Genomic DNA, 144,179 nt, shown 5'->3' on the forward strand with positions numbered 1-144,179 from the left:
GCGTCTCAGCACTGGCACCTACAGGCTGTTGGTTGAGGCCAGGTCTTGGCTCTAATGAGCTAGAGGGAGGATCCCACAATAATGGCCTCCAACAGCAGTGTCCACATGGTAGAAAGCTCCCGTATGTGGCTGCCGCCAGTGTTTGTGTCCCCAGGGTGATTCACCTGCCCCCTGCTTCTCCAAGAGACTCTCCAAGATCAGCAGGTAGGTCTGGCTCAGGCACCTATCAAATTACTGCTTTTGCCCTGGGTCCCAGTACATGTGAGATTTTGTGTGTACTCTTTAAGGGTGAAGTCTCTATTTCCCAGAACTCCTGAAATTAAACCCCAATGGCCTTCAAAGCCAAATTTTCTGGGGGCTTATGTTCCCAGTGCAGGACCCCCGGGCTGGGAAGCCTGATGTGGGGCTCAGAACTCTCACTCCTGTGGGAGAACCTCTGCACTATGATTATTCTCCAGTTTGTGGGTCACCCACCCAGGGGTACGGGGCTTGATTATATCGCGAGTCTGCCCCCCTACCCATCTTGTTGTGGTTTCTTCTGTATGTCTTTAGTTGTAGAGCATCTTTTCTGGTAGGTTCCGATCTTTTTCATGGATGATTGTTCTAGAGGAGGTGAGCTCAGGGTCTTTCTACTCTGCCATCTTGGCTGACTCCTCATTGTGTTTTTGATTTTCATTTCCCTGATGGCTAATCTATGGGGTTCTTTCTTGTATGTTTGTGTGGCTTAAAACAACAACTAATTATTTTTTTTTAACGGAAGTATAGTTGATGTACAATATTATACAAGTTACAGATGTACAATATAGTGATTTACAATTTTTAAAGGTTATATTCCATTTATAGTTATTATTAAATATTGGCTATATTCCCTGTGTTGTACAATATATCCTTGTAGCTTATTTTATAGATAATAATTTGTGCTCTTAATTAAATATATTTGTACAGTTTTTAGTGGTTGTTCTAGGTATTACTATATATATATAATTCATCACAGTCAACTGATGTCATCATTTTACCAATTCAAGTATAGAAATCTTACCTCCCTTTAGGTCCTTTTTCCCTCACCTATTTATAATATAATTATTTTAAGTATTACCTCTATTTAGAACCACATTAGACAGGGTTGTAATTTTTGCTTCAACGATCAAACACATTTTGGAAGACAAAAGGGGAGCAAAAGCCTACTGTATTTTTCCATATTTTTGCCTACTCGTATTCTTCTTTCTTCCTAATGTTCCTAGATTCCTTCTTTTATTGTTAACTTTTTGTTTAGAGACATCCCTTTCTTTCAGGGTAGTTTTCTGGTGACAAATTCTCCTCCTCTCCTCTTCCTCCCCCTCTCCCTCCTCCTCCTTCTTCTTACTATGATTCGCCTCCTGGTAAATTGAAATTTTTATCATTATGTAACTTCTTTATCCCAAAAAAGTTATTTTGCCATAAAATCTATTTTGTCTGACATTATAGCTATGACATTTATACCATTGTCTTTTGTGACTTCTACTTTTCCTGACTTTTCTGTGTCTTCTTTCCTATCTTATTTAGATTAGTATTTTCAATTCCATTTTTTCCTTTACTATTTTGGAAGCTTGCTTTTATTTCACAGCTTATACTTACAGGTCTAACAAATTTATTTAAAAATCTAAAATTATTGGGACTTCCCTGGCGGTCCGGTGGTTAAGACTCTGTGCTTCCACTGTAGGGGGCATTTGTTCCATCTCTGGTCGCGGAACTAAGATCTCGCATGCTGCATGATGTGGCCAAAAAAAAAAAACAAAAACAAAAACAAAACAAAACATAAAATTATTCAATATCTTTACTCCTTCCCAAAGAATGTTAGATCAAATATGTCTTGTTTTCAGTATCTCATTGCTAATGGGAAATAAGGGAAGGCATGTGAATACCCTTTGATCATTTTAACTCCAGTGACTTCCCATTCATTTTTCATATTACGAATGTAGAAAGTTTTAGTTTTATCTTTTTAACTCTCCAAATTCAGTATTATTGTTTATTCAATAAGCTTTTACATTAACCATATGTTCACTAAATTATTTGTCATGATTTCTTCTTGTATCTAAGGCCTTCCTTCAAAGATCATTGTTATTATTTCTAAAACACATTCTTATAAATTGTTCAGTGTTAATTTGTTTGGGGATTTCTTTGTCGGTTGTTAGTTCGTTTTCCCCTGAAGATGTCTTTATTTTGCCTCATTTGGGGATGATAATTTAGCAAGGTATACAGTTACAAGTTAATAGTTTTTTGCTTGTTTTCTTTTCTAACCACTCTGCAGATGTTCTTTCACTTTCTTTCATCTTCCATCGTGGCTATTAAGAAGGGTACTGTCAGTCTGACTGTTGTCTTCTTGTATGTAACCTACTTTTTCTCTCTGGTTATGTTTACAGTATTCTCTGTGTCTTTGATATTTTGTACTGCCACTTTAATGCATAGTTTTAAAAATTTACCTTGCCTGCAGTTTATGTACTTCTTGAGTCTTAAGACTAATATCTTTGATAAGTTGGGGAAATTCTCAGCTATTATCCTTTCAAAATCTTTTCTCTCCAATAATTTTATTTCAATCTTTCTGAAACTTCAATTAAACATATAACAGATATCCACATTCTAACATCCATGTTTCATCTTCTTTCCTGTCTACTCACGTCTTAGTTTATTTCCAAAGCATTTTGGATAATTCAGATCTATCTTCCTACTCACTTATTCTTTCTTTAGTAATGTGTGATCTGTTGCTTAATTCATTCACTGAGGTTTATTCAGTGACTAAGGTTTTTATTTCTGTTATTTTTTTTTACATCTAGTAATTCTTTGGTTCTTTTTCATTTTTATGGTCTCCTGTTCCTTTTAAGTCCCTCTTTTATTTCTGTGAACATTTTAAGTGTAACATTTTTATTCTGCATTTGAGAATTCTAATATCTGATGTGCTTTGGACTATAATTATGATTCCTTTTAAATTTACTCTTGGCCTTAGATGTTTGTTTCCTTGTGCATTTGGTAATTCTTGTTTATCTTAATCTGTAGGAATACTACAGTGCCTGGATTTGGGGTATGTTCCTTCAAAATGAGCTTACTATGCTTCTGCCAGGTACCCGTGATGTTATCAACCAAGGAACAGTTTAAATTAATATCTAGGCTTGGGATTTCCAACAGTATGTGAGTAGTATAAATTTAAACCCACATGAAGGCAGATTTATAATTATGATTTCTTTTTACTGGCTTTTTTTCTTATTAAAAATTATTTATTTAGCTGCACCACATGGCATATGGGATCTTAGTTCCCTGAGCAGGGATCAAACCCTTGCCCCTGCAGTGGAAGCACTAAGTACTAACCACTGGACTGCCAGGGAATTCCCTAATTATGATTTCTTAAAGAAGTCTTCTACTTTTTTCATCAGAGCTGTGGCCTAAAACAAACATCTTCTTCTTGGTCCCCTTTGCTAGCAGATAAGACTTTTTTTTCTAGCCTGTTCTTTCACCAAGGATGAGGTCTTAATGGCTCCTGTCTTCAGGGGGTCTCAATTTTGCTTCACCATTTTACCCTGACAAAAGACTTGCCTCCTGTTCCTCTAACCAACCATTAAAACCAAGCAGACTATTTGATTCCATTTACGTGAAGTTCAAGAAAGGCAAAACGAATCTATAGAGATAGAAATCAGAATGATGGTTATCTTTTGGGGGTATTGACTAGAAACAGCCATGATGGAGCCTTCTAACGTTTTGGAAATGTTTTAAATATTGATCTGCATAGTGGTTTTATAGGTTTATACATATGTAGAAATGCATCAGGTCATACACTTACTTGTGCACTTTACTGTCTACAAGCTATATCATATTCTTTTTACAGTACACAAACAGGGTTCTTGGCTTCTGTTATTGGCAGATATTACTAATTTCTCTTACTTTTTTGAGAGATCAACCATGCACATAAAATAGTGCTGGCTGCATGTTATCAAGACTCTCTATGTGTTTGCAGTGAGTTTTTCAGAATATCCAGTCCACCGTAATGTTGACTGTGTGAGCTGGATGCTACTCTTCCATTTCTGATACTGTGATACTGATTTTTGGAGATTTTAATGAAGTATTCCTTAAAAATTCAGCTCGTTTTTTTTTTTTTTATGTTCAGGCTTTGTCTCTGCTGTGCTGTGGAGAAATAAGAAAAGGCATGTAACCTCCCATGAGAGGAGCTTTGGTGGTGGAAATGGTGCTCTAGATGGCAGTGTGGGATGGTTGCAGTGATTACTGTGATTTCCCGGGAAAGGTACATCCTCCAAGCTAGAGTCAGTCCTCAGATATCTACTTACCCCTCCCAAATGGAAACTGTCCCACTTTGGGGCCACTCATGGAGGACAGAAGTTGGTTGTTGTTGTTTTTTAAAGGATTCAGCTAACCAGTCTGCCTCCACCCTCTATCACCTTCTTCTTTAAAGTGGGGGACCCATGTGTATAAATGAGGATTGTTATAGGTTGAAATGTACCCCTTCAAAAGATATGTTGAAGTTCTAACCCCAGGTACCTCAGAACGTGATCTTATTTGGAAATAGGGTCATTGCAGATGTAATTGGTTAAGATGAGGTCATGCTGGCTTAGGATGAGCCCTCAATACCATATGACTGGTGTGCTTATAAGAAGAGACACCGAGGGGAGAACATTGCTATGGCTGAATTCTGTCCTCCCCAAATTCATTATATGTTGGAGCCCTAACCCCCAATGTGATGGTACTTGGAGATGGGTCCTTTGGGAGATGATTAGGTTTAGATGAGGTCATGAGGTGGGGACCTCATGACGGGATTAGTACTCATAAGAGGAAGCAATACTAGAGTTCTCTCTCTCTACCATGTGAGGACACAGCAAGAAGGCCAAGACAGGAAGAGAGCTGTCACCAGGCTGGCACTTATCTTGGACTTTCAGCCGCCAGAACTGCAAGAAAATTAATTTCTGTTGTTTAAGCCACCCAGTCTATGGTATTTTGTTTTGGCACCCCAAGCTGACTAATACAAACACCACATAACAATAGGGGCAGAGATTGGAGTGATGCAGTGGGAAGTCAAGGGAAGCCAGTGATTGACAGCCATCACCAGAACCTAGGAAAGGGCAAGGAGCAATTCTACCCAGCGTCTCAGAGGGAGCATTGCCCTGCTGACACCTTGATTTTGGATTTCTAGTCTCCAGAGCTGCGAGACAGTAAATTGTTTTAAACCACCTAATTTGTCATACTTTGTTATAGCAGCACTAGGAATCTAATACAAGAGTCATTGTAAGGTTGGTGGAAGAAGGTTGCAAGTGGGGAGGAGATGACCCAAGGTCTTTCTTTGCCTTATCTCAAGTCATAAACTGTGGTTAGGAGTCCCTCACACCTGAAGGTTGGTCAGAAATTAAGAAATCCACTCCAAAATTATTATATAAGGCAAGGGAGGGGATTCAATTTCCCAAAGGTCAGTTTATATCTAACATTTTCAGAGTCCATCTGTTGTATAAAACAAGGTGTATCTTGTTTTTATTAGGTCAAAATTCCTGCCAGGAATTGGGTTGTCACTTTCTTGCCCAAAGCATTTCATTTAACAGTCTACCTGGTGAATGGGGAACAGTTGTGAGCCAGGAAGCTCACTAAGGTAGGAAATCTTACTGAAATGAGCAAGGACAATCTGGGGAATGAAGGGAAAACAGTCCTTTCTACTTCTCATTTCAAATTTAGGGAAATACTTAAAGCATCAGGCATTGAGGCAACTTTCACGTCAAGGATATGCATCTATATGTCATATTTTTCAGGGATCTGGAGGAGAATGCATATAAAACCTTTTAAAATGTGTGTGCATAAATGTCTATGTGAACATATGGCAAGGGAGTGTGATCCTGTTAAATACTTGCTGTGTTTGGCAGGAGCAAAGAGCTAGAATGCCTGCTCACTTAGTTCTTCCCACCCCCTCAGATGTGAGTCTCAGCAGGTGGGAGGATCTGGTGCATGCTTCCTGAGGTCTATGTAGGAAGGACGAATTTCAGCCGCAGCCACAGCTCTGTCCAATGCCAAGGCAGTATCAGGACACGAATAGAAAGTATATGTTGCTCTAAGTGTGGAGCCTGGAAAATGCGTGGAAGATGCATAGTGCCCTTCCAGTCGCTGAGGAGCAAATGCATTGATGTGTTTTTAAGGCTCTGTCGGTAGCTTTGGGCTCTGTATTTCTGTGAAATGTCACATACCAAATCAAACTGTCCTCTGCACTCTGTTTGGCCTCTTTGTCCTCAATGACCAACTTTAGAACAAATGAAATGCCTGTGGCCCCAAACCTCCACCCCCTAGAACTGGGAAGGCTCTTAGGCACATGGGGTTTCTTTTGCACTGGAAACTCTTCATCCCTCTGCTAGCTCACCCTTCAGGCCTCAGCTTATACAGGCATACCTCAGAGTTATTGTGGGTTCGGTTCCAGACTGCCACAATAAAGCAAATAATGCAAGAAAGCTTGTCACACGAGTTTTTTGGTTTTCCAGTGCATATAAAAGTTATGTTTACACTATACTGTAGTTTATTAAGCGTGCAGTAGCATTATGTCTAAACAAATATGCATACAAAAATACTTCATTGCTAAAAAATGCTAACCATCATCTGAGGCTTCAGCAAGTTGTATTATTTTTGCAATAGTAACATCAAAGATCACTGATCACTGATCACCATAACAAATATACTAATAATGAAGTTTGAAATATTGCTAGAATAACCAAAATGTGACGCAGAAACATAAAGCGAGCAAATGTCATTGGAAAAATGGTGCCGACAGACTTGCTTGATGCAAGGTTGCCACAAACCTACAATTTGCAAAAAAAAAAATGCAGTATCTGTGAAGCACAATAAAGCAAAACATGCTCAGGGAAGAGTCACTGAACACCATGTTCTTCCTATAGTCAGAATTTTACACATTTGTGGTAATTCACTCAGTTTTATTTATCACCATTGTTTAGTATCTGTCCTTCTCATCAGATTGTATGAGGTTCCTTTTTGTTCATCGTGGTTGTCTTACAGCCTATAGAATGTCTGACACATAGTAAGCATTTAATAAATATTGTTGACTAATTGGAAGTCCAGTGACCTCCCACCTGAAAAATTTCTGCCTTATAGTTCATTATCAAAAAAAGAAGAGGGATATGGTGAAGGAGACTTAAAAACATTTCTACAGGTTTCTCATCTTCAGAGAGCTCCATCACACTAAAAAAAAAAAAATAAAAGGAAGGGAGGAAGGAAGAAAGGGAGACAATTCAATGGAAAATGGGCAAAGGATACGAAGAGGCAATTCACAGAAGAAATTCAAATAGCCAACAAATATACCAAAAGATGCTCATCTAGACTAGTAATCAGAGAAATAAAAATTTAAAACAATATTTTATACCCTCGAGTTGGCAAAAATGTAAAATATTGATTAAATTCATTGTTAGCAAGGATTTAGGGAATAGGGTGCTCTCACACACTGTTGGTAGTTCAAACTGTGCAAACTGTATGGACGATATTGGTAGTACCTTAAAAATTTAAGCTGTGTCTGTATTTATTGGTAAAGGGGAAAACTGGAAACCACTTAATGTCATACAATAAGGAAATGGTTAAATAAATGTTAGTACATTCCTGCTTTGGAATCCCTTAGCTCTAGATATTAATATCAATGAAAATCTATGTAAAAAATTTTTTAAAAGAAGATAGCAAAACAATATGTACAATATGCTCCCAAATAAGTAAAAATATATATTAAAAAATTCTCCAAAGGAAAGATCACATTCACACCAACTATTTAATATTATAAGTAGTTTGAGACCTTTTTCCTTGAGGAAGTGAGTTGGAGGTTTTACTTTTTACAGTGAACATATACTGCTATTTTTTTTTTTTTTTTTTTTTGCGGTACGTGGGCTTCTCACTGTTGTGGCCTCTCCCGTTGCGGAGCACAGGCTCCGGACGCGCAGGCTCAGTGGCCATGGCTTACGGGCCCAGCCGCTCTGCGGCATGTGGAATCTTCCCAGGCCGGGGCATGAACCCGTGTCCCCTGCATCGGCAGGCGGACTCTCAACCACTGTGCCACCAGGGAAGCCCCTATACTGCTATTTGTTTTTAAAAAGAACTTTATTGAAGTATGTTGACATAAAGTGTACATATTTAAAGTGTCCATTTTTATTGAAGTATAGTTGATTTAGAATGTGTTAGTTTCAGGTGTACAGCAAAGTGATTCAATTTTGTATATATATATATATATATAAAATCTTTTTCAGATTCTTTTCCATTACTGGTTATTACAATATATTGAATACAGTTCCCTGTGCTATACAGTAGGTCCTTGCTTATGTATTTTATATTTAGTAGTTTGTTTCTGTTAATCCCAAACTCCTAATTTATCCCTCCTCCTCCTTTCCCCTTTGGGAACCAAGAGTTTGTTTTCTATGTCTGTGCGTGTTTTTGTTTTGTAAACAATTTCATTTGATCATTTTTTAGAGTCAACATATAAATGATGTCATATGTAATTTGTCTTTGTCTGACTTACTTCACTTAGTATGATAATCTCTAGGTCCATCCATGTTGCTACAAATGGCATTATTTCATTCTTTTTTATGGCTGAGTAATATTCCATTGTGTGTATGTGTGTACACTACATCTTCTTTATCCACTCATCTGCTGATGGACATTTAGGTTGCTTCCATGTTAAAGTGTCCAATTTTTAACACTGTAGGTATCCGTGAAACCATCACCAGAAACAAGATAATATCCATCACCCCCCCAAATATTCCTTATGTCCCTTGGCAATCCCTCCTTCCTGCCTCTTTCAAAACCAAGCCCTGTGCCCTAGCAACCACTGATCTACTTTCTGTCACTATAGTTTGCATCTTCTAGAATGTTATAGAAATGAAATCATACAAAATGTACTCTTTTGTTTTTTTCTGGCTTCTTTCACTCAGCATAATTGAGATTCATCCATGTTGTTGCACGTATCAAGTCTGTTCTTTTTTATTATCTACCACAACTGGTTTATCCATTCACCTGTTGATAGACATTTGGATTATTGCCAGTTCTTGGCAATTACAAATAAGGAGGCCTGTACAAGTCTTTGTAAGAACATACTCTTCTCCTCCTCTTGGATAAATAGCTAGCAGTGGAATGGCATGAGATAGATGTACGTTTATCATTTAAAGAACTTGCCAAAGTATTTTCAGAGTGTAGTACCATTTTACATTCCCACCAGAGATGGGAGTATGGGGTTGAGGCACTAAATGGCTCTTCCCATCATGAGAGGAGGTAATGACAGCAGCCATCAGATCACCGTTGTAGGTTCAATCAGAGACTGCCCAGCTAAAATGCGACTAGTCCTTTTTAGTCAGAGTCCTCTGAGAATTTGATGAAGGTTATGGTGTATGTGGACTGCAGGAATACACACACAGACACACACACACACAGACACACACACACACAGACACACACACAGACACACACACACACACACACACACACACACACACACACACACACACACACACACACACACACACACACGGCAGATAGGAATTATTCACGCTGGAAATGGCGAAGGCCCGAACAGAAGCTGTGACACTTGGGATGAAAGAGGAGGGCTGGAGTTTAAAAAAAAAAGGAAAGTTACAATTGCTGGGACTTGGTAAGAGGGGCAGGAAAGATAATGTCCAGGTTTTAGGGACTAGGTCACGGTAGTGACAACAGAGGAGAGGAGTAGGTCTGCCGGGAGGAAGAGGTCATTTCTGGCTCGCTGCATGTGAGGTGCCTACGGGACAGAAGGATAAAGATGTTAGGAAAGTGGTTGTAAAAGTATTGTACCTCGTTTGGGTAGAGATACAGACTTCCGGTGCCACAACATACAGGTTTAGGTGAGCAGGCACAGCTGTAATCACCAGGTGTAGTCAATAAACTCGCATCCTTCAGAGGAACCGCCTCTACGCCTCAGAAGAATACACCTAGGCCCACAAGTCCCCTCCCAGAAAGTGCGCAATCGCCTCAATCTTTCTGACAAAACTCCGCCGACCCAAGTCTGCGCATGAGTTCGGCGCATGCGCACCAAGGCTCCCCGCGGCCGCTCCCTGCTCCTGGCGCTCTGACTCCTCGCCTCTCAGCGGCCCCGCCCAGGCGGCTGCCCGTGACCTGCCTGGGTGCAGGGAACGGAAAGCCGGGAGGGGTGAGGCGAGTTCAGTTCGCCATGGGGCTGTTTGGAAAAACCCCAGAGAAGCCGCCCAAAGAGCTGGTAAGGGCTACGGCGGCGGCACCGGAGTGGGTGGGTTTGCGTGGGGCGTGATAGAGTTCGTAAACGACTGGACAGTCTCCCCCCAGCGGCTGGCCAGGTGCCGCTCGGCCCCCATTTCCGGGGCCTCCCACTCGACTGAGGGGCCGGAGGAAGTCTCTTAGGAAACGGCTGTAGCGAAAGAGAACCCTGGTATTCCACTCCACAAGGGAGCCGAGGGTCGGGTTAAGACTTCCGCGGCCTCGGCTCCGGGCGCGGAGGCAGCAGCGCCGGCCTCGCCTCTGGAACCCCTTCCCCGGCGCGCGTTGGTACGTCCCGCCGGAACCTTTCCCTGGCGCAGGCCCCGCCCCCTCCCTCCCTCCCGAGGACAACTGGCGTACCACCCATGGTTCCGTGGTACCCCGAGGACACCGTCCCCGCCGCAGGACTGTCCGGGCGTTCCCCACCCACTGCGCCGTATTGAGAGGGAGGCTCTGGATCTCATTCCCCTGCCCTCCAACGTTCTGTTGGCACCAGACGCACAATTACAGCAGGGACCCCACTCGGAAGAGTGGTACAGGAGATAACAACTCTGCATCTGGCTTAGACTTCAGAATCTGCCTGTCAACTGCGATCACGTCGGGATACTGTGGAGCGGTTGAGTGCCCTGTGGAGTCCGTGTGCCTAAGTTTGTAATCTGGTTCCGCACACATCAGCTTTGTCATGTAGGCAAAGTTAATTTCTCTGAGCCTTAGTCTTGGGTGTCAAGTAGGAATGATAATAGTATCACTTAAGAGTTATTGAAGATGAAAGGACGTTAAGTTTTAGGTAGTAGTGCTAGTTAGGGTAAATTTGTGTTTTTGTTTTGGGCCGCTCCAGGCTGCTCATGGGATCTCAGTTCCCGACCAGGGATCAAACTCTGGCCTTGGCAGTGCAAGTCCGGAATCCTAACCGCTAGGCTATCAGGGAACTCCCAGGGTAAATTATATATTCTACAACCTTGCTCTCATTGGCAGGCAGATTCTTAACCACTGTGCCACCAGAGAAGTCCAACCTTGCTTTCAAAATGCAGACCAACAATATCAGCATCACCTGGCACCTTGTTAGAAATCTTGAGCCCTACCTGAGACCTATTGAATCATAATTTGAATTCTGACAAGATCTCCAGTGATAAGTATGCACATTAAAGTTTGAGAAGAATTACAGCACCCAGTACAGACTTACACATAATGGGAAACAAACCTAAAATCTTTTATTTAATAAATAGTCTTACATGTTCAGCTCTAGCAGGCCTGTTTTAAAAACCAATGTCATGCGTCATGAGGTTGTCGGCACGTAAAGTATGTGTTGATCGTATTTGTTAATGATGGGTATTAGAACAGTAGGCACTCAATAATTATTAGTTTCCTCAGGCAACTTACGCAGTTTTACTCCCTGGTAAAATAAAAATTGTGGAGCTTAAATGAGGTAAGAGTATGTGACATTACTTTTCAAACTGTATAACATTATATAGATGCACATTTTGTGGCATGTATATATTCTGAGGTGCTTGTTATTATAGAAGTGTATTTTTGACGTTAGGAAGGATTATTACCTTCAGTGTTTGGTCTTAGGTTTGCCATTCATAAAGGGAGAAGATTATGGGAAAACAGTCTCATTACTATTTAATCTGATCTCTAGTATATGTATTACTTGAATAGCACTGAGACTGCTTTTAAATGATAAATGTAATTGCTAAGAGCTCGAAGATTGTATAGTCTTCCAATAGGGTAGCCTACCTGTGAAAGTAAGTTAAAACCTGAAAATCACAGGGTTGATGCACGAGGTTGTTTTTTAAAATATGCCTGCCAGAGGGATATTATAAAGATGAAATAAACAGCCAAAGAATGTATCGTCTAGCAAGTAAGATAAGCATTTCAAGAACAAGTCTGGATTGGGTATCACATATATAGTTACAGGAGTTCAGAGGTTGGAGTGATCACTCCCAGACTTGTGTGATTAGAAATGATTTGGGGGACTTCCCTGGTGGCACAGTGGTTAAGAATCTGCTTGCCAATGCAGGGGACACAGGTTCGAGCCCTGGTCCTGGAAGATCCCACGTGCTGTGGAGCAACTAAGCCTGTGCACCACAACTACTGAGCCTGTGCTTTAGAACTGTGAGCCACAACTACTGAACCCACGTGCCACAACTACTGAAGCCCACGTGCCTAGAGCCTATGTTCTGCAACAAGAGAAGCCACTGCAATGAGAAGCCTGTGCACCACAACAAAGAGTAGCCCCCACTCGCCGCAACTAGAAACAGCCCACGCGCAGCAACGAAGACCCAGCACAGCCAAAAATAAATAAAATAAATAAATTAAAAAGAATAAAAAATAAAAAGGGGCTTCCCTGGTGGCGCAGTGGTTGAGAGTCCGCCTGCCGATGAAGGGGACACAGGTTCGTGCCCCGGTCCGGGAAGATCCCACATGCCACGGAGTGGCTGGGCCTGTGAGCCATGGCCGCTGAGCCTGTGCGTCCGGAGCCTGTGCTCCGCAACAGGAGAGGCCACAACAGTGAGAGGCCTGTGTACCGCAAAAAAAAAATAAAATAAAAAAATAAAAAGAATCCGCCTGCCAATGCAGGGGACACGGGTTCAATCCTGGTCCAGGAAGATCCCACATGCCACAGAGCAACTAAGCCCATGCGCCACAACTACTGAGCCTGCACTCTGGAGCCTGCGAGCTACAACTACTGAGCCCACGTGCCACACTACTGAATCCCGTGCGCCTAGAATCCATGTTCCGCAACAAAAGAAGCCACCACAATGAGAAGCCCGTGCACTGCAGTGAAGAGTAGCCCCTGCTTGATGCAACTAGAGAAAACCTGTGCACAGCAACGAAGACCCAACACAACCATAAATAAATAAATAAATAAATAAATAATTGAAAAAAATGTTAGAGTGAAGCTGTACATTTTTTTAAAAAAAGAAATGATTTAGCCCTCCACTATCATATTTTCCACACACCTCCTGCCTGTGAATTGTTTCTTGACTCTCCTTTTTTAAAAAAATATTTATTTGGTTGCGCCGGGTCCTGGCTGCAGCACGAGGGATCTTTGTTGTGGCATGCAGGATCTTTAGTAGCAGCATGTGGGATCTTTTTTAGTTGCAGCACATGGGATCTTAGTTGCAGCATGCATGTGGGAACTAGTTCCCTGACCAAGGATCAAACCCAGGCCCCCTGCATTGGGAGCATGGAGTCTTAGCCACTGGACCACCTGGGAAGTCCAGGTTCTTGACTCTTTAGTAGGAATTTTAGTGCTAGATTATTTACTTTAACTGGTACTGGAGGTACCCTGCCCAAGATTTTCTTCAATTTCCTCTTCACGGTACTCCAAGCTATCCTTTGAGTTCTAATTATACCTTGTTCTAATTTGTCAGAAGAGTGTATCTGTTTGCTTTACATTCAGCTTCTACCAAGCTCTTTATACCTTGTGATTTATGAGGAAATTGTTTTGTCACCTGCCACAATTATTTAGCATTGAATTTGTAATTCCAGAAAGTGCCAATAAAGCAGGAAGGAGAAGTACTTTTTTCTCCATAGAGCTGTGGAAGCACAGGTAAAGTATTGAGAACCAGTATATGAATAAGAAGACAAATAATGTCTGACATTTTAGTTTTAGTCTGGCATTTTTTTGAGAGGGAGAAGGAGAAAACTTAAAAATTCAACTTTATAAAAGAAGCTAAATAATGGAAACTTAAAAAACAAACCAAAATCCAAGATAATGTTGGCAGAGAGAGAAGAGTTAGAGGAAAAAGAGAACCAACTAAATGCTGTAGAGTCAGCTGGGCAACTCTTGAATTAGGATTGATTTATAGTATGCCTTACACTGGGGACTGGAAGATGAGGTCCCGGCACAGAATAAGCAGGGGCCAGGTGCAGCCATGCCACGCCACACCATCATCATTGTCATTTAGGCCATGGAGACAAGTCAGGTCAGGCAAGTCAGGTCACGTCACATATACATATTTATGTTATGGGTGATGACCCCAGAGCTTTGGTAAAGTATCCAGCACAGAGTAGGTGCTAAATAAATATTGAGTGATGAATGAGTATCAGAATAAGATTAAGTAAGGTTTCAAGTCAAGTAGTTTTAAGATGAGCAGTGTTTCAAGGGATATTCCAGGGAAACATTAGCTGTATAAGGGGCTTTACAGACTAAAGTCTTTGCCCCCAGCTATCTCAGATACTTTGATGGAGACATCTTAGTGGCGAAACTTGTTCTATCTTAAAGTGTCCAATTTAAGACTGGATTGGGCCTGCTGAGGATGAGCCTTGTAATCCATTTAGAAACTGAGACTGTCTTAGGATGGGAATCAAGAGGACTTGAGATTATGCTTGAAAGAGATTCTTTTCTTGGACCCGAGGTTCCGCTGGAAAATTGTGCTGTCCTCACTTAGGGACTTTGCTAATTTAGCCTTTGGGTAGAACATGTCACCTTTTATGGCATCAGAATTCTGAAATCATGTAACTAACTTATATCCATAGACTGAGTCATGACACATGGTTGTGGGTTGCTATCCGAAGGGGGAAGAAAATGAGAAAGGGAGGTGGAGGAAAAGAGAAGGCTTCATTCACTTAGTTAATACAACAAACGTTTATTGAGATATTTTAGTGTCTATTGGGTTGACATTAGGTTTGCAAAAATAAGACACTGGAGAACAACTTCAAAGGATACCAAGTTTTGGGGGAGGCTGACATGTGAACAAATGCTTATATTTTAGGGTAAATAAGAGCAATAATATAAGTATGTACAAGATCTATGATGTCACAGTGTGTGGGGGGAGTAACTTACTGTTCAGAGTAGGGAAGAGGACCTGGTCAGGGAGGTTATCTGGGTCTTGTCACAAGAGGCATTAGCCAGGTGGATGGATTGGTATAGAACTGGGAAAGAAGAGGCATTCCAAACAAAATAAACTGCAGATGCAAGGTATAGAAGTGTGGAATGTAGGTTGGAGGAACCCGAAAAAAGTTTAGAATGGTTGAAGGATGAAATAAGGTTATATCTGAGTGGGATGCAATGGTAAGATGTTAAATTGGAGAGGTAGGTAGAGGGCAGATTAATGAAGGCCTATGTATCATGCCTACTAAGGATGGGGAGCATTCAGAATAGTGGTTTGGAGCAAGAATTGGAGGGAAGAGACTTCGGTATGGAGCAATTAAGTGGCCCAGATGAGAGATGATGCTGGTCTTAACTGAGAGCAAAAACGGGGATAGAAAGGATAGGAGGAGTTTTAGAAATATTTAGGATATATAGTCAGAATTTGCTTATCTGCTGGATGTGGGATGAAAGTGCAAAGATGATTCTTAGGTTTCTGTTTAACCTCACTGCCATCAAATCCATCATCCCACTCAGTGTTGGTATCATGAACTGAAATTGAGAGAATTCTGGAAAAGAGCAGATTTTTGACAGGATGGTGATGGAGAGGAAGGAACCGCAGAGCGTGGTTTTAGACAGGATTCAGGGGATCCGGGAAGACATTAGTAAAGTGTTATCCAGGAAGAATACTTTCTTTTTTACTTCCTGTCCTCAGCAAAATTGTAAGCTTCTTAAGAGCAAGGATCGTGTTTTTCTTATCATCTACTTTTCAGCATAGTGTTGAACTCCCTTAATAAGAGTAAGGTGTCTATCAAATATTTGTTTCATGAAGTAGAGATGGTGAGAGAAAATGCTTACACATTTGAAGATACCCTAATTGACCATCTTCTCTATATCCATCTGACAGTGATCAGAGTAGGCAATTTTTGACCTAAGTTCACTTATATTTGTTGTTTTTGGCTAATTTCTAGTTTTATATATGTTTTAAATCTTGAAGGATACACAAAGTCCTTTATACAGACATCACCTTCAGGGAGAGGAGCTAGGTAGCTGAGGGTCAAAAGTGGAAGAGGAATTTACTTTTAACTAGATATCTGTTTTAGTCCATTTGGACTGTTATAACAAAATGCCACAGACTGGGTAGCTTATACACAGTAGAAATTTATTTCTCACAGTACTGGAGGCTGAGAAGTCCAAGATCAAGGAACCCTCAGATTCAGTGTCTGATGACGACCTGATTCCTAGTTTATAGGTGACCATTTTTTCACTGTGCCCTCACATGGGCAGAAAGGGGGATCAAGCTTTCTGGAGTCTCTATTATAAGGCACTAAACTCATTTCATGAGGGCTCTGCCATCATGACCTAATCATTTCCCAAAGGCCCCACCTCCAGATACCATCACATTGAGGACTGTTTCAACATTGCAACTGGGAGGATACAAACATTCTGTCTACAGCAGTGTGATTTGTATATCCCACCCTGATACGTGGAATCAACAATTTCTCCAAGGAGTACAAATTTCTTTTAGTGGGAATGGTATTTAGAAACCAAAATTTAGGTGCTTGTGGTGCTTATTACTACTGGAGTGTTCTTGCTTCTAGGCCTTTTAATTAGAAGAAAGAAGTATATTCTTTAAAAAGTTATGAAGGTGATTAGAGACTAGGTTTTTTGAGCCAACCCTCCTGCTGAAAATAACTAGAAGAGCTAGATTAAAAGTATAACCATTTGAAATTACTGAAAACTACCAAGGTAGTGAAGAATTGCAAAATCAAGATCTGAGAGAAGTGGGAAGCTCAATTACATGAGCCCAGTCATTTGGGACCAGTTTTTCCCCCTAAAGAGATCCTCTAATTCCTCATGCAGTATTGAGAAACTGAGAATTTGAGGAGAGATTTTGACATCCTGTGGTTAGGGGGTTCAAAAATTGGAGTTCAGGGCACACAAAGGATGAGGGACTCATTTAAGTCCCCAAGGATTTTGGTTAGAACTCTGAAAGGATACACCTTAGTGGTAACTGTGAACTGGAAATAAACCGGCCTTTACAAAGACTGATGTCCAGTGTCAAATCGTCCCTATCCCTGATTGGATTTATTAAGCTTAATTAATAACCAGTTGTCAGTGTTCTTAGGCTAGATGTTTGCCTGAAGCAAATTAGGTCTTCTCTGGGAGAAGATAACATCATGCAGAGACACGTTCATCCTGTGGGTTTTCACATACAAAGTTCAGAATTCAAAAAAAAAAGACATTGATTCATAGGAAATCTTTATGTATCCTGGATACAGGTCTTTATATATTCTGGATACCAAGGCTTTATAAATGCTTTTGTTCCCATTTATGTGGTTACAAATAGCTTCTCCAATTTTCTGAACTTTTTCCTTCCTTTAAATGGTATCTTATGATGAGTAAAAATTCTTAATTTCAGTATAGATAAGAATATCACTCTGTTCCTTTATGCTTATTGATTTTTGTGTCTTTTAAAAGAAATCCTTTCCTAAAAAAAAAAAAGAAGAAATCCTTTCCTAATCTGAAATCATAAAGGTATTCTCCTATACTGTCTTCTTAAAGTAACATAGTTTTGCATTCTGTATTTAAGTCTTCAATCCACTTAATTAATTTCAATGAAGGATGAGAACAGGAATTCAATCATCTTGTTTTCCATTTGGCTTACCATTTGTTTCCACACTGTTTATAGAAAACACACTTTTATTTGTTTTAGTTTCCTGTGCCTAGTTGGCTTGACATGTAGTAGACTCTATGAATGAATTTGAATAAAGTATATATCTTGATAGTGTGAAATTCTCTGTAGAGTTCTTATGGTTTTCACAGCATACTGTCTGATTTACAATTTGATTTTTCTTTATACTGTACTCCTTGCTTATGTTCTGCTTAACTTATCAATTATAAATGCTTTTTGTTTATTACTAAAACTCTATTGGTACTAAATAAAGGTTTGTTAATTTTCCATTTTATCAGTTTTCATTTTCTTGTTTATTGTAGTGATCTTTCCAGTTGTGAGACTTGTTTGAGACAGTTTCTTGAGCTCTTTGTACTGGACTGTATTTTACCCTAACAGAACATTAGATTCACCTGAAGAAATTTTAAGTACTACCTATCATTTGGGCTCTATTATAGCCCAGTTAAATTGGTATTGTTTAAATGTCCCAGGTAACTTCTGTGTGGAGTGAGGTTGAGAACTACTGATCTGGGTCATGGCTGGATAATTTTGGTTATTCCCATTTCTTTTAGGAATTTTTTCTTTCACAAAATCCCTTTCGATTTTGTAAGTTAAAGAAAAAATTTTGACCAGTTTTATGAACCTTTTTCTCTTTGACATTTAAAAACATAGATTTTTGGTGTTTCTGATGACTGAAATTTTATGCCTCTTCTTCACAACACATATTTTATGCAGTTAAATTCAACAGATAATTATTGAGCATTTGCTTTGTGCCAGGGGCAGAAGGGGTTAGTGAATAAGAAAAGGTCTTTGACCTGCTGGAGCCATACAGTCTATAATGTGTAAACACATTAATATCAGTATATTAGTTATATATAATTATGTTAGTTTAGTATAATTAATGTAATGTTTACAAAAGAGAGGAGGTATAGGGTTCTGCCTAATTATACTGCAAGTGGGTTTAACTTATCCCAGGGGTCACAGAAGGCCTCCCAAAGTAACATTTAAGCTGAGACATGAAGACCAAGTTCAGAAAATATGTTCTTTATTCTTCTGACTATTAATAACATTTGGGGAAAGCAAGATTTTCTGGTGGTCATGTGAAACTGTTCTATCGGCTAGTTGCCACCTTTTATGTAGTTATTAAATTGCTCCAATTCATGCCTCCGGGTTCTAATCATAGATATAGTTCACCAAGTATAAACAAAGTAGAATTTAGCATTTTGGACGTTAATAGAATGGAGATTGAGCTTAATCAGCATTATTGGGAAGATTTGAATTTAGGGCATTTAAAAACTAGTTTCGTTCAATTGTGAGAAAAAATATCTATTTGTTATATCATCCGTTGGGCATATTTGTGTGGGTCTAATTATTCTGGTCTGTTGATCTATGTGTCTATTCTTTGGCCAACTACTCTGTCTTGAATACTGTAGCTTTATATTAAGTCTTCAAGTTGGGTAATGGGGAATCCTCCAGCATTGTTTTTCTTCACGGTTGTCTTGGTTACTCCAGGGCATTTTTGCCTTTCCATATAAACTTTAAAATCAGTTTGTTGATATCTACAGAATAGATTCTGGTGATTTTGATTGGGATTGCATTGAATCTACAGATGAAGTTGGGAAGAACTGATATATTAGTGTTTAGTCTTCCAATCCATGAACATGGAATATCTCTCCATTTATTTATATGTCTGTGATTTCTTTCATTAACGTTTTGTAGTTTTCTACATGTACATCCTTTACGTATTGTTAGATTTTTACCCAAGTGTTTTATTGTTTTGTTTGGTGCTATGGTAAATGTTTTTAAAATTTCGGATTCCAATTGTTTATTACTGATATACTGGAAAGCAGTTAACTTTTGTGTATTAATCTTCTGTCCTATGACCTTGCTATATTTGCTTGTTAATTCTTGGAGTTCTTGGAGATTTTTTATATCCATTCCAAAGAATCAACAACAAATATATATAAATATAAATATAAGTAAATAAATAAATAAATAAATATATATATACACACACACACATCAGTTTAATTGTTTTGTCCCAAATTTGTGTACCTTTTCTTTTCTTATTGTATTAGCTAGGACTTCATTACACTGTTGAATAGGAGTAGAGAGAGATGATATCCTTGCCTTTTTCCTTATCTTAGGGGGAAAGCTTCTAATTTCTTGCCATTAATTATGATGTTAGCTATAATTTGGGGTGAGGGTGGGGTTGCAGTTTTTTTTTTAATTAAATTGAGGAATTTTCCTTTTATTCAGGTTTGTGGAAAGTTTTTATTGTGAGTATAGGAGAATGGTTTTCCTGTGTCAATTCCTACGATTTTTCTTATTTAACCTATTGATGTGTGGTGGATTACAGTGACTGATTTTTGAATGTTGAACCAGCTTTGCATACCTGGAATAAATCACACTTGGTTGTGGTTTATAATTCTTTTTATGTAATTTTACACTCAATTTGCTAACGTTTTGTTGAGGATTTTTGCATTCATGAGAGATACTGGTCTGTAGTTTTCCTTTCTTGTAATGTCTTTATCTGGTTTTGACATTAGGACAAGGCTGGCCTCATAGAATGAGTTAAGAAATATTCACTCTTATATTTCCTTGAAGATTTTGTAGAGAATTGTTATCATTACTTCCTTAAATCTTTGGTAGAATTCACCAGTGAAACCATCTGGGCCTGATACTTTCTCTGTTGGGAAGTTATTAACTACCGATTCAATTGCTTTAATAATAATAGGCCTATTCAGATAATCTACTTCTCCTTGTGTGAGTTTTAGTAGGCTTTCGAGTAATCGGTCCCTTTCATCTAGTTTACCAAGTTTGTGAGCATAGAATTGTTCATAATATTCCTTTATTGTCTTTTTATTCTCCATGGAATCAGTAGTGATGACCCCGTTTGCATTTCTGATATTGGTAAACTTGTCTTCTCTCTTTTTTTCTCTGTTCGCCTGGCTAAAGGCTTATCTATTTTATTGATCTGTTTAAAGAGCCAGATTTTGGTTTCATTGATTTTCTCTTATTGTACTTTCCTCTTTTCAATTTCATTGATTGTGTAATTTTTATTGTTTTTTTTCTTCTGCTTGCTTGATGCTTAAATTGCTCTTCTTTCTTTAGTTTCCTAAGGTGGAATCTTAGATTATTGATGTCTAGCTCTCTCTTGATATATGCATTTAATGCTATAAATTAACTTCCCAATGCTTTTGCTGCACCCTACACATTTTCGTAAGTTGTATTTATTCCCACTTTAATTTAATTCAAAATAATTTTAAATTTATCTTGAGACTTTTTCTTTGACCCATGTGTTACTTAGATGTGTGTTGTTTAATCTCCAAAATTTAGGGATTTTCCAGCTATTTTTCTGTTACTGATTTCTAGCTTCATTCCATTGTGGTCTCAGAACACACTTTGTATGATTTCTATTTTTTTAAAAATTTGTTAGAGTGTGTGTGTTATGGCCCAGAAAGTAGTCTGTCTTGAGGAGTATTTCCATGTGAGCTTGAGAAGTCTATGTGTTCTGTTGTTGGACAGAGTATTCTATAAATATTAATTAGATCAAGTTGACTGATAGTTCCGTTCAGGTCAGCTATATCCTTACTGATTTCCTCTCTGTTCCATTTGTTGATTATCTCAAGGGAGGTTTTGAATTCTTCAGCTATAACATGGATTTGTCCATTTCCCCTTTCAGATCTATCAACTTTTGCCTCATATATTTTGATGCCCTGTTTTTAGGTGCATGCACACTAAGGATTGTTTTGTTTTCTTATTGAATCCTTACTTAATGCCTCTGTTGCCCTGATAAGTTTTTTTGTTCTGAAGTCTGCTTTGTCTTAATACAGCTACCCTCCTTTTTTTCCTTCCTTTCTTTCTCCCACACTCCCTCTCTTTCTTTTTTCTTTCTTTACTTCTTTATTTTCATTGATGTGAAATTTACATAACATAAAATGAACCATTTTACCCTGAACAATTCAGTGGCATTTGGTACATTCATAACATGCAACCACCACCTCTATCTAGTTCCAAAACATTTTTATCACTCTAAAGTAAAACCCTGTACTCTCTAAGCAGTTGCCGCCCATTCTAATCTCCCTCCAGCATCTGGTGACTACCAATCTGTTTTCTATTCTAATTTCTTATAAGTGGACTCATAAAATATATGGACCTTTTATGTCTGGCTTCTTTCATTTACTACAGTGTTTTCAAGGTTCATCCATGATGTAGCTAGTACTTACTTCCTTTTTATGGCTGAATGATATTTCATTGCATGCATATCTCACAACTCATGCATTCATCCAGTGATAGACATTTGAGTTGTTTCAACCTTTTGACTGTTGTGAATAGTGCTGTTTTGAACATTCTCATATGAATATTTTTTGAGTACCTATTTTCAATTCTTTTGGGTATATACCTAGGAGTAGAATTTATTTACCTTTTTGAGGAACTCTATAACTGTTTTTCACAGTGGTTTCACCATTTTACCTTCCCACCAGCAATGTACAAGTGTTCCTATTTCTCTCCTTGCTAACACTTATATTTTTGATTATAGCCAATTCTGTTATTATAGTCAATATGCTTTATGTGAAGTGGTATCTTGTGGGTTTTATTTACATTCCCTTAATGACAAATGAGGTTGAATATCTTTTCATGTGCCTTTTGGCCATTTGTATATCTCCTTCAGAGAAATGTCTGTTTATGCCCTTTGCCTGTTTTTTAATTGGGTTGTCTTTTTGTTATTGAGTTGTACGTATTCTTTATATATTTTTTAGAAGACTCTTATCAGGTATATAATTTGCAAATATTTTCTCTCATTATATAGGTGATCTTATTATTTTTCTGATAATATTCTTTGATGTACAGTTTTTAATTTTGATGAAGTTCAATATATGTATTTTCTTTCTTTTTTTTTTTTTGCTCATGCTTTTGGGATGTTTCTAATACAAATCCAAAGTTATGATGATTTATCCCATATAAAACTCAGTATTTTCTTCTGAGTTTTATAGTTTTAGCTCCTATATCTAGGTCTTTGACTAACGTAGAGTTAATTTCTATATGCTGTGTGAGATAGGAGAGAGCTTGGTTTTGATTAGTGTTTGCATGGTATATTTCTCCTTCCTTTTACTTTTAATGTTAGTCTTTATATTTACTTTTAACCTTAGTCTTGTAGGCGATGTATAGTTGACTCTTTCTTACTTTCTCTCTCTCTCTCTCGCTTTCTTGCTTTACCCTGTCTGGTTTTCACTGAACCTTTCATATGATTCATTTAATCTCATCTATTAGTGTATCAATTATGTGTTTGTAAAAAGTTTTTAGTGATTGGCCCAGATTTTGAAATATACATTTGTAATTAAGTTAACTTCAAATGCCATTATACTGTTTCACATGTAATGCAGATACCTTTAAACAATGTATTCTGTCCATTATGATATTGCTCTCATTCATTTCAGTTATCCATATTCTATCTTCACCCAATATACTGTCACTATTATTACTTTAAGAATAGGAAATTCCCTCGTGGTCCAGTGGTTAGGACTCAGCGCTTTCACTTCTGGGGCATGGGTTCAATCCCTGGTTGGGGAACTAATAGTCCACAAGCCATGCCACACAGCCAAAAAAAAAAAAAGTTAAGAATAAGAAAAAAGATTTTATCTTCATTTATTCTTTCCCTAATATTCTTACTTTATATATGTCCCAGTTTCTGACCTGTATAATTTTGCTTCTCCCTGAAGAGCTTTTAAAAAACATTTCTGGTAATCTAGATCTGCTGTGATGAATTCCTTCAATTTTTGTTTGTCTGATAAAGTCTTTACTTCTCTTTTGAAAGATAATTTTGCTGGATGTAGAATTCTAGGTTGGTGATTTTTTCTCCAGCACTTTATCTCACTCCACTCTCTTCTTGCTTCCATAGTTTCTAACAAGGAGTCTTTTGTAATTCTTATCTTTGTTCCCCTGTAGGTGAGGTATGTTTTTTCTCTGTCTTTCAAAATTTTCTCTTTGCTCTCGTGTTCCCCATTTTGAAATGAGATAACTAGTTGTCATTTTTTGGATTCTTATCCTACTTTGTCTTCTCTTTGCTTCCTTTATCCATGGTTTGGGGTCTGTCATTAATTTTGGAAAGTTCTCAGCCATTATTATTTCCTATTTTTTCTGTACTGTTTTCTCTTTTTTTTCTCCTTCTGGTATTCAATTATGTGTATGTTACATCTTTTGAAATTGTCCACTGTTCTTAGATGTCCTCTTCTGTTTGTTTTCATTCTTTTTCCGATTGCATTTCAGTTTTGCAAGTTTCTATTCACTGGTTCAGATTCACTGATCTATTCCTTGGCTATGTCTTATGTACTGATGAACTCGTCAAATGCAGTCTTCATTTCTGTTATAATATTAACATGTTTTATATTTCTAGCATTTCTTTTTGATCCTTAATGGTTCCATCTTTGTGCTTACATTACCTGTCTCTTCTTGGGTAATGTTTACTTTTCCCGCAAGAGCCAGAAAATGTCAATATCTATGTCATATGTAAGTCTGGTTCTGATGCTTACTTTGTCTCTTCAGACTGTGCTTTTTCTTGTCTTTTAGAATGCTTTGTAATTTTTTGTTGAAAACTGGACATGATGTGTGGGGTAATAGGAAATGAGGTAAATAGGTCTTCAATATGAGGTTTTAAGGTCATCAGGCCAGGGGTTTGGCTATGTTAATGTTTGCTGTGGCTGTAGGTGCCAGAGGCTTAAAGTTCCTCTACTGTCCTTGTTTTTATTTCTCTTGTTATCTTGGGCATCCACAAAAACTCCTCTTTAGATAGGGCATGCATCTTGCATCTCTTTTATCTCTAATGCATTGTTATACTGGAACCCTATTGGTGTGGTAGTAAGGTGTGGGGGACTGGAAGCGTTCTATCATCTTATTAAAACTCAGTGTTTTAGTGACCTGTGTCCCTGGACATGGTGTTCACAAGTGTTTCTTACCTTCCTGCCCACTCCCAGTGACATAGGAAGACTAGGAGAAAGCAGATAATGTCAGATAAACGCCCGTCTCCAGGGTGAGATAAGGCTCTAGTAAGGTTTGTTTTACTGGAGAATAGGCCTTTTTTAGGAAGAACAACACTGTGTGAATATTTCAGAATGGTTACTTTTCTTTTCTTCCTGCCAGAGAAACAGGGGTATCTTTCTTGCTTTTTCACCATGAGAAACTTCTGTGGTTCTTGGAGGTAAAGCCCATGAAAGTTTTGGGGGCCCTAGGAGTTACATTCTCATGGTAGTCCACACTCATCTACCAGCAATTAGTCGAAATTACCATTTAAATGTTCCTTCCAGTGGTCCAGGTAAGCATTATCTCAACTGTCACTCTCTGTATTCACCTCTCTCTCCACATGGCAGGATGGCAGTTTGCCCTATAACCTTGGTTTTCTGTTGAATCAAAGAAAAGTTGTTGTTTTTTTCCCGTGTTTTATAGATGGGAGTGATGACTTACAATCTCTATATATCAGAGCTGAATCTGGAAGTTGTCTTCACTTTGAATGATATTTTCACCAATATAGAATTTTGGATTGAGAGGATTTTTAAAATTCTCTCAGCACTTTAAAGATGTCTCTCCGTTATCTCCTGATCATAGTTTCTTTTGAGAAGTCTGATGTACTTCTTATCTTCGTTCCTTTGTCATTAATGCATACTTTTTTCCTCTCTAGCTGGGTTTAAGATGTTATCTCTGATTTTCAGCATCTTGAATATAATGTGTTTAGGTGTGTTGTGTGGTGTTACATTGTATTTTTTGTTTGTTTTGTTTTGTTTTTTGATATTTACCTTATTTGGGATTCTCAGCTTCCTGCATCTGTGGTTTGATATTTTTCATTACTTTTGGAAAATTTTCAGCCATTGTTTCTTCAAATACTTACGCTCTCTTCTCTCATTTCCTGCTGGGATACCAATTACACATGTGTTAGACCATTTGTTATTATCTCATAGCTCTTGGATACTTTGCTTTATTTTATTCTTTTTTTTAGTTTGGGTAACTTCTATTGACTTTTCTTCAAGTTTGTTGATTCTTTCTTCAGCTGTGTCAAGTTTTGTGAGCCGATGAAGGCGTTCTTTGTATACGTGTCAGCATTTTTATGCCATTTCCATTTGAAGAACCTGAAAGTTGATGTGAACTCCCATTGTACTTGTGGCTCCTGAGGTTCTTTGCTGTCCACTAACCCACAATTGGACTTTATGAATTTATTTAGAAAATTAACTGAATTTTCTTCACTTGCTTTTAAGGTGCCTGCCATCCAGGCTATGCCACAGATGATTCAGTGCTGGTGTTCCCTCTTTTCTTAGAAGTGCCTTTCTTTAGATTTCATGCTGCACTGTTGCCTTGTGACCTGAGCTTTTCAACAGGTTCAGGAAAAGTTATTTTGTAGTTCATTCAGCTTTGTCTTACCGTCTTGAGGGTCTTCTCAGCTTTCTATATCTAGGCAGAGATGGAACTCTCCAAATCTTTTTGAAATTATCCCCCCTTAGATTAAACCTTTCTTTAATGTCTTTGTTTGAATCTTTATTTTCTCACTAAATGCATATTATATTCTTCTCTGTGTTGTATCGTTTGCACATTTCTCTTTCTTGCTCTCATTTTCCTGAGCTGCTACCCCATATATGATATACAGTGATCCTTCACAATGAAGTGTATTACCTGTAACATTGAAGTCTTTTTACAGAGATGAAAATACATTTTGCACTAAATCAGAAAACTTGTTATTCTGGTTTAGAAATAAAAGTAGGTAAATTAATTACTATTTTCCCCTATAATGAAGACAGGTTGACTTTAGTCTTCAATTATCCTCATTTGTCATACATTTTACTTTTTAAAACTTTTTAATTTTAGAAACTGCTGGTTGTCACTTACGAAAGTGAAGCAAAATTAGGGTTCACATTGAACTATTTTAAAGTTTTGGGTAGTTGTCTAACAGAGAAGACTGTGTGGCATCTAAAGCAATTTTTTAAAAATAGCCTTAATGAATATTCTAATATTACAAGGTAGAATTTTAAAGTATTTATTCCAAACAGGGATGATTTAAAGCAGCTTCTGAACCTGGACTTTTTTCATAATTCTTTTTTATGTTATTTTTTTTAAGAAGTATTTCTTGAAATAGGTTATATTTGCACATATTATAAAATTCAAAAGGCAGCAAAGTGTATCCTAAATTACAGGAAAAAGTAAATCTCCCTTTCACTCCTGTTCACAAATTAATTCAGTTTCTATCTTTCAAGACAGCCTAATTTCCTGTGGATTTTTCTGTCGATATTCCATAATATATGAATGTATAGACATATTTATATATCTCTCTCCCTTTTTTTCACCTCCCTCTCTTCCTCCCCTTTCCTGCTCCTTCCTTCTCTCCTTTAGCCTCTCCCTCTCTTTCCTCTTTCTCTCCCTTTAACATATGTAATGTTATACTGTACACATTCTTTACTTTGCTATTTTCATTTATATTTTGAGAATTAATTCCATGGGTAGTCCTCAGTGAATTGCCTTTCTCTCTTTAATTAGAATATACTGTTCACTTATGGAAATTCTGTTTGTGTTTAACTAGTCTCCTGTTGATATACATTTAGGTAACTTCTAGACTTTCACTACTGCAAACAATGCAGCAGTGTGTTTTTACAAAAGTCATTTCACTGTTGCCATTTATTGTCTTAAATTGAATGTTCACCCCTCAATGAACATGAGCAGTTATATAATGTAACGATAAATTTTGAAACAACCATTTTTAAATGACTTTGCTTTCAGTCTTCTAGATTCGTTTAAACAATGGACAGCCTTAAATTAAAAGGCAAATTGTTAAGTAACTGTAATGGTAAACAGATGTAATAAAATAGTTTCTTAATCTCTTTGAATTAGAATTTTTCAACACTAGACATGTAAAACAATACGGAAGACACTGGATGCTGAAGTTGGTATAACATCGTAACAACTAATTTAGAGTTTTATCTTTCAGCGGGACAGAGTATTCTCATTTATTTGCTTTATATTAGTAAAAGTTTTGAACCTGAACCTACGTGATAAATGTACATTATCATAATCTTTTTTGTATCTGTGGAGTTCCATGTTACATTTATTTGAAGGATTCTGCTACTAAAAACAAGCTTAAAAACCACTGCAGTTGTTCATTCTGCCGAATTTTCCGGTTTAAATTTGCATTGTGAAATTTATACTAGGCATTGTTCCTGGAATTCCAGTAACTGCTGGAAAAAAAAATTAAACAGATTTAGTGTATCATATACAGGATTAGAAGTAGTTCACTGCCTTATATGATTATTTATGTGTAATAGATGATAAATATTTTTTCTATAAACCTGAAATGAAATAGTTTTATTAAAGGTGCTAGTTCAAACAAAAATTATTTAATCAGGGACTTCCCTGGTAGCTCAGGGGTTAAGAATCCACCTGCCAATGCAGGGGACATGGGTTTGAGCCTTGGTCCTGGAAGATTCCACATGCCGCGGAGCAACTAAGCCCGTGTACCACAACTACTGAGCCTGTGCTCTAGAGCCCACATGCCACAACTACTGAAGCCCGCACACCTAGAGCCCATGCTCCGCAACAAGAGAAGCTACCACAATGCGAAACCTGCGCACTGCAACGAAGAGTAGCCTCTGCTCACCTCAACTAGAGAAAGCCTGTGCGCAGCAGCGAAGACTGAGTGCAGCCAAAGATAAATAAATAAATTAATTAAAAAATTATTTAATCAAACCTGGTCTTGTACCCCCATTCCTTAGTCTGTATTGAAGGACACTCTTTTGCCTAGGTCTCTTAGTGGCTTTTGTTCTTACACAGAGTAAAATGCCATAGCCCCTCCCCCTATCTGGATAGTGGATAGTCACATGGTTCCCTTGCAGGTGTCTTCAGGTCTCTGCTCAAAAGTCACCTCAGCCATTGAACTTTCTTTCATCTTCACGTATAAAGTAATCCTTTCCCAACTCCCCTTGTCCTACTTCCTTGCTTTATTTTTCTCCCTAGCACTAATTTTCTGACCTAGTATACATTTACATGTTTATTTGCTTATTGTCTGTCCTCATTAGAATGTAGGTTCATAAGTCTTTATATCGTCTCCTGCTGTATCGCTAGCACATTGAGTGGTGCCTAGCACATTGAACAGGTTGTAGTGGGTGCTCAGTAAACATTTGACTGTTTGAACGTTGAATTTTCTTTCCTGCTCTTTCTGAAAGTTCTGGTTAGATTATAACAGTGTCTTCATATTTCTGGATGTATCACCTACAGTAATTTTGAGTACCTGTGTTCCCCTTGGACATTTGTAAATCAGTATTTTATATTTTTATCATGAGTTTTAACAGTTGCAAATGGTATGATTTTTTGTATATAGTAAATGTTGTTGTGTTTGAATAGAATTGTTAGAACACTTCTGAAAGTATCACAGTGATTCGATACCTATCAATGTTCATTTAAAACATACATGCACAAGTTCTTATTTATAGTCAGACAGTTTTCATTAATTTTTTCTCTTTGAACGAGAATCTCTATTTTTTCTATTCCACTTTCTCCTATAGAGTTCTCCTAATGTAATACTTTTATGCTTGAAATAATTATACTTGGAACAAAAATATGTAAATACTTTTTATGATAAAAACACTCAGCGAACTAGGAATAGAAGGGAGCTTCCCTAACATGATAAAGGGCATTTATGAAAATCGACACCCAACCTTATACTTCATTATACATTATAAATTGTGAAAGACTGAAAGCTTTTTCTCTAAGATCAGGAACAAGACAAAGACACCAGATGTTTTGCTACTAATCAACATTGCATTAGAAGTCCTAGTCAGAGCAGTTGAGCAAGAGAAAGGAATAAAAAGCACCCACACTGATAAGAAGTAAACCTATTAATTTGCAGATAACATGATTCCACAGATAGAATATGCTAAAGATTCCTCGTGTACCAGAAAATTAGTTATAAGTGAATTCAACAGAGTTGCAGGTTTCAAGGTAAATATTTTAAAAATCAGTTGTGTTTTTTATACTAGCAATGAAAAATCTAAAAGGGAAATTTTAAAATTTCATTTACAGTAGCATCCAAAATGATAAAATACTGAGGGATAAATTTAACCAAAGAAACAGTACATTTGTACACTGAAAACTACAAAAAATTACAGGAAGAAATTCCAAGTTTATGGATTGCAAGACTTAATGTTGTTAAGATGGCTGTACCACCAAAGTGATCTGCAGATTCAGTGCAGTGCCTGTCAAAACTCCAAATGCCTTTCTTGCAGAAATGGAAAAGTTGAGCCACAGATTCACATGGAATACAACAGGTTCCAAATAGCCAAAACCATACTGAGAAAGAAAAACAAATTTGGAGGACCCACAGTTCAAGATTCCAAAACTTACCGTAAAGCTATAGTAACTAAAACTGTGGTATTAGCATAAGGATAGATGTATAGATCAGTCAATGGAATAGGATTGAGATCCCAGAAGTAAACCCATACATCTGTGGCCAGTTGATTTTCTGTAAGGGTGCCAAGATCATTCAGTGAGAGAAAGATAGTCTCTTCAACAAGGTCTGTGACAAGTGGATATCCACATGTTAAGAAACGAAGCTGGGCCCCTGCCTCACTCCATATACAGAAATTAACTTGGATCAAAGACCGAAATTAAAGTCTTTGACCTAAAACTATAAAACTCAGAAAATACATAAAGGTAAGTCTTCATGACCTCATATCTGGAAATGGATTCTTTTGCTATAACACCAAAAGCACAAGCAACAGAAGAAAAAAATAGACAAATTGGAATTCATTAAAAGCTTTTGTGTATCAAAGGACAGTATCAAACAAGTAAAAAGATAAACTATGGAATGGGAGAAAATATTTGCAAATTATATATCTGATAAGGGTTTACTATCAGAATGTATAAAGTACTCATATAACTTAACAATAAACAGATAGCTGAATGGATAGAAGACATCAATAGACATTTCTCCAAAGGAGATATACAAATGGCCAACAAACACATGAAAATATATTCAACTTTATTGGTCATTAAGGAAACGCAAATCAAAATCATAGTGAGATGCTCTTTCAACAGGTCCAACAGATTGGCTATAATCAAAAAATTGGAAGATAACAAGTGTTGATAAGGATGTGGAGAAATAGGAACCCTTGTACATTGCTTGTGGGAATGTAAAATGGTGAAGCCCCTTTGAAGAAAAGTTGTGGAGTTCCTCAAAAATATAAAATAGAACTATCATATGACCCAGCAATTTCACTCCTAGGTTTATACCCAAAAGAATTGAAAATAGGTACTCAAACAAATACTTGTATACAGATGTTCATATTCACAGTAACCAAAACATGGAAACAACCCAAATGTCCATCACTGGGTGAATGGATAAACAATTTGTGTTGTATGTACACTCAATGTAATATTCAGCCATAAAAAATGTTGATAGGGACTTCCCTGGCAGTCCGGTGGTTAAGACTTCACTTTCCAGTGCAGGGGGTGAGGTTTGATCCCTGGTCAGGGAGCTAAGATCCCACATGCCTCGCGGCCAAAAAACTAAAACATAAAACAGAAGCAGTATTTTAACAAATTCAATAAAGGCTTTAAAAATGGTCCACATCAAAAAAAAAAAAAACTAGAAATGTTGATACATGGTACAACATAGATGAACCTCAAAACCACTATACCTAATGAAAAAAGCCAGACACAAAAGACCGCATATTATATGATTTCTTTTGTATTAAATATCAAAATAAGCATATCAAAAGACATAAAAGCAAATTAGTTTTTGCCAGGGAATGGGAGGGAGGTTGGTCATAGGGGAAGATTATTTATAGGTTATAGTGTGTTCTTCTGATATATTGAAAAATTTCTGAGACTATAGGAAGCTGTTGATTGCACAGCATTGTAAAGGCACTAAATGCCACTGAATTGTACATTTAAAAATGGCTAAGTAGGGCTTCCCTGGTGGCGCAGTGGTTAAGAATCTGCTTGCCAATGCAGGGGACACGGATTCAAGCCCTGGTCCAGGAAGACCCCACATGCTGCGGAGCAACTAAGCCCACGTGCCACAACTACTGAGCCTGCGCTCTAGAGCCCATGTGCCACAACTACTGAGCCTGCATGCCACAGCTACTGAAGCCCATGTGCCTAGAGCCCATGCAGTGCAACAAGAGAAGCCACCACAATGAGAAGCCCGCACACTGCAACAAAGAGTAGCCCCCGCTCGCCACAACTAAAGAAAGACTGTGCACAGCAACGAAGACCCAAAGCAGCCAAAATTTTAAAAATAAATAAAATTTATTTAAAAAATGGCTTAGTTACATGAATTTCACTTAAAAATATATATATATTTAAAGCTAACATTAACTTTTAAAATTGTATAACCATACAGTTTTAAGTGCTTTAATATTTCATCTGGGTGGAGTTATTAGAGTTGATGAATAATAAATATTTTACAGATTTTGTTAAATAATTTTAAAGTCATTAAAAAGTGAAATTTATTGGAAATACATCTTAAGGATATGAATTTTTTTTTTTTTTTTTTTTGCTGTACACGGGCCTCTCACTGTTGTGACCTCTCCCATTGCGGAGCACAGGCTCCGGAGGCGCAGGCTCAGTGGCCATGGCTCACGGGCCTAGCCACTCCGCGGCATGTGGGATCTTCCCGGACTGGGGCACGAACCCGTGTCCCCTGCATCGGCAGGTGGACTCTCAATCACTGCGCCACCAGGGAAGCCGAGGATATTAATTTTTTAATGCCATTTAGTTCATGTATTCATGGATGAATGCTAAAGGGTTAGCATCAATTCCATTCCTGTTTTATTATTTTTTACCTTAAATCCCACAACCATTTTTTATTATAAAGGTGAACCCTGATCCTCATGATGGGCTTATTGGTAGGATTTCTGGTAGTAATTGCAGACACCAGGGTCTCCAAATGTTTGAATTTGCAGCTACTAGCGATGTCCAGTCATACAGGATGAGGATGTCTTTGATCTTTTTGGAAGCCTATCCACATATTTCTGATAGTAAGATCACCAGGGCTTTGGAGGTGGACTGGTGGATTGCAAAAGCTGGGCTGCATGACCACCACCCTTCACACAGACACCGAGGTCCATGCCAGCAAATTGCTCCTTGTCCAGAAGCAGAACCGGTACCAGTAACTTGTATTGTAGCTGTATTGTAGCTGTGCGTGGTTGGATCATCTCTGGGGGTAACCCATTCACCTAAGGAGCCAGTGTGCCATGGCTGTGGTCATCTTCTTGCATCTGAAGGGCTGCGCCAACTGCAGAGGGTCCTTGGATGGCATGGCTGTGATGTAGAGAAGACAGCCTCATTGTGAGGCACCTCAACTAGAAGAAAGCCCTATTTTATGTTTTATTAGACTCAAATGATGAGAAACATTGTTAATATAAATAAGTAGATGGTAGGTAGTGGAAAGGATTTTTCTGTGTCAGTGTCACTTAGTTTTTTGAACTTCTGTGTCATATGCCAAAAAGCAATAATTGATTAAATGTAAAATTTAGTTTTAATGATTTATCAGCTGATAACTCAGATTTTCCTTCATTTTTGAAATTGAAGAATTAGAAAGAAATGCATAAGAATTTGGTAATAATTAGAGTCATTCACTACTTTTTCAACACCTATAGCAGTACTTCTAGTTGGCCCTATGTTTAGTGCTTCAGAGGTTTTTGCCTCTCAGGGAAACCTATCATGATAAGAAGAGACACATAGGTTAGAGGAATATATTTCTTTTGTAAAATGAAAAAATGTAATTGTCAAAGGGGAGAAGGAAAAGATGAATTCTTATCACATAGGCAGAGAAGGTTTTTTTTAATAATTATGTATAGAAATTGAAAATCTTCTGATGCCCATGAAACCTTTCTATGCCCATGGCACCTCATGAACAATTTTTATATACCTGCAGCGTACTGAACTTTCTTGGGGAGCTTGTATAAAGTGCTTCATACTGCCTTCAGATGGGAATCTTTGAATAGTTTGAGACTTCTATGTACTGTGAATAAAAAGATGGGAAAAAAAACAGAATTTGGCCAGAGAAGAAAAAAAAGGAATTTGGCCCTAAGGCTGTTTCTTTCAAAATAGGTTTATATTATTTCTAGCTTGTGTCAGGAATAAATGTAGAATTAATATAAAATTCTTTAAAATGTGGTGAATTGGGGATATTGACTTCTCTTATAATTCCTTTTGTAAAATTTTTCCCAGGTGAATGAATGGTCATTGAAGATAAGAAAGGAAATGAGAGTTGTTGACAGGCAAATAAGAGGTAAATTATTATTTTACATCTCCTATTCTTTATCTTGGTGTATTTTGCATTAGTTCATAAAAGTAAACTGTATCTACATCTATGAAACATAGTTTATATTAATTATTTATGGCTGCCCTAATTATTTGCTTTCTAATTATAGTAAGAAAAACAAGATAAAATCAACTCAAAGATCTTTACATTTGATAAGAACTAAAATCTTTCCTCCAGCCTGGCATTGAGCTATTCAAGGGGGAGAGGCCATGTTCATTCATCTGTGATTTCCTAGAGTCCAGGTTACTTTTGGAAACAAAGCAGGCGCTCAAATTCTGTGGTAGACAGAATAATGGCCTTCCAAAGATGTCCACGTCCTAATCCCCAGAACCTGTGAATATGTTACCTTACATAGCAGAAGGAAACTTGCAGATTTGATTAAATTAAGGATCTTGAGGTGGGGAGATTAATCCTGGGCTATCTGGGTGGGCTTATAAGAGTCCTTATGAGAGGGAGGCAACATGTTGAGAAAAAGTGAGAGAAAAGGAGATGTAACCACAGAACCAGATGTTAGAGTGCTATGCTTTGAAGATGGAGGAAGAAGACACAAGCTAAGGAATGCAGTTGACCTCTAGAAACTAGAAAAGACAAGGAGATGGATTCTTCCCTGAAGCTTCCAGAAGAAACACAGCCCTTCCAACACCTGGATTTTAGACTTCGTTTTTGTTTTTGTTTTTGAATATTTATTGGGCTGTGCTGGGTCTTAGTTGCGGCACACAGGATCTTCATTGCCGCATGCGGGATCTTTTAGTTGCGGCATGCAGGCTCTTAGTTTGCGGCATGTGGGATCTAGTTCCCTGACCAGAGATCGAATCCGGGCCCCCTGCTTTGGGAGCATGGAGTCCCAACTGCTGGACCATCAGGGAAGTCCCGATTTTAGACTTCTGATCACCACAATTAAAGAATAAATTTTTGTTGTTTTAAGCCATTTGAAAAAAAAAAGTAAAGCAACCTCATCTTACTTACAAAGAAATGGCTTTATGGAATTCAAATTAAATAAATTGTATGTAAGGAATGCAGTTCCATTTTCACTACAGTTTATCTTAGCATGGCTGTAAATTGAGCAAAATATGTTTCTAAATAAAGTTGATTATTGTTGAGTACTACTTAAAACTAAGGTGACTTGCAAAGAGTAACATTTAAAACTTTTATGATTTTTAACACTTTCATGATTGGAGAAAAATTAATAACAGAGGTATCACCATATCACTCCTTTTAAAAAAGAATTAGAATAGCAGTATAGGGGTAGGGAAGTAAAACGTACAAACTATTAGGTATAAAATAAGCTACAAGGATATATTATACAACATGGGGAATATAGCCAATATTTTATAACTGTAAATGGAGTAAAGCCTTTACAAATTGTGAATCACTATCTGTACATCTGTACAAATAGTAACTTGTACATCTGTAACTTATATAATATTGTACAGCAACTATACTTCAATTAAAAAAATAAAAATGGAAAAAAATACTTGTAAATAGGATATTCCAAAAGTAAATAAATAAAAAATAATTACAGAGGGGAATTACATTCATAGCCATGATGGAGTAATGGTTATGGATTTGAACTTGCACTCCATTGTAAATAAAGAAAAAACTGGACAAAAGCTGTGAAACATCTGTTTTCAAACATTGGATAACTGTCAGTGCAGGATTTTGATCAGTGAGAAAAGGGAAACAAAAGGAGAGAGCCCTAATATGGTCCTCATTTTCTGCCAAGGGAGACTTTCTGGGTCATAGCATGTGGAAGGAGATTCCAAGCAGAGTGTGGTATTCTCACTGAATTAAGGAGGAAGAGACTAGGGTTCAGGGAGGCTGCAGTGGCTGGAACTTGTGGGGCAGAGTATCAGAACAAGAGCAATATCCAAAGAAAAAGCTGTAAATATCTGCACAGGGTCCCAATGAGTCTTTAGCTGACTACTAAGCTGTGCATACTTAGAATGAGATTTTAGGAGGCTAGGCAAAGAACAGTTACTGGGGACAGAACAACTACCAGGAGGGGGCTATAAGCTAAACAGTTCCCAGAGTTAACAGAGGATTGAGAGATGGTAGAGTTCTGACCAGACACAGTAAAGAGACTTTGTTGAATATCTGGGGCATTCAGTAGAGACTGCAGAAGGGTCATGCCTTAATATTAAGGTGAAAGTAGCCCTAGCTTAAAGGCTACCATATGCCCACAGCAACAAAGCTTAAAAGCAGATCTGTTACTGTATAGCACAGGAACTCTACTCAGTGCTCTGTGGTGACCTAAATGGAAAGGAAATCCAAAAAAGAGGAGAGATATATATATATATATAGAGAGAGAGAGAGAGACAGAGACAGAGAGAGAGAGAGGGAGAGAGGGCGCGCTGATTCACTTTGTTGTGCAGTAGAAACTAACACAACATTGTAAAGCAACTATACTCCAATAAAAATTAATTTAAAAAATAAATAAATAAAAATTAAAAGAAGTCTTGAAAGCTGAACTACCAAAATAAAGCTGAACATTCTTTAAAGCTCTGTAAGGCTGAACTACCAAAATTGCAGATACCCCAAAATGAAACATTTAGAGTGTTCAACATCCAATGAAAAGTTACTAGGAAAGTGTGACCGAAAATCAAGAGAAAAATCAGGAAATATAAATAGACCCAGAAAAAAAAGATGATCAAATGAATAAGCAGACAGGGATTTTAAACAGCTATTATAATATGTTGAGGGATTTAGAGGAAAACATAATGAACATATGTTTCAAAGGAAAACATGAACATAATGAAGAGGTAAATAGAAGATATTGAAAAGAACAAAGTAGAACTCAGATGAAAGATCTAGAATAAAGTGAAGTAAAATGAAAGCTTCACTGAATGGGTTGAACAAGCAGATTATACACTACAGAAAACAAGATCAGTGAAATCAAAGATAGTAATACAAACTATCCAAACTGCAGTACTGAGAGAAAAAAGTAAAAAAAAAAAAAAATCAAATGATCCAACGTGTAATTTGAGTCTCAGAAGGAAAAGAGTCCAGAAAGGATCACATGATATAATAGCTGATGAAAACTGTAAACCCACAGATCCAAGGAACTCCAATTTCAAACGGGATAAACACAAAGAAAACCTTGCCAGGATGTATCATAAGCAAATTACTGAAAGGTAACAATAAAGAGATAAAACAGTCTGAGGAAAGGGTAATGATTAAAATTTTATTATCAGAAACAATACGAACCAAAACATCTTTGATACAATAAAAGAAAAATACCCACATTATCCTAGAATTCTGAGTCCAATGAAAACAGCATTCAAAGGAGAAGTAAAGATACTTGTATACAAAAGCCAAGAGAATTTGTTGCTAGTAGGTCTACAGTACAAGAAACGTTAAAGGAAGTTGTAAGCTGAAGGAAAATCATACCAGATACAAATTTGGATTTACCCAGAGGAGTGAAGCATGCTGGAAATTATAAGTATGTAAGTAAATATAATGTTTTTCTCTTTTAAGAGTTTCTTTTTAATAATTATTGACTGTTTAAAGTAAAAGTAATAATATGGGGCATAAAACATATGTAGAACTATGACAATGTATGACAATAATAGCACAAACAATTGATTCATGTCATCTTTAGAAACCACATAAATTCAGTTAGTGTCTCACAAACCTTGTTTATTCCTGTTTTGTGCTTTACTTATTGTATACCTTCTCACATCCATAACTCATTTATCTGGTTAAATGATCTTCAAGCTCTGTCTTTCTTCTCATGGTTCCTGTTATTTCTCATTCATAGCAATTTATTAGTTAACCAACATGATATCAGAAAAATAATAGTGGGTTTTGGAGTCCTTACACTACCAGATTTAAACCATCACTGCTATCAATTAGCCACCTGTTCCTATTAAAATTCTTTGAATCTCACAGAACTGTACTGACAATTAAATCTGTGAATGTATGTAAAATGTTTAGGACAGTACTTGGCATATAGTAGACAATTTACTACATTTATAGTGATACCGAAAAAGGAGGGTGGGGGTTACTTTAGACAAAGTATAACTTCGAAATAATGTGATTGCTTTAAATGTTACTTGCATATGAAGGTTTACCACTGAAACACTTTCAAAGTCTTTGATTTGTTTTTTTGTGTGTTTTTGTTTTTTTTCTTTTTAGATTACATAGCTTTATTTAGTCTTTGATTTGAATTTTATTTCTTTATTTTTATACAGCAGGTTCTTATTAGTTATCTATTTTATACATGTTAGTGTATATGTCAATCCCAATCTCCCAATTCATCCCACCACCACCACCCCCCCCCGCTTTCCCCCCTTGGTGTCTATACATTTGTTCTCTACATCTGTGTCTCTATTTCTGCCCTGCAAACCGGTTCATCTGTACCATTTTTCTAGATTCCACATATATGTGTTAATATACGATATTTGTTTTTCTCTCTCTTACTTGCTTCACTCTATGACAGTCTCTAGGTCCATCCACATCTCTACAAATGACCCCGTTTCATTCCTTGTTATGGCTGAGTAATACTCCATTGTATACATGTACCACATCTTCTTTATCCATTCGTCTGTCAGTGGACATTTAGGTTGCTTCCATGACCTGGCTATTGTAAATAGTGCTGCAGTGAACATTGGGGTGCATGTGTCTTTTTGAATTACAGTTTTCTGTGTGTATATGCCCAGTAGTGGGATTGTTGGATCATATGGTAATTCTATTTTTAGTTTTTTAAGGAACCTCCATACTGTTCTCCATAGTGGCTGTATCAATTTACATTCCCACCAACAGTGCAAGAGGGTGCCCTTTTCTCCACACCCTCTCCAGCATTTGTTGTTTGTAGATTTTCTGATGATGCCCATTCTAACTGATGGGAGGTGATACCTCATTGTAGTTTTGATTTGCATTTCTCTAGTAATTAGTGACGTTGAGCAGCTTTTCATGTGCTTCTTGGCCATCTGTGTGTCTTCTTTGGAGAAATGTCTGTTTAGGTCTTCTACATATTTTAGAATTGGGTTGTTTGTTTTTCTCATATTGAGCTGCATGAGCTGTTGATATATTTTGGAGATTGATCCTTTGTCTGTTGATTCATTTGCAAATATTTTCTCCCATTCTGAGGGTTGTCTTTGCGTCTTTTTTATGGTTTCCTTTGCTGTGCAAAAGATTTTAAGTTTCATTAGGTCCCACTTGTTTATTTTTGTTTTTATTTCCATTACTCTGGGAGGTGGGTCCAAAAAGATCTTGCTGTGATTTATGTCAAAGAGTGTTCTTCCTTTGTTTTCCACTAAGCGTTTTATACTGTCTTGTTTTACATTTAGGTCTTTAATCCATTTTGAGTTTATTTTTCTGTGTGGTGTTAGGGAGTGTTCTAATTTCATTCTTTTACATGTAGCTGTCCCATTTTCACAGCCCCACTTATTGAAGAGACTGTCTTTTCTCCATTGTATATCCTTGCCTCCTTTGTCATAGACGAATTGACCATAAGCGTGTGGTTCATTTCTGGGCTCCCTATTCTTTTCCATTGATCTGTGTGTCTGGTTTTGTGACAGTACCATACTATTTTGATTACAGTAGCTTTGTGGAATAGTGTGAAGTCAGGGAGTCTGATTCCTCCAAGTCTGTTTTTTTCCCTCAAGATTGCTTTGGCTATTGGGGGTCTTTTGTGTCTCCATACAAATTTTAAGGTTTTTGGTTCAAATTCTGTAAAAAATGCCATTGCTAATTTGATAGGGATTGCATTGAATCTGTAGATTGCTTTGGGTAGTATAGTCATTTTCACAATATTGATTCTTCCAATCCAAGAACATGGTATATCTCTCCATCTGTTTGTATCATCTTTAATTTCTTTCATCAGTGTCTTATAGTTTTCTACATACAGGTGTTTTGTCTCCCTAGGTAGGTTTATTCCTAGGTATTTTATTCTTTTTGTTGCAGTGGTAAATAGGAGTGTTTCCTTAATTTCTCTTTCTGATCTTTCGTTGTTAGTGTATAGGAAGGCAAGAGATTTCTGTGCATTAATTTTCTATCCTGCAACTTTACCAAATTCATTGATTAGCGCTAGTAGTTTTCTGGTGGCATCTTTAGGATGCTCTATGTATAGTGTCATGTCATCTGCAAAGAGTGACAGTTTTACTTCTTCTTTTCCAATTTGTATTCCTTTTATTTCTTTTTCTTCTCTGATTGCCGTGGCTAGGACTTCCAAAGCTATGTTGAATAATAGTGATGAGAGTGGACATCCTTGTCTTGTTCCTGATCTTAGAGGAAATACTTTTAGTTTTTCACCATTGAGAATGATGTTGCTGTGGGTTTGTCGTACATGGACTTTATTATGTTGAGGTAGGTTCCCTCTATGCCCACTCTCTGGAGAGTTTTTTTCATAAATGGGGTTTGAATTTTGTCAAAAGCTTTTTCTGCATCTATTGAGATGACCGTATGGTTTTTATTCTTCAATTTGTTAATATGGTGTATCACATTGATTGATTTGCATATATTGAAGAATCATTGAATCCCTGGGATAAATCCCACTTGATCATGGTGTATGATCCTTTTAATGTGTTGTTGGATTCTGTTTGCTAGTATTTTGTTGAGGATTTTTGCATCTATATTCATCAGTGATATTGGTCTGTAATTTCCTCTTTTTGTCGTGTCTTTGTCTGGTTTTGGTATTAGGGTGATGGTGGCCTCGTAGAATGAGTTTGGGAGTGTTTCTTCATCTGCAGTTTTTTTAGAAGAGCTTGAGAAGGATGGGTGTTAGCTCTTCTCTAAATGTTTGATAGTATTTACCTGGGAAGAAATCTGGTCCTGGAATTTTGTTTGTTGCAAGATTTTATATCACAGTTTCAATTTCATTACTTGTGATTAGTCAGTTTATATTTTCTATTTCTTCCTGATTCAGTCTTGGAAGGTTATACATTTCTAAGAATTTGTCCATTTCTTCCAGGTTGTCCACTTTATTGGCAAGAGGTGCTTGTAGTAGTCTCTTATGCTTTGTATTTCTGCAGTGTCCTTTGCAACTTCTCCTTTTTCATTTCTAATTTTATTGATTTGAGTCCTCTCCCTCTTTTTCTTGATGAATGTGGCTAAAGGTTTATCAAGTTTGTTTATCTTCTCAAAGAACCAGCTTTTAGTTTTATTGATCTCTGCTATTGTTTTCTTTGTTTGTATTCCATTTATTTCTGCTCTGATCTCGATTTCTTTCCTTCTACTAACTTTGGGGAGTTTTTGTTCTTCTTTTCTAGTTCCTTTAGGTGTAAGGTTAAATTGTTTATTTGAGATGTTTCTTGTATCTTGAGGTAGGCTTGTATAGCTATGAACTTCACTCTTGGAACTGCTTTTGCTGCATCGTTTGGATCATCATGTTTTCGTTGTCATTTGTCTCTAGGTATTTTTTGATTTCCTCTTTGATTTCTTCAGTGATCTCTTGGTTACTTAGTAATGTATTGCTTAGTCTCCATGTGTTTGTGTTTTTTACATTTTTTTCCCTGAAATTTATTTCTGATCTCATAGCGTTGTGGTCGGAAAAATGCTTGGTAGGATTTCAGTTTTCTTACATTTACCAAGGCTTGATCTGTGAGCCAAGATGTGATCTATCCTGGACAGTGTTCCATGTTCAGTTGAAACAAAAGTGTAATCTGCTGTTTTCGGATGGAATGTCCTATAAATATGAATTAAATCTCTTTGGTCTGTTGTGTCATTTAAAGCTTTTGTTTCCTTATTTTTCTGTCTGGATGGTCTGTCCATTGGTGTAAGTGAGGTGTTAAAGTCCCCCACTATTATTGTGTTACTGTCGATTCCCTCTTATAGCTGTTAGCATTTGCCTTGTGTATTGAGGTGCTCCTGTGTTGGTTGCATATATATTTATGATTGTCATATCTTCTTCTTGGATTGATCCTTTGATCATTATGTAGTGTCCTTCCTTGTCTCTTATAACATTCTTTATTTTAAATTCTGTTTTATCTGATATGAGTATTGCTATTCCAGCTTTCTTTTGATTTCCATTTGCATGGACTATCTTTTTCCATCCCATTTGCATGGAATATCTTTTTCCATCACTTTCAGTCTGTATGTTCCCCTAGTTCTGAAGTGGATCTCTTGTAGACAGCATATATATGGATCTTGTTTTTGTATTCATTCAGCGAGCCTGTGTCTTTTGGATGGAGCATTTAATCCATTCACGTTCAAGGTAATTATCGATATGTATATTCCTGTTACCATATTCTTAATTGTTTTGGGTTTGTTTCTGTAGGTCCTTTTCTTCTCTCATGTTTCGTACTTAGAGAAGTTTCTTTGGCATTTGTTGTAGAGCTGGTTTGGTGGTGCTCAAGCTTTTGATTTCTCCATCAAATCTGAATGGGATCCTTGCCAGGTAGAGTAATCTTGGTTGTAGGTTCTTCCCTTTCATTACTTTAAGTATATCATGCCACTCCCTTCTGGCTTGTAGAGGTTCTGCTGAGAAATCAGCTGTTAACCTTATGGGAGTTCCCTTATATGTTATTTGTCATTTTTCCCTTGTTGCTTTTAATAATTTTTCTTTGTCTATAATTTTTGTCAGTTTGAGTACTATGTGTCTTGGTGTGTTTCTCCTTGGATTTATCCTGCCTGGGATTCTCTGCACTTCCTGGAGTTGGATGGCTATTTCCTTTCCCATGTTAGGGAAGTTTTCGACTATAATCTCTTCAAATATTTTCTCGGGTGCTTTCTCTCTCTCTTCTCCTTCTGGGACCCCTATAATGCAAATGTTCATGCATTTGATGTTGTACCAGAGGTCTCTTAGGCTGTCTTCACTTCTTTTCATTCTTTTTTCTTTATTCTTTTCTGTGGCAGTGATTTCCACCATTCTGTCTTCCAGTTCATTTATCCATTCTTCTGCCTCAGTTATTCTGCTATTGATTCCTTCTAGTGTATTTTTCATTTCAGTTATTGTATTGTTCACCTCTGTTTGTTTGTTCTTTAATTCTTCTAGGTCTTTGTTAAACATTTCTTGCATCTTCTCGATCTTCACCTCCATTCTCTTTCTGAGGTCCTGGATCATCTTCACTATCATTATTCTGAATTCTTTTTCTGGGAGGTTGCCGATCTCCACTCATTTAGTTTTTCTGGGGTTTTATCTTGTTCCTTCACCTGGTACATAGTCCTCTGCCTTTGCATATTGTCTATCTTTCTGTGAATGTGGTTTTCATTCCACAGGCTTCAGGATTGTAGTTCTTCTTGCTTCTGCTGTCTGCCCTCTGGTGGATGAGGCTATCTAAGAGGCTTATGCAAGCTTCCTGATGGGAGGGACTGGTGGTGGGTAGAGCTGGGTGTTGCTCTGGTGAGCAGAGCTCAGTAAAACTTTAATCTGCTTGTCTGCTGTTGGGTGGGGCTGAGTTCCTTCCCTGTTGGTTGTTTGGCCTGAGGCAACCCAGCACTGGAGCCTATAGGTCTTTGGTAAGGCTAATGGAAGACTCCGGGAGGCCTTATGCCAATGAGTACTTCCCAGAACTTCTGCTGCCAGTGTCCTTGTCCCCGCAGTGAGCCACAGCCACCCCCGCCTCTGCAAGAGACCCTCTGACACTAGCAGACAGGTCTGGTTCAGTCTCCTATGGGGTCACTGCTCCTTCCCCTTGGGTCCTGGTGTGCACACTACTTTGTGTGTGCCCTCCAAGAGTGGAGTCTCTGTTTCCCCCAGTCCTGTTGAAGTCCTGTAATCAATCCCTCTAGCCTTCAAAGTCTGATTCTCTGGAAATTCCTCCTCCCGTTGCTGACCCCCAGGTTGGGAAGCCTGATGTGGGGCTCAGAACCTTCACTCCAGTGGGTGGACTTCCGTGGTATAAGTGTTCTCCAGTTTGTGAGTCACCCACCCAGCACTTATGGGATTTGATTTTACTGTGATTGTGCCCCGCCTACCGTCTCATTGCGGCTTCTCCTTTGTCTTTGGATGTGGGGTATCTTTTTTTGGTGAGTTCCAGTGTCTTCCTGTCAATGATTGTTCAGCAGTTAGTTGTGATTCTAGTGCTCTTGCAAGAAGGAGTGAGCGCATGTCCCTCTACTCCACCATCTTGAACCAATCCTCATTTGGTTTTATGTTAGCAGTCAAGGCGAATGGATTTAAAGAATATATTAGTGAAAAAAAGAGTACCTGCAAGACTGTTCTATGCTCTTAGAAGTCAGGATATTGGTTTCCCTTGTTGGGGGCATGGTGGATTAGTAGGGACATAAAAGGACTTCATGTTATGTTGGTAATATTTTGTTTCTTCATCTGATTCCTAGTTACATGGGTGTGTTTAATTTGTGACAGTTTATGTGGCTTTATGGTTATGTGTGTGATATATGTATGTATGTATGATATACTTCAGTAAAACATTTAAAGAAAAATAGTAGTAACTTAAAGCAAAGTATAACTACAAGTAGTTCTTATCTTCTTATGGAGGACTCAAGGTAGTCCACATTTTTAGCTTTCAGCCAAATGTAACACATGTAGAGCACTCATAATAGGCAATACTGGAGTGAATTTAGAACATTCATTTTGCCCCTCCCCTCAAATGAACATAGTTAGCTTGCGTTTTTACCCCCATGACTATAAAGGTAATAATACACACACTGATGCAGAAAAGTATAAATAAGAAAGTTAAAATCACTCTGAAATCCTACCACCCAGAGATAACAGCCACAAGCATTTTGGTGATCATCGTTTCAGATACATTTCTGTCTGTATTTGTACTTACATATAAATACTTGTTTATAAATAAATCATAGTTTTCTTGCTGCCGTTTTCTTTATTATATTTAAATATACATAACAGAAGTTGACCATTTAAAAAAATTTTATTGAAGTATAGTTGATTTACAATGTGTTAATTTCTGCTGTACAGCAAAGTGATTCAGTTATGTAGATATTCTTTTTCATATTCCTTTTCATTATGATTTATCACAGGATATTGAATATAGTTTTCTGTGCTATACAGTAGAACCTTGTTGTTTATCCATTCTATATATAATGGTTTGCATCTGCTAATCCCAAACTCCCAATCCTTCCCTCCCCCCACCCTCCTGGCAACCACAGGTGTGTTCTCTATGTCTGTGAGTCTGTTTCTGTTTCGTAGATATGTTCATTTGTGTCATATTTCACATTCTACATATAAGTGATATCACATGTTCATAAATTGATCATTTAAACCATTTTAAAAAACACAGTTCATTGACATTAAGTACATTTACATTGCTGTGCAGCCATCACCACTATCCATCTCCTGAATTTTTCCTTCATCTCATATTGAAACTCTGTAGCCATTAAACAGTAACTCTCCATTTTTCCTTCTCCACATCCCCTGGTAACCACCATTCTGCTTTCTGTCTCTATGTATAATTAGACTGTTCCAGGTACCTCATATAAGTGTAATCACAGAGTATTTGTCCCATTGTGTCTGTCTTATTTTACTTACCGTAATGTTTTCATGACTCATTCATGTTATAGCATGTATCAGAATTTCCTTCTTTTTATGAGACTGAATAACATTCCGTTGTATGTAGATATCTCATTTTGTTTATCTATTCATCTATCACTAGAAATTTGGGTTATTTCTACCTTTTGCTATTGTGAATAATGCTGTTATGAACATGAGTATACAAATATCTGTTCAAGCCCCTCCTTTTAGTCCTTCTGTGTATATACCCAAAAGTGGAATTGCTAGGTCAAGTGATGATTCTTTATTTAATTTTTGAGGAGCCACCATAGTGTTTGCCACAACACTGCACCGTTTTACATTCCTAACATCAAGGACTAAGACATTCAAAAGCAACCACACTTACAGGGGAATATAGGTGGTCACTGTGCATGCCCAGGGAAATACACAGGCTCTGAAAGGGCTAACTTTTCACCTCAGGATGATCTCCAGTACAGAGACACCATACAGTAATAAAACAAAACAACCATATCAAACCCTGAGGAAGTGGGAGAATCTGGTTTCCAAAGTTATCATCTTAAAAAATTTAAATGTCCAGTTTTCAACAGTAACAACAACAAGATCACAAGGCATACAAAGAAACAGGAAAGTATGGCCCATTGAAAGGAAAAGAAATGAATAGAAAATGTCCCTGAAAAAGACCAGGTGACAGATTACTAAATAAAGACTTTAAAACAGTGATCTTAAAAATATGCAGGGCTTCCCTGGTGGCACAGTGGTTGAGAATCTGCCTGCTAATGGAGGGGACATGGGTTCGAGCCCTGGTCTGGGAGGATCCCACATGCCGCGGAGCAACTAGGCCCGTGAGCCACAGCTACTGAGCCTGCGCGTCTGGAACCTGTGCTCCTCAAGAAGAGAGGCCCGATAGTGAGAGGCCCGCGCACCATGATGAAGAGTGGCCCCCGCTTGCCACAACTAGAGAAAGCCCTTGCACAGAAACGAAGACCCAACACAGGAAAAATAAATAAATTAATTAATAAACTCCTACCCCCAACATGTTCTTAAAAAAATATGCAAAGAACTAAAGAAAGATGTGGACAAAGTCAAGAAAATGATATATAAACAAAATGGAAGTATCAGTAAAGAGATAGAAAACATGAAAAGAAGCCAAAAATAAATTCTGCAGCTGAAAAGTATAACTGAAAATTTAAAAATTGCTAGAGTTATTCAGAAGCCAATTTGAGCAGGGAGAAGAATTAGTGAACTTGAAAATAATACAGTTGAAATGTTCAGGTCTGAGGATCAGAAGGAAAAGAATTTGAAGCAAACAGAGCCTAAGGGACCTGTTGGACAGCATCAGTTGGGTCAACATACACGTTGTGGGAGTCCCAGAAGGAAAGGAAAGAGAGAAGGGGGAAGAGAGATTATTTGAAGAAATAAAGACAGAAACTTAACAAATTTCCTGAAAAACATGAATATAATCATCCAAGAAAGTCCACACACTCTAACGTAGAATAAACGCAGAGACCCATGCCAGGGCACATTATAATTGAACTATAGAAAGACAAAGAGAGGATGTTTAAAGCAGCAAGAAATGACCTGTCACATACAATCAATCCTGAATAAGATTTTCAGCAGATTTCTCATCAGAAATGTTGAGGGCCAGAAGACAGTGGGTTGATATATTCAAATGCTGAAAGAAGATACCTATACACCAAGAATCCTATACCCAGCAAAACAAAGGAGAAATTTTGACATTCCCACTTAAACAAAAGCTATGGGAGTTTGTTACCACTAGACCTGCCTGGGAAGAAATGCTAAAGGGTGTCTGTACTTCAGGTTGAAATTAAAGGACTGTAGACAGTAACTGGAAACCATATGAAAAAATAAATACCTCCATTAAAGGTAAATACATGGCGGGCTTCCCTGGTGGCGCAGTGGTTGAGAGTCCACCTGCCGATGCAGGGGACACGGGTTCGTGCCCTGGTCTGGGAAGATCCCACATGCCACGGAGTGGCTGGGCCTGTGAGCCATGGCCGCTGAGCCTGCATGTCCGGAGCCTGTGCTCTGCAATGGGAGAGGCCACAACAGTGAGAGGCCCGCGTACCAAAAAAAAAAAAAAAGGTAAATACATGGGCAATTATAAAAGGTAGTATTCTTGTAACTTCATTTTTTGCTTTCACATGATTTAGGAGCCATGTGCATTTTTAAAAAATTAGGCTATATTTTTGAACACAGTGCAGAAAAATGTGCTTTTGTGACATCAGTAGCTGTATGGGGATGGGGACGGAGCTGTATAGAAGTAAAGTTTTTGCATATTATTAAAGTTAAGCTAATATAAATTCAAATTAGTGTTATAACTTTAGGATATTAATTGCATTCACCAGGGTAATCACAAAGAAGGTAGATATAAATTATACACTAAAGCAAATGAAAAGGGACTTGAAGTTTCACCATAAGAAAAGAAACAGATAAACACAAAAGAAGACATTAATGCAGGAAATGAAGGACAAAAAAGCTGTAAGACCTACAGAAAAAATTGCAACATGGCAGAATTAAGCCCCTCCTCATCAGTAATTACTTTAAATGTAAATGAATTAAACTCTCCAATTAAAAGGCAGAGTTTGGCAGAATTGGGGCAAAATGACCCTAGTGTATACTAAGATACAAATAGGTTGAAAGTGAAAGGAAGGAAAAAGATATTCCATGGAAATAGTAACCAAAAGAGTGGAGATTGCTGTGCTGATATAACACAAAATAAACTTTAAATTAGAAAAGATTACAAGAGTCAAAGAAGGACATTATATGTTAATAAAAGTTTTAATACAGTAAGATGTAATCTATGCACCTAATAATAGATGATCAAAATATATGAAGAGAAGTAGATCTACAACAATAGTTGAAGATTTTAATAACCCATTCCCCAAATTGGATATAAACAGACAGAAGATAAATAAAGATAAAAGAGGACTCGAACAACACTATAATGAACTAACAGACACATACAGAATACTAATAGACATATACAGAATAGACATGTGCAGAATACTCAATGCAACAACAACAGAATACACATTCTTAAGTGCACATGGTACATTCTCCAGGATAGACCATGTGGTGGGCCAAAAACCAAGTCTCAATCAGTTTAAAAAAAATAAGAAGGAAAATTAGAAAATACCTAGAGATGAGTGAAAACCACAGCACTATATATCAAAACTTTTGGGATGCAGCAAAAGCTCAGAGGGAAATTATAGCTATAAAGATGCTTTACATTAAAAAAGAAGAAAGATATCAATCAACAACCTAACTTTACAACTTACAGAAAAAGAAGAAAAAACTCAACCTAAAGCTAACAAAAAGAAGGAAATAAGAAAGATTAGATCAGAGAAAAAGAAATAAAGACTAGAAGAGCAGGAGAGAAAAATCAAAGAAACTTAAAGTGAGTTCTTCAAAAAAGCAACAAAACTGATAAACCTTTAGCTAGATTGAGGGTGGTGGGGAGGGAAGAAGGGAGGAGGAGGGAGAGGGAGAGGGAATCAAATTCCTAAGATCAGAAATGACAGTTGGAGCACTACTATGATTCTACAGAAATAAAAAATGTAAGAGAGTACTATGAACAATTGTACACTAAAAAAATTGGATAATTTAGATGAAATGGGCAAATTCATAGAATTATAAAATCTACCAATACTGAAACACCAATAGAAAATCTGAATAGACTTATAACTCTTGAGATTAAATCAGTAATCAAAAATCTCTCCCAACAAAGAAAAGTCCTAGACCTGATGTATTCACTGGTGATATCTACTAAACATATAAAGAACTAACACCAATCTTTCTCATACTTCTTCAGAAAATTGAAGAAAAGGGAACACTATCTAACTTGTTCTCTAAGGACAGCGTTTCCCATAGCAAAGCCAGACAAAGACACTATGGGAAGAGAAAACTACAGACCAATACTCCTTATGAACACTGATGCAAAAGTCCTCAACAAAATACAAGCAAGCAGGATTCAAAAGGATTATACACCATGACCAACTGGGATTTATTCCTGGAATGCAAGGATGGTTCACCTATGAAAATCAGTCAATGTAATACACCACATCAACAAAATAAAAAAAAAAACTATTCCAAAAATTTGAATAGGAAGGAATGCTTCCATACTCATTCTATGAGGCCATCATCACCCTGATATCAAAACCAGACAAAGATATCACACACAAAATAGAAAAGTACAGGCCAATATCACTGATGAACATAGATGCAAAAATTCTCAACAAAATATTAGCAAACAAATTGAACAGTACATTTAAAAGGATCATACTCCATGATCAAGTGGCATTTATCCAAGGATGGAAGGATGGTTCAGTTTATGCAAATTAGACATTGTGATATACCACATTAATAAACTGAAGAATAAAAATCATACAGTCATCTCAATAGATACAGAAAAAGCTTCTGACAAAATTCATGATATGATAAAACCTCTCAACAAAGTGAGAAAAGAGGGAGCATCACTCAACATGATAAAGGCCATCTATGACAAACCCATAGCCAACATCATACTCAAGGTTGAAAAGCTGAAAGCATTTCGTCTAAGATCAGGAACAAGACAAAGATGCCCACTCTTGCCCTGTTTATTTAACATAGCAATGGAAGTCCTAGCCATGCAGTCAGACCAGAAAAAGAAATAAAAGGAATCCAAATTAGAAACGAAGAAGTAAAACTGTTACTATTTGAAGATGACATGATACTATGTGTAGAAAATCCTGAAGATGCCACCAAATAACTATTAAAATAATAAATGAATTCAGTAAAGTTGTAGGATACAAAATTAATACAGAGAAATCTGTTGTGTTTCTTACACTAACAACAAACTGTCAGAAAGAGAAATTAAGAAAACAATTCCATTTACAATTGCATCAGAAAGAATAAAATAACTAGGAGTAAATCTAACCAAGGAGGTAAAAAACTTGTACTCAGAAAACTATAAGACACTGATGAAATAAACTGAAGATGACAGAAACAAATGGAAAGATATACCATGCTTGTGGATTTGAAGAATTAATGTTATTAAAATAGCCATACTACGCAAAGCCATGTATAGATTCATTTCAGTACGTATCAGAATTCCCGTGACATTTTTCACTGAACAAATAATTCTAAAATTTATATGGAAGCACAAAAGACCTCAAATAGGCAATAAAACTGATTTAAAAATGGACAGAGAACCCGAATAGGCATTTTTCCAAAGAAGACATACAGATGGCCAACAGACACAAGAAAAGATGCTCAGCATCACTAATCATCAGGGAAATGCAAATCAAAACCAGAGTGAGATACCATCTCACACCTGTGAGAATGGCTATTATTAAAAAGACAACAAACAAGTGTGGATTAGGATGTGGAGAATAGGGAGCCCTTGTGCAGTATTGATGGGAATGTAAATTGTGGCAACAACTACAGAAAACAGCATGGAGGTTCTTCAAAAAATTAGAACTACCATATGATCCAGCAATTTTACTTCTAGGTATTTTTCCAAAGGAAACAAAAACACTAATTTGAAAAGATATATTCACTCCTATGATTATTGCAGCCTTACTCACAGTAGCCAAGATATAGAAGCAACCTAAGTGCCCCTGATAGATGAATGGATAAAGATGTGGTGTGTGTATAGACATATATAAGCTAGAATACTACTCAACCATAAAAAGGACTGAAATCTTGTTGTTTGTGACAACCTGGATGGACCTAGAGGGTAATATGCTAAGTGAAATTAAGACAGAAAGAAAATGCCATATGATTTCACTTGTACTTGGAATCTAAAAAACAAAACAAATGAACAAACATAGCAAAACAGAAACTGTTATTGATACAGAGAACAAACGGATGGTTGCCAGAGGGGAGGGGCGCAGGTAAATGAGTGAAATGGGTGAGGGGGATTAAGAGGTACAGACTTCCAGTTACAAAATAAATGAGTCACAGGGGTGAAATGTACAGAGTGGGGAATATAGTCAATAATAATGTAGTATCATTGTATGATGACAGATGGTAACTAGACTTATTGTGGTGATCATTTTGTAATGTACAGAAATACCAAATCACTGTGCTGTACACCAGGAACTATCGTAGTGTTGTAGGTCAACTATAGTTCAAAAAACCACAAACAAACAAACTCATAGAAAAAGAGATCAGATTTGTGGTCACCAGAGTTGGGGTTTGGGGGGAGTGAGAATTGGATGAAGGTGGTCAAAAGGTACAAACTTGCAGTATAAGATAAATAAGTACTAGGGATGTAATGTATGACAGGATGAATATAATGAACACTGCTGTAGGTTATATATGAAAGCTGTTAAGAGAGTAAATCTTGAGTTCTAATCATAAGGAAGAAATATTTTTTCTGTGTTTTATTTTCTATCTATATGATGATAGATGTTAACTTACTGTGATCATCATTTCATGATCTCTGTCAGTAAGTCATCATGCTGTGTACCTTAAACTTATACAGTGCTGTATGTCAGTTATATATCAATAAAACTGTAAGGAAAAAAACTTCCTACAAAACTGTCTAATTAAAACCAGTTTGCTACTGGCATGAAGACAGTCATAAAGACCAGTGAGATAGAATAGAGAGCCCAGAAATCAACCCTCACGTATATGGTCAAATATATGTGAGGACCATTCAGTGAGGAAAAGACAGCCTTCTCAACTAATGGTGCTATGTAAACTGGATTTCCACATGCAAAAGAATGAGTTTGGACCCTTACCTAAAACCATATATGGAAATTAATTAAAAATGGATCAGAGACCTAAATGTAAAAGCGAAAACTAGAAAACTTCTAGAAGAAAACAGGGCCATAGCTTCACAACATTGGGTTTGGCAGTGATTTCTTGGATATGACCTGAAAGCCACAGGCAACAAAAAAATATAACAGACCACATAGACTTCATGAAAATGAAAAAGTTTGTGAATCAAAAGACACAGTAAAAAGGGGAAACACTAAAAGGGCAACCCATAGATTGGGAGAAAATATTTGCAGAATATACGTAGAACTGACCTCGTAAAACTCAACTTTAAAAAGCCCTTTTCAGGCACTTCTCTGGTGGTCCAGTGGTTAAGATTGCACACTCCCAATAATGGGGGCCCGGGTTCAATCCCTGGTCAGGGAACTAGATCCCACATGCCGCAACTAAAAGATCCTACATGCCACAACTAAAAGATGCCACACACTGCAACTAAAGACCCCACGTGCTGCAACTAAAGATCCTGCACACCACAACGAAGATCCTGTGTGCCACAACTAAGACCTGGCGCATCCAAATAAATATTCAAAAATGGACAAAGGACTTGAATAGACTTTCAAGTCTATAGAATATTTTTTGAAGAAAACATACCAGTGGTCAGTAAGCACATGAAAAGATGCTCAACATCACTAATCATTAGGGAAATATAAATCAGGATGTGCTACCACCTTATACCCATTAGGATGGCTGCTGTCAGTCAAAACAAAACATAAAGTAACAAATGTTGGCAAAGGATGTGGAGAAGTTAGAACCATTGATCACCATTGGGAGGAATGTAAAATGGTGCAGCAGCTGTGGAAAACAGAGCTGTTCCCCAAAAGGTTAAAAATAGAATTACCATGTGATCCAGAAATTCCAGTTTCGAGTATTGCTGTGGGCTGAAGGTTTGTGTCCTTCCCAAATTCATGTGTTGAAGCCCTAATCTCCAATATGATAGCATTTGGTGGGGGGGGGGTGCTTTTAGCAAGTAATTAGTCCATGAAGGTGGAGCCCTCATGAACGAGATTAGTGCTGTTATCAGAAGAGACACAAGACAAATAATATCTGTCCTCCATGTGAGAGGGCACAGCAAGAAGGCATCCATCTGCAAACCAGAAAAAGGGGGCTTCCATCAGGAACTGAATTTGCCAGCACCTTGATCTTGGACTTTCCAGCTTCCAGAACTGTTTGAAATAAATTTCTGTTGTTTAAGCCACCTAATCTATGGTATTTTTATTATAGCAGCCTGACTAATCTGACTAATACAGATATTGGTACCAAGAAGCTGTAACAAACACATAAAATGTGGAAGCAGCTTTGGAACTAGGTTAATGGGTAGAGACTAGAAGAATTTCGAGTTGCATGCTAACAAAACCCTAGTTCGCCAGGAGTGGACCTTTAAAGATGATTCTGGTGGGGGCTTAAGGGAAAAAAACAGAGCTGGAGAGAAAGCCTCCATCTTCTTAGAGAACACATAGATAACCATGTACATAATGTTAGTAGAAGTATGGATGGTAAAGGCCGTTCTGATGAGATCTCAAACGGAAATGAGAAACATGTAATTGGACAGTGGCGAAAAGACAATTCTTGATAAAGTGGCAAAGAACTTGGCTGAAGTGTGTTCAGGGTCTACTGTTTTGTGGAAATTAGAACTTGCAAGCAATGAAATTGTGTGTTTAGCTGAGGAGATTTCTAAGCAAAATATAGGAGGAGTGGCATGGTTCTTCCTGACTACTTATAGTAAGATGCGAGGAGAGAGAAATGAAGAAGGAATTGTTAAGCAAAGTGGAACCAGAACTTAGAGATTTGGAATAATCTCTGTTTGTCCATATTGCAAAACTGAGAAAGCTGGTTCAGAAGACACCAAGTGTATGGCTGACCTATGTGACTGACCATTTGATAAGGAGATTAGTATGGGTGTGACCCATGGATTTTATCAGCTACTCCAGAGAGATCACTGCCAGTCTGAACTGATGGGGACGGATCCAGGTCAGAATAAAGGAAGGCTGTCTGACTTCTTAGATTTTACAGGACAAGACAGTAAAACTTAGGCTTTTAACTTGCACTTTTCTTCAGGGAAAGGAAAGAATGTCCCCAGATCTGATTCAGACATCATCAGGGCCACTACCTCAGTTCCTGTATATGCTAGGCTGCCTCCAACCAAAGACCCCTTGCCTGGCAGAACCTCAGCTTGGGTGGGGCCCCCACAGAAAGCTGCTGCCTGATGGTACCCCACCAGCCATCGTGGTGACATTGCCACCCTTGTGGGTCTGAAAGTCAGAATATCAAACCAAAGAGGTTTATTCTTATTTTTCTTGTTTGTTTGCTTGTTTTTTATTGGAGTATAGTTGATTTACAGTGTTGTGTTAGTTTCTGCTGTACAGCAAAGTGAATCAGTTATACATATACATATGTACACTCTTTTTTTAATAGATTCTTTTCCCATATAGTCCATTACAGAGTATTGAGTAGAGTTACCTGTGCTATACCCCAGGTTCTTATTAGTTATCTATTTTATATATAGTAGTGTGTATATGTCCATCCCAATCTCCCAATTTATTCTCCCTCCCCCACCCCACCCCCAAACAAAATAAGTTTGTTTTCTACCTCTGTGGCTCTACTCACAGAGGATTATTCTTGAGTCTTAAGAGCTCATGGAGTTTGCCTTGCTAGGTTTTGGACTTGCTTGGGACCTGTCACCCCTTCCTTCTTTCCTGTTTTTTTCTTTTGGAGTAAGAATGATTATTCTATGCCTGTCACAAATTCGTAGCTGGAGAAGAATTTTGCCTCAGGTTGAATCATACTTCAGGTCCCACCCATATCTGATTTAGAGAATATTTAGATGAGACTTTGGACTTAAACATTAAAGTTGATGCTGGAATGAGTTAAGACTTTTGAGGCTGTTGGGTTGGAATGAATGCATTTTGCATATGAGAAGGACATAAATTGGGGGGGGGGTACGCAGAGGCAGAATGCTATAGACTGAAGGTTTGTGTGCCCCTAAATTTCATACATCGAAGCCCTAATCCCAATGTGATGGTATTTGGAGGTGGGGCCTTTGGGAGGTAATTAGGTCATGAGGGTGTAGCCCTTATGAATGGTATTAGTGCCCTTATAAGAGGAGAGACAAGAGGTGAACTCTCTGCCCTGTGAAGATACAGCAAGAGGGCATTCACCTACAAACCAGGAAGTAGGTTCTCACTAGGAACCCTGATCTTGGACTTCCCAGCTTCCAGAACTATGAGAAATAAATTCATGATTTTTAAGCCATGAAGTCTATGGTAATATAAGTATATACACAAATGATTTGAAAGCAGGGTCTCAAAAAGATACTTGTACATTCATGTTCATAGCAGCATTATTCACAATAGCTAAAGGTTGTGAAAGCAACCCAAGTGTCTGTCAATAGCCGAATGGATAAACAAAATTTGATATATATGTGCAATGTAATATTCGGCCTTTAAAAAGCAGGGTGTCTGATACATGCTCCAACATGGCTGAACCTTGAAGACTTTATGCTAAGTTAAATAAGCCAGTCACACACACACAAAATACTGTAGGATTCCTCTTACATAAGGTACCTAGAGTAGTCAAATTCATAAAGACAGGAAGCGGAATGGTATTTGCCAGGGGCTGGTGGGAGGAGGGAATAGGGAGTTATTATTTAAAGCCTTTGAGTTTCAGTGTTGAAAACTGTAAAGAGTTCTGGAGACGGATGATGGTGATGGTTCACAACAATATGAATGTACTTAATACCACTGAACTGTGTCCTTAAAAATGGTTAGGATGGTAAATTTGATGTTATGTATATTTTACCACAATTGGAAAAAATCTCTCCTAATCATAAAGCACATAACATAGACATATCTTACCTCTAGTTGATACTGATGTGATACTTTTTGTATGTTCAGGCTTTCCTTTAGTTGTAGGTTTTTATAAATCATTAATAAATGTACTGAGGTTGTACTCCTGTAATTGTGGGAATACTACTTATTGATTATGAGAGCAAGCTCTGGAATTCATTTACAGTATTCTTTTTCTTTTTGGCCACGCCATGCGGCTTGCAGGATCTGAGTTCCCCAACCAGGGATTGAACCCAGGATCATGGCAGTGAAGGGCTGAGTCCAACCACTGGACCACCAGGGAATTCCCCGCATTTACAGTATTTTTAAAGTTCCTTAGTACCAGTACCAACAGATGTTAGAATGGGCTTGCAAAGTCAGTTTTGAAATTTTCTCTAGTGTATTAGGATTTACTTTTCTGTTTACTCTTTTTTTTTTTTTTAAGGGCTTCAAATGCTTGGCTTTTTATTTATTTATTTATTTATTTATGGCTGTGTTGGGTCTTCGTTTCTGTGCAAGGGCTTTCTCTAGTTGTGGGAAGCGGGGGCCACCCACTCTTCATCGTGGTGCGCGGGCCTCTCACTATCACGGCCTCTCTTGTTGTGGAGCACAGGCTCCAGACACGCAGGCTCGGTAGTTGTGGCTCACGGGCCTAGTTGCTCCGTGGCATGTGGGATCTTCCCAGACCAAGGCTCAAACCCGTGTCCCCTGCATTAGCAGGCAGATTCTCAACCACTGCACCACCAGGGAAGCCCTCTGTTTACTCTTATATTACTTTAATGTTTCCGGAAATAATGAATACCAACCACATTAATTATTTTTATTTAGTTTATATCCTCCTATCTGTTTTCCTGTTTAATAGGTACATTTAGATCACAGTAAGAACAGATTTCAGTGCCAATAACACTCCTGGTTTACCCTTAATTTTTTGATGTTCTGTCTTATGTTCTAAATTTAGATATCCAAAGAGAAGAAGAAAAAGTGAAACGATCTGTGAAAGATGCTGCCAAGAAGGGTCAGAAGGATGTCTGTGTGGTTCTGGCCAAGGAGATGATCAGGTCAAGGAAGGCCGTGAGCAAGCTCTATGCATCCAAAGCACACATGAACTCCGTGCTCATGGGGATGAAGAATCAGCTGGGTAAGACAGCGGTACCTTACAGCCACATCATTAGCTGATGCTCTTGCCGTTATTATAACACTGTTTCCTTGAATAGGAAGGTCTTTTTTTTTTTTTTAACATCTTTATTGGAGTATAATTGCTTTACAATGGTGTGTTAGTTTCTGCTTCACAACAAAATGAATCATTTATATATATACATATGTTCCCATATCTCTTCCCGCTTGCGTCTCCCTCCCTCTCACCCTCCCTATCCCACCCCTCCAGGTGGTCACAAAGCACCGAGCTGTGCTATGCAGCTGCTTCCCATTAGCTATCTACCTTACGTTTGTTAGTGTATATATGAGGAAGGACAGTCTTAGCTCTGGTTTTTATTACTTACATTGTCTTAATTGGAGTGTTATACAAAAGCAAAATATACTTATTACTCTCATTTTTATTTTATTGTTATTTTCTTTTGCCAGTGTTGTCGAAATAATGGGAGAATCTCCATCTAAATGTACTTTGTTTAGAATTCAGACTGTATTTCCTCATGTGAACAGTATTGTAAAGTGACCTGAGGGTTGAGTCATAGGCATAAGCAGTGCGCCCACACCTTAGAGGGAGGATGAAGGAAAGAGTTTCTTCGGCCCTAGGCCCAGAGTTGCCCCAGGCAGGATTTTAAATAGTCTAAGTTTGTCTTTGGCTTTCACTCACCTCCTTTTCTGCCTCATCTCTGACTCTCAACCTAATGCTTTCTTACATCTTAGGAACCTGCAGGCCCTGTATTGGGTATTCAGCATACATGTGTACTATCAATTTAATTTTTTTTTTTAATGATATATTTTAAGAAAGTTGCTAGGGCTTCCCTGGTGGTGCAGTGGTTGAGAGTCTGCCTGCCAATGCAGGGGATGCGGGTTCGTGCCCCAGTCTGGGAAGATCCCACATGCCGCGGAGCGGCTGGGCCCATGAGCCATGGCCGCTGAGCCTGCGCATCTGAAGCCTGTGCTCCGCAACAGGAGAGGCCACAACAGTGAGAGGCCCGCGTACCGCAAAAAAAAAAAAAAAAAAAAAAGTTGCTAGAAGGCTATACAAAAAGCTAATAGTGGTTACATCTGTGGAGCTAGAACAAAGAAATGAGAGTAGAGAAAGAACATTAACTTTTCATTTAACCTGCCCTTGCATCGTTCTACTATGAACATCTGCTATTTTCATAATATAGTTTTTAATACCTTAAAAAACAAACTAAATTAATCAACTGGATTTAGTTGCTAATGAGAATTTATCTTATCCCTCAGGTAGGCTGGGGCAGAAAAGTTGAAACACATTTATATCAAAGGAAGTCCAAGGTGGATCAATGACTTGACCAGACACAGCTTCACAGAGCCTCAGTTAGGACCCAGGACTTCACTGGGGACCCAAGGCAGGGAGTCCTTTCTAACTTCTCCTTGCTTCAGAGAAAATAAATATTCTATAAAGATACGTCTCATCGTCTTTGAATATTTATAGATCCTTACACTAAAATGAAGAGGCCCGGGATGAAAGATCATGTGGAGAGGCCCAGACCAGCAAATAACTGTGCAGTCACGTCACTGTTGCTGAAAACCACGAATTTTAGTGTCTTATTATGGAACAAAATAACTGATACAATCTAAACTTTAAAAAAGAAGAAGAAAAAATATATTGCTCCTCCCTAACTATCCTGATGCCATCACACTATTACAATCCTGATTTCTGATGTGGTTAAAAAATCTTACTTTTAAATATTTATATTTTAAAAGAAAAAAGAACAACAAGCTAAACTGAGTATTTAATACATTCGTAGGAATAGAAGGAATATGACAAGGATTAGAATTTTATAATATACATTAGCCATTTATGTTAAAGATGTTCTATTTTTCAGAGAGGTTACCCCATTTCCCTGTCTTTTCTGTCTTCCTCAGAGCAATAAACAGTAATTACTACTCTCATAGATAAGCTGCTCCATTGAGTGAGACAGTAATTACATCTTTATGTTTCAAGTCATTATCATCTCCAAAAGCCACCTTTCATTTCACCGCACAGTCTCACTGCACTGTTTCACGGTAAAATTATACTCCTCAAATTTGAAGAGCCTGAATAAAAACTAGAGGCCCAAGGAGTTTTAGGGACTGATTTAGGAACAGTGTCTACTGGCATGAACCTTTTATTTATTCGTATTTTTAAAACTGCAATAAAAGAAATGAAAGCTACTTTAATAAAAAAGGAACTCAGGAATGAGGTCATTAACTATAACTAGCTACACTTGAAATACAAATAGCAGGTATTTCCTGATTAGTGTCAGGTAAATATGTAAACTATCTAGCCCAAATTCTGGTCTCAGGAAGAAAGATCAGAGACAAGTACAAAGAAGGTGCTTCATACTATCAGATCCATTTTATCTTTTGTTTTGTTTTTTTGTGGTACGCGGGCCTCTCACTGTTGTGGCCTCTCCTGTTGCGGAGCACAGGCTCCGGATGCGCAGGCTCAGCAGCCATGGCTCACGGGCCCAGCCTCTCTGCGGCATGTGGGATCTTCCCGGACCAGGGCACGAACCCATGTCCCCTGCATCGGCAGGCAGACTCTCAACCATTGCGCCACCAGGGAAGCCCTATCAGATCCATTTTTAAAACAATGAGATCCTTTGTGACAGTCACTTAAGTCTTTCTTTTTATCAGAGATTTCTGTTGGTCCTCTTGTTGGTAATCCATTTGTGTCTGCACCCTTACAGTCTATTTTGCCTTTGTTTTTATCATTGGATTCTTGTATAGCTTTCCTAGGCCACATACAACTAACAAAGGGGGAAATCAGAGGGTATATATATGGTTCCAGGAACTTTTTGTAGACCCAGAGCACAACTAGAATGACGATGCAGGGAATGCACACCATTGTCCCAGGCTTGAGATCCTGACCTGCGACCACCAAGCCCCAGTGGCAGTGTCCATGCTTCCAGAGGGGAGGTCACAGGGGGACATGCCACAGCCAACCCAGTGGGCACCGCCCAATTTACTTTTCAAAAACTCATTATAATATTTAAAAATAAACATAATTTAGTTACCTTTCAGTGTCCAGTATAATACCGTTGTGATCTTCCGCAGGCATCTGTCTCCAGATCACTGACAGCTTGAGGCATAGGTTAAATTTTACATCCAGTTGGTTTCTTTTCTTACTTATTTTCGGTTAAATGAAGAAATCCTAACTCAGAATTAGAGTTCTTTGAGAATAGCAGCAAATAACTGTCAGATAATTAGACTGAGTACAGATTCAGAAATTACAGGGTAATTTTTCACTAAAGAATATCTTCAGGGAATGCCCTGGTGGTCCAGTGGTTAGGACTCTGCGCTTTCACTGCCGTGGCCCAGGTTCAAGCCCTGGTCGGGGAACTAAGATCCCGCAAGCCGCACAGTGCAGCCAAAGAAAGAATATCTTCAACTCTGTCAGTTACTACATTGATGAGTACATCACACTCAAAAGTTAGAAGACTTGAATGTTTCAATTTAAACGCTGGTGCCAAATGAGTACTTAATCCGTTATTTGGTCGTACTTGGCTCTGAAGGTATTTCTTTATGTTCAGTTTTAACATTTGAATGTGGTTTTTTTAATGTGCCTAATAGTGAATATATCAGTTTCTTTCTCCAGATACTGAAGAAAACAATCCATGGATTAAGAAAGAGTAAAAAAAATAAGACAACTGTTTGTACCATATCTTCTTAACTTTTAACAACTGTGTTATTTCAGCCCTAAAGTGATGTATTTAGGCTCTTTAAATATTGGACATATAACCTAGATATATGCCTTTTGCACAAGCCAAGTATTCAGTACTGTGGAGAAACAGCCTAATCTTATCTGTTATTTTGAAAGCTTAACTAAATATACTTGACTTTTACAGCCATCATTGAAAGCTTCATATTTACTCCCTATTTTTTCTGCAACATGCTGAAAAGATACATGTTCAGTTGACCATGATAAGCTTATTTTTAAAATTTTCAGCATTTCCTTTACTGAATCAACATCAAAAAACATATAGTTTATTTTACCCTTTTTCCCCCTATGAATAAAGCACTGTATTCACAGACTCTTTTTCTCCCCAGGTGCAAAGATAGTAGTACACAGGATAATATAGTGCATGCTTATGTACCTAACACCCAGAACCAATACAATTTGACATTTTGCTATATTTGCCTCAGTTTTTTAAATTAATTTTTATTAGAATATAGTTGCTTTACAATGTTGTGTTAGTTTCTTGCTGTACAGCAAAGTGAATCAGTCATACCTATACATATATCCACTGTTTTTTAGATTTCCTTCCCATTTAGGTCACCACACCACAGCATTGAGTAGAGTCCCCTGTGCTATACAGTAGGTTCACATTAGTTATCTATTTTATACATAGTAGTGTATATATGTCAGTCCCAATCTCCCAATTCATCCCACCCCCGCTTCTCCCCGCCTTAGTTTTTATATTGTAAAAGAAAGCAGTATTACTAATGTTGAAGCTTCTTTAATATACCTTTGCAGTTCCATTCCCTTCTCTTTCAGCCTCCTCAGAGGTAACCACTATCATGAATATTAAAATTTGTATAAATGGTGTTATACTGTGTGTACCATTCTGCATCTTTTTTTCCCATTTATCATTGTCCTATTGAAATATACCCATAAATGTAATGATAAGTATATTTTGATATGATAAATATATTTTGATAAATATATTGATATAATGATAAATGTAGTTTGATATGATAAATAAGTATGTTTTTAACTACTGGGTGGTATTCCATCCTGTGAATGTATCACATTTTATTCTTCTCTTCCCTGTTGATGGACATTTAGGCTGTTTTCAGTTTTTGCTATTACTAAACAGTGCTGGTGTGAATGTCTTTTCACTTTTACACATGTGTTTCTTTAGGACAGTTATATACTCAGAAGTAGAATTGCTGGGTTAAAAATAGCTGGGTTTAAATTTTGCTAGAACTGCAAAATTGTTCTCCAAAGAGACAAATTTGTATTCCCACCAGCAGCGGATAAGGGTTCTTTTTTCCATACCTTTCCACCAACCTTTGTCAGACTTTTTAATTTTTGAGAAACGTTATAACATTTCCCTGGGAACTAGTGGGCTTGACCAGTCTCTTCTGTTCACCTTTTCTTCCTGTGTACTGATTCCAAAATATCTTTTCAAGGAGTTATAGCTCACAAATATTCATTAATCTACATGAAAAATATCTCTTCTCCTGTAGCATGTACTTTCAGTAATGAACGTAACTGTAAACATAAACAACGTATATCAAGAGCCTGTTATCCCTTAAGTATACATCCATAAAAATATATTATGTTGTTTCAAATATGTATTATAATGTGGCTTTATCACATCTGAAAAGTAAAATATTTGCTGTTTGATACTTGTATGTTAAAATACTCTAGGGCTCTGTTCTAGATCCTCTGCTCTTTTCCATCTTGCCTCTCTCCCCGTAGGTGATCTCATCTAATCGCATGCCTTTAAATGCCATTGATTTCCAAATCTTTATCTTCAGACCTGACTTTATCATTGTATAGTTGACATCTCCACTCATATCTTAATGGATACATCAAAATTAATATGCCCATCCAAGAATCTTGGCTGGTCGTACTTCATCTGTATCCCCGCCTCTCCCTGTATTTTCCCCTGGGAATCCAAGACATCATATAATTTCATCTGCAGATATTTCGACATGGGTTTCTAAAAAGCAAGGGTTCTATCCCTTCTGTTTCTTGGTCCTTCAGTTCTTGGGTATGTCGATGTGTTCATTTCATTTCCACTATATTTTCTGTTTCTTTCTGAAAGGAAAAGATTTCAGTCAGTTGTTAGGAAAGATTTTAGTCAGTTGTTTAGTCAGTTGATTTCCCAGACTGATCCTTTAATTTTTTTATCTTTCCTGTTTTCACTTTGGAAATAATCATAGTACCTTCCTCATAGGATAGTTGTGAGACTTAATTCAGTGCCTGGCACATGGTAACTGCTGTATATTTAGGTTCTAAATGTTATTGTCATTATCATCATCAATTTGTCTTTGTGTTCTACTTTCTGAGAAATTTGCTCAACTTTATTTTCTGTTTCTTCTCAAATTCTTTATTTTAGCTGTCTTAATTTTAATTTTCAGGAAAGAGTTCTCTGATCTTATTTTTTAAAAATCATCTTGTTCTTATTTCGTGAATATAATTTGTTCTTTATTATTGATAGTCTTTTTCTTTACTATATATTCTTTTTTATATTCATTTCCATTATGGTTTCTCTCAGGATGTTGAATATAGTTCCCTGTGCAAGAGGATTCCCTTTTCTCCACACCCTCTCCAGCATTTATTGTTTGTAGATTTTTTGATGATGGCCATTCTGACTGGTGTGAGATGATATCTCATTGTAGTTTTGATTTGCATTTCTCTAATGATTAATGATGTTGAGCATTCTTTCGTGTGTCTGTTGGCAATCTGTATATCTTCTTTGGAGAAATATCTATTTAGGTCTTCTGCCCATTTTTGCATTGGGTTGTTGGTTTTTCTAATGTTGAGCTGCATGAGCTGCTTGTAAATTTTGGAGATTAATCCTTTGTCAGTTGCTTCATTTGCAAACATTTTCTCCCATACTGAGGGTTGTCTTTTCGTCTTGTTTATGGTTTCCTTTGCTGTGCAAAAGCTTTTAAGTTTCATTAGGTCCCATTTGTTTATTTTTTTAATTTCCATTTCTCTAGGAGGTGGGTCAAAAAGGATCTTGCTGTGATTTATGTCATAGAGTGTTCTGCCTATGTTTTCCTCTAAGAGTTTGATGGTGTCTGGCCTTACACTTAGGTCATTAATCCATTTTGAGTTTATTTTTTTGTGTGGTGTTAGGGAGTGTTCTAATTTCATTCTTTTACATGTAGCTGTCCAGTTTTCCCAGCACCACTTATTGAAGAGGCTGTCTTTTCTCCACTGTATATTCTTGCCTCCTTCACCAAAGATAAGGTGACCATATGTGCGTGGGTTTATCTGTGGGCTTTCTATCCTTTTCCATTGATCTATATTTCTGTTTCTGTTCCAGTACCGTACTGTCTTGATTACTGTAGCTTTGTAGTATAGTCTGAAGTCAGGGAGCCTGATTCCTCCAGCTCCATTTTTCTTTCTCAAGATTGCTTTGGCTCTTCGGGGTCTTTTGTGTTTCCATACAAATTGTGAAATTTTTTGTTCTAGTTCTGTGAAAAATGCCAGTGGTAGTTTGATAGGGATTACATTAAATCTGTGGATTAATTTGTGTAGTAGAGTCATTTTCACAATGTTGATTCTTCCAATCCAAGAACATGGTATATCTCTACATCTATTTGTATCATCTTTAATTTCTTTCATCAGTGTCTTATAATTTTCTGCATACAGGTCTTTTGTCTCCTTAGGTAGGTTTATTCCTAGATATTTTATTCTTTTTGTTGCAATGGTAAATGGGAGTGTTTTCTTAATTTCACTTTCAGATTTTTCATCCTTAGTGTATAGGAATGCAAGAGATTTCTGTGCATTAATTTTGTATCCTGCTACTTTACCAAATTCGTTGATTAGCTCTAGTAGTTTTCTGGTAGCATCTTTAGGATTCTCTATGTATAGTGTCATGTCATCTGCATACAGTGACAACTTTACTTCTTCTTTTCCAATTTGGATTCCTTTTTCTTCTCTGATTGCTGTGGCTAAAACTTCCACAACTATGTTGAATAATAGTGGTGAGAGTGGGCAGCCTTGTCTTGTTCCTGATCTTAGTGGAAATGGTTTCAGTTTTTCACCATTGAGAACGATGTTGGCTGTGGATTTGTCATATATGGCCTTTATTATGTTGAGGAAAGTTCCCTCTATGCCTACTTTCTGGAGGGTTTTTATCATAAATGGGTGTTGAATTTTGTCAAAAGCTTTCTCTGCATCTATTGAGATGATCATATCGTTTTTCTCCTTCAGTTTGTTAATATGGTATATCACGTTCATTGATTTGCATATATTGACGAATCCTTGCATTCCTGGGATAAACCCCACTTGATCATAGTGTATGATCCTTTTAATGTGCTGTTGGATTCTGTTTGCTAGTATTTTATTGAGGATTTTAGCATCTATGTGCATCAGTGATATTGGCCTGTAGTTTTCTTTCTTTGTGACATCTTTGTCTGGTTTTGCTATCAGAGTGATGGTGGCTTCGTAGAATGAGTTTGGGAGCATTCCTCCCTCTGCTATATTTTGGAAGAGTTTGAGAAGGATAGGTGTTAGCTCTTCTCTAAATGTTTGATAGAATTCGCCTGTGAAGCCGTCTGGTCCTGGGCTATTGTTTGTTGCAAGATTTTTAATCACAGTTTCAATTTCCATGCTTGTGATTGCTCTGTTCATATTTTCTGTTTCTTCCTGGTTCAGTCTCGGAAGGTTGTGCATTTCTAAGAATTTGTCCATTTCTTCCACATTCTCCATTTTATTGGCATACAGTTGCTTGTAGTAATCTCTCCTGATCCTTTGCATTTCTGCAGTGTCAGTTACTTCTCCTTTTTCATTTCTAATTCTATTGATTTTAGTCTTCTCCCTTTTTTTCTTGATAAGTCTGGCTAATGGTTTATCAATTTTGTTAATCTTCTCAAAGAACCAGCTTTTAGTTTTATTGATCTTTGCTATCATTTCCTTCATTTCTCTTTCATTTATTTCTGATCTCATCTTTATGATTTCTTTCCTTCTGCTAACTTTGGGGTTTTTTTGTTCTTCTTCTCTAATTGCTTTAGGTGTAAAGTTAGGTTGTTTATTTGAGTTGTTTCTTAAGGTAGGATTGTATTGCTATAAACTTCCCTCTGAGAACTGCTTTTGCTGCATCCCATAGGTTTTGGGTTGTGTTTTCATTGTCATTTGTTTCTAGGTATTTTTTGATTTCCTCTTTGATTTCTTCAGTGATACTTTGGTTATTAAGTAGTGTGTTGTTTAGCCTCCACGTGTTTGTATTTCTTACAGATATTTTCCTGTAATTGAAATCTAGTCTCATAGCATTGTGGTCAGAAAAGATACTTGATGTGATTTCAATTTTCTTAAATTTACCAAGGCTTGATTTGTGACCCAAGATATGATCTATCCTGCAGAATGTTCCATGAGCACTTGAGGATAATGTGTATTCTGTTGTTTTTGGATGGAATGTCCTATAAGTATCAATTAAGTCCATCTTGTTTAATGTGTAATTTAAAGCTTGTGTTTCCTTATTTATTTTCATTTTGGATGATCTGTCCATTGGTGAAAGTGGGGTGCTAAAGTCCCCTACTATTACTGTGCTACTGTCGATTTCCCCTTTTATGGCTGTTAGCATTTGTCTTATGTATTGAGGTGCTCCTATGTTGGGTACATAAATATTTACAATTGTTATATCTTCTTGTATTGATCCCTTGATCATTATGTAGTGTCCTCCTTTGTCTCTTGTAATAGTCTTTGTTTTAATGTCTGTTTTGTCTGATATGAGAATTGCTACTCCAGCTTTCTTTTGATTTCCATTTGCATGGAATATGTTTTTCCATCCCCTCACTTTTAGTCTGTATGTGTCCCTAGGTCTGAAGTGGGTCTCTTGTAGACAGCATATATACGGGTCTTTTTTCTGTATCCATTCAGCCAATCAATGTCTTTTGGTTGGAGCATTTAATCCATTTACATTTAAGGTAATTATCGATATGTATGTTCCTATTACCATTTTCTTAATTGTTTTGGGTTTATTATTGTAGGTCTTTTCCTTTTCTTGTGTTTCCTGCCTAGAGAAGTTCCTTTAGCATTTGTTGTAAAGCTGGTTTGGTGGTGCTGAATTCTCTTAGCTTTTGCTTGTCTGTAAAGGTTTTAATTTCTCCGTCAAATCTGAATGAGATCCTTGCTGGGTAGAGTAATCTTGGTTGTAGGCTTTTCCTGTTCATCACTTTAAATATGTCCTGCCACTCCCTTCTGGCTTGCAGAGTTTCTGCTGAAAGATCAGCTGCTAACCTTATGGGGATTTCCTTATGTGTTATTTGTTGTTTTTCCCTTTGTTCTTTGTGTTTAATTTTTGATTGTTTCATTAATATGTGTCTTGGCGTGTTTCTCCTTGGATTTATCCTGTATGGGACTCTCTGTGCTTCCTGGGCTTGATTAACTATTTCCTTTGCCATATTAGGGAAGTTTTCAATTATAATCTCTTCAAATATTTTCTCAGTCCCTTTCTTTTTCTCTTCTTCTTCTGGGACCCCTATAATTCGAATGTTGGTGCGTTTAATGTTGTCCCAGAGGTCTCTGAGCCTGTCCTCAATTCTTTTGATTCTTTTTTCTTTATTCTGCTCTGCAGTAGTTATTTCCACTATTTTATATTCCAGGTCACTTATCCGTTCTTCTGCCTCAGTTATTCTGCTATTGATCCCTTGTAGAGAATTTTTAATTTCATTTATTGTGTTGTTCATCACTCTTTGTTTGCTCTTTAGTTCTTCTAGATCCTTGTTAAACGTTTCTTGTATTTTCTCCATTCTATTTCCAGGATTTTGGATCATCTTTACTATCATTATTCTGAATTCTTTTTCAGGTAGACTGCCTATTTCCTCTTCATTTGTTAGGTCTGGTGGGTTTTTGCCTTGCTCCTTCATCTGCTGTGTGTTTCTCCACCTTCTCATTTTGCTTAACGTACTGTGTTTTGGGTCTCCTTTTCGCAGGCCACAGGTTCATAGTCCCGTTGTTTTTGGTGTCTGTCCCCAGTGGCTAAGGTTGGTTCATTGGGTTGTGTAGGCTTCCTGGTGGAGGGGACTAGTGCCTGTACCCTTGATAATCTTTAAAAATGTTTTTTCTTATGTTCCTTGCATTGTTTCTCAGAGCTTCTTCTCCCCATCTCCTCTTTTTTAAGAAAGAGTGAAAGGGAGGTAAGAGAGTGGGGAGGCTGGATTAAGTGTAGGTTTCATGAGGAACTTCCCCAGTCTTCTCAGGCAGGTAGCCTAAGCTACAAAGAGAAAAATGATAATTCATGTAATAAATCCATTTCTTTTAGCCCCTATTATGTGCCAGATATATTGCTGGGGAGCAGGGATAAAATAGTGAACATTATAGGCAGTCATTGGCCTCAGCTATGGAGTGAAAAGCAAAAAACAGATACTTTTAATAAAAATAAACATACCTAATAAAACAATAAATTAAATAATCAAATAAATGGATATTTATAAATGCAAACTGTGATGGGCACTAGGAGAGTGTAAAAGGGAAATGCACTCAAGGGTGGCTCCTTTCATGCCGTGATGATATCTGAAGGAGGATGAGTAATTAAGCGTTGGGGCAGGGGGTAACCTGGTTCCAACCAGAGTGTTAGCCGGCATGTGTGAAGGCCCTGGGGCCACAAAGAACTGTGTCTTCAGACACTGAAGGAGGTTCTGGGAGGTTGGGGTACCTGGGAGCAAGGGGGAGGGATGACCGGAGAGGATGAGCAGGCAGCTGAAGAAGACAGTTGTGACAGCTGTTAGGAGAGCAGTGCTTTTCATAGACAAGTTCAGATTGAGACGTGCTCTGGAGGTGCTGCAGATAAACTGCAGTGGGAGTTCAGAGGGAGGGCCATGTGGGAGAACCAGAGAGGTGTCTGGGTAGAGGGATTGGGGGCACAGAGGCACAGGTAAGGTAGTTCACGCTGTGTTCAGCAAACAGCCCTCGATCCAGTCCGACAAGAGTGCATGACGGGGGCAGTGGGAGGTGAGGCTAGAAAGGTAATTTGGAGTCAGAGTTTGGGGAGTTCGGCTGAGGAACGGTGACTTCATTTCCTAGGCGGTGGGGAGCCTCACGCACTGTAAGCACAGGCTGCAGATGCAGCCAGGCGGGAGGTGGGAGGACCCGAGAGGGGATGGGCAGGGCCTGGATGGGTTAGTCTGGTGGGATGAGTGGGAGAGAGCACACTGGAGAACTGTTGTGGGTGCAGAGTTAAGTGGACATGGTGAAGGCAGAAATAAGCCTGAGGTGCTCCAAACCCTTGACCCTGGAAAGACTGAAGGGCATTAAAAGACACTGGCAGCCCAGAGGGAGGAACAGGCCTAAGAGAGACAGGAGACTCCATCTGGGGCTGTCCAGACAGGCTCCATGAGAGTCACCCTGCTTCCCCAGCTCCTGAGCATGGTGCCTGGCAGGAGGATCCCCAGGGAGGCGGTTGTTGAGAGGGTTTATAGTTGGATGTTGTCTGTTGGCAAGTTAAATACAACAGAGAAGGTAACTGATGATAGAACCCAGAACGGAGCGGAAGGGAGGAGTCTACATTTTGGGAGTGAGAAAAGAGAACACTAGAAATACTGTGACATGAGTTCCTGAGACGTTTGTCTGTTTTGACCTCCAGTGTCCCCCGTCCCACCCCAAGCCTGTTGTTGTTTGAAAAGCCACCATTTGATGAAGTCATTCCTTCTCCTTAAGATGTTCCTCTATTTGGGACTTGCTTGATGGTCCAGTGGTTAAGAATCCGCCTTCCAATGCAGGGGACACGGGTTCGAGCCCTGGTCTGGGAACTAAGCCTGTGCGCTGCAACTGCTGAGCACGTGGTCCACAACTAGTGAGAAGCCCGTCAGCCACAACAAGGAGCCCACACGCTGCAACTAAGACCCGACACAGCCAAAAATAAATAAATAAATATTTAATTTTTAAAGCTATTCCTCTATTCAAATGCAGATGTCCCTGGGAGGGGTCATATGTTAAGCCTTGTCAGCTCTTAATACGTTTGTCATGATTAGATGTTTTCCAAGTGATAGCATTCTGACAGCAGTTTCTTGCAGAACAAGACAGATGATGAGTATGTTTTGGTTGGGGGAGAAAGTTAAGAGACAGGTAAAAAGGTGGGGCAGGAAATAGAATTATCAAATGATCCAGAAATTCCACTTCTGGGTAAGTAAGAATTGGAAGCAGGGACTCAGATATTTGTACATCCCTGTTCATAACAGTGTTACTTATAATAGGCAGAAGGTAAAGGCAGCCCAAGTGTATTGAAGGATGAATGGATAAACAAAACATGGTATATAACACACACAACGGAATATTATTCAGCCTTAAAAAGGAAGGAAGGGACTTCACTGGTGGTCCAGTGGTTCAGAATCCTCCTTCCAGTGCAGGGGACATGGGTTCGATCCCTGGTCGGGGAACTAAGATCCCACATGCTGTGGGGCAACTAAGCCCATGTGCTCTAGAAGAAGCCCATATGCCGGAATGAAAGATCCTGCGTGCCACAACTAAGACCCGATGCAGTCAAATAAATAATTTTTTTTTTTAAAAAAGGAAGTTCTGACATGTTACAACATGGATGAACATTGAAGACATTATGCTAAGTGAAATATGCCTGTCACAAAAGTGATTCTGCTTCTATGAGGTACATAGAATAGTCAAAATCATAGAGCCAGAAAGTAGTATGGTGGTTGCCAGGAGCTGGAGGGAGGGAAGATGGGGAGTTAAGAGTTTAATGAGGACAGAATTTCAATTTGGGAAGATGAAAAAGTTTTGGAAATGGATGATGGTGATGGTTGCACAACAATACAAATGTACTTAATGCCACTGAACTGTACACTTAAAAATGGTTAAAACAGTAAATTTTATGTTATATTTATTTTGCCACCCCCAAATTTTTTTTAAAAAGTGAGGCAGGCCCAGGTGTTGGGGCCATGATGGGGTCCTGGCAGCAGAGACTGAAGGGGAGCTCTAAGCTCTTGGGTGCTGGGGGCAGAGTGACTAGAGGGGCGAGGGAGGTAGTGAAAATGGAGAGCCAGGCCAGGGCGGCTCCTCTTACCTCTGTACCTGCTGCTATTTCCTTCTTTGTTGTGTTTCTTTGCTTTGTTTCCTAGCTCTGATTAGCGCACTTCAAAGCGAGTTTGCAAAGTATGGATCTTTCAGGTAAAACGTGATGCTTTGAAATTTAAACCGATGTTGAATCAAAACACGTTTTTCTTAATTCTTTAGTATTTGTAATTTAAGTTATGCAGGCTTACTGTTTAAAAAAATACTACAGAAATATATAAAATAAAAAGTAAATGTTCACCATTTCCCTTGTCGTGCCCTCAGCCCTCTTGTCCAACAGTAACTTCTATTAGAGTACCACCTAAATATATATATTTAGTCTAACAGTATGTCATTTCATACACACACACACATTTATTTATTACCCAGGTCTGCAAGTCCAAGCCCTTAAATAAACAAATAGGAACATATTTTCCCCTTCACTTGGCATTTAATGGTTAACAGTGATATAACATATGTAAGATTAAATTCAGTTTCTTTAAGGCCTCCTGAACAATCGTAGTCTTCGAAAATAAATACATATCTGTGTTACTGTTGTCCATACTGATGTTTAACAATGGTTTTAAATGTTTTCCCTCAAAATTTTTTACAAATTCAAATTCTATAGAGCAAATTGTCTTTTTCAAATGAAATATTTTTCCTTTGCACAAAATACAATATTAAGAGAAATTTTTTAAAGGGTGAAAAAAACCTATCTCCCTAACAGATTGATTGTTTCCATTGTTTTATATTTGATTTTAGTCATTATTCATATAAATACTTACTTTACTCAGCTGTAAATGTAGTGTAAGAGCCCGTGATTGGCATTGGGTGAGAGTGACTGGAGACAGCCGTCTCTGTAGAATTTAAAGCCCTTTTTATCCCTGCAGCAAGCGGGATCATCAGAAAGCCACAATTCCAGCCCTCTGTTTTGCTTCCTATAGAAATACCTTTGCCAAGCTGTGCTTTCATAGTATTCTTTTGCTTTTTTTTTTTTTTAATGGATAAGAAACAGCCATAGGACGAATATTTCTATAAATTTGATAGTTACTGGTACAGTCAGTAAAGATCGTGGTACAAAATTTATCTTGGAGCCTAGTGCTGGAAAAAATGATCTTTCCTAGTAAGATAGTATGCTTCCACAGGTGAGTGTCCTAACCCCCCTACTAACCTTCGTGCCTTAGCTGTTGAAATGCTCAAAGCTAAGTTTATTCTCAGTTGCAGGAGCTTTACTAGCCCAGGTCAGTGATTCCCAACAGGGAGCAATTTTGCCCTTCAGAGGACATTTGGCAGTGTAGCATTTTGGTTGTCACAACTAGGCAAGGTAGGGTGTTGCTACCGGCATCTAGTCAGTAGGAGCCAGGGATGCTGCTAATGTCCTAGAAAGCATAAAACAGCCTCCTACAACAAAGAATTGTCCAGCCCCACCATTATTCACACCATTGCTGACCTACGTTTATGGAGTCAACTCACTCTTTCGAGTCTTTTTATTTATTTTATCATACCTGCTATACATGACTTTTTAATAAACTGCTTCAAATTAGTTTTTCAAATGGTAGCCTATAAATTATAAGTAAACTTCACTTTACATTTTGAGAGTTTGGAACGTCCCTGGTGGCTCAGTGGTTAAGAATCCGCCTGCCAATGCAGGGGACATGGGTTCGAGCCCCAGTCCGGGAAGATCCCACATGGAACGGAGCAACTAAGCCCGTGCGCCACAACTACTGAGCCTGCGCTCTAGAGTCCGTGTGCCACAACTACTGAAGCCCACGCGCCTAGAGCCCATGCTCGGCAACAAGAGAAGCCACTGCAGTGAGAAGCCCGCATACCACAAGGAAGAGTATCCCCTGCTTGCTGCAACTAGAGAAAGCACACTCGCAGCAATGAAAACCCATCACAGCCAGAAATAAATTTATTTAAAAGAATTTTTTTGAAAGTTTCCCAAATGTGCATAGCTCCAGTAATTTTTTTATGACTGTAATTCCCTTTAATGGCCTTTGGTTTGGGTTCCCCATATTATGGAATGTTTGTACTGTTTTCTTTTCCTTTTAATTTTTATCTTTCCCTTCTTTATTTCTTAATATAACTGTTTTTCTTAACTTTGTTATAAGGAAGAAGTGTCTTATTCAAAGATACTTTCGAGGTTTGAATGTTTGGTTTTTTAAAAAACATTTATTTATTTATTTGGCTGCCCTGGGTCTTAGTTGCAGCACTCAGGATCTTCATTGCCACGTGTGGGAGGGATCTTTAGTTGCCGCATGCATGTGGGATCTTAGTTCCCTGACCAGGGATCCAACCCAGGCCCCCTGCATTGGGAGCACGGAGTCTTAACTGCTGGACCACCAGGGAAATCCCGAGGCTTGAATGTTTTTAATATCACTTCTCTGAGCTTTTACTTGTCTCTTCTGTGAAATGTGATTGTTAAGATTCCATATTTTCTTATAATTGTATTCATTCTGCTTATAATTGCCATATTTAAGATGGCTTTTAAAAACCAGTCAGTCTAGTTTGTGAGTGTTTGCTCTCCTGGGCCCTTGCTATCAGGGAGCTGCATTTTGCTGTTGATGCCATTTTTAATATTTAATTTCTTTTTCTGATTTTTTAATTTAACTGTAATTGCCACAGGAACCCGTGATAAGTAGAAAGAACTTTGTGGTTTTGTTGCTTTAATTATTGGCGTCAGGTTTTTTTTTTTTAAGGTCTTATTTTTTAATTTTTTAATAAATTTATTTAGTTTACTTTTTGGCTGCGTTGGGTCTTCGTTGCTGCGCGCAGGCTTTCTCTAGTTGCGGCGAGTGGGGGCTACTCTTGGTTGCGAAATGCAGACTTCTCATTGTGGTGACTTCTCTCGTTGTGGAGCACGGGCTCTAGGCACACAGGCTTCAGTAGTTGTGGCACACGGGCTCAGTAGTTGTGGCTTGCGGGCTCTAGAGCACAGGCTCAGTAGTTTTGGTGCATGGGCTTAGTGGCTCTGTGGCATGTGGGATCTTCCTGGACCAGGGCTTGAACCTGTGTCCCCTGTATTGGCGGGCGGATTCTTAACCACTGCGCCACCAGGGAAGCCCTGGCGTCAGTTTCTTTTCAGACTATGTCTGTTGGTCTTTGAATCTACTGATTATGAAGTGAAGTCTGTATTTAGATACTTTGTTTCCATATTTGGTTATTATTATTATAATATTCATAGCAGAACTTGTATTTTTTACTCAGAGATCTCCTCTTTTTAAAATTTTTTATTGGAGTATAGATGATTTACAATGTTGTGTTAGTTTCAGGTGTACAGCAAAGTGAATCAGTTATACATATATTCACTCTTTTTTTCTTTTTCTAATTAGCTACAAAATCATATTAAAATACTTCAAAATAACAGAAACATACATGGCAAACAATAAAAATAACATTCTTCTTCAGAACTCTAACATAATTATGATATACCAAATAATTGTAATATAATACAAAGATAAGACTATAGATACACTTAATCATATGAGTCTGAACCATATGAAACTGCCATTCTCTACCTATAAAAATGACTTTTTCGGGCTTCCCTGGTGGCGCAGTGGTTGAGGGTCCGCCTGCCGATGCAGGGGACACGGGGTCGTGCCCCGGTCTGGGAGGATCCCACATGCCGTGGAGTGGCTGGGCACGTGGGCCATGGCTGCTGGGCCTGTGCGTCCGGAGCCTGTGCTCTGCAGGGGGAGAGGCCACGGCAGTGAGAGGTCCGCGTACTGCGAAAAAAAAAAAATTTCATTATTCACTCTTTTTTAGATTCTTTTCCCATGTAGGCCATTACAGAGTATTGAGTAGAGTTCCCTATGCTATAGAGTAGGTCCTTATTACTTATCTGTTTCATGTATATGTCAATCCCATTCTCCCAATTTATCCCTCCCCCACCCCTTTCCCCCCTGGTAACCACAAGTTTGTTTTCTACATCTGTGATTTATTTCTGTTTGTAATAAATAAGTTCATTTGTATCATTTTTTTAGATTCCACATATAAGTGATATATGTCTTTGTGTGACTTACTTCACTCAGTATGACAATCTCTAGGTCCATCCATGTTGCTGCAAATCGCATTATTTTGTTCTTTTTATGGCTGAGTAATATTCCACTGTATATATGTACCACATCTTCTTTGTCCATTCCTCTGTCGATGGACATTTAGGTTGCTTCTGTGTCCTCGCTATTGTCCATAGCGCTGCAATGAACAATGGGGTGCGTGTTTCTTTTCTCTTTTTTTGCAATTTGTTTTTGGTTCTTTTTTTTTTTTTAAATATCTTTATTGGAGTATAATTGGTTTACAATGTTGTGTTAGTTTCTGTTGTACAACAAAGTGAATCAGCTATATGTGTACATATATCCCCATATCCGCTCCCTCTTGAGCCTCCCTCCCATCCTTCCTATCCCACCCCTCTAGGTCATCACAAAGCACCGAGCTGATCTCCCTGTGCTATGCGGCTGCTTCCCACTAGCCATCCATTTTACATTTAGTAGTGTATATATGTCAGTGTTGCTCTCTCACTTCGTCCCAGCTTACCCTTCCCCCACTGTGTCCTCAAGTCCATTCTCTACATCTGCATCTTTATTCTTGCCCTGCCACTAGGCTCCAGTACTGTGTTTTTAGATTCCATATACATGCATTAGCATACGGTATTTATTTTTCCCTTTCTGACTTACTTCACTTTGTATGACAGACTCTAGGTCCATCTACCTCATTACAAATAACAATTTCGTTCCTTTTTATGGCTGAGTAATATTCCATTGTATATATGTGCCACATCTTTATCCATTCATCTGTTGATGGACATGTAGGTTGTTACCATGTCTTGGCTATTGTGAATAGTGCTGCTAGGAACATAGGGGTGCATGTATCTTTTCAAATTATGATTTTCTCCAGACATACGCCCAGGAGTGGGATTGCTGGATTACATGGTAGCTCTGTTTTTAGTTTTCTTACGGAACCTCCATACTGTTCTCCATAGTGGCTGTACCAATTTACATTCCCACCAATGGTGTAGGAGGGTTCCCCTTTCTCCACACCCTCTCCAGCATTTATTGTTTGTAGATTTTTTTGATGATGGCCATTCTGACTGGTGTGAGGGGTGATACCTCATGTAGTTTTGATTTGCATTTCTCTAATAATTAGTGATGTTGAGCATCTTTTCATGTGCTTTTTGGCTGTCTGAATGTCTTCTTTGGAGAAATGTCTATTTAGATCTTCCACCCATTTTTTGTTTGGGCTGTTTGTTTTAGAACTTGTATTTTTATGTGTATTTTTTTTTCATTTGTGTCTCTAGCAGGCATGGAAACATAATGTTGTTTGTTTTTATATACTCTTCTCAGGGTTTTTTTAAATTAAGTTTTTAGAGAGTTAATAGATTCACATACATGCAGTTGTAAGAAATAATAGAAAGATTCTGTGTATACCCTTTACCCATTTTCTCCAGTAGTAACATCTTGCAGAGTTAAAGTAGGTATCACAACCAGGCAGTCAGCACTGATACAGTCAAGCTTTAGAATGCTTCCAGTTTCCATCACTACAGGGATCCCTCATGCTGCACTTCTGTAACCAAACCCACTTCCCTCCCATCCCCACCCCCTCCTTATATCTGGCAATCACTAATTTGTTCTTCATTTTATAATTTTATCATTTCAAGAATGTTATGTAGGAATAGACTGGATGTAATCTCTTGGGATTGGCTTTTTTCCCTCTTTCTTCTTTTTTTTTTAATTGAAGTATAATCGGCATATAATATTACACTAGTTTCAGATGTATAGCATAGTGATTTGACATTTATATACTTTACAACTTGATCACCTCAATAAATCTAGTAATCTAGTAACTGTCTGTCACCCTACAAAGTTATTGCAATATTTTTGACTATAATTCCCTGTGCTGTACATGACATCCCCATGACTTATTTATTTTATAACTGGAAGTTTGTACCTCTTAATCACCTTCACCTATTTTGCCCAACACCCTCTTAGACTGACTTTTTTTTCACTCAGTGTAATTCTCTGGCAGTTAACCCAGGTTTTTGCATGTATCAGTAGTTCATTGCTTTTTTATCTTGCTAAGTAGTATTCCATGGTACGGATGCACCACAGTTTGATTAACCATTCACCTGAAGGATGTTTGGGTTGTTTCCAGTTATCAGCTGCTATGAATAAAGCTGCTATAAATGTGTGTAGATTTTTGCTTGAACATAAGTCTTCACTTCTCTGGGATAACTGGCCAGTAGAACAATTGCTGGGTTTTACGGTTGCATATCAGAAACTGTCAAGCTGTTGTCCAGAGTGGTGGTACCATTTAAAATTCCCACCTGCCAGTGTATGAGTGATCCAGTTTTTCTGCATCCTCAAAATTGGGTGGGCTGAGGAGGGCTGGAGCCGGGTGAGGAGAGAAGTGAGCCTGCTGCGCCCACGACTTGGACCCCAGGCTGGTCTCCCATCTCCCAGGGAGTGGTGGGAACTGCCAGACTGTTTTCTACAGCAGCTGTACCATTTTACATTCCCATCACCTGTGCACCAGGTTCCAGTTTCAGCAGATTGGAGCCATGTGGCACACAGGGTCTTGGTGCTCCGGTGGGTGTCAGGCCTGAGCCTCTGAGGTGGGAGACCGAGTTCAGGACATTGGACCAACAGAGACCTCCTGAAACCATGTAATAGCAATCAATGAGAGCTCTCCCAGAGATCTCCCACTCAACACTAAGACCCAGCTCCATTCAACGACCAGCAAGCTCCAGTGCTGGACACCCCATGCCAAACAACTAGCAAGACAGAAACACAGCTCCACCTATTAGCAGGGACGCTGCCTAAAATCATAACTTCACAGACACCCCAAAACATACCACCAGACTCAGTCCTGCCCAACAGAAAGACAAGATCCAGCCTCATCCACCAGAACACAGGCACCAGTCTCCTCCACCAGGAAGCCTACAGAACCCACTGAGCCAACCTTAGCCACTGGGGCAGACACCAAACACAACAGGAACTGCAAACCTGCAGCCTGTGAAAAGGAGACCCCAAACACAGTAAGATAAGCAAAATGATAAGACAGAGAAATAGGCAGCAGATGAAGGAGAAGAGTAAAAACCCACCAGACCAAACAAATGAAGAGGAAATAGGCATTCTACCTGAAAAAGAACTCAGAGTAATGATAGTGAACATGATCCAAAATCTTGGAAATAGAATGGAGAAAATACAAGAAACGTTTAACAAGGACCTAGAAGAATTATAGAGCAAACAAACGAACAACACAATAGATGAAATTAAAAAATCTCTAGAAGGAATCAATAGAAGAATAGCTGAGGCTGAAGAGCGGATAAGTGACCTGGAAGATAAAATAGTGGAAATAACTACCACAGAGCAGAATAAAGAAAAAAGAATGAAAAGAATTGAGGACAGTCTCAGAGACCTCTGCAACAGCATTAACTGCATCAGCATTCGAATTATAGGGGTCCCAGAAGAAGAAGTGAAAAAGAAAGGGACTGAGAAAATATTTGAATAGATAATAGTCAAAAAGTTCCCTAACATGGAATAGGAAATAGTCAGTCAAGTCCAGGAAGTGCAGAGAGTCCCATACAGGATAAATCCAAGGAGAAACACACCAAGACACATATTAACCAAACTATCAAAAACTAAATACAGAGAAAAAATATTAAAAGTAGTAAGGGAAAAGCAACAAATAACATACAAGGGAATCCCCATAGGTTAACAGCTGATCTTTCAGCAGAAACTCTGCAAGCCAGAAGGGAGTGGCAGGACATATTTAAAGTGATGAACAGGAAAAGCCTACAACCAAGATTACTCTACCCAGCAAGGATCTCATTCAGATTTGACGGAGAAATTAAAACCTTTACAGACAAGCAAAAGCTAAGAGAATTCAGCACCACCAAACCAGCTTTACAGCAAATGCTAAAGGAACTTCTCTAGGCAGGAAACACAAGAGAAAGAAAAGACCTACAAAAACAAACTCAAAGCAATTAAGAAAATGGTAATAGGAACATACATAACGATAATTGCCTTAAATGTAAATGGATTAAATGCTCCAGCCAAAAGACGGACTGGCTGAATGGATACAAAAACAAGACCCGTATATATGCTGTCTACAAAGACTCACTTCAGACCTAGACACACATACAGACTGAAAATGAGGGGATGGAAAAAGGTATTTCATGCAAATGGAAATCAGAAGAAAGCTGGAGTAGCAATTCTCATATCAGACAAAATAGACTTTAAAATAAAGACTTTTACAAGAAAAAAAGGACACTACATAATGATCAAGGGATCAATCCAAGAAGAAGATATAACAACTGTGAATATTTATGCACCCAACATAGGAGCACCTCAATACATAAGGGAAATGCTAACAGCCATAAAAGGGGAAATCGACAGTAACACAGTAATAGTAGGAGATTTTAACACCCCACTTTCACCAATGGACAGATCATCCAAAATGAAAATAAATAAGGAAACACAAGCTTTAAATTACACATTAAACAAGATGGACTTAATTGATATTTATAGGACATTCTATCCAAAAACAACAGAATACACTTTCTTCTCAAGTGCTCATGGAACATTCTCCAGGATGATCATATCTTGGGTTACAAATCAAGCCTTGGTAAATTTAAGAAAATTGAAATCGTATCAAGTATATTTTCCAATCACAGCGCTCTGAGACTAGATATCAGTTAGATGAAAAAAACTGTAAAAAATACAAACACATGGAGGCTAAACAATATGCTACTAAATAACCAAGAGATCACTAAAGAAATGAAAAAATACCTAGAAACAAATGACAATGAAAACAGTATGACCCAAAACCTATGGATGTAGCAAAAGCAGTTCTAAGAGGGAAGTTTATAGCAGTACAATCCTACCTCAAGAAACAAGTAAAATCTCAAATAAACAACCTAAAAACCTACAGCAATTAGAGAAAGAAGAACGAAAAAAACCCCAAAGTTAGCAGAAGGAAAGAAATCATAAATATCAGATCAGAACTATATGAAAAAGAAATGAAGGAAACAATAGCAAAGATTAATAAAACTAAAACCTGTTTCTTCGAGAGATAAACAAAATTGATAAACCATTAGCTAGACTCATCAAGAAAAAGAAGGAGAAGACTGAAATCAGTAAAATTAGAAATGAAAAAGAAGTAACAACTGACACTGCAGAAATACAAAGGATCATGAGAGATTACTACAAGCAACTGTATGCCAATAAAATGGACAACGTGGAAGAAATGGACAAATTCTTAGAAAAGCACAACCTTCTGAGACTGAACCAGGAAGAAATGGAAAATATAAACAGACCAATCACAAGCACTGAAATTGAAACTGTGATTAAAAATCTTCCAACAAACAAATGCCCAGGACCAGATGGCTATTTCTATTAAACATTTAGAGAAGCGCTAACACCTATCCTTCTCAAACTCGTCCAAAGTATAGCAGAGGGAGGAACACTCCCAAACTCATTCTACGAGGCCACCATCACGCTGATACCAAAACCAGACAAAGATACTATAAAAAAAGAAAATTAAAGACCAATATCTCTGATAAACATAGATGCAAAAATCCTCAACAAAATACTAGCAAACAGAATCCAAGAGCACATTAAAAGGATCATACACCGTGATGAAGTGGGTTTTATCCCAAGAATGCAAAGATTCTTCAATATACGCAAATCAATCCATGTAATATACCATATTAACAAATTGAAGGATAAAAATGATATGACGATCTCAATAGATGGAAAAAAAGCTTTCAACAAAATTCAACACCCATTTATGATAAAAACCCTCCAGAAAGTAAGCATAAAGGGAACTTACCTCAACATAATAAAGACCATATATGACAAACCCACAGCCAACATCGTTCTCAATGGTGAAAAGCTGAAACCATTTCCACTAAGACCAGGAACAAGACAAGGTTGCCCACTCTCACCTATTATTCAACATAGTTTTGGAAGTTTTCACCATAGCAATCAGAGAAGAAAAAGAAATAAAAGGAATCCACATCGGAAAAGAAGAAGTAAAACTGTCACTGTTTGGAGATGACATGATAGTGTACATAGAGAATCCTAAAGATGCTACCAGAAAACTACTAGAGCTAATCAATGAATTTGGTAAAGTAGCAGGATACAAAATTAATGCACAGGTATCTCTTTCATTCCTATACACTAAAGATGAAAAATCTGAAAGAGAAATTAAGGAAACACTCACATTTACCACTGCAACAAAAAGGATAAAATATCTAGGAATAAACCTACCTAAGGAGACAAAAGACCTGTACTCAGAAAACTATAAGACACTGATGAAAGAAATCAAAGATGACACAAACAGATCGAGAGATATACTGTGTTCCTGGATTGGAAGAACCAACATTGGGAAAATGACTATACCACCCAAAGCAATCTACAGATTCAATGCAATCCCTATCAAACTACCAATGGTATTTTTCACAGAACTAGAACAAAAAATTGCACAATTTGTATGGAAACACAAAAGACCCCGAATAGCCAAAGCAATCTTGAGAAAGAAAAATGGAGCTGGAGAAATCAGGCTCGCTGACTTAAGACTGTACTACAAAGCTACAGTAATCAAGACAGTATGGTACTGGCACAAAAACAGAAGTATAGATCAATGGAACAGGATAGAAAGCCCAGAGATAAACCCCCGCACATATGGTCACCTTATATTTGATAAAGGAGGCAAGAATATACAATGGGGAAAAGACAGCCTCTTCAATAAGTGGTGCTGGGAAAACGGGACAGCTACATGTAAAAGAATGAAATTAGAACACTCCCTAACACCATACGCAAAAATAAACTCAAAATGGCCTAAGTGTAAGGCCAGACACCATCAAACTCTTAGAGGAAAACAGGCAGAACACTTTATGATATAAATCAGAGCAAGATCCTTTTTGACCCACCTCCTAGAAAAATGGAAATAAAAACAAAAATAAACAAATGGGACCTAATGAAACTTAGAAGCTTTTGTACAGCAAAGGAAACCATAAACAAGATGAAACGAGAACCCTCAGAATGGGAGAAAATATTTGCAAATGAAGCAACTGACAAAGGATTAATCTCCAAAATATACAAGCAGCTCAATATCAAAAAAACAAACAGTACAACCAGAAATGAGCAAAAGACCTAAATAGACATTTCTCCAAAGAAGACTTACAGATTGCCAACAGACACATGAAAGGATGGTCAACGTCAGTGATCATTAGAGAAATGCAAATCAAAAGTACAATGAGGTATCACCTCACACTGGTCAGAATGGCCATCATCAAAAAATATACAAACAATAAATGCTGTAGGGGGTGTGGAGAAAAGGAAACCCTTTTGCACTGTTGATGGGAATGTAAATTGATACAGCGACTATGGAGAACAGTATGGAGATTCCTTAAAAAACTAAAAATAGAACTACCATACGACCCAGCAATCCTACTCCTGGACATATACCCTGAGAAAACCGTAATTCAAAAAGAGTCATGTACCACAATGTTCATTACAGCACCATTTACAATAGACAGGGCATGGAAGCAACCTAAGTGTCCATCGACTGATGAATGGATAAAGAAGATGTGGCACATGTATGCAGTGGAATACTACTCAGCCATAAAAAGAAACGAAATTGAGTTATTTGTAGTGAGGTGGATGGACCTAGAGTCTTCATACAGTGTGAAGTAAGTCAGAAAGAGAAAAACAAATACCGTATGCTAACACATATATATGGAATCTAAAAAAAACAAATGGTTCTGATGAACCTTGGGGCAGGACAGGAATAAAGACGCAGACGTAGAGAATGGACTTGAGGACACGGGAAGGGGGAAGGGTAAGCTGGGACGAAGTGGAGAGTGGCATGGACACGTATACACTACCAAATGTAAAATAGATAGCTGGTGGGAAGCAGCTGCATAGCACAGGGAGACCAGCTTGGTGCTTTGTGACCACCTAGAGGGGTGGGCTAGGGAGGGTGAGAGGGAGATGCAAGATGGAGGGGATAGGCGGATATATGTATACATATAGCTGACTCACTTTGTTATACAGCAGAAACTAACACACCATTGTAAAGGAATTATACTCCAATAAAGATGTTTAAAAAAAAAATAAAAGTCAAGGGCACCATGCCTAATAGACTAAATCTCTGGCAATAAAAATTTGAAAACAAAACAAAGAAAAAAATTGGGTGGTGTCAGTATTTTTTCTTTTAGCCATTCTGATGGGTGTGTAGAGCTATCTGATTGTTGTCTTAATTTGTATTTCCCTAATGGTTGATGATTAGGAACATTTTTTCATATGCTTATTTGCCATCGTGTCTCTTTTGGTGAAATGACACTTGCCTACTTTGTGTATGTTTGAAATTCTTCACAATGAAATGCTAAAACATTAATCTCTTTAAATCCGTTTATGTTGTTTTTGGTTTTAGTTTCTTTTACTACATCTACTGATCTGTTTTGGTCACAAGTATGCAGTCATACTGTGTCTGTAATTGAAAACTTGAGGAGAGCTAGTTTCTGTTGAGATCTCTCACCCTCCTTTTGCCATCTGAAATTGGTTACTGTTTTACTTTTTTCTGTAAAGAAATGTTCTGGAATTTTTGTGGTCAGTACAAAAAAGGAAAAACCTATTTCTGACCTAATACTAAATATGTCGTTTTATGTAGGACCACTTGAGTCTTTATAAAACCACCTCAGTGCTGTTTACTATTAAGACACTAATATGTTTAATTTCTTTACCCAGTTTGAATATCATAGTTCTCTGTTGTTTTCAACCATTCATTGGTTTATTCAACAAATATTTGAGTGTCAGCTGTGTGAGGGCACAGTGCTAGGCACTGGGAATAAAATCGTGAGTCCACCTCCAAATAAAAAACAAACCTAGTGCTGTCTTGGGCAGCACAGGTACCAAAATGGGAACCTTACTGAGAAGGTCAACATGGCCTCTGAACAAGGATGACGTGCAAATTCATGAAGGGTACTGTATTTGAAGAACAAACAAAAAGGAAATCCGCCCACCAAGTCCCCACTCTCTAAAGATGTCAGGGGGCCCTGGCACTGTGCAGAGGGAGGCCCTGAAGGTGGAGGGAGCCTGGGACACTGGAGGGCCTGCAGGAGGCCTGGGCCGGGCTGCTGGGGAGGAGCTGAGCACAAAGAGCTGTAACCATGAAGCGCTACTCATTGTGTTTCACGACCCCCTCTGTGTGACCTTGGTCTTTCTAAGTTTAAATGTCAGCTAGTTTTTATAATGCTAACTTATTAATGTTTTCTGTAGAATTTTAACCTTTTTATTTTGGAGATTCTTATTTTATTGTGAAATATATACAGCTAAAATTTTTCTGTGATCTGCCTATTCATCCCTCCCACCCTTAACCCCTGGCAACCTTTTTACTGTCTCCATAATTTTCTCTTTTCCAGAATGTCATATCATTGGAATCATGCAGTATGTTGCCTTTTAGATTGATTTCTTTCACTTAGTAATATGCATGTAAGGTTTCTCCAGGTCTTTTCATGACTTGATAGCTCATTTCTTCTTAGTGCTGAATAATATTCATTGTGTGGATGTACCACACTTCATTTATCCATTATTATTGTTCACTTACAAGCAATATCTTAGTTGCTTCCGAGTTTTGGCAATTACGAATAAAGCTGCCATAAATGTCCACGTGCAAGTTTTTGTGTGGACATAAGTTTTTAACTCCTTTGAATAAATACCAAGGAGGGCTATTGCTGGATCATATGGTAAGAGTATGCAGCCAGGACATGGAAGCAACCTAAGCATCCATTGACAGATGAATGGATGAAGAAGATGTGGCACATATATACAGTGGAATATTACTCAGCCATAAAAAGAAATGAAATTGAGTTATTTGTAGTGAGGTGGATGGACCTAGAGACTGTCATACAGAGTGAACTCAGAGAAAAACAAATACCATATGCTAACACATATTTATGGAATCTAAAAAAAGAAAAAAGTTCTGAAGAACCTAGGGGCAGGGCAGGAATAAAGACGCAGACATAGAGAATGGACTTGAGGACACGGGGAGGGGGAAGGGTAAGCTGGGACGAAGTGAGAGAGTGGCATGGACATATATACACTACCAAATGTAAAACAGATAGCTAGTGGGAAGCAGCTGCATAGCACAGGGAGACCAGCTTGGTGCTTTGTGTCCACCTAGAGGGGTGGGCTAGGGAGGGTGGGAGGGAGACGCAAGAGGGAGGAGATATGGGGATATATGTATACATATAGCTGATTCACTTTGTTATACAGCAGAAACTAACACACCATTGTAAAGCAATTATACTCCAATAAAGATGTTAAAAAAACATAGAGTATGTTTAGTTTTGTAAGGAACTGACAAACTCTCTTCCAAAGTGGCTGTACCATTTTTCATTCCCATCAGCAATGACTGAGCGTTCCTATTGCTCCACATCCTCACCAGCATTTGGTGTTGTCAGTGTTTTGGATTTTGACCATTCTAATAGGTGTATGCTGGTATCTTATTGTTGTTTTAATTTGCATTTCCCTAATGACATAGGATGTTGAACATCTTTTTATGTGCTTTTTTGCCATCTGTATATCTTCTTTGGTGAGTTGTCTGTTTAGGTCTTCTGCCCATTTTTGATTGAGTTGTTCATTTTCTTATTGATGAGCTTTAAGAGTTCTTTGTATATGTTAGATAACAGTCCTTTATCAGAAATGTCTAATGAAAATATTTTCTTCCAGCTTTTGGCTTGTCTTCTCATTCTCTTGTGGGGGGTCACTATTTTTATTTATAAAATTATTTTTTCTGCCACGTGTGCTTTTTCCTTGTGGAATATAGAAAATACATTTTGGTCCAGTATTTTACTTTTCTCATGTATCAATATGTATCTTCTTGGTTTTGAGTTTTTGTCTCTTTATTTTTACTAATTCAAAAAAGTTTATTGAACACATGTCATATTCAGCCCCTCTCTCTGGGATACAGACTCAGGATGCAAATTAGGATAAAACATATGCCTGTGTAGACATCAAACTTGTATCATTCAAGCAAAATTATATGAAGTTTGCTTTATTTTTTTTTAATTTTTTAATTTTTATTTTTTTTGCGGTACACGGGCCTCACTGTCGTGGCCTCTCCTGTTGCAGAGCACAGGCTCCAGACGCGCAGGCTCAGCGGCCATGGCTCACGGGCCCAGCCGCTCCGCCGCATGTGGGATCTTCCCGGACCGGGGCACGAACCCGTGTCCCCTGCATCGGCAGGCGGACTCTCAACCACTGCGCCACCAGTGAAGCCCGGAATTTGCTTTATTTTTCCCCTTCTTCTCTTCCTCCCATCACTTACCTCTTTACAATAATAATAGTAACTTTAACATTGTAGAATTTCTATCTTTCTTATATCATTATAATGGCATATATAATTTATTGCTTATTTCAGCCATACAGATTCTTAATACTTCTTCTCTATAATTAGACTGATCTTAATAAATAGATAAATATTTTACTTTCCCTTTTCAGTGTCAAGGGAAAAGAAGTATTCTCTGCAACTAGCAAACTTCCTTACTCCTTTAGAAAAATCACAAAATGCTATGTATGTCAGACAGGCATTTCTCTGGTTCCTCTTGTTTCCTTGCCCCTTGTTTTCCTTAGCTTCCTGGAGTCTGGATTTATACAGAGGTGGATTGGTGGTGATTCCTGGGGTAGCTGGGGAGCCCTGTGCACCGGTTTTGGTGAACAGCTGGAAGTGAGGCATTTCTCAGAACTTTTAAGCCTCATGAAATTTCAAAACAGATTTGAAGGGTTGCCAGCTTTTATTTTGACATGTTAAAGACTTCGGGGGGAGAAATGATCATTTGTTACTACCACGATTTCTTTTAAAGAATATATAGTATGTGTATGATCTCAGACAACAGAACATTTTTTGTAACGAGGAGCTGTAGCTGTCTCACACTGACACATACTCACTCTCATTTTCCTGTGGACCAGCAGCAGGCCCCTCCCGGGCAGCCACCCTCCATAGGCTGGTGTGTGGGGAGCACTGCTTGGGTTGCTTAAAGCCTCTTTTCCAGTGTGGCCCCAGCAAGGCCCGCCTAGAGCCATTCCTCCCGTGTGTGACTTGTCCTGGGGGTGACATCATGGCTAGCTGGCTTCCTTCCCTAAAGGTCAGATGCAGGCTTTCAGGCCATTCTCCAGATCAGCTGGTTGGTGTGGGTGCTCGGAGAGTTTGTACCTATTGTAGCCAAAGTAGCACACAATTTAGGAAAGTCAGTCTTGGTCCAAGGACAGCAATGTAGTCTACGGGTACATAAATAGCTTTGGGAGTCCGCCCACTATTGCTGACTTTTATTAGAATAGCTTTTGATTTGACTGTCTTCCTTTTCTTTTCTTTTCTTTTTTTTTTTTTGCGGTACGCGGGCCTCTCACTGTTGTGGCCTCTCCCGTTGCGGAGCACAGGCTCCGGATGCGCAGGCTCAGCGGCCATGGCTCACGGGCCCAGCCGCTCTGCGGCACGTGGGATCTTCCCGGACCGGGGCACGAACCCACGTCCCCTGCATCGGCATGCAGACTCCCAACCACTGCGCCACCAGAGGAGCCCTTGACTGTCTTTCTTTATTCCATCCTGCGTCACATTCTGTTGAGCAATCCTGACTGTCATCTTTCCCTTTCAGCGGTTTTGCGAGTGGCTGGTTCCCTGCAGAGGAGCACAGAAGTGATGAAGGCCATGCAGAGTCTGGTGAAGATCCCAGAAATCCAGGCCACCATGCGGGAGCTGTCCAAAGAGATGATGAAGGTGCCCTGGGGCCACCCTGTGTCCGGTTCCAAAGCGCTAAGAGTCAGCAAGCGGCAGGGGCTGTAGGGCCAGGGCTGGGCAGGAGTAGACAGGCCACTGTTGCCAGACAGAAATGATTTTGAGGACAGAGGAGCAGCTGTTAACATTGGTTGAAACTGTCTGAGCTGAGCGTGGCAGAGGCTGGGTCAGATTGCCAGGGTGTTCCTTAGAAGAAGCGAGAGTATACCCAGAGCTCTAGGGGAGGTGGGAGACCCAGGAAGCAACTGCGTGGGATTCGGCGACCTAGGATTTATGGGTTCTGACATGAACAAGGAAACAGAAAGAAACCCAGGTTCCTCTGTTTGTCCCAGGGGAGTGTTGGCAAAGCTGGCAAGGGAGGTTTCAAGACCAGGGACGGGCAAACTTTTTTTGTAAAGGGCTGGGTAGTAAATGTAGTTTCTACCTTGTGGGCCATACGTCTCTGTTGTAACTACTCAGCTCTACCTGTAGCATGAAAGCAGCCGTAGATCACGTGTAAACAAACGGTCATGACTGGGTTCCTATAAAACTTTATTTATGAAAGTAGGCAGTGGCTTGGGTTTGGTCTGCAGGCTGTCGTTGGCTGACCCCGTCTTAGACTAGAAAAGGAAACTGAGAACCAAACAGAAAGCAGTAAACACCTAGTGCCCCGGGATCAGGGCCGGGCAGGGACCTGTCCTGGTGGCCTTCAGATGGGGGACAGGGCGTAGTTACTGAGCCCCCACCTGCCAGTGGTGCAGCACACATGCTCTCCTAGAAAGTCCTCCCAGCCACCTTGGGAGGTAGGGATTTTTTTCCCCATTTTATACAGGAGTAGGAAACTGAGTCTTCAAGTTGCCAGGTAACTTATCTGAGTGACTTTGGTAGGAGGTGACAGATCTGGGATTGGAGCACAGATGCCTGAGCTGCCTCAGAGGACATGGTGATAAGAGGTGCCTCATCAGGTGCTGTTTCACACTTTGAACCCGTGGCCTGAGAGCCCAGACGGTACACCTCAAATTCTTGTTTGCAGCTTGTGCAGAGAAGCTGCCTCCCTTCCTCCTAGGGAATTTTATGTATGAACTTGAGTTCTAAACAGGGCTCTAGGGCATGGGAGAGGGGAACTGGAGAAGAAAATTGATAGAAAAGAAAGGCAACATAAAAAGGCCAGAGCCCAGGTCTTTGGAATGAGAAATCCTTGGGCAGTCTACAGGAGGGCACCAGGTCAGCGGGGTCTGTCCTTTACAAGTGGCGTGTGGATGTCTCATCGCCCAGGTTGTGATGCCTGTCCATCTAGCACTGGGCAACAAGGTAATTCTGAAATGACTTCAGGCCTGCTCACTCTGACTTACGTAGCCACCAGGATCTGAGGGGCGGAGTCTTTTTTTAGAATCTGGGATCTTTTCCACAAAAGTTTCTGAATACTGAGCATAGTATAGATTTGGAGGAGGGCCTGCATGTAGTAGATAGTAAATATTTCCTGAATTCATCAAGGGTGCATCTCCAGGTGCAAACTGAAGCCTCTGGCGGGGTCCCAGCGTGTCGAGGGCAACGACATGATCTCAGTCATTCCATTTGTCCCCAGACCCTGGCCTGGCGTGTGGCACAGGGCATACATTTGACAAATGTTTGCTGGTTGGATGAATGTGTAAGTGAATGGCCACTTGTCCCTCCAGGATGTGGAGGGCTGTTAGTCAGTCTGCCCTAGGCTCTTTTAACTGGGATGGTGAGTACGTATTGAGCCTCTTTTCCACTAGCCTCCAGCACTGAGATCCATTCACCCAGGCCACAGGGCTCCACTTGTATCCTTGAATGTGAATTTGTTCCTTTTGGTTGGGAGCGAAAGGTCTGAGCACGGGCAGAATATGGAACTAGCTAGATTCATGCCATTAAGAGTCACTTGAGTGGTCTGACAGCAGGACAGGCAGGAGAGAGGGCTTGCTTTAAATCTGATACCATCAGCATGGTCGGTGAGAGTCATGCCCTGGCTGAGTGCAGGAGAGCCAGGGCTGGAGCTGCCAGACGTGACCTTGCGCTCGCATGACACTGCTCATTCGGGAAGACCGCAGGGTCTGCTTGTGTTGGCTGGTGTTGGAGAGCAGTTTTCTCGTGCCCGCAGTGGCGCTGTGCTCTTGAGAACAAAGGAGGCTGACTGGCTGGCTTCAGGCTACCAGGCACAGGGCTTCCAGTAGGGAATGTGGAAGGCACTGCCTTGTTGGGCCCCGAAACACTGTCTTATCAGTTCTCTCAGGCTTCGGTGAATTGGTTGATCCTTGCCAGGACCCTGCAGGCCCTGGGCCAGCAGCTATAACTTGGATGTGCTGAAGTACAGGCCTTTTCGGGGTTCCGTGGAGCCCCACCTCGCTCTTGGTATTTGTTATCATAGTGTCTACTGTGACTCCAGCCAGTTTTCATACTGTATTTCGACTCCTGCACGCATAGATTTGCAACGTCAGGGCAAATGCTTCCCGGGACAGCACCCTCTCATCTCTGCAAGTTGTTCCCCACGTGCTGCGTTACCGTCTGAGTTACTTTGTGAAGCTCTGCTGATAGAGGCACCCCCCTCCAACCTTGGTACTAAATTTGGAGAGCAATTTCCCTTTGGCTTTTTGCTTCCTCCAGAGAGGGCAGACAGCATGCGGCGTTGCCTGCAGCCAGCTGTCTGTGGCTTAGCTCTTGAAAGCGTGGACAGGACTTGGAGACACCAGAGCTCGGTTGATGCTGGGCCCATAGGGGCGCCTGCTGGGAATGGATTTAACAGTTGCGGGGGCTCCCCTGGTGGCGCAGTGGTTAAGAATCCGCCTGCCAATGCAGGGGACATGGGTTCGAGCCCTGGTCCGGGAAGATCCCACATGCCGCGGAGCAACTAAGCTCACGTGCCACAACTACTGAGCCTGCGCTCTAGAGCCCGTGAGCCACAACTACTGAGCCCGTGTGCCACAACTACTGAGCCTGCGTGCCTAGAGCCCGTGCTCCGCAACGAGAAGCCACTGCCATGAGAAGCCCACGCACCACAACGAAGAGTAGCCCCCGCTTGCTGCAACTAGAGAAAGCCCGCGTGCAGCAATGAAGACCCAACGCAGCCAAAAATAAATAAAAAATAAATAAATTTATAAAAAAGAATAAAACAGTTGTGGGAAGTGACATGGTTTATTCTGTGTTTAGGCTGGGATCATAGAAGAGATGTTAGAGGACACTTTTGAAAGCATGGATGATCAAGAAGAAATGGAAGAAGCAGCAGAAATGGAAATTGACAAAATTCTGTTTGAAATCACCGCAGGTATGACCCAAGATCCTTCCTCTTTCCCCTCTCCTTTTATGGCCGTTCTTCTTGCATCCGCAAGATTAACTAGTAGCTTTTTCTTTAGATTATAACTCCCTTCTACATTTGTTATTTTAGATTAGAACCAAAGTTCTAACAATCAAAACCCTTAGTTATTATGACTTTGACATCATTAGAAGTTGCTGTTTGCACACGTTTGTCATAGTGAGCAAAACCCCACCAAAACAGCTGTTTTATTGCCCCTTTTCTGTTTCTTGTCAAACTGAACCAGGTATGGAGGACAGAGAAAATGAGGGACCACTTGCTTAAGCTGATGTTTTGTTGATCTGCCTGCTGTCTCTTTACAGGGGCCTTGGGCAAAGCACCTAGTAAGGTGACCGACGCCCTCCCAGAGCCTGAACTTGCAGGAGCGATGGCTGCATCAGAAGATGAGGAGGAGGAAGAGGCCCTGGAGGCCATGCAGTCCCGTCTGGCCACACTCCGCAGCTAGGGCCGCCCAGCCAGGCCCGCAGGCTCTCCTCCGGCCCTGTCACCGGGCGCGCACTCCTTGAAGCCTCCGCCGTTTTCTGTATCTCTTGCACTACACCTCTGGGTGAGGCACTGCGTTCTGGAGAATGTTCTCTGCTAATCTCTCTTCACTCTCTGCAGAGGTTTGGGGATCTCAATGAAATTGTTTTGAGAGGCAGTGTAATAAATGCATCATTTTCAGGGGAATAAACAGAAGTATCTTTTGGGGGATGAGGGCAAAGAAGTGTCTTCTCACGAAGCACTTCTGAGAATAGAGTCGATTGCCTGAATGTTGAGGACTCTGTATATTTTTTTTTTGTCTGTGAAACACTATATAAATGGATTTTAATAAATTTCTGCTTTAACATTTGGTCTCATTGTAGATTGTTGGGTGCAATGAACTTTCAAGGTGTTTGCTGTCCCAAATTATTTTATATGTTGGCCTTGGAAAGAGGAGGTGCTATAGCAGGGCACGTGGGATTCAGAAGCTCAGCTGAAAGGGCTTCTGCTCTGTGGACCCTGTGCTCCCCAGCCTTCACAGATGTGCTGTGCGAGCTACTCTTCTGCTTTTTGTCATCTGTGTAAGCAAAAGTATGCTTGGGAATTGTGGCCCCTGTCTTGTTGGCTGGGGAACTATATCATGTGTGTCCTGAGGGGTGTGTGTGTGTCTGTAGCTTTCCTCCCTTCCCTTCCCATTGCAAGTTGCAGACAGCTGTGAGATTAGCCCTCTTTCACCCTCTGATTGCCTTTCCCTGCGTTAAGCTGACTGTCTTGGATGCATGGGATATGGGCGTACATATCAGTGCTTTCTCAAAGCCAGGAGCTGACGGGTGAAAGAGGCATGGTGTGGTCATGCATTGTCAACAACTCACACATTTCTAAGTTATATTTTGAAATAATTCAGCAGTAGCAATTTATATTTGTGTGGGCCTGACAGTTTACAAAGCTGTTTAACATGTGTAATCATTCAGTCTTTACAAATTAGGAAAAGAGCTCATCTTGCTGAAGTGACATGGCCTAAATCACAGTCACGACGTGGCAGAACTGGGGTTCAACCCAGGTCCCTCTGGTCCAAGTCTCGTGTGCCCCAACCACTCTCTCCCAGGTTGGTTTTGTAGATTGTATGGAGAAACCCAAGTGTATCTGATGTGCTGCAGCGAGGGCCTTCTAGTCTCATCCTGCAAAATGGGAGTCTTCAATCCAGGGGACCGTCCTATTGCTCTTGATTTCATCTTTAGGATACAGTTTGTTATTTAAGTAAACATTATTTTTCAGAGAAGTTTTAGGTTCAGAGCACAACTGAGCAGAAAATAGAGTTCCCATGTACACCTCTGGCCCTGACACAGGCACCATCTCCCACTTGTATGTACTGACATCTCACACCCCGCAAGTACATTTGCTCCTGGAATCATACAGTACGTAGCCCTTTCACATTGGCTTCTTACACTTAGTAATATGCATGTAAGTTTCCTCCATGTCTTTTCACGGCTTGACAGGCCATTTCTTTTTAGTGCTAAATAATGTTCCATTGCCCGCATGCACCACACGATCCACTCACCTACGGAAGGACGTCTGGGTTGCTTCAAAGCTTTGGCAATTATGAATAAAGCCATCAATGTCTGTGTGCAGGTCTTTGTGTAGACATGCATTTCAACTATTTAGGCGAATACCAAGGAGCACAGTTGCTGGATCTTACGGTAAGAGTATGTCTAGTTTTGTAAAACACTGACAGTTTTCCAAAGTGGCTGTATCGTTTTGCATTCCCGCCAGCAATGATGAGCGTTCCGGTTGCTCCACACCCTCACGAGCATTTGGTGGTGTGTTTTGGATTTTGACTATATCCTAATAAGTGTGTAACGGTATCTCGTTTTAATTTGCATTTCCCTGATGATATATGATGTTGGACATCTCTTTATGTGCTTTTCTGCCATATGTATATATTCTTTGGTGAGGTATCTGTTTAGAACGTTTGCCCATTTTTAATTGGGTTGTTTCTTATTGCTGAGTTTTAAGACTTCTTTGTATACTGTGGATAATAGTGCTTTATCAGAAATACATTTTGCAAACATTTCCTCCCAATCTGTGGCTTGTTTTCTTATTCTCTTCACATTGTTTTTCACAGAGCAGTTTTTAATATTAATGAAGTCCATCTTACCAATTATTTATTTCATGATAGTGCCTTTGATATTGGATCTTAAAAGTCATTGCCATACCCAAGGTCACCTGGAGTTTCTATGTTATTTTGTTAGTAGTCTTATAGTTTTGCATTTTACATTTAGGTCTGTGATCTGTATTAATTCTTGTAAAGCATGTAACGTCTGTGTCTAGATTTATTTCTTTGCATGTGGATGTCCAGTTATTCCAGCACCATTTGTTGAAAAGACTATCTTTGCTGCAGAATACTGCCCTCACTGCTTCATCAGAGATCAGTTGACTATATTTATGTGGGCCTATTTTGGGGCTCTCTATTCTGTTCCATTGATGTATTTGCTTATTTTTTTGCCAGTACCAAATTGTCTTGATTACTGTAGCTTAATAGTAAGTCTTGAAGTCAGGTAGCATCAGTCCTCCAACTTTGTTCTTCTCCAATAGTGTTGTCTATTCTGGGTCTCTTGCCTCTCTCTATAAACTTCAGAATTCATCTGTCAATATCCACAAAACTTGCTGGGATTCTGACTGGGACTGCTTTGAATCTGTAAGTCAAGTTGAGAGGAACTGACATATTGAGAGGATATAGTTTTACGATCGCATTTATCTGGCTAATTTATTCACAGAATGATTTTGGAATTAAGGAATGCTCATAACCCCTGAGCATTTTTGTCCTTATGTGGATAATCAGTGTTTATCCAGGTGCGTGGATGGGCAGAATAATGACAAGCACTCTTTCCACCATTCAGATAAAATCATCTCAATGTAGGGTTGGTTTGTCTGAATTGTCTAAGAGGTCCTGAGTTTTCCATTCCTGTTTTCAGGCTGAGGAAAGAGCATTCCTGGCTCGTTATCAGGCCGCATCTTCCATTTTCCCTCAATACTCTGTTGGGTATCAGTGGAAACAAGGTGAGTCAGATACTCTCCTGGCCCTGGAAAGGTCTGCAATCCGGAAAGGGAAACCATGGTATCAACGCCTGCAACAAAAGTTTTCCTCTAAACCTCAGGCCCTTGATTTAGGTCCAGCACAGCACCAGCTCCCACGCTCCCCACCCCATCCCCAGATGAATCTGCTTGGTGCCCAAAAAAACCCAGTTGAAAGGGTTGCATTCCAGAATAGCATTCCACACTGCCAACTCATTTGTGTTGTCTTCAAACACAGCTTACTCTTTAAAAATCACTGTCAGCTTATGGTGATCACCCAGCAGTTCGTTCCAGGCAGATGACAGCTTTCCTTTCTCTGTCCCTCCCCGCTCTCCCCATGCTGTCTATCAAAGACACCTTCCTGAGCCCCTGCCGGCTGTACAGCTCACCTGGCCTTAGGCCCTTTGTTGTGTCATATACTTAAAGGTGTGTCTCAGAACTCCTGGAGAGAAGGGGTTATGACTCATATTTGCTCCAGAATAGTACTAGTCATGCCTGCCTCTGCACCTCCCTAAAATCCAACCCCATAGCTGTATTTATGGGAACAACTGTGAAAACTCAAAGCTTTGAAAAACTGGACAGATTTTCTTGTCCTACCCTAGTGACAGATGCTCTTCAAATGCTATTCTGTATTACCAGTAAGAAAGGCTCATAAGTGAAAATAAACTTGCGAAATGTTTGGTTGAAATAAACATAAAGCAGGTTTTTTTTTTTTAACTTTTCACAGCCTTTCCATATGCTTTTACCAATTTATTTAACCAAGCAGTTTCCTTTTGAGATACCAGAATGAACATTCCCTAGCCACTGAACCATTTCAGAAATCCAAGTCTAAACCCCAGTAGGGAAATACTTTTTCTTAAGGAAGTTCTCATTTACATATAATTAATTATAGTTTTATAATATATTTATAGAGTTGTCAGCAAAATGGAGGAGTAGACAGGTCCAAACACCCATCCTTCCAAAGAAACACTGAAAAAAGTACCAGCAACTGTCAGAACCAACTTTTTCAGAACTCTGGAAAACAAAGGTTTATAGCAACCAAGAAGATGCTGTATTAAGAAAAAAACCCTTCAAAACAGAAAGAAAGCTTTGTGGCATTTTTACTTGCCCTGGACAAACCTCTTTCCCGGCTTGGCAGCGGTCTTGAAGACGGCAGCCCACATTCTCAAATGTGAGACCCTGGTCCCTAGTCCCAGGGAAAGAGAGAAGACCTTATTCCTAAATTGTCATGTTTGCCCCAATCTAAGGGCCATCCTGAAAGACTAAAGGTGCTCATCTCTGGTTTGCCTATCTTGGAATTTATTCAGGGTGGAAAAGCAGCAAGTTTTGCTTGAAAACATGTTAAGGATTTTTTTTTTTTTTTTTTTTAATGTGCAGCGCCACCTGGGGCAGAAGATTACAAGAGACTGCTCAAAACCTGGGAGGAAAAGCCAGGGAGAGGATTTCTTTGGGATATTAGTGCATTCAAAAGCAATTGTGTATACTGGGGAATTTAGAAAAGCAGGACAGGAATTATGCTCAGAAAAGACCTGAAAAGACCCCAGTTTTCATCGCTGCTTGACCTATAGGCTTGGTGCATTCAGAAAGTGAAGGCTGAGGCAGAATCATAAATGGTCTGGCTAAGTGTTAAGAGTGTCCCAAGCACAGAGCCAATCCATAGAAGATTGGGAGAGGTGTTTTTGTTTGTTTTTTAAGGTTCTGAAATTCAAGGAAATCTCTGTCAAAATACTGGCTGAACACAGCTAAGCCTTCAATAATTCAGAACAGAAAAATCCCTGGGAAGGGGGAGATTCTGATTTCCAGAATTATTCTGGAATATTGGAATGTCCAGTTTTCAACAACAACAACAAAATCACAAAGCATACAAAGAAAATGGAAAGTACAGCCCATTCAAAGGAAAAAAATTAAATTTACAGAAACCATCCCTGAGGAAGCCCAGATACCACACTTGCTAGACAAAGACTTTAAGCCAGCTGTCTCAGATATGCTTAAGAGGTAAAGAAAACCAGGAAAATAATATACAAACAAAATGAGAATATCAATAAAGAGAAATAATAAAAAGGAACCACATAGAAATTCTGGAGCTGGAGAGTACAAAAACTGAAATGAAAAAAAAAATACACTAAAGGGGTTCAACAGCATATTTGAGGAGGAAGAAGAAAAAATAGGTAAACTTGAAGACAGAACAACTGAAATGACCCAGGCTGAGAAGCAGAAAGAAAAATGAACACCGCCCAAGGGACTTGTGGGAGACCATCAAGCTCACCAACACGTGCATTATGGGAGGACCAGAAGGATAAGAGAGAGAGAAAAAGGAGCAAAAGGAATATTTGAAGAAATAATGACTGAAAACCTCCCATATCTGAAAGATATTAACCTATACATGCAAATAGCTCAACAAATTCCAAGCAAGATAAAATCAAAGGGATCCACACTAAGACACATTATCGTCCAACTGTTGAAAAGAGACAGAGAATGTTGAAAGCAACAAAAGAGAAGCAGCTCCTCACGTTCAAGGGATCCTCAATAAGATTAACATCTAACTTCTCATCGGAAACCATGGAAGCCAGAGGCAGTGGGGTGACGTATTTAAGGTGCTGAAAGAAAAAACTTTCAATGAAGAATTCTACATCCAGCAAAACTATCCTTCAAGAATGAAGGAGAGGGACTTCCCTGGTGGTGCAGTGGTTAAGAATCCGCCTGCCAATGCAGGGGACACGGGTTCAATCCCTGGTCCGGGAGGATCCCACATACCACGGAGCAACTAAGCCCGTGTGCCACAACTACTGAGCCTGCGCTCTAGAGTCCGTGAACCGCAACTACTGAAGCCCACGCGCCTAGAGCCTGTGCTCTACAACAAGAGAAGCCACCACAATGAGAAGCACGAGCACCACAATGAAGAGTAGCCCCTGCTCGCCGCAACTAGAGAAAACGTAGGCAGAACACTCTGACATAAATCGCAGCAAGAACTTTTTTGACTCACTTCCTAGAGTAATGAAAAAAAAACAAAAATAAACAAATGGGACCTAATTAAACTTAAAAGCTTTTACACAGCAAAGGAAACCATAAACAAGACGAAAAGACAACCCTCAGAATGGGAGAAAATATTTGCAAATGAAGCAACTGACAAAGGATTAATCTCCAAAATTTACAAACAGCTCATGCAGCTCAAAATCCAAAAAAAAAAAAACCCAATCAAAAAATGGACAGGGCTTCCCTGGTGGCGCAGTGGTTGAGTCTGCCTGCCGATGCAGGGGACACGGGTTCGTGCCCTGGTCTGGGAAGATCCCACATGCCGCAGAGCGGCTGGGCCTGTGAGCCATGGCAGCTGAGCCTGCGCATCGGAGCCTGTGCTCCACAACGGGACAAACACATGAAAGGATGCTCAACATCACTAATCCTTAGAGAAATGCAAATCAGAACTACAGTGAGGTATCACCTCACACCAGTCAGAATGGCCATCATCAAAAAATCTACAAACAATAAATGCTGGAGAGGATGTGGAGAAAAGGGAACCCTCTTGCACTGTTGGTGGGAATGTAAACTGATACAGCCACTATGGAGAACAGTATAGACATTTCTTTGAAAACTAAAACTAGAACTACCATACAACCCAGCAATCCCACTACTGGGCATATATCCTGAGAAAACCGTCATTCAAAAAGAGTCATGTACCACAGTGATCATTGCAGCTCTATTTACAATAGCCAGGACATGGAAGCAAACTAAGTGTCCACTGACAGATGAATGGATAAAGAAGATGTGGCACATATATACAATGGAATATTACTCAGCCATAAAAGAAACGAAATTGAGTTATTTGTAGTGAGGTGGATGGACCTAGACTCTGTCATACAGAGTGAAGTAAGAGAAAAACAAATACCATATGGTAACACATATATGTGGAATCTAAAGAAAAAAAATGGTTCTGAAGAACCTAGGGGCAGGACAGGAATAAAGATGCAGATGTAGAGAATGGATTTGAGGACACAGGGAGGGGGAAGGGTAAGCTGGGACAAAGTGAGAGAGTGGCATGGACATATATACACTACCAAATGTAAAATAGATAGCTAGTGGGAAGCAGCCGCATAGCACAGGGAGATCAGCTCGGTGCTTTGTGTCCACCTAGAGGGGTGGGATAGGGAGGGAGGGAGATGCAAGAGGGAGGAGATATGGGGACATATGTATATGTATAGCTGACTCTGTTATAAAACAGAAACCAACACACCATTGTAAAGCAATTATACTCCAACAAAGATGTTAAAAAAATTTTTTATTTAATACGCTTAACCTACTAGGTTAGCCTAGCCTACCTTAAATGTGCTCAGAACACTTACATTAGCCCATAGTTGGGCAAAATCATCTAACACAAGCCTATTCTATAATAAAGTGTCGAATATCTCATGTAATTTATTGAATACTGTACTTGAAAGTGAAAAACAGAATGGCTGTATGGGTACTCACCAGTAACGTACCCAGCTGAAAGCACACTGGATCTGAAGAATTTTGAAGGATTGAACTACAGTTAACTGCTGGATGGTGGGGATGCTACAGCCACAGGGTCATCTGTCTCTCTTCTGATGAGGCTTGAGGATAGCCGGTAGAAAGACCTGGGGCATTGACACTTGGTTTAGCAGGCATACTGTTTGTTCTTCAGGAAGATAACCAGTTTTGACTGCATAGTTTTTCTTCTCTATGGTAAGCAAGAGCTTCCTGTATCTGCCTGCCAGGTCTTGCCAATCTCTTGTAATTAACATCCATTTCTTCTAACTTCCATACACCACTGGTGATAGCAGCAAACGCCTCTGCCAGTTTCTTTGCTGTGAACTTTCTTGGTGCCTCGGGTATAACTTCTTCCTCTGCCTCAACTTCTTTCTTCCTCCAGTTCAATCAGCTTTTCATTGGAAGGCTCTTTAGCCTCGATGCCGAGAAGCTCATGAATATCCTCTTTATCAACGTCCGATTCTAGCTGCTTCCCGAGCGCTAGCATCTGGTTACTTTACTATTTCGGCAACAGTAGAATCTTTGTTAAAAGCCTTTCAGTGCGTCCATGTAGGTCTTCAGAACTTCCTTCCAAATGCCATTCACGCATTGCTGTGTGACTTCTTCCCATGCTGCAGTGATGGTTCACATTTAGAGCGTGGTTGTGTTTGGGAGCGAATACACCACCTTTACATCAGGATGCGTGTCACAGACACGCTGTGGATGCCCTGGAGCTCTGGCCAAGATCAGCTGGAAGGGGATGTTGTTTTGCCTACAATATTCTCTTGCCTGTGACAGACAGTTAAAACAAAGTCTCCAAACAATGCTACTGTTTCCAGGCTTTCTTATTATGGTAATAACAAATGGGAAGTTGCTCACATTCTTGAATGCTCTAGGATTCTCTAATGGGTACATTAGGAAAGGCTTTAATTTGAACCCCGCAACATTTCTACCCAAAAGCAGTGTTAAATGGTCTCTGAATGCCTGACAGTGTCTTGGACTCTCCATGAATGTATGTATGTTCTGGCATATAGTTCTAGAACCAGCTTTTTTCATCAATATTAACTTTTTGTTCCGGCAAATATTTCTCACCCACAATCATCCTATACAGCTTCAACACCTTTAGCACCGGCACTGCTGCCTCACTGTTGAATTTCACATTATGAAAATTATGATGCTTTTGAAGCATTGAAACCTCCCATGACTTGCTGTAAACACTTGTGTATAAAGAGTGAATCGAAAAGACTTCTTGCCTTAGCCTGGGTCATCAGTCAGCTAAGTGGTGCACGTTTCTGTATCTGGTCTTCCACGTGACAAGTAATTTTTCAATATCATCCATTAGCCCAGCTCTTTTCTTCATGATGATGGTGTATTTAATTGATGCTGTTTCACTGCATCATTGATTCACTTCTTATCCTTTAAGATCGTTATCATCAGTGGAAAATTCCTAACTCATGTGCGATGATCATTACTGGCTTGCCACCTTCGTGCTGGGCAATTACCTTGAGTTTTATCTCAAGAGTAATTGCCTTCCTCTTCTTCCTACTGGAAGCAGCAGATGCAGATGGGCGTTTTGCAGACATTACAGGATGTGAAAACACAAACCACAGTCTGTAAAAAATGCAAGCAACACAGTACACTGAAGAGTATTGGCTGTTTACCCTCAGGATCATATATGGCTGACAGGGAGCTATCAACATCCATTTCTAATAAAAACTCTCAATAAAGTGAATACAGAGGGAACACACCTGAATATATATGGTGTCATATATGACAAGGCCATAGCTAACATAAAACATACAGTAAAAAATAAAAAAGGAAAATCTGAATAGTCTTAGATCTGTTGAAAAAACTGAATCCTCTGTTAAAAATCCTACTGCACGTTTTCATTGATGAAGTGCTTCTACTAAACATTTTAGAAAGAAACATTACTTCACATACATTTTAAAAAATTATTTATTTACTTATTTGGCTGTGCCAGGTCTTAGTTGTGGCCCGGCAGGATCTTTGTTGCGGTGTGCAGGATCTTTAGTTGCAGCATGTGAACTCTCAGTTGCGGCATGGGGGATCTAGTTCCCTGACCAGGGATGGAACCCAGGCCCCCTGCATTGGGAGCATGGAGTCTTAGCCACTGGACCACCAGGGAAGTCCCGTACACATACATTTCAAGCTATACATTCCCATCTAAGCGCTGTTGTAAACTGAATTCCACCACTTTTGAATGGTTGTATTTTTATTATTCCGTCCCAAGTATCTCATTTCCATTCTGATTTTTTCTTGATCAGTGGGTTACTTAGAAGTATGCTGCTTAATTTCTCGACATTTGAGAATTTCACAGTTACCTTTGTTTGGGGGCAGTGTGTGGTTGTTCTTGAATAAGCAGTGTGCGCTTGACACGAACGTGTATTTTGCAGCCACTGGCTTTAGTGTTCTAACAAGTGTCCATTTGTTTGATAGGTTCAAATATTTTATATTTGTATTGGTTTTCTATGTTTATTGTATCAATTACAGAAAGAGGTGGGTGAGAATCTTCAGCTGTAATTGTGAACTTGTTTTCTCCTTTAATTTTGTCCAATTTTGCTTCATCTTACTTTGAAGTTCTGTTATTAGGTTCATACTTAGGGTTATTGTATCTTCCTGCTGAATGAATCCTTTCATGATTGTGAAAGCAACTTCTCTCTGGTAAAACCCTATCATAAAATCACTTTGGTATTAACAGAGCCATATTTGCTTTCATACAGTTAGCGTTTGCATGATATAACTTCTTCCATGCTTTTACTTCTAACCTACAAACTGTATCTTTTGTAAGTAGTATGTAGTCAAGTCTTTTACTTAATCCAGTCAGACCATCTTTATCTTGCAACTGGAGCACAAGTATCGTCCACTTGTTGAAAGTTCGCTTTACACTACTTCACTTTTACGAAATACCTACATTAGTACCTGTTTTTGCTAACTGAAAGAAATCTGAAGAGGATTTTTGCTTTTACCAAAAAAAAGGCAAAATGCAAAAACAGCATTCAGCGTTTGTTTTGCAGAGAGGTGTTGCAGAGGCAGCATGCATCCTGAGCAGTGAGAGCGGCACTGCCAAGCTCCTTCCCGGGAAACTACACTCAGCATCTCAGCATCAAGGCGCCATAGCTTGGAACTGTGTCTGTGAGCATCTGTGCCTTATGTCTGTTTATTTTGTGCATCCGTTAGCTGGATGTGTCCTAAGGTACCTGCTTCTATGCTCGCGAAAGGTTTCAGAGGAAACCTCTACTTTCAATACTTCTGAATAGTGGGGGAAACTTGCATTTAGAAAAGTCCCACTTCTTCCTTCTTTCCTGCCTTTTTAATCAATTAAAAAAATAAGGATGTCATTTTCTCATTCAACTCCAAAAGCTTTTCCTACTTGGAGTTAATTTTTATTTCGGTTAAAATACATATAACACAAAATCGACCATTTTAATCATTTATAAGTGTACAATTCAGTGGCAGTAAGGACATTTACAATGTTGTACAACATCATCCCAAACAGAAAGTCTGTAACCGTTAAACAGTAACTGCCAGTTCCCCTTGCTCTCAGCCCCAGTAACCATCATTCTACTTCCTGTCTCTACTCTAGGAACATGACTGTCCCGCATATAAGTGGAATCATACAATATCTGTCCTTTTGTGTGTCTGCCATATTTCACTTAGTGTACTTTCAGGACTCGTCCATGTTGTAGCCTGTGTCAGAATTTCTTTCCTTTTTAAGAGACTGAGAAATATTCCACTGTATAGATATGCCACATTGTTTATCTGTTCATCTGTTGGGTTGTTTCCACTTCTTGGCTCTTGTGAATAATGCTGCTATGAACGTGAGTCTACAAGTACCTGCTTGAATCCTTGCTTTCAGTTCTTTTGAGTATAAACATAGCAGTGGAATTGCTGGATCATGCGTTAATTCTGTGTTTAACTTTTAGAGGAACTTTATCCAGACTTCTAAAAATATTGTTCCACTGTTGCTTAAGATTATCCATGAATTTACAGTTTCCATTGTACACTGTTTTTTCTTGCATCATGATGTGGGTTACTTTTTTTTCCTAAGGATATTCTTTTTTTCTTTTTCTTATTATTTTTTTTAATCCTAAGGATATTCTGAAAAGTTTCTTCAGCAAGGGCCTGAAGAGAAACTGGCTTTTATCTGAAAATGTCAGTAGAAACAGGGAAAATCATTTTGCTGTGTCTAGACTTATTTTCAGGCATGTTCTCTGGCACAGTAAGAGTGGCATCTACTTTCTTGACACCCCCTGTTGTTGTTAAGAAGTCAGCTGTTAAGTCTGTCACCTCTTTGAAGGTTTACAATGTTTTTCCCCATTCTGGGTACTTTTGTGTGTGTGTGTGTGGTACACGGGCCTCTCACTGTTGTGGCCTCTCCCGTTGCGGAGCACAGGCTCCGGACGCACAGGCTCGGCGGCCATGGCCCACGGGCCCAGCCGCTCCGCGGCATGTGGGATCTTCCCGGACCGGGGCACGAACCAACCTGCGTCCCCTGCGTCAGCAGGCGGACTCTCAACCACTGCGCCACCAGGGAAGCCCTCTGGGTACTTTTAAGAACCTATTTGTTTTGGGCACAGTTGTGGCTATTTTATTTATCTTGCTTGATTTAGTTAGGCTTCTTCAATCTGACATGTCAGTACTGGAAAAATTTCAGTCTCAGAATGTCACCCTCCCTCACCAGTCTCTTAATTCTCTGTCACTGATGGTCAAACCTATACTTTTCCATGTCCGCCTTATAAGTTAACACTTCTTTACAGTTTCCTGTTACTCAATGCTGTCTTGTGTTATTTTTACCAATCTTTCAGTTTGTAAAAGAACTTTTTTCTGCCACTTAACTCATGTGCTGAATTTCTAATTTTAACCATCATGTCTCATTTCTGTTAAGTTCTATTCAGCTTCTTTCCAAATCTGGTCATTTCTGGCAATCTCATTCTTTCATCATATTCCTATACTCTCATTTCTTCAAACATACTAAACACTTCAGAATATAAAATAAGTGCTGGATCATTCCGGAACCTACAAACTCTGCACGTTTAATATGGCAGCTTCAGGTTTGCATTGACTCTTGCTCGTGGTAGCTTTCAGTTTTCATATTTGTGGATACAGTGCATTTGATTGTGAATAACAGTCCTTGGAACTATCTGTGGGACTCCTTTGAGGCCTGGCTTGAAGGTGATTTTCTCTATAGAGAATGCAAGTTTTCCTCTTCTTTTGCCTATTGGAGATATCTAATCAACAGTGCCAATTCTAGATCCAAAACTGTATAAAGAAGCTTCTGGTAAGAAATTCCCAGGGAAGACGTTTCCCACTAAGGTAGGTAGATATTTCTACTTATTCTTTTCAGAAAACTTTGTTTTTGAAAGTTCATCCATGAAAGATTTTGGTTTGAAGGGGGCTGACGTTAGGCGGGGATCTTCGATCTCCTACTCTGAGCTCACAGGTAAAAATCCAGGCTCTAGGCCTTTGTCTGCGCGACTTGATTTCAATTTAATTCCTTTTAGTACAGCTACAGCTGTCTAGGAGAATCAACGAGCTATAGGAAAGTGGCTTCTTTATTTTCTTCCTTTATAGAGATGATTATTTTAGATACTACCATTCTAAAACTTGTAATAATTTCATTTTCCTTTGTAAACTCTTAAACTATAATGGGTCAGAAGAGCGACAAAGAATTTTGATCTCTTACCTTTTTAGAACCATTAACCCGTCACTATCTGGTTTTTTGGTTAACTGTCACTTCTAAAGGTAGTTAATCAGTGGTGTTCCTTTACGGAAGTGTGACAGGAGTTTCAGCTTGGCTGGGGAGAAGCTTGTTCCCATGTTAGCATTGTAATAACCACTCAGAAATCACTAGAGCATCAAATTTCTGTGCTTTTAAGATGAGTTCCTGGCGCAAACTCTTACACCTGTAACACTGATGAAGTGTGTGTTGACTCTGCAACCAGAGAATAATGCCAATAAACGGAGTCAAAACATTATATGAATACTTTAATGCAAAATGCTTAACACTTAAAATTAGCAAAGCTTCATTTAAATTAAAACTCCGTTTAACTAAAGATGGTTAACCCCAAGAATGGTGCAGTAGTTGACCTCTGCTATATAATGCCAGTCCTAAGGCAATACAACATCCAAACGTCGGTGGTCGCTTCCTCCACTGCCCTTCTGAACCCTAAGGGGTCGGGGAGAGGGTACTCAGACACAACAAAACACAACCCAAATAAACTGCGCGGTGATTCCTAAGAGTTATAACCCATTTGACTAAGCTGTCCAACCACACAGCTGGGGAGTAACTGCAGGTCTTGTTCCAGAGCTGATACGGGCTTCTGTTTTTACAGCTGGGTAGAAGCTCTGCACTAGGTGAGAAGTCACAGTTTAAGGATGCATGTTCTGTAAATAGTTACTACATATACACATTTAGTGTCTGTAAACACTAGAAATATACATTAGACAGAGTACCCTTACCAGGTGGGTACAGTTTAAAAAAGAAGATGAGGTAACATGAGTCTCAAAGTCCACAGGATTCCTGCCTGAAGAGTTTGAACAGCTGCCAGTAATTCACTTCCAATGTGCAGGGGTAAGGTGCCTCTGGGACCCTCAGGGTTTGCCAAAACCGGATTCACTGGCTTTCAGCATAGCAACCGCATCTTTCACTGCATGGTAGATAACATTCTTCACCTGAAAAAACGAGAGAAAATATGGTCAGTTTACCATGAGATCTAAAATCTGTCCGTAAGAATAAACCTTCCCCCTACCAATTTTATAGCATGCTCTTGAAATTTAAAACTCAAAATTCAATATGAAATGTTAATAATACTTGAAAGGCCCCTGGGCTCCTTTAGGCTGTTATTTTATACACATTTTAAACCCATGCCCCCTTTGAAGAACTTAAAAGCTCATTTTCCCCCTTCCAGAGGCTTTGATCCTACGTGGCCCTGCCCCCAGTGAGCGCAGACACAAGCAAGCCCCAAGGTACAGCTCTATTTTTCAGAGTTTATCTATTTCCCTAGTTTTCCAAACATGGAATCATGTTAGATGACTCACTACTGAAAGCCTCTAAACCAAAATGAGATTTCCTCCATGTTTATTCCTCCTTTGCCTAAGTAGGTAGCAGGACTAGACATAAAGCCAGTTCATCAACTCACTGTACCAAGTGTGGTGGTATGGCCAAGTTTGCTGATTATTTTTATAGGGTCGGTAATGAGCTACGGAGCCAGAGTCAGAGAATGCCAGGAATCACGGCCATTTTTACCTGTAATTTATCTTCATGATTCGTATGAGTCTGTGACAGATAGCGGAATTCCTGAGTAAGCCAGAAGCAGTGTTTAACATGCTCTGGAGAAACGAAATCTTCAGCCACTTTGATACAGCTATATAAGTTATGAACCTGGAAGACAACAGGCCACACGGTCACACGTGCCGAAGTTTACAGCGTAAGGAGAATGAAGACTAAAGTAATGGCTCTTGCCTGATGCGGAGCTCCTGCTGGGATAAATACCACATCTCCAAGAAACTGCACGATGGCCCAGCCCTGGACTCCATACTCCTGATGAAGACGCTTCCTTAGTGATCGGTCTAAATACCAGCTCTGATCATGAATGGGATCGTGGTCTGCGGGGTTTTCTTGACCTTGCTCTTCTGATACCTAGAACACATTCCGAGTATTATGAAACTGAGTGACACGCTGGGTCTCCATGAGGGCATTTTGCCCCCTGGACAGTGTGGGCAGTCAGTCAGTAAATGTCAGGCCTTCTTTAACACGTGTCCCTGTTGGCAGAAAGAGAAAATAGCACTCAAAGACATTAACTGAATGACCCAAGGGGAAACTGAAGGAAAATGCGGGTTCCCTTCTGTCACTTCCTGTGAACCGTGAGTGGCAGTCTGCATATTTTTGTAAACACTGTTAGGACAGTATCTTGGCCTAGGCTTTTGAATGTCAGTAGACTTAAGCTCCTTAGAAATAGACTTGCTAGACTGCAGTTCTTAAACATCTGTATTCACTTAACAATGTGAGTTATGAAACAGTCCCACAGTTGGCTGTAGGTTAAACTCGTTTACTCTAGACCCAGTATCTGGCAGCACAGACTCAGGGTGACACTATCAAAGGGACAGTATGGCGACCGGCAGGTTTTCTGGAAGAGTCAAATTATCCTTAGCGAGAAACATCTTGATTGAAGCAAATGCTGGTTAAGGGTCTAACCTGGCACCAGGCAGCAGGCTAGGAGCGTTCCTATCCACTCCTCGTGAACAACTGAAGAATACCAGCCACAGATATCTGGGCCGCAACTGGCAGCCTCAGTGGCGAACAGGTTAAAAACTGAATATGCCCATCTTTCCAGCTGCCTAGAACTTCCACACAGAACCCTTGCTGAACAACCTGCTAACTACTGGAAACCTGGAATCTTCAAAGTCCCTATATCCCTTTCCCGCATAAGCTAATGACCACAGTAGGGTGTGAGGTCTTCCTGACCTACTACTAAATGAGGGTGGATAAAACCAACAGGGACCTCAGTAACTCACTTGAAGCACAGCTATCAAGAGCAGAGAAATGATACATGGACTTCTGAAGTGCTTAGATTTTTAAGGCAAAAAACAAATAGACACTACGTGATCATCAGAGGAACTACCCTGAAGGGAGAGCACAAAAACTTCCAAATGCACTATGACATAACACACAGACATAAGAAAAAAGATAAGTTTCCCTGTTTTCAGAGGTGTGAGCCTAATCATCTAGAAATCGTTGTTCCTTAGCAACCAGCTTCAGCCTATCCAATCTGAGATGCACAGATCTAACTTTCGAAGCTGCGATTATTCTCCAGTAACCCAGTCAGGTCTCGACATGTAGTATAACACTGCTATTCTGCCTCTCTCTCTTCACATGCCATAGGGTAAGGAGCACACCTTTTTAAGAAATTCTCGTATCTTCTCTGTGTCCTTAGCAGCATATATGTGCCAGAGGGCTCCTGGCTTCTCTTTTCCTTCAATAAATCGCTTTATTGTGAGTTCATCAGAATCTCCGTCTTGGATGGTCTTAAGGACTTCTGGAGCAAGAGAGAGCAAACATCAGACCACAACGTCCCAGCTCAGAGAATAAGCCCCACTTTTATGCTCAGCACCCTACCTTCTTCTTGGTCACACTGTCCTTTGGGAATTCCCACATAGACCATGACATTAGCCGCATCAGATACATCTAAGTGAAGATTTGTCGTCCCATATTTCCGATCTTCTGGAGTAATTAATCCTGCAAACAGAAAATGCCTTAAATTTACCGAGACAGCAAAGACTGCCTGAGTCTTTCCCACTCCCTGGAATACGTGATCACAAAACTTAAAAGCTACCTTTCTGATCATATAAAAGTAATGGAACAATATTTAACATTAAGTTATTTTATCCTTTCAACTTTGGGGAAAAAAGTTCTTATTAAATGTTTATTTGTAAGAATAAAAAACCAACTCCTAACACTAGCACTTGTTTCTGGTGATAGGCAAAATAGGTTTCCTCCTGCTGAGAACAACTAAAAATCCTTGATGAAATTATTTTGAAACATATTTTTTTAATGAGTCAATATGCTGGCAAGAAAAGAAAGCCAAACCTAGAAAGCAGGGCTCGGGAACGTACAGTGGACTCTGCTGAGGCTGGATTTGCCAGAAGGATGTTTGCTCAAGCAGGGGAGCTCAAGCTTTGGTTGACACAGACTAGAAGGACTCTGGGGCAAGACGTAAGATGGGGAGTCTAACAGAAACCCCCCTCAGAAACGGGTAAAGCTGGGACCTCAAATGACTATGTACTCAGTGCAAGAAGGAACGCTGCCCACGTGTTCCTTGGATCCCTCAACTGCGGAAGAGGTGAGCCTGAGCACGAGGTCCGCGCTGGTACTCATAATCCGAGACGCTAACCTCTCACCCCAGGAGAAGGCTCATTTGTTCAGCATTCACCCTGAGGCTCGCCAAGCCCTGCGGTTACCTTGGACGCACGTCCTGACATGCAGTCACTGCTTCTTGAATGGGCAGCAGAGCCAAGCATAGCTCGGGTGGGCAAGCCGAGGCTGTTTTCTAACCTGCCAGGCCCTGAAGCAGCCCTGTCTCATTCGGAGGCCAAGGAACTTCTCTCTGGCTTGCAGGGGTCTGTGGTTTAGGAGCAGCTATACACAGGAGAGGGGACCTTATCATTTCAACCGCGGACCATGGCCCTAGGGCTCTGCCGCACTTTCCTTTCTTTCCAGTTTGCTGAAATATCAGCCCTAGGAGGAGGTAAAGCAACAGATATTGGACAAAAATCATAGGATATATGAGATTTCCTTTAAAATAGTAAAGGAAAAATATAAAGGGAGGAAATAAGGAAACAATTATGGAAAAAGAACCTGAGAGCTGTTGTAACTGGGGGATGAGTATATGGGAAGTCACTGTCCTGGACTCTCACGTTTTCAGTGCATTTGGAAAATTTTCTATAGTACAAAATAAACAAGTAAAATCTGAGAAGAGAAAAAAACAATTAACACGAGAGAAGGCAAACGAATGAAATGAACAGTTATTCACGACGGCACGGAGGAACACCCAGTCTGATTGCATTTATATAAAGCGCAAAGGCAGGTTAAACACTAAAGAATATTCTGCAGGAACACGAACATACGGTAAAGCTATAAATGTAAGGAAATGATAAACACAAACGTCAGGGTGTTGGCTAACACGGGGCAGGAGGAAGGAGACGGAGCTGGGAGGAGGGACGAACGGTGAGCAAGTCTCAGAGCCTCGTCAGAAGCCGCTTGCTGGTTTGGCTGTTGCCAAACTGAGTAAAAAGTGTTCCGCAGAAGAGGAAGGAAATGACACCTACCCAGCCGTCAGCCCCAAGTCCAGCCAATCCCAGCTACGGGTGACGGCACACTGATAAAACCAGGCTCTAAACTGAGAGAGCCTGAACTCAGATGGAACCAAAAACAACGGTCCCAGGGAAAGGATTCCCAGAAAATAGAAAATCCTGAAACAAAACACACCATGGACTTTTATGAAAAGAACACAAGCTGACACCGTAGGGGCTGCTGGGTGACAGAGCACTGGGGTTGGAGGCTGGGTCAAGCCTAGATAGGAGACAGAAGTCCTCCTCCCAGACCTGCCACTAGATGCCCCTTGGATATCCTGATCAGGTCACCGTCCCCTCTATTGTCCTGAAGTCCTGGTCCCCATGTGTAGTGCTGGTGCTGGAGCTGGAGAGAGGGTGACTGTGTGGTCTTTCCAAAGAGCCTTTCACTCTACGTCGTCTGTAGAGGAGTCACAGCTCAGTCACCCAACTTCTGAAAAATGACCGCTCTCTAATGATGTTTATGATAAGGTGTGAGGTGTTTGAAAATGAACACGTTTTCTTTATTTTCAATCCCTAACTGCTTACTCTGAACGGGAACAATTTTGATAGGAAAAGCTATTATAGAGTAACACTGCCCTCTATCTGTTGGTATCTAGGAGGAAAAGAGTTGCTGTCAAGCCATTTAAACCAAGCCGACTATTTATTTTGAGAACTTCTCAAATAACCACTTCTACCCTGTAAAGCTGCATCATTTCTGTGAGGCATGGATAATCACTCTGCAACACTACACCATTTGCTTTAGCGGAAAAATGCTTCCATTTACGTAAATTCATTGCAAATCTTCCCTGTGAACAGAATATGCCCTGAAGTCCCAGCCATCCAGCTTCTCTGAAGGGCTCGGGGGAAGGGAACATCTGGGCATCTAGGCTGTGGCAACTTCCCAAGGTAAACTCCCCTCTTGGAACGTCCCCTGAGCTCACTCCAGGCGCTTCCCCGGGCGACCCCACCGGAACAGAAGAAGTGGGGGGCTGAGGTCCAAGCCCTCCCTCTCCCAACAGCATCTGGAGAACGTGGCAAAGCTGCCAGAAGACTCTGGCCTGCCACCCTCAAGTCTGAGAGACTGGAGTTGGGATCATTATGGGAGGAAGGAAATAAATCGGAGAAATACAATTCCAAGGGTGTTTTCAGTACTAGCTTAAGTAGCTAACTACTACCCACCAACACAAAACATTGAATTTAAGAGTAGCAGATGCTGAAACAGCTGGAATGCTAGCAGACTGACCTAAACGTCTGGCAACATTAAAACAATTAATAAAATTACATTCATTCAATTGTGTACCATGCAACCGTTAAAAACGATCACACTAAAAACCATTAAGCAACATGTAAAGGTTTTACTGTATAATATTAGGTGTAGGAGAAGCTTTTTAAATGGCATGTGCCCTACAACTGCAACTATGAAACGGAAATATACATGCACGTGGCCAAGGAATGAAAGGAAATATGCAAACATGAAGACTACTGCTGTGTTAAGGGTTAGGGTTATAGACGTTTTCCATCTCTCCCTCCCCAAAAATCAATGTTCCAAACATTCTGACTTGCCTTACTTCTGTAATAATTTTTTCAAGTGAGCCATTTCCTCCTTACCATAAGCATTATACATCTTGGGACCCAGATCTGGCCTAACAAAGTAGTTTGGCAGCCTCGAGGCCAAGTTCAGTTTGCCATCTCTCCTTGTGTACTCAGGCAGTGGAATGTTGGCCATCAGATCATCAAACCTAGGACGAGAGAACCATGAATTTGCAAAATAAGCTTGTGTTTCTAATATATCGTGGGATTTGATTTGTTCCTTCTACACCAAAAGGAACAACGAAAATATCTGTGCTCGTGAAGATGGAGATAGCTATCATTAACAACATTTAAGATTAGCATATGATATCACTTATATGTGGATTCTAAACTATGATACAAATGAACCTATCTATGAAACAGAAACAGAATCAGGGACACAGAGAATAGACTGGTGGTTGCCAAGGGGGAGGGGGTTGGGAAAGTGTAGGAGTGGGAGTTTGGGATTAGCAAGTGCAAACTGGTATATATAGGATGGATAAACAACAAGGTCCTACTGTAGAGCACAGGGAACTATATTCGATATCCTGTGATAAACCATAATGGAAAAGAATATAAAAATGGAGTGTATAGATATGTATAACTGATTCACTTTGCTGTACGGCAGTAATTAACACAACACTGTAATTCAACTATACTTCAATAAAAAATAAATTAAAAAAAACCAATATTTAAGATTAGAATTATAGTGCTTATGAACAAAGACATCTTTCTCTCCTACATCACACATATATATCAAAATGATCTCAAGGGCTTCCCTGGTGGCGCACTGGTTGAGAGTCCGCCTGCCGATGCAGGGGACGCGGGTTCGTGCCCCGGTCCGGGAAGATCCCACATGCCGCGGAGTGGCTGGGCCCGTGAGCCATGGCTGCTGAGCCTGTGCGCCCGGAGCCTGTGCTCCGCAACGGGAGAGGCCACAACAGTGAGAGGCCCACGTACCGCAAAAAAAAAAAAAAGATCTCGAATACTGCAGACAAAAATCTGAGCAACAAATTCCTGACGTTAAGTAGTGACACTAAGGGATATATTATTCATTAGTTCTGAGGATTCTCTGCAAGGTTCAAGCTCAATTCAGGAAAATGGATCTAGCAATTCTGCTGTCTTGTCTAAAGCAACGATATCACTGTATTATACCCAACCCTAGCACGTCTGATCTCACTCCTGCCTCCACATCAGTGTGTGCACGTCTGAGTCGGCCTCTTCTCTGGCGGAGCACTACAGTGGAAATGCGTGGAGTTTTCACTAGTGAACCAGATTTAAAAGTCAGTAACTTCATCTTACCACCTCAAAAAAAGTTTATCCTACCAAGTCAAGGACCGGATCATCTCTCCCCTCCCCATAATCGTACCTGGAGGGCATCATATCTCTAAAATCTTCTCCTGGTGGCCAGTCCTTAAGTTTCAGCACCATTGGCTCTTTTTCATTTTTCAAGCGGTCTGCAAGGTAACCGGAATTACTGAACTGCTACTGTTCATAACTCGGAAACAGACCAAAATGGACGGCAAATGAGCACTTTAAGCCTTAACAATGCAAATAAAACTTATCTCTGCAAGATCTTCATAACCTGATACATCTGATATACAAATATTATTCTTCAATATTCCCCTCCTGCAAATGGCCCATTATTTTGTTTCTACAGTGCCGAGAAATCCATTCATGCCCAGGAAGCAGCAAGGGGTAGCAAGCTGGAGAGCACCAACAAGTCTGTGTGGCAGCCCTGTCTTTTCTAAATGCTTATCCAGCTGCTCCTCCTTGGGATTTCGGCCACTCCCTTTTGTCTATTCCACATAGGCGGTGTTTTGACAGATCCAATCTCCTCCTATACAGTGTTCTAGAAGAAGTGAGCAGCCCCCCAACTAACGAACAGCAATTTAACAATCAAAGGGCCACAGATTTTAGAAAACCCAGTTTTCTGAGGCCAGCATGAAATAGAAATGACTTACTTTGCTCAGAGAGACTGAAGCTACCTGATGTTCTGTCCAGGGACAACTAGGGCTAATAGGGCCCACTCTCCCCCGCCTCCCCATCTTCTAGGTGACACGTACAGGGTTTAGTCAGAACTGTTTTTTTGTAATAGCACAGTTACCCACTGCAGGTGATGTGAAGGAACCAAGAACCAAGGAGCTCTAATTGAAAAAAATACGTTGACAATTATGAGTAACAGCAATGATAACTATCATTTCACTTCTTGCTGTGTTCCAGTCTCTGCTCAAGTGTTTTAACCATTTAGTCCTTGTAACTAAATCCAACATCCCAGTGAGATCTGGCACTATTTAATATTTCTGCTTTTGGATGAGGAAATTGACATATGCCTGAGGCCATCCAGCTATTGAAATTAAACAGCAGAACTGAAACTGGAACCCAGTTTCAAACCTTATATTCATGAGGACTAACATTTGTATAGCGTCCTGTAGTCATCCGAGTCCCATAACCTAGTTTGAACAGGTGCACACTCCAGGAGACAAGAAACAGGAAAATACGGGTACAGTGTATGTTCAGGACACCAGTGGCGTCTCAGCATGGGTGGTGTACCAGGGGATCTGGGCAGCAGAATCATCAGTATGGAAAAGGCAGGCTGCGGTGGACTCTGGGCTGCTGTAACCATTTGCAGGCATGAGGAAGTGTGAGCCCCAGAAAGATGCAATTACCAAGCTCACGTACACAGCAAGTACATATCAAGAGTCAGGATTTGAACACAGGCCTAACTGGAGAGCACACTGTAGTACGTGTGGCCCTCGATCCCCTTTCAAAGGACCTGCTGCCCAGACACAGCTTTGGGGTCTGCGTCAGCTGCAGAGAGCTGTCCTGCCAGGTCATGCCCTCCGTGGGGCACCACCACCTGGAGGCCGAGGGAGGTGAGGGGATGAAGGCCCTGACTTTCCCCACTTCAGCCCAGTCTGAGACAATGAGAGGCGATGCCTGCTACAGAGCTCCCTGCCAGGCTGGCTGAGGCTCCGCTGGCCTCCGCCGCAGCCCGCCCCTCTGCCAGCCCAGTCCTGCTTCCTCCCCCATCTCAGACGTTGATCCCCAGGGAAACACCTTACGTCTGAAACCCAACCTTAACCTCTACGTGTGGAAACCCCCATCATGCCCTACTTAGAGTTAGCTAAACCTTTGTTCTAAAGTTCGTTGAAAGTGCGGGCCATAACCTGCAAACGTGGGTAATGGGAAATAAGGAAGCAGGAGATTACAAGGTAAAAATATGTCGTGAAAGAATGAGAATGATAAATGAGCAAAGTTGAATTACTGAGTCTAATAAGAATGAACTGGCCAAGCCCTCCAGTGCGGGTGGGAGCATGAGGCCAGGTGCCTGTGCTGACGAAGGGGTTCTTGCAAACAGTTTACTGACTGGCCAATGCACGGAAAGGGCCCAAGCTCGGCACCAGACACTCAAGCCTCCTTGCCACCACCATGCCCCTCGCCCAGGTGAAGCAGGCAGTGACCCCTCGCCCAGGTGAAGCAGGCAGTGACCAGGATAACGTGCGTTCAACGGATTCACGTTCTCTGGTACTTTCAGCTCTACTTATCTTGTTAAACATAATGAAGAGGCTATATAAAACCACGAGCTTTGAGTCACAAGCCCTGGCCCTGTGCTCCCCTCCCCTTGGGCACATTTCTGTCACAGGACAGACCTGGAGCCACCTGAAGAAGAGGTGACTAAAACCTCACTCTCTAAGGAACTACAAAGCAATCTGCCTCAGTTCAAAAGCATAAACTTTGTAAAAAGAAAGGGGAAGAGGAGATAAGACACTGATTTTAAACTCCAGAGTCACAGAAAATGCTGTCGCTGCCGCTGGAGGGCCACAGACTGCTGCTACTCCCGTGCCCCCTCCTTTCACATCCTCAACCCCCTTAAAAGGTCTTTAATACATACTCGGAACATCTTCAAATCCATCCCAGAAGTCTCCTACTGTGGCTCCTGTGATGATTTCATTGGTTCTGCAATTAACGAGGTCAACTTCCTGATTTCCAAACTCTTTCCTGAAGGATTCTGGTTTCCAAAGTTCAGTGTTCAGTTTATGATGCACTCCTGACACCATCACTGGCTAAGAGGAGAGAACGAAGACTTTAGTTTGAACTCCCCCAGCTCCGTCCCTTCACCCGAGGCAGCCCTTTCTCAAACAGCTGCTGACGTGTTTCTCTGTGGCTGGTCCCCAGTCTCAGATCCCAAAGTGACAGCTTAGTCCCCTGAGTCACCTGCTACACACACCCCTCAAACTACACTAGTGAGCTTCTAAGAGCAAGGATCACACCTTCCAACTCAGATCCCACTACTCACAGAATACCAATGCCAAGGCCCAGGGCTGGGCAGGGGGTGTGAAGCAGAGACAAAGGCAGCGAGAGCGCCCGGTCCAAAGAGGATGCTGCCTCTGGCCTGCAGCTTATTGCTAGCAGGCAGGGATATGGCCCTGGATTGCCACGTCTTTGGTTATCCAAGACAAGCCACAAATCCTGATCTTTACGTGAAAGAGCCTGACTGAAATACTGGCAACAAGTTCAACTTTTAAAAAACATTATCTAATCTAAACAGAACATGCTGGTGGACTGTATTCGGTCTGTCATTGTCATCGTGAGCAAATCTCGTTAGAACACAGGACTGAAAACAATAATTTTTTTTTGGTTAAATACATACATTTTTCTATTTGGCAATTCCCCAAGTCCTGGCCTTGTCCAAGAGCAAAGTGTTCCTTTAGTGAGGACTCCATTTGGCCCAGAAGAGAAGACAAAGATCCAGAAAACATAAACGAAAACAAGAAGGCAGAGGAGCAGGTCTGCGAAGCCACACGTCTCCTGAACTATCAACCAGACCTTAAGACTGAACATCACTGCCCTTTAAAAAGCAGGCTCCTTCCCCTGGGAGACTACACACCAGTTCCAGGTTGACACCACATGGCTCAGGGCCACCTAAGGTTGTCTTCAGCACAAGGTTCTAATTCATGGAAGAGGGATGCCTGATTTTTATCCTATTTTGTGTAATCCCCCAAACCCCACCAGCCGTAGTCATATTCCCACTTCTCCTATTGAAGTTGATCACACAAGAATCACCAAGAGCCCAGAATGCTCTCATCAAAAATCCAGGGATGACTGACTGGAAGCAATCAGAACCTCATCAGAGAACACAGAAGACATGTCTGTGACTCACAGCCACCCTCTGCTCTAACTGTATCCACAGTAAACAATAAGAAGAGATAAAGTATATGCCATTCATAATCCAGGAAGGGGGCGGGGGGGGGGGTTGTCAGGAGTCTACCAAAGGCACCGAGACGGGGATGTGAAGTGGGTTGGAAAGCAGAGGCCCCGCTTACCTGCCCCTGCTTCCAGCACTCCCTGAACACGTTCCAGTTGCTCTTGTTGTTGGGATCCTGCAGGCACAGCAGGCGACTGTCGCACAGCCAGTAGTGAGGAGTGTCGAAGCCCAGGATGCTGGGCTTGATGGTCAGTCCTTGCGGCCGCTTAGATAAATCGGAGCAGGTCTTATTTTGCACCAAAGAGGCGAAGATGTCATCAAGGATTTTTGGTGTATTCTTGAGTCCATTTTCTGTCTGAATTTGAAAAAAAAAAACACGAGTCTTAAATATGTCATTTCCTACCATCAAAAAACCCATTCCTGGGCTTCCCTGGTGGCGCAGTGGTTGAGAGTCTGCCTGCCAATGCAGGGGACGTGGGTTCGTGCCCCAGTCTGGGAAGATCCCACATGCCACGGAGCGGCTGGGCCCGTGAGCGTCCGGAGCCTGTGCTCCGCAACGGGAGAGGCCACAACAGTGAGAGGCCCGGTACCGCAAAAAAAAAAAAAAAAAAAACCCATTCCTATTACGGTAGGATGAGCATACATTACATATCCAGGAAAGAAGCTAAGCCACGAGAGAATCTTACCCTCAAAAAGGTAAGTCCTCTTCCTCTGCCTGACATCACAGCTCTCGGAAGTGGGTACAGGAAAAAGTGTTGACAGGTGAAAATGACCCGCCCAGAATTCTAACCATGTGAAGCCCATGTGCCAGTGACACAGCCTCTGTACCCACGAAGGAGAGCATGGGACTCGTCCTGCTTTCTATTTCACTTTCTCCCTGCTCTAACTCCAATTCATCTTTACGAGGTGGAGTAATAAACAATAAAATAAATGCGTACCTTTCCTGCAGAGGAATTCAAGAGATTTCGGAGGAAACCAGAATTGTTGTTGCTTACAGGTGTCAGAATTGTGCTGTTAAAGGTGTGGAGGACTGTGTTGGATTTGCTCAAGGGGGGTAGGGGTGGAAGGCATTTGATTTCATTCTTTAAAATTGGCATCGTTGGTTGTTTTTCTAAGAACAAATCAAAAACATCCAGATGGAAAAGCATTCTGAAAAGGCAAATCCCTTACGAGCCTTCTACAGACAGAATTACTCTGGAACTTGGTTTTCATTTACTAGAACCCAGAAAACTTAAGAGGACAAATGACATTACTGATATAGACATGGATTTCCAACTGCTGTTAAAAAAATTAATATCCAAGGTGATCCTATGGTAAACTGCATTTTTTGTTTGTTTGTTCCTGGTATACAAAATACAATTGATTTTTGTAAATTAACATTGTAACTGTCAACCCTGATAGATATGTTTACAAATACAGATTCTCTTAAGACTTTTCCCATGTATAATTAGATTGCTTAAAAGTACCAACAGTTCTATCCCTTTCTTTCCAATCCTAACATCTCTTTGTTTGTTTACCTTACTGACTTAAATGGCTAAAACTTCCAATACAATGTTTAATAAAGGAGTGAAAGCAGGAATCCTTGTGTCATGCCTGAACACAGAGGGAAACTTAAAAATTACTCAACGAATGAAAAACTTCAATCATAATTTAGGATGTTTGTTGTTAGTTTTATTGTAGAAACTCATTAGATTAAGGACGTTCCCTTCTATTCCTAAGGTTTTTTTAAAAAAAATTATAAATAGGCTTTGAATTTTACTCTTTTTCTGCATCTCTTCACATGACTTTTCCCCGCTTTTTTAATGTTAAAACTACAGCTGCATTTCTGAAGCTCTGCTTGGTCACGCTGTATGATTCTTTTATTTATAGTGCTAAATTCTATTCACTGAGATGTTGTTTAGGATCTTTGCATGAAAGAAACTGATCTGCAATTTTCCTTTCTTTAACACAGCCAGAAAGCAGAATCACCAAAATCCTAATCTAACTACCTGATTCCAAACCCATGTTCTTTATACTGTCATCAAGCATCCTGAGACAACAGCACAGATGAAAAATATAAAGCTGAAGCCAGGATGTTGCAACTTAGACAAAATAGGAAATACACACAGGGTTAAAGGCAGAAAGGCAAAAACCACTATTAAAACACACACGTCTCAGCCCACTCCATTCTTGCCAGACACAATCTCAACCTTACCTAGAGTTCTATCGTAAGCAGAAGTTCTCTCTCTGGCGCTGCATGTGTGTCAGGTCTCAGGGCGACTACAGGGAACCACTTTCCACTCCACACTACTTCTAACCGCTCTGTTCTCACCGTAACTAAGGCTGCCAGGACCCTCTGGGAACAGACGAAAGTTCTCAGGGAGGCAGGAAACACTCACCCTTGTTTTCCTTGTTGACATTGCCGCTGGTCAGGTCTGCCAGCCAGTTCAAAGGAGATGTGCTGGCTGGACAGGCAGGCTTCACGCTGCTGGCCGGCTTGGACGCAGCCTCCCCACCTACAGCCACGGGCTCCAACACCGAGGGGCTCTGCTGGAGCCCGGCACCAAGAGTCGATTTTTCTCCAACCAAGGAAGTCTGTGGTGAGTGCAGAAGGAGAATCTTGCACAAGCTGAAAAATTACGTTTCCCTTTTCTTACCTTCTCCCCTAACTGCTCACCAGTAAGAAAGAAATATCCAAAACAAAACCACCTAATAGCCCTGGACATCACCACCACTGCAGTAATCTCTCAACAACAGAGCAGAACTATGTAGGAGAGATTTTAATCTTTTAGCTTTTAAGTATTACTAGTAAAAATATAAGATGCAAGTGAAGAATGTAAATACAGCAAGATATCCACCCCCACCCTCGTATCCCCATCTCATGCTTGTTCATGTCCCTATCACTCCGTTCACCATCTTGCTTTGGAACGCCCAGTTTGTGCCCATCTCCCCTGTGAACTCACCCCTGTATCATGAATAGGCACCCAAAACCCAGTGGCTGAGTGAGTGAACGAATAAATGAGGCAAGGTAGGAAATACAGCTGTGAATTCAGAAGGAAATGGGATGCAGAAAAAAGAAAATGCTCTTTTGATTTAGCATAGTGTAGTAGGCTTTCAAAATTGATGAACGTGGGCTTCCCTGCTGGCGCAGTGGTTGAGAGTCCGCCTGCCGATGCAGGGGACACGGGTTCATGCCCCGGTCCGGGAGGATCCCACATGCCGCGGAGCGGCTGGGCCCGTGAGCCATGGCCGCTGAGCCTGCGCATCCGGAGCCTGTGCTCCGCAGCAGGAGAGGCCACAACAGTGAGAGGCCCGCGTACCGCAAAAAAAAAAAATTGATGAACAGCCCTAAAAAGAATTCAAAACATAAACTGAACAACAAAAACTGGACAGACAGATCACACCACTTATTTTTCTATTACTTAAAAAACTGCCTTGACAACTCAGCTAGTGCGTCTATACATACATAAGAAGGAAAAGGGAGAGTCAAATTCCTGTTGTGGTCCAGGCCCTCACTCTACATGTGATATAATTCTGTGATGCCCAATTACCAGCACTGTTTACTATTCCTCTGTTACTGATGAGGAAGCTGAAGCATATATACATCAGTTCATTTGAGCCAAAGTTATACAACTGGAAAGTGGCAGAAAAGGAATTCAAATTCAGTCCTGACTACAAAGATCAAAACTCTTCTACCTATGCCGCCTGCAACACCACAGCTTTATGAAAATAATTTCTGATTACTAAAAGCAATGTGGGATAATGATTACTGGGGTGAGGAAGAAAAAGGGAGACAGTTGGGGGGTAGATGGGATGGTGAAGGTTAAGGGAATGTCACCAGGAAGAGGCATGTGAGCACCAAGGACATGTACATTTTTTATGTGGAGTGAGAGCTACGTAAAGGTTTGTTTCAGGATTATTTCCTTCAATTCTTCATATATATTATGGGTAAAACATAGTAATTAAAAAATTTGTAAAGCTTATCTGAGTAATTTTTACTATGTAAAACATGAGAAGTTAAAAAACCTATACAAATTTGACAGCAACTTATTAGGTAGACTATAATAGAAAAGGTTTTTGCTTTTTCAAGGAACAAAATTAAAAGCCTACTCAAAGAGGCTACAAACGAGGCCCACAAAAATAATGTGAAACTTGAGAATGGGTCTATAAAGTATCACGTGAACCACGAACTATCTCTTTCCACTGACAGCTCTCCCCATGTTCCTTTCAAATACACTACAGGAATCCTTGGGTTATTTGAAAACAGACAGACAACAAGCACAGGATGGTGAATCTAGCATAAACAGTAATACCTGTTTTATGTCTTCCTTTGAGGCTGGCTTTGAAAAGAGTTTGAACTGCCTGTTTGAACAGGGACAATTTGCCTTTATTCCCCATTTTGCTCTTACAGAATGAACAATGTCTCCAACATCATAGAGGGCTAAAAAAAAGGGCACAGGCAAACATCTGAACAAGGATATTAGGTACTTTCAACCTCAACGTTACAAAACAAAAGCTTATATTTCTAACAGGATAACTTTTTTTTAGCAGCATTTTTTTTAGGGTGCTTACAACTCCCCCCTTTACGTCCTAAGTATGCCTTGCCCCAAATGTGCCATTTTCTTTCCTTTTACAAAACTATTTACAAGGCCTTTACCAGAAAGTTTGGGGACATTATTTAATACATTTCTCGACAATTTATGGTACATACTAAAATAAAGTCAGCAAGTGATCGTACTACACAAAGTAAAACCGAACTACCAGCCCCTATGATACCCAAAACACAGGGAAAGGAAAAGCATTGCACCACACAAAATACCTTTTCCAGGAATGATCTGCGTAGGCATGAGGTTCTCTGGTTCATGTATCTGGCTCTTCACACATCTCAGCCATGAGAAAGTCTTGTAGGCAGCGCCTGCAAATAACTGCTTTGTAGTAATTGCTCTTTATGGACGCTGGTCCCAAAAGTTTCAGAAATCCATCAACCACAAATCAATGAAAGGCTTAATTTAAGAGCATAAGGGGCTTGGAGAAGAGTCAAGTCAGTTCTCACCCTGTTGGCAATTTTTCCTCTTCATCCGATAGCAATCCACACACACTCCAAACCCACACCGAGGACACACCCAGTGCAGGTTGAAGATGGTGGTGTCACACACATCACACATTTCTCGAACACCTTTGACAGCTCGCTTCCAAGCAACCTGTCCTACAAAAATCAATAAATCACTTAGTCTTGGGGACGAGAGGGCTCCTGAAATAAAACATGAAGTGGGAGGGGAGCTGATGCCATTCCTCCCTCTCACTGGAGTTCCCATTAACTGTTCAGCCTCCAGAGCCCATCTCAAATCCCCCACCACCGCCATGAAGCCCTCCTGGATTCCTTCAGCACTCCCATCAACTTGTATTTGTACTTCAGACTCAGGCCTCTTCACACTGTACGCAGTCAGGTGCAGTTTTACTTCCCTGTAGGAGACTAAACTCCGTGCAAGCAGAATCCCTGCTCAGGCTGTACCCTATCCCCACACCCCACCCCACCCTCCAAGGAGCTCTGCATAGTAAGTCCTGCTGAGTAAGTCAGTGAAAAAAGCAGCATTAGTTACACAAGCTGGAGTTCGGACACAAATATAAAGGAGCAGTGGTTCTTCACATTTTGGGTCATGAGACCATCTGAGACCCTAAAGGCAACACGGACCATGCTTTCTCCAAAGGAAAAATAATTGACTCAAATACACAAACCCAACCTTCAGTGTCGAGTGTCAGGTTATTCACAGATGCCCCGAAACCACTCAGACTGCCCATGAAAAACCCCAGGGCGCTGAGGGAAACCTGGTGGGAGCAGCGCATTAACTAGTGGGGGGCACAATGGTCCAAAGTCGGTTCCGTCATAGGCCAGTGTCGGAAACTCAATTTTTAGAGCCAGGAGTGATGCAGGCACCCAGGACCGACTCATACTAACCAAGTAGCGCCAACAGACTGAGGCACAATCACGAATTCTATGAAGCAGCATCTTCTGTTCCAGTGGCCAAACCCCGGAAACTGGAGAGAGGGGCCTTCCAGGACTGGGCAGGAAATCGTACCCCACCCCCCGACCGTGGAGGAGTGCCACATACGGCATTAGAAAGCTTCAAGGAGTAAGAGCAAAGGGAGGACATTTTCCTGCGTCACAGAAAAGCCCAACGTCTGCTGATCAGAAGACTGTTTTCTGTCTGTCTCTCTCTCGAACAAGACAGGATCAATACTGTCACATTCGTGTTCTACGGAGAACATCTTTTCCTAATCCAGTCAGTGGTTACTTCTTTCTTCAGACTGCCCACAAAAGAAATGACTAACTTCAGTTTGCTTTAAGTTAATCCAACTGCTGAGTGAACCTCTGCCGTTTCATTACAATGTGAAAGCTCAGTGCACAATACATAGAACTTGAGGCATTTTACACATGAGATTTTATGAACTTTACCTTGGTCACTTGGATTAGACTTTTATTAGAGAGTAGTCTTAGATCTCTTAGCCACCTATTTAATGATAATTTGTCATTGAAAAGACAGAATAAATGTATAAAAGCTGAGACCTGCTTCCTAATCTCAGGATCAGAGGGTACCCTCCACCCCCTCTCTAGCGACACCTTGTGGTGGCATCTTTCAGTATCACTCACAGTGAGTTCCTCTCTCCAGCTGACCAGCTTGTCACAGAGGAAATAAAGAGGAACAGGATAATCAAATAGGCAAGGAGGAAACATTAATCACAATTACATCTTTAAGGACACATTTTTCAGACCACTCACCTTGAGCAAAGAAAAAACATCAGTAGCTTAAAACAGCCCCTCCGATTCAGGAAGCTACTAATACATTCCAAAAGATTGTTTTTGCAACCCAGTCATTCATATACTACCTCTAGACCAGTTACTTAAGAACTTTTCTTTAAATCTTCTCTTACTTAAAAGTATACAAGAAGAAAACTTTTGTATCTCTACTGAAAATGGAAAACCAGTATCACTTGTCCTAAATAGATTATAGGAAAAACAACTTTAATACGATTCTTGACTTATCAGAGTCTCTACTACTCCAACAGGACAGTGATTACAAAGCTGCTCTCCACTTTAGCAGGACTCTGGCTGCCCGTGGAGCTCACAGTCCCATACCCCACCTAGATCTGAATTCCCGCTCCTGGGAATGTCAGTTCCCATTCCTTGGACTCTGAGATGTAACAGTGTTCAAACTTATCCAGTAAGTTATTGTTGTGCTTAAGCTAGCTTCAGTTCGTTCCTGGGCCTACGACCAAAGTTCCTAAGCTCAGGATGTGTGGGTGCTTATACTGAAACATATTTGGCTATGCAAAGTCTGAAAAGACATCTACCAGAGGGATGGAAAGGCTTCACTTTTAACTTGCCACCATTTGGAAAAGATAAAATGATGGAACAAAGTGTGAGACTTAAAAAGACAGATGCCCCTTGGTGTTTCTGGCTGGATCTCTCACTTCTAAGGGCATACAGACAAGAGGTGTGCTGTCCTCTTCGACACCGTACCTTGAGATGTCATGAGGGAGGTCTGGCTCTAATGTGTCATCCACACTGATCTCTGTGGTTTACTGCACACCTGGCTGGAACCTCCAAGTTTTCCCTGAAAACCTTGACTCTAACAGAATCATTTTCATCTGCGCTTGTTCCCATTTTCATGCCTGGGTCCCAGCCTCCTCAGACCCTGATTCAGTAGGTCTAGGGTACAGCCTGTCCATTATCTTCTTTGAAATGTTTTCTTAAGAACCTTTGTCTTAAAATAACCCCCTTTTGGTGAGTCCACACTTGTTGGTAAGGCTATGCAAATTCCACCGCCACCTCACCTTTACCTTTCTTAACAAAAAGTTTAGTAATTGCCCTGAAACAAACCCCACAGATAGATCACTGACTTTGATGAAATCAACAGGCAGAATCTGTTACAAAAGGAAAAATGCAACTTCATTATACCAAAGTCATCTACACTTCTGGGTGAAAATGAAATCCATACAATTAGGACTTAGGTGTCATTTAGGAACAAAAATCAAGTTGGACTCAAAAATCCTACCCCCTAAGAGATGCTCTTACTGTGTGGCTCAATAGTTGACATAGCTTCCTTTTCAGAAATCACCATTTGACAGAAGTGGTCTCCAATGTTGGCCAGGATATACTTTGCTGTGTCCAAATCAGTCCCAACAACATTTTTGGTTAAAGGCAACCACAAGCCAATTGCTTCACTGTCATACTTGTTTGGTGTTAAGAAGCCTTCTACCCGCAATACACCATGTTTGTTGAACTGTAACCTAGAGGGAGTGAAAAAATAAAGAAAGGATGTTACATACATGAAATAGTGACTTACGTCTTGTTACTTTTGAAATGTTATTTAAGTCAAGCGTTTCCTTCCCAGTTACATACATGAAATAGTGACTTACGTCTTGCTGTTACTTTTGAAATGTTATTTAAGTCAAACGTTTCCTTCCCAGTTTTCTATAATCTCCATGGCTAACTGCAGCCCCTTGCTACTTGGCAACATCAATAGAAAGATTTTTAAAACTTCCAAGCTTTCCCCCAAAAGACACGGGGGGTTGGCAGGGAGAGGGAGTTGTGCTTTCCACTCGAACCAAGATCTACTCAGGTCATTTCCAAGGACAGCTACTGAACCTGCCTGACTTGGAACTTAATAGCAAGAACAATCACAAGTCACCACAGAAGTAAACTGATAACAGAAGGTGACAAATAATCTGACCAAATCTGAACACAACTACGGCTTCAAGAATAATGCTCGGGAGGGGAAGGCCAACCCTACAACACTGAAGCCATGACCACACAGATCCGTGAGGTATTCAACACCCTTAGGAATCCTAGCTACAAATCACCATGCAAGCTTCTGGAATAAGAGGCAGTGTTAGGATGAGCCTCGGTACCTAAGAAGGTGGAGCAAAAAGCAGAATATTTTCTCAGCATTCTCTTTCAGCATCTTTGACATCTGCCATGTTTTTCCTAAGCTATGCAATAGTTTTGGACTTATTTAAACACAACGTTGCATGTCAACCTAGCTGAAGACACAGAAGTAGACATAAAACACCCGGGGAAGTAGGGTATGACCGGTATCGTAACAGTCATTGAGTCATACAGGAGTCAGAGGAAGAAGTGCTGACTATGAGTTCTGTGGGCCTTATAGGAAGAAGACTTCATGTTAGAGACAAGAACTAAGCTTGGCCTTGCAAGAAAAATGCAGGGACCTTGATTTCTTTGCTAGTCATTGGGCAGCTGCCGAAACTTTTTTGAGTCCACGAGATACACATAAAGTTGTGCTTTAGGAAAAGCATTTGTCCAGAACTGTGTAGAATGAACTGGAAGGACACTGGGAGTTGCATAACAGATGCAAATGTTTCTGCAAACATTTGTTTGCAAAATGTTTTTGCAAATTTCTAGGAGTCCAAAGGACAGATGCAAGATTTTAATTGATAGCCCAAATTAGAGCTAGTCATAGTTCTAAAAAATAAATTTGGAAGCCATTTCAAATGGGGAGGAGATGGAAAACAGGATTTGACAACTGAACTTTACCACTGAGACCCTACCCCCTCCCATTTAATCTGCAGAATTTAATGAGAAACAAATTTGATAAGACTAATGACAGTGTCGATCTTCACTCTAAACATCAGGAAAAAAAGGCTTTGCTTTTACAACCATGATATTCTTTTTACCAGAGAAGTGAGTTTGTTTGAGTTTCTAATACACTGACTTCTGTTAACAGTTATCACAGCTCTAAATGCTACACACACGTATTATCATGGTGCTTCTGCAATTTACTCAGGAATGAATGGGACAAACTACCATCTAAAAAACTCTTAAATAAACTCTTCATTAAATAACCCTGAATCTGAAAGTTATCAGCACAGATATAATTACTGATCATTAAAATGCCCGTGCATTTAATTCAGTTCATCAGCAACCTTTAATCTTGATAAAACTAAAGGAGAGGAGAATAGGAAGAAATTAAAGTCAACACTGCTGTTTATGATTAGAACTAGTTGAGACTGAAACTACCTAGATTTCTGGAAAAATGTATGATATGTAAAAGCTCATCTATACCCAGAACAACACTGCTCATTATACATCAAAAAGGCTATCTTTCTCTTCACGCAGGATGGAAGAATTTAAAGAAAAAAAAAAACGCAATGTAAAAATGAAAGTTTTTGCCTATAAAAGCAGAAAAGATTTTTTAAAGGTACACTGGCTGGCAAAGGTACAGGGAGACAGGAATGCTCAAACCCTGCCAGTGGGCATGGATGCAGGTGCAACCTTCCTCCAGGGCCATTTGGCAGAACTTATGTATCAAAGCCTTAAAACACACACACCTTCTGACCCAGTAATGCCACTTCCAATAACATTTCCAAAATAAATAATCAGAGATGAGGACAAGCTGATGATCATTTCTGTATTATTTTTAGTGGCAAAAAATACATAATAATCTTAATACCAACAAGGGAATTGGTTAAATGAATTTTCCAACACTGTTATTATTGGTTCTTGCATAGTTATTAAAAAGTATGTGCAAAAAAAGTTAACATGATCAAGTGGTTCCTATTACGAACTGGGAAAGTATGCACTGGAGAAAGTAAAATTCAAAACAGTATATAGGGACTTCCCTGGTGGCGCAGTGCTTTTGAATCCGCCTGCCAATGCAGAGGACACAGGTTTGAGCCCTGGTCCAGGAAGATCTCACATGCCGCAGAGCAACTAAGCCCATGCACCGCAACTACTGAGCCCACGCTCTAGAGACCACAGGCCACAACTACTGAAGCCCATGCACCTAGAGCCCATGCACTGCAACAAGAGAAGCCACTGCAATGAGAAGCCCACGTGCCGCAACAAAGAGTAGCCCCCACTCGCTGCAACTAGAGAAAGCCCACGCGCAGCAACAAAGACCCAACGAAGCCAAAAATAAATAGATAAATAAATTTATTAAAAAGAAAAAAACAGTATACACAACACGCCAAGTAGGTATGCTTGAATATATTTTATGACCATGTAAACACTAAAATGCACTGAAAAGTTAACAGTAGTTATTTGTGGTGGTGTTTTAGAACCTTCAGAATTTTTCTATGTTTGTTACTTTTAAAAATAGAACTTTAGACACCAGGCCGCCCTGTGCTCCTCAGGCCACCGCCCTGCCCCTCCAGCGGCTCCGGTCCCCATCGCCGCACACCAGCCAGGCGGTTCCAGGGATTTGGATGTCCGTGTCTTTGAGGGACCACTACTTCACCTGCCACATGCTTGCAGGATCTTGATCCCAGGCCGGAGGTCGGGCCCTGTGGTGGGAGCTCCGAGTCCAAACCACCGAACTAACAGAGAACCTCAGACCCCAGGGAATATCGACTGGAGTGAGGCCTCCCAGAGGTCCTCATCTCAGCACCAAGACCCAGCTCTATCCAACTGCCTGCAAACGCCAGTGCTGGACGTCCCAGGCCAAACAACCAGTAAGACAAGAATACAGCACCACCCATCAAAAAAAAAATATGAAACGACAAAAAAATACGTTACGGACGAAGGAGCAGGGTAAAAATCTACGAGACCAAATAAATGAAGACGAAATAGGCAACCTACCTGAAAAAGGATTCAGAGTAATGATAGTAAAGATGATCCAAAATCTCGGAAACAGAATGGAGAAAATACAAGAAACATTTAACAAGGATCTAGAAGAACTAAAAAGCAAACAAACAGTGATGAACAACACAATTACTGAAATTAGAAATACTCTAGAAGGAATCAATAGCAGAATAACTGAGGCAGAAGAACGGATAAGTGAGCTGGAAGGTAAAATGGTGGGAATAACTGCCAGGGAGCAGAAAAAAGAAAAAAGAATGAAGAGAATTGAGGACAGTCTCAGAGACCTCGGGGACACCATTAAATGCACCAACATTCGAATTACAGGGGTCCCAGAGGAAGAGAAAAAGAAAGGGTCTGAGAAAATATCTGAAGACATGACAGTCAAAAACTTCCCTAACATGGGAAAGGAAATAGTCAATCAAGTCCGGGAAGCACCGAGAGTATGACACAGGATAAATCCAAAGAGAAACACGCTGAGACACATATTAATCAAACTATCAAAAATTAAATACAAAGAAAAATATTAAAAGCAGCAAGGGAAAAGCAACAAATAACATACAAAGGAATCCCCATAAGGTTAACAGCTGATTTTTCAGCAGAAACTCTGCAAGCCAGAAGAGAGTGGCAGGACATATTTAAAGTGATGAAAGGGAAAAACTTACAACCAAGATTACTCTACCCAGCAAGGATCTCATTCAGATTCGATGGAGAAATTAAAACCCTTACAGATAAGCAAAAGTTAAGAGAATTCAGCGTTACCAAACCAGCTTTACAACAAATGCTAAAGAACTTCTCTAGGCAGGAAACACAAGGAAGGAAAAGACTTACAAAAACAAATCCAAAACAATTAAGAAAATGGTAACAGAAACATACATATCAATAATTGCCTTAAATGTAAATGAATTAAATACTCCAACCAAAAGACAGACCAGATGAATGGATACAAAAACAAGACCCGTACATATGCTGTCTACAAAGTCTCACTTCAGATCTAGGGACACATACAGACTGAAAGTGAGGGGATGGAAAGAGATATTCCATGCAAAGGGAAATCAAAAGAAAGCTGGAGTACCAATTCTCATATCAGACAAAATAGACTTTAAAATAAAGACTATTACAAAAGATAAAGAAGGACACTACATAATGATCAAGGAATCAATCCAAGAAGAAGACATAACAATTATAAATATTTATGCACCCAACACAGGAGTACCTCAATACATAAGGCAAATGCTAACAGCCATAAAAGGGGAAATCGACAGTAACACAGTAATAGTAGGGGACTTGAACATCCTACTTTCACCAATGGACAGATGATCCAAAATGAAAATAAATAAGGAAACACAAAATTTAAATGACACATTAAACAAGATGGACTTAATTGATATTTATAGGACATTCTATCCAAAAACAACAGAATACACTTTCTTCTCAAGTGCTCATGGAACATTCTCCAGGATAGATCATATCTTGGGCCACAAATCAAGCCTTGGTAAATTTAAGAAAATTAAAATCGTATCAAGTATCTTTTCCGACCACAACACTAGGAGTCTAGATATAGATATCAATTACAGGAAAAAACCCATAAAAAATACAAACACATGGAGGCTAAACAATACGCTACTAAATAACTGAGAGATCACTGAGGAAATCAAAAAATAGCTAGAAACAAATGACAATGAAAACAGGACAACCCAAAACCTATGGGATGCAGCAAAAGCAGTTCTAAGAGGGAAGTTTATAGCAATACAATCCTACCTCAACAAAAATCTCAAACAACCTAACCTTACACCTAAAGCAATTAAAGGAAGAACAAAAAACCCCCAAAGTTAGCAGAAGGAAAAATATCATAAAGATCAGATCAGAAATAAATGAAAAGAAATGAAGGAAAGGACAGCAAAGCTCAATAAAACTAAAAGCTGGCTCCTTGAGAAGATACACAAAATGGATAAACCATTAGCCAGACGCATCAAGAAAAAAAGGGAGAAGACTCAAATCAACAGAATTAGAAATGAAAAAGGAGGAGTAACAACTGACACTGCAGAAATACAAAGGATCATGAGAGATTACTACAAGCCAATAAAATGGACCACCTGGAAGAAATAGACAATTTCTTAGAAAAGCACAACCTTTCAAGACTGAACCAGAAAGAAACAGAAAATATCAACAGACCAATCACAAGCACTGAAATTGAAACTGTGATTAAAAATCTTCCAACAAAGAAAAGCCCAGGATCAGATGGCTTAACAGGTGAATTCTATCAAACATTTAGAGAAGAGCTAACACCTATCCTTCTCAAACTCTTCCAAAATATAGCAGAGGGAGGAACACTCACAAACTCATTCTACGAGGCCACCGTCACCCTGATACCAAAACCAGACAAAGACGTCACAAAAAAAGAAAACTTCAGGCCAGTATCTCTGATGAACACAGATGCAAAAATCCTCAACCAAATACTAGCAAACAGAATCCAACAGCACATTAAAAGGATTATACACCGTGATCAAGTGGAATTTATCCCAGGAATACAAGGATTCTTCAATACACGCAAATCAATCCATGTGATACACCATATTAACAAATTGAAGGATAAAAACCATATGATCATCTCAAGAGATGCAGAAAAAGCTTTTGACAAAATTCAATACCCATTTATGATAAAAACTCTCCAGAAAGTGGGCATAGAGGGAACCTACCTCAACATAATAAAGCCCATATATAACAAACCCACAGCCAACATCGTTCTAAATGATGAAAAACTGAAACCATTTCTCAGGGCAACAAGACAAGGTTGCCCATTCTCACCACTATTATTCAACATAGTTTTGGATGTTTTGGCCACAGTAATCAGAGAAGAAAAAGAAATAAAAGGAATCCAAATCAGAAAGGAAGTAAAACTGTCACTTTTTGCAGATGACATGATACTATGCATAGAGAATCCTAAAGATGCTACCAGAAAACTACTAGAGCTAATCAATGAATGTGGTAAAGTAGCAGGATACAAAATTAACACACAGCAATCTCTTGCATGCCTATACACTAATGATGAAAAATCTGAAAGAGAAATTAGGGAAACACTCCCATTTACCATTACAACGAAAAGAATAAAATACTTAGGAATAAACCTACCTAAGAAGACAAAAGACCTGTATGCAGAAAACTATAAGACACTGATGAAAGAAATTCAAGATGATACAAACAGATGGAGACATATACTATGTTCTTGGATTGGAAGAATCAACACTGTGAAAATGACTCTACTACCCAAAGCAATCTACAGATTCAATGCAATCCCTATCAAATTACCAATGGTATTTTTCACAGTACTAGAACCAAAAATTGCACAACTTGGGGATTCCCTGGTGGCGCAGTGGTTGAGAGTCCGCCTGCCGATGCAGAGGTTACAGGTTTGGTGCCCCGGTCGGGAAGATCCCACATGCCGCGGAGCGGCTGGGCCCATGCGCCATGGCCACTGAGCCTGTGTGTCCGGAGCCTGTGCTCCGCAATGGGAGAGGCCACAGCAGTGAGAGGCCTGCGTACCGCAAAAAACAATAATAATAATTTTAAAAATTGCACAACTTGTATGGAAACACAAAAGACCCCGAAGAGCCAAAGCAATCTTGAGAAAGAAAAACGGAGCTGGAGGAATCAGGCTGCCAGACTTCAGACTATACTACAGAGCTACAGTAATCAAGACAGTATGGTACTGGCACAAAAACAGAAAGATAGATCAATGGAAAAGGCTAGGAAGCCCAGAGTAAACCCATGCACATATGGTCACCTTATCTTTGATAAAGGAGGCAAGAATATACAATGGAGAAAAGACAGCCTCTTCAGTAAGTGGTGCTGGGAAAACTGGACAGCTACATGTAAAAGAATGAAATTAGAACACTCCCTAACACCATACACAAAGATAAACTCAAAATGGATTAAAGACCTAAATGTAAGGCCACTATAAAACTCTTAGAAGAAAACACAGGCAGAACACTCTATGACATAAATCACAGCAAGATCCCTTTTGACCTACCTCCTAGAGAAATGGAAATAAAAACAAAAATAAACAAATGGGACCTAATGAAACTTAAAAGCTTTTGCACAGCATAGGAAACCATAAACAAGACGAAAAGACAACCCTCAGAATGGGAGAAAATATTTGCCAACGAAGCAACTGGCACAGGATTAATCTCCAAAGTATATAAGCAGCTCATGCAGCTCAATATCAAAAAAACAAACAACCCAATCCAAAAATGGGCAGAAGACCTAAACAGACATTTCTCCAAAGAAGATATACAGACTGCCAATAAACACATGAAAGAATGCTCAACATCATTAATCATTAGAGAAATGCAAATCAAAACTACAATGAGATATCACCTCACACCGGTCAGAATGGCCATTATCAAAAAATCTACAAAGGATAAATGCTGGAGAGGGTGTGGAGAAAAGGGAACCCTCTTGCACTGTTGGTGGGAATGTAAATTGATACAGCCACTATGGAGAACAGTATGGAGGTTCCTTAAAAAACTAAAAATAGAACTACCATACGACCCAGCAATCCCACTACTGGGCACATACCCTGAGAAAACCATAATTCAAAAAGAGTCATGTACCACAATATTCATTGCAGCACTATTTACAACAGCCAGGACATGGAAGCAACCTAAGTGTCCACTGACAGATGAATGGATAAAGAAGATGTGGCACGTATACACAATGGAATATTACTCAGCCATAAAAAGAAACGAAATTGAGTTATTTGTAATGAGGTGGATGGACGTACAGTCTGTCATACAGAGTGCAGTCAGAAAGAGAAAAACAAATACCGTATGCTAACACATATATATGGAATCTCAAAAAAAAATATGGTTCTGATGAACCTAAGGTCAGGACAGGAATAAAGATACAGATGTAGAGAATGGACTTGAGGACACGGGGAGGGGGAAGGGTAAGCTGGGACGAAGTGAGAGAGTAGCATTGACAAATATACACTACCAGAAGTAAAACAGATAGCTAGTGGGAAGCAGCCGCATAGCACAGGGAGATCAGCTCGGTACTTTGCGACCATCTAGATGGGTGGGATAAGAAGGGTAGGAGGGAGAGACAAGCGGGAGGCGATATGGGGATATACGTATGCATATAGCTGATTCACTCTGTTATACAGCAGAAACTAACACAACACTGTAAAGCAATTATACTCCAAAAAATATGTTAAAAAAAAATGGAAGTTTATATTTTTAAGCTTCTTTGATTAAAAAAAAAAAACCTGAAAAGGAGAATGAGAAGGAAAGAATGTGTAATAAGATCTAGATTCCTAAATCCACAGATTAAAAAGTGTAATCTGTACTCTTTTCAGTTTTAGACTTACTGTTGCTAGGAGAAGAGGGAGAAAAGTACACTCTAGGGCCCAGGGTACCTCAGCTTTTCCCCAAATGGCTCACCTCCTGAAGTGAAAGAAGCGGCAAAACACGGGCGAGTCTTTCTGCTGCTCCTTATCCTTTCGGAGGCTGTCCAAGCGACACTCCCGGCACTTGGGCAGCTGCGCGACGATGTTCACGCAAGAGTCGTCCTGCACAAAGGCCTCACCGCTCTGCTGCAGCTTCTTGAGTTTGGCTGGGTCTGTCAAAACCGACTTCCGGGATGGGGCTAGAAAAAAAGATGAAGGAAAATGGGACCTCAGATTTAAAAAGTCACATCAATATTTGACTGAATTCTATTCAAAAGGTCAGTTTTCCCAAAGGGAGAACTCCTCTTCTCAATTACTGGTTCAACTGTAGTAATTTCTAAAAATGGCTTAATAGAAGACAACTATCAGAACAATTGGAAGTTTTATTCTCTTTATAAAATACATCTCATTTGGTGAGTCCATTTGACAACTTAAAACCCCAGACCCACAATTCCAAGTTAGTGCATACCTCTATTCACAACCCTAGATAAGAAGAACGCTTCAACAGAGGACCGTGCGGGAGTCAACTGTGTCAGTTTTCACACTCAGAATGGTTTGAGATGTGTTTTCCAAAGCATTCTGCAAAAGCTAACCATTCCAAACGTCACAGGCCCCCTGGCCTATAAGAGTGATCCTCTAAATGCTTCTAGGAGATGCCACTTGACCCTTGACATATCTTCTATTTCCTTCACACATATGTTCCATTCAAGATTAAGAGCATTGGCTAAAGAGAGGATTTTGATTCTAAGTAAATGCATGTTTTAAGTTTTAACTTGTAATGGGCAGGTGAACTTGAAAGGAAAAGTTAAGATGGTTTTTAAGAAAAAGGGAGACAAAAATAGAGATGTAACATTAAAGAGCAACCACTGTGTCAGACCAAATAACATAGAAAGGAATCCATTTCTATGTCAAGAGCCTTAAGGTATACAGTGGGCCCTCTACATCCGTGGGTTCAACCAACCATGGATTGAAAATACTACACGACCTGTGGTCGGCTGAATCTGCAGATGCAAAACCTGCAGATGGGAATGGGAAGGCTAACTGTAGGGGACTAGTGCATTTTGGGTATCCACAGGGGGTACTGGAACTGATCCCTCTCAGATACTGAGGGACTGTATTTCATATAAAACCGACAGAAGGCGGCGGAGGGGAAGATGGCGGAAGAGTAAGAGGCGGAGATCACCTTCCTCCCCACAAATACACCAGAAATACATCTACCCGTGGAGCAACTCCTACAGAACCTATAGAACACCTACTGAACGCTGGCAGAAGACCTCAGACCTCCCAAAAGGCAACAAACTCCCCACGTACCTGGGTAGGGCAAAAGAAAAAAAGAAAAAACAGAGACAAAAGAATAGGGACGGCACCTGCACCAGTGGGAGGGAGCTGTGATGGAGGAAAGGTTTCTACACACTAGGAAGCCCCTTCGCGGGCAGAGACTGCGGGAGGCGGAGAGGGGAGCTTCGGAGCCGTGGAGGAGTGCACAGCAACAGGGGTGCGGAGGGCAAAGCGGGGAGATTCCCGCACAGAGGATCGGTGCCGACCGGCACTCACCAGCCCGAGACGCTTGTCTGCTCACCCGCCGGGGCGGGCGGGGCTGTGAGCTGAGGCTTGGGCTTTGGTCCGAGCGCAGGGAGAGGACTGGGGTTGGCGGCGTGAACACAGCCTGAAGGGGTTAGTGCACCACGGCTAGCCGGGAGGGCGTCGGGGAAAAGTCTGCACCTGCCGAAGGGGCAAGAGACTTTTTCTTCCCTCTTTGCTTCCTGGTGCGCGAGGAGAGGGGTTTAAGAGCGCTGCTTAAAGGAGCTCCAGAGACGGGCGCGAGCCGTGGCTAAAAGCGTGGACCCCAGAGACGGGCGGGAGACGCGGCTAAAAGCACTGACCCCAGAGACGGGCGGGAGACGCGGCTAAAAGCGCGGACCCCAGAGACGGCCATGAGACGCTAAGGCTGCTGCTGCCGCCACCAAGGGGTCTGTGTGCGAGCACAGGTCCCTATCCACACCCCTCTTCCGGGGAGCCTGTGCAGCCTGCCACTGCCAGGTTCCCGGGATCCAGGGACAACTTTCCCGGGAGAACGCACGGCGGGCCTCAGGCTGGTGCAACGTCACGCTGGTCTCTGCCGTCGCAGGCCCGCCCCGCACGCCGTGCCCTTCCCTCTCCCCCGGCCTGAGTGAGCCTAGCCCCCCAATCAGCGGCTCCTTTAACCCCGTCCTGTCTGAGCAAAAAACAGACGCCCTCCAGCGACCTACACGCAGAGGCGGGGCCAAATCCAAAGCTGAGTCCCTGTGAGCTGTGAGAACGGAGAAAGGGAAATCCCTCCCAGCAGCCTCAGAAGCAGCGGATTAAAGCTCCACAATCAACTTGATGTACCCTGCATCTGTGGAATGCATGAATAGACAACGAGTCATCCCAAATTGAGGAGGTGGACTTCGAGAGCAAGATCTATTTTTTCTCCTTTTCTTCTTTTTCTGAGTGTGTATGTGTATGCTTCTGTGTGAGATTTTGTCTGTATAGCTTTGCTTCCACCATTTGTCCTAGGGTTCTATCCATCCGTTTTTTGTTTTTTTAAATTTTTTCTTAATAATTAATTTTAATAACTTTATTATACTCTTCCTTCCTTCCTTCCTTCCTTCCTTCCTCCTTCCTTCCCTCCTTTAGACAACGAATCATCCCAAATTGAGGAGGTGGACTTTGAGAGAAAGATTTATGATTTTTTCCCCTTTACCTCTTTTTGTGAGGGTGTATGTGTATGCTTCTGTGTAAGATTTTGTCTGTATACCTTTGCTTCTACCATTTGTCCTAAGGTTCTATCCGTCCCCCCTTTTTTTCTAAATAATTATTTTTTAATTTAATAACTTTATTATACTTTATTTTACTGTATCTTTTTTCCTTCCTTCCTTCCCTCCTTCCTTCCTTCCTCCCTCCATCCCTCCCTTTCTTTCCTTCTTTCTTTCTTCCTTCCTTCCCTTCTTTCTTTCTTTCTTCCTACTTCTACTAATTCTTTCTCTCTACTTTTTCTCCCTTTTATTCTGAGCCGTGTGGATGAAAGGCTCTTAGTGCTGCAGCCAGGAGTCAGTGCTGTGCCTCTGAGGTGGGAGAGCCAACTTCAGGACACTGGTCAACAAGAGACCTCCCAGCCCCACATAATATCAAACGGCGAAACTCTCCCAGAGATCTCCATCTCAACACCAGCACCCAGCTTCACTCAACGACCAGCAAGCTACAGTGCTGGACAACCTATGCCAAACAGCTAGCAAAACAGGAACACAACCCCACCCATTAGCAGAGAGGCTGCCTAAAACCATAATAAGTCCACAGACACCCCAAAACACACCACCAGACGTGGACCTGCCCACTAGAGAGACAAGATCCAGCCTCATCCACCACAACACAGGCACTAGTCCCCTCCACCAGGAAGCCTACACAACCCAATGAACCAACCTTAGCCACTGGGGACAGACATCAAAAACAACAGGAACTACGAACCTGCAGCCTGCAAAAAGGAGACCCCAAACACAGTAAGATAAGCAAAATGAGAAGACAGAAAAACACACAGCAGATGAAGGAGCAAGATAAAAATGCACCAGACCTAACAAATGAAGAGGAAATAGGCAGTCTACCTGAAAAAGAATTCAGAATAATGATAGTAAAGATGATCCAAAATCTTGGAAATAGAATGGACAAAATGCAAGAAACATTTAACAAGGACCTAGAAGAACTAAAGATGAAACAAACAATGAAGAACAACACAATAAATGAAATGAAAAAGACTCTAGATGAGATCAATAGCAGAATAACTGAGCAGAAGAACGGATAAGTGACCTGGAAGATAAAATAGTGGAAATAACTACTGCAGAGCAGGATAGAGAAAAAAGAATGAAAAGAACTGAGGACAGTCTCAGAGACCTCTGGGATAACATTAAACGCACCAACATTTGAATTATAGGGGTTCCAGAAGAAGAAGAGAAAAAGAAAGGGACTGAGAAAATATTTGCAGAGATTATAGTTGAAAACTTCCCTAATATGGGAAAGGAAATAGTTAATCAAGACCAGGAAGCACAGAGAGTCCCATACAGGATAAATCCAAGGAGAAATACGCCAAGACACATATTAATCAAACTGTCAATAATTATGTACAAAGAAAGCATATTAAAAGCAGCAAGCGAAAAACAACACACAAGGGAATCCCCATAAGGTTAACAGTTGATCTCTCAGCAGAAACTCTGAAAGCCAGAAGGGAGTGGCAGGACATACTGAAAGTGATGATGGAGAAAAACCTGCAACCAAGATTACTCTACCCAGCAAGGATCTCATTCAGATTTGATGGAGAAATTAAAACCTTTACAGACAAGAAAAAGCTGAGAGAGTTCAGCACCACCAAACCAGCTTTACAACAAATGCTAAAGGAACTTCTCTAGGCAAGAAACACAAGAGAAGGAAAAGACCTATAATAATGAACCCAAAACAATTTAGAAAATGGGAATAGGAACATATCAATAATTACCTTAAATGTAAATGGACTAAATGCTCCCACCAAAAGACACAGATTGGCTGAATGGATACAAAAACAAGACCCTTATATATGCTGTCTACAAGAGACCCACTTCAGACCTAGAGACACATACAGACTGAAAGTAAGGGGATGGAAAAAGATATTCCATGCAAATGGAAACCAAAAGAAAGCTGGAGTAGCAATTCTCATATCAGACAGAATAGACTTTCAAATAGACTATTAGATGAGACAAAGAAGGACACTACATAATGATCAAGGGATCGATCCAAGAAGAAGATATAACAATTGTAAGTATGTATGCACCCAACATAGGAGCACCTCAATACATAAGGCAAATACTAACAGCCATAAAAGGGGAAATCAACAGTAACACATTCATAGTAGGGGACTTTAACACCCCACTTTCACCAATGGACAGATCATCCAAAATGAAAATAAATAAGGAAACACAAGCTTTAAATGATACATTAAACAAGATGGACTTAATTGATATTTACAGGACACTCCATCCAAAAACAACAGAATACACATTTTTCTCAAGTGCTCATGGAACATTCTCCAGGACAGATCATATCTTGGGTCACAAATCAAGCCTTGGTAAATTTAAGAAAATTGAAATCGTATCAAGTATCTTTTCCGACCACAACACCATGAGACTAGGTATCAATTACAGGAAAAGATCTGTAAAAAATACAAACACATGGAGGCTAAACAATACACTACTTAATAACGAAGTGATCACTGAAGAAATCAAAGAGGAAATAAAAAAATACCTAGAAACAAATGACAATGGAGACACAACGACCCAAAACCTATGGGATGCAGCAAAAGCAGTTCTAAGAGGGAAGTTTATAGCAATACAAGCCCACCTTAAGAAGCAGGAAACATCTCGAATAAACAACCTAACCTCGCACCTAAAGCAATTAGAGAAAGAAGAACAAAAAACCCCCAAAGTTAGTAGAAGGAAAGAAATCATAAAAATCAGATCAGAAATAAATGAAAAAGAAATGAAGGAAACAATAGCAAAGATCAATAAAACTAAAATCTGGTTCTTTGAGAAGATAAACAAAATAGATAAACCATTAGCCAGACTCATCAAGAAAAAAAGGGAGAAGACTCACATCAATAGAATTAGAAATGAAAAAGGAGAAGTAACAACTGACACTGCAGAAATAAAAAAGATCATGAGAGATTACTACAATCAACTCTATGCCAATAAAATGGACAACCTGGAAGAAATGGACAAATTCTTAGAAATGCACAACATGCCAAGACTGAATCAGGAAGAAATAGAAAATATGAACAGACCAATCACAAGCACTGAAATTGAAACTGTGATTAAGAATCTTCCAACAAGCAAAAGCCCAGGACCAGATGGCTTCACAGGCAAATTCTATCAAACATTTAGAGAAGAGCTAACACCTATCCTTCTCAAACTCTTCCAAAATATAGCAGAGGGAGGAACACTCCCAAATTCATTCTACGAGGCCACCATCACCTTGATACCAAAACCAGACAAGGATGTCACAAAGAAAGAAAACTACAGGCCAATATCACTGATGAACATAGATGCAAAAATCCTCAATAAAATACTAGCAAACAGAATCCAACGGCACATTAAAAGGATCATACACCATGATGAGGTGGGGTTTATTCCAGGAAGGCAAGGATTCTTCAATATACACAAATCTATCAATGTGATAAACCATATTAACAAATTGAAGGATAAAAACCATATGATCATCTCAATAGATGCAGAGAAAGCTTTTGACAAAATTCAACACCCATTTATGATAAAAACCCTGCAGAAAGGAGGCATAGAGGGAACTTTCCTCAACATAGTAAAGGCCATATATGACAAGCCCACAGCCAACATCATCCTCAATGGTGAAAAACTGAAAGCATTTCCACTAAGATCAGGAACAAGATAAGGTTGCCCACTCTCACCACTCTTATTCAACATAGTTTTGGAAGTTTTAGCCACAGCAATCAGAGAAGAAGAGGAAATAAAAGGAATCCAAATCGGAAAAGAAGAAGTAAAGCTGTCACTGTTTGCAGATGACATGATACTATACATAGAGAATCCTAAAGATGCCACCAGAAAACTACTAGAGCTAATCAATGAATTTGGTAAAGTAGCAGGATACAAAATTAATGCACAGAAATCTCTTGCATTCCTATACACTAAGGATGAAAAATCTGAAAGTGAAATCAAGAAAACACTCCCATTTACCATTGCAACAAAAAGAATAAAATATCTACGAATAAACCTACCTAAGGAGACAAAAGACCTGTATGCAGAAAATTATAAGACACTGATGAAAAAAATTAAAGATGATACAAATAGATGGAGAGATATACCATGTTCTTGGATTGGAAGAATCAACATTGTGAAAATGACTCTACTATCCAAAGCAATCTATAGATTCAATGCAATCCCTATCAAACTACCACTGGCATTTTTCACAGAACTAGAACAAAACATTTCACAATTTGTATGGAAACACAAAAGACCCCGAATAGCCAAAGCAATCTTGAGAACGAAAAACGGAGATGGAGGAATCAGGCTCCCTGACTTCAGACTATACTACAAAGATACAGTAATCAAGACAGTATGGTACTGGCACAAAAACAGAAAGATAGATCAATGGAACAGGGTAGAAAGCCCAGAGATAAACCCACACACATATGGTCACCTTATCTTTGATAAAGGAGGCAGGAATGTACAGTGGAGAAGGGACAGCCTCTTCAATAAGTGGTGCTGGGAAAACTGGACAGCTACATGTAAAAGAATGAAATTAGAACACTCCCTAACACCATACACAATAATAAGCTCAAAATGGATTAAAGACCTAAATGTAAGGCCAGAAACTATCAAATTCTTAGAGGAAAACATAGGCAGAACACTCTATGACATAAATCACAGCAAGATCCTTTTTGACCCACCTCCTAGAGAAATGGAAATAAAAATAAACAAATGGGACCTAATGAAACTTCAAAGCTTTTGCACAGCAAAGGAAACCATAAACAAGACCAAAAGACAACCCTCAGAATGGGAGAAAATATTTGCAAATGAAGCAACTGACAAAGGATTAATCTCCAAAATTTCAAGCAGCTCATGCAGCTCAATAACAAAAAAACAAACAACCCAATCCAAAAATGGGCAGAAGACCTAAACAGACATTTCTCCAAAGAAGATATACAGACTGCCAATAAACACATGAAAGAATGCTCAACATCATTAATCATTAGAGAAATGCAAATCAAAACTACAATGAGATATCATCTCACACCAGTCAGAATGGCCATCATCAAAAAATCTAGAAACAATAAATGCTGGAGAGGGTGTGAAGAAAAGGGAACACTCTTGCACTGCTGGTGGGAATGTGAATTGGTTCAGCCACTATGGAGAACAGTATGGAGGTTCCTTAGAAAACTACAAATAGAACTACCATATGACCCAGCAATCCCACTACTGGGCATATACCCTGAGAAAACCAAAATTCAAAGAGTCATGTACCAAAATGTTCATTGCGGCTCTATTTACAAAAGCCCGGAGATGGAAACAACCTAATTGCCCATCATCGGATGAATGGATAAAGAAGATGTGGCACATATATACAATGGAATATTACTCAGCCATAAAAAGACACGAAATTGAGCTATTTGTAATGAGGTGGATAGACCTAGAATCTGTCATACAGAGTGAAGTCAGAAAGAGAAAGACAAATACTGTATGCTAACACATATATATGGAATTTAAGAAAAAAAATGTCATGAAGAACCTAGGGGTAAGACAGGAATAAAGACACAGACCTACCGGAGAACGGACTTGAGGATATGGGGAAGGGGAAGGGTGAGCTGTGACAGGGCGAGAGACAGGCATGGACATATATACACTAACAAACGTAAGGTAGATAGCTAGTTGGAAGCAGCCGCATGGCACAGGGATATCGGCTCGGTGCTTTGTGACTGCCTGGATGGGTGGGATAGGGAGGGTGGGAGGGAGGGAGACGCAAGAGGGAAGAGATATGGGAACACATGTATATGTATAACTGATTCACTTTGTTATAAAGCAGAAACTAACACACCATTGTAAAGAAATTATACCCCAATAAAGATGTTTAAAAAAAAAAAAAAACCCGACAGAAAAGACCTTTTCTCGGGGTCCAAGGGAGCTGAGAAGAGGAAAGTTAATTCTTAGGCAAACAAAAAACAAAAACACAACTTCTGGGGACCCAGTCAAGAGATGGGTAGGAGACGGTGGTAAGGAGTCTTGAAAGAACTAGAAGAAAGATCTCAAACCAAAGAAGGCTTTAAATAATATAAGCACCTTTAATAATTACCTTAGAGGTGTTCTAATCTTACCTCTCTTTTAAAGCATGACTAGAGCACAGTGTAAAATGCTAAATGGATACAATCAGGCCTTGAGCCCTTAAACATTCTCATTCAGTTAGTGAAAGAGAAGGTAAAGCAAGAAAGGAGGGAAAATAAAGAAATCAGTAGTTCAGGATGGAATTTTAATTACTCAGATATTGGAAACACATCATCCTTTGAGTGGACCAGGTTTTCCCAGACCGAGTCCAGAGATTATCTTATCTGTTCTGCCTGGGCTTAAAAGAGGCAATACCTAGAAATAAGCAAGTTGAACTATCTAAATCTAGCTCTTCAGTGAGGAGAGGAACAGCTGATCCCCAATCAAGGACTCAATTCAGAGCAGAGCCAAGGGAAAAAAGCAACACCAACTTCTGAGGAGCCACACGTCTACTAAACAGAAAGAGGGCAGCTGTTCAACTCCAGCTTGTTTTTGTTTTCTAACCCCTAAGCAAGCAAGGACACACACGGCAGAGGAACAGTTTCCAGTCGAGTCTCTCCATACCCACAAGCAATACTGGTGGAAACGGCACAGAGATCCTGGCAGGCTTCTGATCACACTGTCTTACTCCTCAGCCAGAAGTCCCAGTAGACAGCATGCACCAGGCTGTGGAGTGGCTTTTCATTTCTCTTAAAATCGTTTTAGTTGGAGCACAGCTGCACAACATATTAAAAAAGACAAAGCTGGGCTCTGAAACTCACTTCTGTACCTATAATGTGCTTACCGGCCCAGAACTTTGTTTCTTCACGTATTAAAATAATTTGCCTTAAAAACTAGCTGAATGTGAGGGCTGATGACTCAAAAAGAATAAAGAAATAGAACAGGGACATGGTTATGAATATTCGCTTTCTTTGGGGAGTTACATAACTCCTGAGGAACAGTAGAACCTTATGCAATTAATTTTGTGCAAATTACCAGCTATATCAACTTAAGCCTCAAGAATGAACAAGCTGGGTTAGAAGTATTACTCAGCAAGGAAAGTTGTTTTCCAATTCCTCCAACTCTACTTCAAAAAGACCCCCAGTCAAATCCACCTCTAGTTTCAGAGGCCTGTAGGAAAAGCTAGAGTGTGGATTATTCATTTGTTACTTACCCAAATGAATAGCGTTTTTATTAAGTTTTTTTCAAGTTAATTTTCCCACACAGCTGACAATTATCAAGTCTATTTTTAAACTGTAATAGGCCTGAACCTTCTGACACACTGAAGCCATTTAGTTCTATTAATTCTAGTAAGAGAGCATCTGATAACTACCACCACTGATATTCATCCTCAAACTTAACATAAGTCGTGTGAAATACATGTGCCATTTTCTCTATAAGAAGAGTACTTAGTTCTAAATTGTGGGTGCAGCCGGACCTCCGCGTAAGCAAAGAGACTCTGCCTGGTGTTTCAGCACTGTCCTTAAATTCTTTAACTAAAAATCCCTTTTCTAGAGGTGGTGATGCAATTCCCCTTTTTTTTTTTTTTTTTTTTGTGGTACGCGGGCCTCTCACTGTCGTGGCCTCTCCCATTGCGGAGCACAGGCTCCGGAAACGCAGGCTCAGCGGCCATGGCTCACGGGCCCAGCCGCTCCACGGCATGTGGGATCTTCCCGGACCGGGGCACGAACCCGTGTCCCCTGCATCAGCAGGCGGACTCTCAACCACTGTGCCACCAGGG

General features: G+C 40.0%; 2 protein-coding genes, 1 non-coding gene and 1 pseudogene across 4 annotated transcripts in view; 2 read left to right on the forward strand and 2 right to left on the reverse strand.

Moving 5' to 3' along the window:
• Window positions 1–10,021: 10,021 nt before the first annotated feature.
• Window positions 10,022–91,799, forward strand: CHMP3 (charged multivesicular body protein 3). Of its 2 annotated transcripts, XM_030837439.3 has the most exons (6): window positions 10,022–10,240; window positions 33,954–34,014; window positions 56,981–57,160; window positions 87,519–87,640; window positions 90,803–90,917; window positions 91,268–91,799. In XM_030837439.3, exons 1-6 carry the CDS (start codon window positions 10,037–10,039, stop codon window positions 91,408–91,410), a joined length of 825 nt encoding a protein of 274 aa, XP_030693299.1. In that variant the 5' UTR covers window positions 10,022–10,036; the 3' UTR covers window positions 91,411–91,799. The 2 variants fall into 2 exon arrangements, with proteins under 2 accessions (XP_030693299.1, XP_060165037.1); XM_060309054.2 differs by lacking the exon at window positions 33,954–34,014 and having other exon boundaries at window positions 10,059–10,240.
• On the reverse strand, window positions 58,228–60,047 carry LOC115842532 (UPF0729 protein C18orf32 homolog pseudogene; annotated as a pseudogene).
• On the forward strand, window positions 83,754–83,860 carry LOC115842563 (U6 spliceosomal RNA). Its single transcript, XR_004035352.1, has one exon. It is a non-coding gene; the product is annotated as a U6 spliceosomal RNA (small nuclear RNA).
• Window positions 91,800–102,377: 10,578 nt separating the features above from the next.
• Window positions 102,378–144,179, reverse strand: part of KDM3A (lysine demethylase 3A) — a 65,458-nt gene continuing 23,656 nt past the window's right edge. The window contains exons 11-26 of the mRNA XM_030837441.2: window positions 133,627–133,831; window positions 124,664–124,878; window positions 121,643–121,795; window positions 121,409–121,504; window positions 120,903–121,030; window positions 118,989–119,184; window positions 117,549–117,721; window positions 116,729–116,965; window positions 115,297–115,468; window positions 112,771–112,858; window positions 111,441–111,571; window positions 108,118–108,237; window positions 107,898–108,037; window positions 106,465–106,641; window positions 106,249–106,383; window positions 102,378–105,674 (exon numbers count right to left, since the gene is read on the reverse strand). Coding sequence (XP_030693301.1) covers window positions 105,594–105,674; window positions 106,249–106,383; window positions 106,465–106,641; window positions 107,898–108,037; window positions 108,118–108,237; window positions 111,441–111,571; window positions 112,771–112,858; window positions 115,297–115,468; window positions 116,729–116,965; window positions 117,549–117,721; window positions 118,989–119,184; window positions 120,903–121,030; window positions 121,409–121,504; window positions 121,643–121,795; window positions 124,664–124,878; window positions 133,627–133,831 — 2,447 coding nt within the window. The 3' untranslated portion in view covers window positions 102,378–105,593. The remainder of the gene's footprint in view (window positions 105,675–106,248; window positions 106,384–106,464; window positions 106,642–107,897; window positions 108,038–108,117; window positions 108,238–111,440; window positions 111,572–112,770; window positions 112,859–115,296; window positions 115,469–116,728; window positions 116,966–117,548; window positions 117,722–118,988; window positions 119,185–120,902; window positions 121,031–121,408; window positions 121,505–121,642; window positions 121,796–124,663; window positions 124,879–133,626; window positions 133,832–144,179) is intronic.

Source organism: Globicephala melas, chromosome 12 (assembly GCF_963455315.2).
Source record: "Globicephala melas chromosome 12, mGloMel1.2, whole genome shotgun sequence".
NCBI classification, from domain to species: Eukaryota; Metazoa; Chordata; class Mammalia; order Artiodactyla; family Delphinidae; genus Globicephala; species Globicephala melas.

Bases quoted from the DNA above. Each gene is read 5' to 3' on its own strand.
- CHMP3 (XM_030837439.3), top strand. From the start codon at position 10,037: ATGAGTTCGGCGCATGCGCACCAAGGCTCCCCGCGGCCGCTCCCTGCT. The intron at 10,241-33,953 runs GTAAGGGCTACG...AATTTTTCCCAG, and splicing joins AGAAGCCGCCCAAAGAGCTG to GTGAATGAATGGTCATTGAA. The intron at 87,641-90,802 runs GTGCCCTGGGGC...TTCTGTGTTTAG, and splicing joins TGTCCAAAGAGATGATGAAG to GCTGGGATCATAGAAGAGAT.